This window comes from Saccostrea echinata, unplaced genomic scaffold (assembly GCF_033153115.1).
Source record: "Saccostrea echinata isolate AGI-Se365-2 ecotype Australia unplaced genomic scaffold, CSIRO_AGI_Sech_v1 ptg000054l, whole genome shotgun sequence".
Taxonomy (NCBI): Eukaryota; Metazoa; Mollusca; class Bivalvia; order Ostreida; family Ostreidae; genus Saccostrea; species Saccostrea echinata.
The window spans coordinates 16,214,447-16,348,875 of NW_026889803.1; the positions used below are offsets into that span (position 1 = coordinate 16,214,447).

At 33.1% G+C, this 134,429-nt stretch overlaps 8 protein-coding genes across 8 annotated transcripts in view; 4 read left to right on the forward strand and 4 right to left on the reverse strand.

Annotated features, from left to right (window-relative positions):
• Window positions 1-10,798: 10,798 nt before the first annotated feature.
• LOC133204665 (uncharacterized) lies at window positions 10,799-59,058 on the forward strand. The gene is made up of 33 exons (XM_061340412.1): window positions 10,799-10,887; window positions 13,524-13,733; window positions 19,540-19,650; window positions 19,870-19,984; window positions 20,409-20,524; window positions 25,350-25,425; window positions 29,140-29,244; window positions 35,752-35,808; window positions 40,771-40,869; window positions 44,215-44,306; window positions 44,636-44,639; window positions 47,130-47,193; window positions 49,559-49,648; window positions 49,752-49,871; window positions 50,067-50,168; window positions 50,395-50,510; window positions 50,604-50,699; window positions 50,881-50,930; window positions 51,789-51,867; window positions 52,116-52,215; window positions 52,534-52,590; window positions 52,982-53,057; window positions 53,358-53,456; window positions 53,577-53,619; window positions 54,928-55,031; window positions 55,219-55,297; window positions 55,736-55,871; window positions 56,042-56,133; window positions 56,464-56,524; window positions 56,627-56,777; window positions 57,008-57,287; window positions 58,462-58,644; window positions 58,868-59,058. The coding sequence occupies exons 1-33, from the start codon at window positions 10,835-10,837 to the stop codon at window positions 59,039-59,041; spliced, it is 3,390 nt and encodes a 1,129-aa protein (XP_061196396.1). The 5' UTR covers window positions 10,799-10,834; the 3' UTR covers window positions 59,042-59,058.
• On the forward strand, window positions 49,391-54,167 carry LOC133172545 (probable tRNA N6-adenosine threonylcarbamoyltransferase). Its single transcript, XM_061307457.1, has 12 exons — window positions 49,391-49,648; window positions 49,752-49,871; window positions 50,067-50,168; window positions 50,437-50,510; window positions 50,604-50,699; window positions 50,881-50,930; window positions 51,789-51,867; window positions 52,116-52,215; window positions 52,534-52,590; window positions 52,982-53,057; window positions 53,358-53,456; window positions 53,824-54,167. The coding sequence occupies exons 1-12, from the start codon at window positions 49,534-49,536 to the stop codon at window positions 53,861-53,863; spliced, it is 1,008 nt and encodes a 335-aa protein (XP_061163441.1). The 5' UTR covers window positions 49,391-49,533; the 3' UTR covers window positions 53,864-54,167.
• An 871-nt stretch (window positions 59,059-59,929) lies between the features above and the next one.
• Window positions 59,930-61,745, reverse strand: LOC133171679 (uncharacterized). Its single transcript, XM_061306463.1, has 5 exons — window positions 61,650-61,745; window positions 61,354-61,450; window positions 61,057-61,188; window positions 60,349-60,413; window positions 59,930-60,247 (listed from the first exon to the last, which is right to left on the reverse strand). Exons 1-5 carry the CDS (start codon window positions 61,743-61,745, stop codon window positions 60,047-60,049), a joined length of 591 nt encoding a protein of 196 aa, XP_061162447.1. The 3' UTR covers window positions 59,930-60,046.
• A 4,098-nt stretch (window positions 61,746-65,843) lies between these two features.
• Window positions 65,844-68,383, reverse strand: LOC133172454 (heat shock 70 kDa protein 12B-like). The gene is made up of 4 exons (XM_061307337.1): window positions 68,080-68,383; window positions 67,533-67,751; window positions 67,274-67,424; window positions 65,844-67,008 (listed from the first exon to the last, which is right to left on the reverse strand). The coding sequence occupies exons 1-4, from the start codon at window positions 68,380-68,382 to the stop codon at window positions 65,951-65,953; spliced, it is 1,731 nt and encodes a 576-aa protein (XP_061163321.1). The 5' UTR covers window position 68,383; the 3' UTR covers window positions 65,844-65,950.
• Window positions 68,384-69,684: 1,301 nt separating this feature from the next.
• LOC133205858 (phosphatidylinositol transfer protein 3-like) lies at window positions 69,685-74,992 on the reverse strand. The gene is made up of 6 exons (XM_061341745.1): window positions 74,858-74,992; window positions 73,776-73,887; window positions 72,209-72,312; window positions 71,280-71,424; window positions 70,640-70,817; window positions 69,685-70,444 (listed from the first exon to the last, which is right to left on the reverse strand). The coding sequence occupies exons 3-6, from the start codon at window positions 72,295-72,297 to the stop codon at window positions 69,819-69,821; spliced, it is 1,038 nt and encodes a 345-aa protein (XP_061197729.1). The 5' UTR covers window positions 72,298-72,312; window positions 73,776-73,887; window positions 74,858-74,992; the 3' UTR covers window positions 69,685-69,818.
• Window positions 74,993-101,151: 26,159 nt separating this feature from the next.
• Window positions 101,152-104,880, forward strand: LOC133171858 (uncharacterized). Its single transcript, XM_061306650.1, has 4 exons — window positions 101,152-101,225; window positions 102,700-102,781; window positions 102,965-103,119; window positions 104,419-104,880. The coding sequence occupies exons 1-4, from the start codon at window positions 101,159-101,161 to the stop codon at window positions 104,682-104,684; spliced, it is 570 nt and encodes a 189-aa protein (XP_061162634.1). The 5' UTR covers window positions 101,152-101,158; the 3' UTR covers window positions 104,685-104,880.
• Window positions 104,881-106,512: 1,632 nt separating this feature from the next.
• On the forward strand, window positions 106,513-110,488 carry LOC133171834 (uncharacterized). Its single transcript, XM_061306632.1, has 4 exons — window positions 106,513-106,543; window positions 108,125-108,182; window positions 109,528-109,688; window positions 110,045-110,488. Exons 1-4 carry the CDS (start codon window positions 106,531-106,533, stop codon window positions 110,317-110,319), a joined length of 507 nt encoding a protein of 168 aa, XP_061162616.1. The 5' UTR covers window positions 106,513-106,530; the 3' UTR covers window positions 110,320-110,488.
• Window positions 110,489-134,368: 23,880 nt separating this feature from the next.
• LOC133204666 (uncharacterized) overlaps window positions 134,369-134,429 on the reverse strand; it is an 8,958-nt gene continuing 8,897 nt past the window's right edge. Inside the window, exon 3 of the mRNA XM_061340413.1 lies at window positions 134,369-134,392. Within this exon, the coding sequence (XP_061196397.1) occupies window positions 134,369-134,392 (24 nt within the window). The remainder of the gene's footprint in view (window positions 134,393-134,429) is intronic.

Below are 134,429 nucleotides of genomic sequence, written 5' to 3' on the forward strand. Positions count from 1 at the left end.
TACATTGTGTAGTATAAAATTAGTTTAACACAAAATATACAATAGATCCATTTCTAATAAAATTACAACCGGGTGCTACTTTAGAGACCATGCACTAGCATCACTGTAATAAAATCCACAGACCTGTGAATAATAGGTAATAGGTTAAAGACTACCTTATTGCATAAATACATAGTGACAAACTACTATAATATAACAAGCTGAAATTCACTCCCATACATTACATTCTGAAAAAGTACTGAGTCGTATCCAAGAACCAACAGTTTGATTCGATGGGTCAACAAAAACGCATTTTGGTCGAGAACACAGTATATAGATGTTTTATTATACCTTTTATAAATTTTTTTTTTGGACGTATATGTCTCTTGTGCTGGTTTCCATGATGTAAATTTTCTTTACCCGCGGTAAAACTCTGTCATTTCTATCAGTGTCGAACACCAACGAATGCAGAAAAGATTTAGCTCATCCCGCCCCCAGTGTCTCACTTTGCGGTCAAACATCAATATTTTTATGACCGCTCAGAAAAAACATTGGAAATGCTATACTTTTTTAGTATAGATTTATATAGGAAGCGCGAACTGAGAATTTACTTGTCCCGGGCAATCGGACAACCGTTAATGTCGATCCCTGTTCATTAGCACATGTTCATAGCACCATCAATCATATTCCAAAAGATGAGTTGGCTACTGTTTGAAATTTTAGGTCAACTGAGTCTATTGCTATCTGTTTTTGTCCGTCGACGTTCGTCATTGAACATTTTCCGCTTCTTCTCTGGAACCGCTGAGCCAATTTCAACCAATTTTTGCAGATAGCATCTATGGGTAAAGGGGACCAAAAATTTTGAATTTCATTTTCCTTGTCCCCCTGGGGCCTGAGGAATAGGGCTAAAACCATCAAAATAAGTGTTATACTCCTGAACATCAATCAATCAAACTGTTGGCATGATTGTAATATGCTCTGAGCCCTCTACCAATAATGTAAAATTCTTGGCCCCAGGGTCAGGAGTTTTGGAGTTAGTTTTCAGTATAGATCAGATGGTGAAAGTACATTATTTCTTTGAAAATCTTCTTCTCTGCTCCTTGTGTATTAAGCAAACAAATTAAATGCATTTGTTATAATCAGCATGGGTATCTCCTCTAAAGGACAAGATAGGCCAAGACTCTTTTTTGGCCACTGGTTTAGGGTGTCTTTTAAAATGATGCAATAGTTTATCAATTAAAAACCTGTTGTCACTCCTGCCACAAAATGAGTATTGGTTCTTCATTATCGGATACACAGCGGTCACAGGAATGTCAATTTCCGAAATTTCTCATTTTTATGCAAATTTTCATCGATTTTACAGCACATTTTTGGTTCAGAAAACATAGAGCTCAAGCTTGCCTATCTACCAAATTTATATATTTCATACACTAGTATTAGATGCATTTTATGTATAAAATCTCAGATAGGCAAGCTTGTGCTCTATGTTTCTCGAAGTGAAAAGTGTCACAAATTTGACGAAATTCGACCAGAATTGAGGAAATTCGGGAGAATTTCCTACTTCTGCATCCTCTTGTGGCCTCTTTGTAAGCTTTGAATCAAAATTAGTGCTGGATTTAAAAAAAGGCATCATTTTAAGTTCTTAGTTACAAACTATCACAATTTTAACTGTGTTCTGATTTTTACATCAAATAAGGGGTCGGACTCGCCCGCTACCATACCTTGTCCTTGTGAATTTCAATGCCCCTGGGTCAGGGGGTTCTGGTGTTAGGGCGGGGTTCTATGGATAATGTATTGAAAATGAATTCTTTGAAATCTTCTCTGCTCCTAGGTATTTAGCGGTGATATTAAGTGCATAGGTATGATGAGCACGGGTGCCTCTTGAAATTGTGAAATTTGTGACCCCAGGGTCAGAGGTTCGGTTGGGGGGCTCTATTGATTATACAGTGAACATGCTTTATTTCTTTGAAAATCTTCTTTCATGCCCATGTGTATTTAGCAGATAATCTAGTTCATGATAATGATGAGTAAGGGGTAAGGGTGCCTTTTCCAAAATTGTGAAATTTGTAATACCAGGGTCAGGGGTTCTGTTGGGGACGAGAAAAAATGCATTGCTTCTTCTCTGCTCCTTGATATTAAGTAAGCCATAAATGCATTATTATGATGAGGATGGGTGCCTCCCCGAAAAATTGTGACTTTCAAGGCCCCTGAGTCAGGGCTTCTGGTATGTCGGGGGAGGGCGGGTCTATGGATTATGTAATGAAAATGCATTAATTCTTTGAAAATCTTCCCTGATTCTGGGTATTTAGCACATAAAGAAAGTGCTTGTATATGAATAAAAAAGCTTTATTTCCAGAAATTAATAGCCCCTGGGCTAGGGGTTTTGGTGTAAGGACAGGGCTCTATTGAATATATAGTGAAAATTCATTGTTTCTTTGATAATCTGCTTTCCCTCAAGTATTAAGCAAACATACTTAGTGCATGGTTATGATGAGAAAGGGTGTCTCTTCCAAAATTGTGAATTTCTTAGCCCTTGGGTTATGGGCTTATGTGTTAGGGTGGGGCTCTTTTGATTATATACTTAAAATACATTACTTCTTTGAAAATCTTTTCCCTTGCTCCTTGGTATTAAGCATACTATATGCATTGGTGACTCTTCCAAAATTTATGGATCCAGGGTCAGGGGTGCTGGTGTTAGGATGGAGCTTATTGATTATGTAGTGAAAATGCATTAATTCTTTTAAAATCTTCTAATAAGTGCATAATTATGATGAGCAAGTTTGCCTCTTGTAAAATTTTGATTTTCGTGGCTCTTTGGTTACGGGTTCTAGAGTTAAAGTAAACCTGTGTTGAATCTATAGTGAAAACACATTATTTCTTTGCAAATCTTCTCTCTGCTTCAGGGCTTCCAGGAGCAAGCAGGATACAAGGATGTAATAATCATGGGTATTTTTACCAGGCTTTTGAAATTCTGGACCACTCGGTCAAGTGTTTTGGTCCTGGGCAAGACTCTATTAATTTGTAATCTACTGAGAGAAGTTATTCCAATTTTCTATTGGCTTATGATAATCACTGTAAAAATGTCATTGAAAAGTCAATTGAGTTACATGTATACATGAATTTTTATGATATATAATATTGCTAGATTTGCTTATGCAATACACTTTATTAAAATGTCTGTTTTGGGGGTTTTTGCTTTATTTTTTTTTTTGTGTGTGTGTTTAATTGCTAATGAGTTTTTGCGTTGGGACTTTAGCAAATAATGGCTGCCCTCAGCACAAAAAAAGTTATATAGTATTTCAATCATATTGAGACGCCACCAATTTACGATGGAAGGCTGGAGAGTTAGACCTGTAGTCGGCACTAACGGACGAGGTAATTAATCTTCCATGTTACCTTGGTTAATACGAAATCAACCGAAAACTCTTGTCTTCACATCGGCGTCCCTTAAATAGATTCAAACACGCGACTTAAGCACATAATTTTTAGCGCTACTGGTCAGAGACAAGAAGAGCTTATGCGATAGTAATGTGTCCGTCGTCCGTCCATCTATCTGTCCGTCTGTAAACAATTTTTAAAAAGCTAATCTTTCTACAGTCTTGGTCTGATTCCAATATAACTTGGCACACAAGTGGGCAACACTAAGATATATAATTCTGTGTATCGGTTTTTGATTTCGATTAACGGCGTTTCCATGGTTACTAAAATAAGAAATTTCTGTGAAATACTTTCAAAACGCTACTCCTCCTACAGTTTTGGTCTGATTTCAATAAAACTTGGCACACACGTAGAGTACACTAAGATACATAATTCTGCGTATCGGTTTTTGATTTCGGTGAACGGTGTTACTGAAAATAGAAATTTCTGTGAAATACTTTCGAAATGCTACTTCTATAGTTTTACATTTCAACGTAACTTGGCACACAAGTAGACTGCACAAAGATACATAATTCTGTTCATCGGTTTTTGATTTCGATGAACGGTGTTTGCCATGGTTACTATAAATAGAAATTTCTGTGAAGTATTTTGAAAATGCTACTCCTTCTACAGTTTTGGTCTGATTTCAATATCATTTTGCACACTAGTTGACTACAATTAGGTACATAATTCTATTAATTGGTATTTGATCTTGATGTATGGTGTTGCCATGGTTACTAAAAATAGAATTTTCTTTGAAAGTACTTTCAAAACGCCTCCTCCTACAGTTTAGGTCTGATTTTAAGATAACTTGGTACCCAAATAGATTGCCTTAAAATACATAATTCTTTTAATATCGGCTTTTTGATTTCAATGAATGGTGTTGTCTTGGTTACTATAAATAGAATTTTCTGTGAAATTCTTTGAAAACACTACTCCTCCTACAGTTTTGGTCTGATTTTAATATAACTTGGCATACAAGTAGACTACACGAAGATACATAATTCTATTTATTGTTTTTTTTTTTTATTTCGATGAACGATTTGACCATGGTTACTAAAAATAGAAATTTCTTTAAAATTCTCTCAATAGGTTTTCTCCTACAGTTTTAGTCTGATTGCAATAAATTTTGCCACAAAAGAGACTAAACCAAGGATCATTATTCTGTTTATTGCTGTTGCAACGTTTCGAGCAAATGCTACTTTTCCTTTGTTAGAAGTACAAACCAGTAGAGCTACAGTCTCTTCAGAGACTTCTGGTTTTATCGTTGATAGTTGTGCAGTAACACTAGAAAAAATCATACTACAATTCAAAAAGTAATGGAAAGACAAATAGCTCTTATTCTCCCTGATAATTGTTTCTTGTCATTGCGAAGTTTCACAATTTAAACATTTTAGCTCACCTGAGCCGAAGGCTTAAGGACGTACAACACACCCACCACCAAAAATTTCCTGTCGTTTAATTTTCGCTATTTTTGTATATATTATACATGACTATATATACAATGCGTATGCCAATTTTGGACAAAATCGTTCGAGTCGTATTTGGACAGGAAGTTCCAAAATTTACCTCCCTTTGATTGTTCACGCGGAGATGACATTTTCAATCGGCTAGCTATAAAATCCTTGATTATCAAAAAAGTTCAACTAGTCTGGCTGTCAAATTTCATTGATTTGTTCATATAACCATTAACCACACAAATAAAGTATTTTTGTAGAGGTACACATTGGCAAAATATTTTTTGAAGAACTTAAACTGAAAAACTATGGTTCATTTCAGCCTTAAAAATGCGTATTTTTTAATTTAAATATTTTTTTTTATGAAAAGACCTATCGTTTAATTATGGATAAAATACTTTTTTCATGTAACTGGTTACAAAAGTAATCTTGATAATTTTTTGTAATTTTTTTAAACGAGCCGATTTGAATTTATTGCGAAAAATCGCCCCCCCCCCTTCTCCTTAAGTCACGTTTCTCAAGCTTCTTTCAGACGTGGGACGAAAACATTGTTAGATCTACAAATACACATGAAAAATTCCAAGCTAGAAAATATTTTTTGCTTTAAAAAAATTATTTACATTATATATCAGAGTTCTTAAAACTTTTCAGTTCACTGAAATGCAGATGTATAGGCAATTTTTTACGAAGCTCCCCTCCTTTTTTTGGACGCAGTCATTAGAACTTGATGAAACATAGGTTACCCTCGAGATATATATATTTGATCTTTTAAATCGATCCCTAAGTACCAATTCATTCATTCATGCACATTAAAATTCTGACAACTAGAATAAGACTTAAACTATCAACTACTAGAATAAAAGTAAAACTTATTCTCTAAGGATTTTATCCACGTGTCCAATATGTAGTCCATACACATGGCTGAAATGCATGTACATGTAATTTTATACCTGCGTATGAATTCAACTTACATTGAATTTTAATCTCATTTTTCATTAAAAGTGAACGCACAATGTTGAAAATTCAATTCTTCTATAATGTAAACAGACTGGTAAATGGAATATATTTTTTCTTATTTATTTCAAACAAGAGAGGGGTCTAAAAGTACCCCCCCCCCCACACACACACACACACACTTGTATGCATCCTTCTTTTGCTTCTATAAAAAAAGGGGAAATATCGTATTTGTCTACATTAACTTCAATTTATCAAACTGTAAATTCTCCATCTATGTTTAAATTATTCATGTGTCAAAATATTCATGCACAGTGACCATACATGTATAAAACGTTTTGTTTTGATTCGAGGAAATGCGCACTGAAATTGTTGACAGCGGTAGATCGTAGATCTAGATGGTCGGATATGGCCAGTTTGCCGCATGTAAGATATTCATGAATTCGGACCATTTCAGTAAACAATTCTATTACATTTTCGGTATTTACTTAGTATATATTATAGTTTTCAGTTCCTGAGTTCATCGTAAATGTGTTCGGCAAACAGGAGGAAGTAACTCAAGAAGGGGAGGGGAAAATCTCCCACATTTTTAGAGTTGTTCCTCTTTGATCAGTGAACTTTTGGAAACGGGTTGTAAAACTTTTTTTTCTTAAAAGGAGAACAAAACAGATTTATATGGCTAATTCTTAATTTTAAGATAGGCCCGTGATCTGGTAATGCGAATGTTACTTAGCCAACTGTAACAAAAGAAAGCAATGTATCATAAAAAAGATAAAGTATATTGTTCTGCTAATATTGATCACGGATACGTTTCATATAAAATTAAAGAAATTTTAAGACATTATCTTTCTTGTCTTCCCTTTTTATGGAGGGAGGGGTGGGTTTTAAATCAAAAGCGCAAATAATCAAAGATGCGATTTGGTATTTCTAAAGAAACCACATCAAGTCCCTAATCCCGTTTTCTTTTAATTACGTCGGGAACGATTCGGTCGTCATTTTGACGCTTTATTATAAACGTCAAATTTGACGTCAAGTTAAACGTTTAATTGAAATTGCAAGAGTTATCTCCCCCAGTGTGTTGTACGTCTTTAAGTGAGCTTTTCTGATCGAAGGGATCCGTCGTCTGAAATTTTTTTCACATTTTTAACTTCTTCACAAGAACCACTAGGCAAATTTCAACCAAACATGTCATAAAGCATCCTTGGGTAAAGGGGATTCAACTTCGTTCAAACGAAAGGACCACGCCCTCTTTCATGGAGAGATTATACATAATTAGTGAAAAATTAATGGCATCTTTTTTTTTATACATCTTCTCAAGAACCACTCTGACAGAAAAGATGAAACTTAAGTGAAAGCTTCATCACTTAGTAAAGATTCAAGTTTGTTCAAATCAATACCCCAATGGGTATGGTGGGGCTACATCAGGGGATCAAAGTTATACGTGGGAATATATTGGGAACATCTTTATAATTCTTCTCAAGAACAGCAAAGCCATAATTAGTCATATTAATACAGAAGAATCCTCAGGTAGTATAGATTCCAGTTCAAATCTCGACCCCCGGGGATAGGGTTCTCGGGTGGTGTAGATTCAATTTTGTTAAAGTCATGACCCTCGGGGTAGGATGGACCACAACAGGGTTTCAAAGGAATATACAGGAAGTGTCTTTTAAAATCTTATTCTCAAGAACAGCAAAGACATGATTAGTCAAATTAGTATAGAAGCATCCTCAGGTAATGTAAATTCAAGTTTGTTCAAATCATGACCCCTTTAAGATTATACATATAGGAATATATAGATACATCTTTAAAAATCTTCTCAAGAACAACATAGCCATGATTATTCATATTAATACAGGAGCATCCTCAGGAAGTGTATATTCAATTTATTCAAATCCCGACCCCTGGGGGTAGGGTGGGGCCACAATAGGGGATCAATTTTACATCGGAATATAATGAAATATCTTTTCAAAATCTTCTGAAGAACAGCAAAGCCATAGAAATATAAGGATATTTCTAAAAATCTTCTCAAGAACAGCGAAGGCATGACTAGTATTGGTACAGAAGCATCCTAAGGTAGTGTAGATTCAAGTTTGTTCAAATCATGGTCCACTAGGGTAGAGTGGGATCAACCACAACAGGGGATCAAAGTTATGTGTTGGAATTAATAGGAAATATCTTTAAAAATCATTCTCAAAAGCAGTAAAGCCATGATTAGTCATTAGTACATAAGAATCCTCAGTTAGTGATTGATTGATTGTATGCTGTTTAACGTCCCATTCGAGAATTTTTCACACATATAGAGATGTCACCGTATGCCAGTGAAGAGCTTCAAATTTAGACCTATACTCGGCACTCGGGGCCATGGAGCAGTGAGGGTTCTTTATCGTGCCAACGCCTACCGTGATACAGGACCTCGAAATTTAAGTTCTCATCCGAAAGACCCGTGACTTTCACTTCTAGTGCCGGGCGCTTGGTGAAGGAATAGTCACTACCTATGTTTACGTCTTAAGTTTAACAGGGGATCAAAGTTATACATGGGTATATAAGAAAATATCTTAAAATCTTCTCAAGAACAACAAAGCCATAACTAGTCATATCAATACAGAAGCGTGCTCAGGTAGTGTAGATTCAAGTTTGTTGAAGTCTGACCCCCAAGGGTAGGGTGAGGCCATAACTGAGGATCAAAGTTACACATAGAAATATATCGGAAAATATCTCTGAAAATATTCTTCTCAAGATCGCTCCGTGATCGGAAGGTCGTGTGTTCGAATCACGGCCGCGACTGACCTAATTCGATAAAAAAAAAAAAAAAAAAGGTAGCAACTGTTCCTTCGCAAAGCGCTCGGCACTGTGAAGTGACCGTTGCGGGTCCTTCGAATGAGACCTTAAAAACCGAGGACCCGTGTCACGGTAGGCGTTGGCACGATAAAGAACTCTCACTGCTCCATGGCCCCTGTTTGGCAGCTCATGGCGAAGGTTTAAGTTTCTGAATTGCAAGTCAAACTACTAGGTGAAGGTCAAGGGATCAAAAACCGTATCTAGAAATTAAGGTCTAATCATAAGGAATACATTGTAAAATATGAATGCTCTAGTACCAGCCGTTCAGAAGTTATGTTTACAAAAGGTAGGTCAAGCTCCAAGGTCAAGATCAAAGGGTCAAAATAAATGCCCAAGATCAAAGGGTCAAAATAAATGACACAAGGAATATACACCTTAGCCCAGTGGTAGGGCGTTCGCTTCGTGATCGGGAGGCCCCGGGTTCGATTCTCGTTCGCCGCGCTGCGTCAAACCTAAGACGTAAACATAGGTAGTGACTGTTCCTTCACCAGACGCCCGGCACTAGAAGTGAAAGTCACGGATCTTTCGGATTGACCTTAAAAACCGAGGTACCATGTCACGGTAAGGTTGGCACGTTAAAGAACCCTCACAGCTCCATGGCCCTAGTGGTCTAAATTTGAAGCCCTTCACCGGCATACGGTGATGTCTCTACATGAGTGAGAAAATTTCAATAGGGGCATTAAACAGTATACAATCAATCAATCCATTGACACAAGTCCTTTCTTTGGGTAACAACATTTTTGATCTCTTGACCTTGGAGTTTGACTTGCATTTGAGAAACTTAATTTAACCTAACCTTCACCATACATGGTCGTCGGAACCGGGGGGCAAAGGGGGGGGGGGACTTAGCCCCCCACTTTTTTGCAAAATAGGCATTGAAAGAGCAAGAGCCACTTAGGACTTTTTTGGCCCTGGGAATTTCTGAAAAATCGAAACTGTTCAGTTTTGGTTGAAAATGCAGTATTTATAACTTGGACCCTTGGCTACCGTGTATCTATTGAACATGACGTAATTTTCTCTCTAGTCAATGCATTATGACGTCATAAAATGCGTCATTTTCCCCAAAGCCTGCAAATTCCCTTAAAAATGGCCAAAAGTTGAGATATTTTTCTTAGATATTTCATATATAGAGCACAACCTCTGATCCAAAATATGCAATTACATAATGAAAGATCTGTTTCTGAAGATCACAAAACATGTTTTAATTTTTGGATCGTGGGCTGTGCTCATATTATGATTCTTTGCTGAAGGTAGTCAAATACGCATATTTTCTGCAAAATTCGAGAACATTGCATTTTCTCAAAACCTGTTGTCTAACACCTGGATTCTCAAAAAAGAACTTTTGTTACAGAAAATGAAAGCACTAAGTCTCTACTTTTTTTGATATATGAAATGGGACAAAGGGTGATAGTCAATTAATTGATATAAGGACAGGGTCATTTTATGCAAAAAGTTTTTTTTTTGGTTGGTTTAGCCCCCCCCCCCTTTCAATTTGCTTCCGACGCCTATGCCATAAGCTGCCATACGGGGGCATTGGTGTTTCACAAACACATCTTGCCTAAAAAGCCTAACAACTATAAATCATGACTATTATAATAAACAATGATGTTACAGATACATGTATCTTAATTTTTAATATGGTTAACAATCTCTGTGTATTTGTAAAGTCATACTGTTGAATGTCAAGTTGTAAACTTCGAAGGTTTGTATTAAAATGTGCTTCCTGCGTACAATGTTTGATGAAATATATGCCATGCAGAATGAAAATAATTCTTTATTTATACTGATAAATATTCTTTACTAATGCCATCCCTAATGTATTTATGTAATATATAAACTGATTAGAAGTCCCATTCAAGCTGTCTTTTTTGTATGAGAACGGTTACATTTTCTATTTAAGAAATATTTTCAAACTTGCTCTGTTAAATTCACAGGATCGGTTTTCTTGCTCCTGTATGCGGCTTGTTTATCAGGCAATTGAATTACACTACCTGTGACCATGTCGTACCACCTTATCTAATCAATGTAACCAATGAATTGACTTTCCTTTATCAACAAGAAAATCGCGCCATATAACAGAAATAGAAACGAGCAAATCCTTGAAAAAGGAAGAAACCTAAAAAAATTTCCGGATTTCAATATTCCGAGAGTTTCCAATATTGGTTTTACTCCTACTTTCATTTTTTCTGATGTCTGCGATTCATGAAAACAAACTTGTAGCAATAATCACTGGTGGAAATTCGTAAGTATTGAAATGATTGAAATTTTTCATGCTGACATTTCTTTACTGAACTACGATCGATATTTTAACCGTCTTTTAAAACAGTTTAATTCATCGGATTTGCCGATCTCGCATCATTTACCATGTTGACATTTTAAAGATAAATCAGAAAATATAAAATTTTGAAGAAAAAAAGGGGGAAATAGTTTCATATAAGATTGTTTTGAATGGAAAGAACAGTTCATATAACAGGGGAAGATCTTTGTTTTTACGAAGCAGCCGGGGGCATAATGAGTACCAAAGACACACTCCCTTTTTTTCTCTTTATCTTGGTTGACGGAAAGGGGGGGGGGGGGTCTGCAGAGACACAACTCATCTCATTGTACATGCAGTCATACAAATAATTGTAAATATATGCATGTGGTGACATTTTTATCTCACTGCATTTTCTCTCAGTAAAACTGGTACCTAAATGTTTATGCATTGTACATGTTGTATATTAATATTTTTAATCAATATTTTACAAAAAAAGTTCGTTTTTATAAGAAAGAAATCTACCGTATATACTCGCCTATAAGTCGGATTTTTGGGAGTTAAACTTTGGTCCAAAACTGTATGTCTGACTTATAGGCGAGTTATAAAAAGATAGATATTTTAGAAGGTCAATCCCTCTAATATAAGCTTCAAAAATACAACCGACTTATAGGCGGACCGACTTATAGGCGAGTATATACGGTAATAAAAAAAAAAACAACTAAACTTTTGAGTAGGAATCTGTATCATTAGTGTTTTATCAATTAATACTCTTAACAGGGGTTGAAATTTTTCTGAAGAACCCATTAGCCCAGGGGCTACTGATCAGTAAAAATTTACTAGCCCAAATATCAAAATAACTAGCCCAACAATTTTCCTGCAAAATGAAAACATAACAAATTAAAGTGTTAAACGCTTTAGTGACAGGAACAAATTAACTTATTAGTTCTCAGTCAAAAGAAACCAGTCTTAGAAAAGTTACAGTAAACTGACGATCGAGAATTTTTTATCTGTTCTGCTAGTCCGACGGACTATCGTTACATTTAAATTATCTAGCCTAAGTCTTAAAAAGAATTAGCCCCGGGCATTGGTCTACCGTATATTTCATCCCCTGTTTGATAATTGTCAATCAAAAACCAGTGTTTAATATGATAATAGGACTTCTTTCCTATTAAATTTAATCTTATTTGTACAAAAAACTTAAAAGTTTTAGTCAGGTTATGTAATTCACACAAGTTTCTTTCAACAACAGAAATTTTAAAGTTGATGAATGGCAAGAAAAAATTTGGTTAATGATGTAATGTGTACTGATTAATTTTTTAGTACATTTAATGTTGCTCATATTTGATGTGAAGCTCCTTGATGTGTTGATATTCGTATTGTAACTATGAGGTTATTTCACTAATTGTCATCTTACAGAGCCTGATGAATGCCATAGCAATAATGATCAAAGCAATGCAAATGTATTATTGAAAGAACATTCAGGGTCCTCTATGCACTGCACACTAAAGAGTTCAAATATTTCATTATACTGACATATTCAGTCAGAGGGGTCTACCCTTAGATCCAAAATAAAATAAATTGAAAATCTACATGTATCAACTTTATTAATTTATAATTAGTATAATAATAATAAATATTCTTATCATTTTATCAGGTCAAAATAAACTATAATTGAACTCAATACTTTTGAAATTGGCATGTGTTTTTCCCCTTTTACATTGTAAATAAGCAACTTACAGTCATTCTTTAACATCGAGAACATTTTTTCTGGGGGTAAATGGCAGGTACCCTAGCTATCTTTAAAATGAGATAGATTAATTCAAGACTTAGATCATTATACATATAATATCTTTATATATCTATATAATGTATATAAATAAATTAATATAACATACTTTCTCAATGTCTAAAAACAAAATAATTAGTGTACAGAGGGTCCATAATCAGGAAAAAAACTTTAAAGAGGTGCTAGCTATAAATAATGTCTGCCAAGATTGAAGATCTTGGGGCATATTGTTTTTATTCTGTCTGAAATCTGTCATTCTGTCAATATAAAATAAAAAGTAAAATAATTTTATTTTGGGAGTGCATGGTGCTTTTTGTGATTTTCTTGATAATAAATTACTTGCCTATATTTAGGAATCTACAGTACATTAAAAAATATTTATAATTCTTGTCTGGTCCATACTTTTCTAATGGAAATATATTGGAAGTTGATACTGCACATGTAGAATAGTGATGACCAGAGGATGTGTTTTGACTTTGACTCAGAGGTCATTTGGGCAAGTTAAAGGAAAATTTTAGGAAAATGTCCTGTCCTGGACATATCTTTTAATGGAGAAATATTGGAAGATGATTCTTGGCACAAAGATTTCTGAGGAGCTAAGGCTGTATAAGACCCTTACTTAAGGTCATTTAGGCAATTTCAAGGTCACTGGCAGAAAAAGTGTGTACCTGGTAGTCCAAGTCAATTTTTTTCATTAGAAAAGACCATTCTTGGAGCATTTGTGATTATCTGATCAAACAAATCTAGTTTAAAAATGAATTTTATTTATATTTAATAATGTGCCACTTCCTACATGTCCTCTTTCAATAATATTCTTAATTTTTTTCCATTACAGAGGAGTTGGTCTTACAACAGCAGAGAGGCTTCTAGATTTGCATGATGGTCAAGGAATTGAAATTTGTTTGGTCTGCCGAAATAAGTCCAGAGCAGAGTCTGCTCAAAATTCTCTTCTTAAATATAAACCAAATGCTACAGTGGACATTGTCCTAATAGACACTAGCAGCATTGCCTCTGTTATAAAAGGAGCCAAAGAACTTCGTTTAAAGTAAGAACTATGAAAAGCATGTAAGTAGCTTATATATTTTTCCAATGTTTGAAATGACAGCAAAAGCTCAATCTGCCATAAGTTTTTTTTTTTTTTTTTTGGCAATGAAATATGTTGAAACTGAATATGATTGTGAACATTATACATGTATACGAGGAATATCTAAAAGAAAATATTATTTAATTACTATAATGCAAGCAAGTTGTGCTTAATTAACTTTCTTTTAAATTAATGATAGGAAATCATTATTGGGACTCTGCTGATTACATAAAAGTAATTCATTAAATTTTACTTTATCTCCTAAATTCATATAAATACACTATTGACTCCTTAAACATGCAAAAGCTGGTATTTCATGGTATAACACCCACCTTTGATGTTAGGTATAATCTAAGATGATATGGGCAGAGCTTACATAAGATTAGAGTGCAGCACCTGCCAATGATAATTGTAAACATTGGATATCAATAATCAAACAGAGAGATTGTGGGTGGAGCTTAAAACCAAGTTTAACTTTTGTATGGTTATAAAAGTAAAAAATATCTTTCTGTGAGTTAGAGAGATTTCTTGTTCCCTAAGATCAGATGCATTTTCCTTTGGCTTCACCTGGAACTGTTTTTAGGCCTTAGTATGTGCAGTGTAGTGTTTATAGAATCTGTTATTTTTGGCCATTATTTTAAAATGTATAAATGATTAATTTTTTTTAATAAATTATTAATTAAGAATGAAATTAGAATTGTTTATTAACTTCTCGTTCTTTTAATAAATACAGTAACTCTGCATTGTAGATGATGCCATTATTCCTCACAAATGTTTACCATGGAATATCAAACAAAATTTTAGAGTAAATGCTTTAATCACTGATAACAGAAAAAATAAATGAATCTAAAGCCCACAAAACAAATGTATTTATTTTTTTTTAATTCAAAATTGATCTTGAATTTACTATTTGTTGATTAACTTTCCAGGGCAATTAATGCAAAGTCAATGAAATCAATTTATTCAAACAGCATTAAGAATATATCTCATCATTCCCTTATCACAGCCTCCAATCCCAGATAAAAAAAATTGTCTATCAGTATTGAGGCAAATAAAAACTCAATGTTAGTTCTGGTCTTTAATGTACCGGTATAGAAAACATATCCAGAAGACTTTGATGGATTTATGCCTCTATAAGTAAACTGGTGTAATCCATAAAGAAAGCGCTAATATCAAGAGGATTTTATGTTGGTTTATTTGAATTCCTACCTGCACAGTATCTGTGGAATTTGTTGGCACTGGAAATGTTAGAATAATTTATTGTTGAGGGTTTGGAATATGTCCCCTTTAAGTCTGGTTTGCATGCTTTCTTTTGTCTGAAAGACTGGAAAAGAAAAAAATTCACTGCAAAACTTAGTTGAATTAAGCCTTTGACATAATTTATTTTCAAACCATTAATGTTTTTCAGATCAAAGCTTTAAAGTGATTTTTCTACACCAAATTTAGGTCCAAATATCGGCCCTTTCCCCTGTCAAAAATTACTAAGTTTTTCCCAATTTAAGTTGCTTTTTCCCAAAATAAAACCATGATGAAAAATATAAAGACAATCATTGACAACTTTCAAAGATTAAAAAAAAAAGAAAGTTATAAAATTTAATGTAGAACTGTGTCTAATTTGTTATTTTATAAGCAATAATTCCCACGTTGGCACAAATGTCGATGATTTTTCACAATTGTATAGGCCCAGGCCCCTTTTAAAAAATGTAGAAAAATCACTGAAGATACACATACATGTATAAAGATCTAAACTCAGTTTTTCTTAACACTCAAGGCTTCATAATGTGTAAATATATACCATCAATTTTTATGCTATAAAGTTTATATTGTGGAGATAGACTTACAAAAAAATTTGGGTATTCTGAATCAATTTTGATACAAGCACCCTTATTCTTGATGGTTAACATAGATTTAAAAAAAAATAAGTATTGATTTGTTTATTGTCATTTAATTTCCTCTATATTTGAATGTTTTCAGCTTATGAGTGTAATTATAATTCATTGATTGTATGTTTGAGTTAAAGAAAATTCTAGCATATTTGATAAGTCTCTCTATGGATATTGAAAAAAAAAATCAATAAATCTATCCTAGGACAGCATGGTGCATGTCTTCCTTAAAGAAACTGAAGCAGCGTGCAGTAAATTAAAGCTGTAATGCACAGAAAGTCATAAACAAGCAGTTCAAAGAACTGTACCCTGCTTTTGGTGTCCATCTTATTTGTGTGTCCTTCAAACTTATAGATCAAGGTCATGAATTCAAAAATTGATATACCTTTTTGAGAGATGTTGTCTTTGGAAATGTACTTGTAAAATATGAAAGCCCTATCTTTTCTCATTCAAAAGTTCTTACTAATGTGAAAAAAAAATTGGAAAAGACTGTAGGTTAAATTTAAAGGTCAAGGTCACGAGGTCAAAAAGCAGACTACATTCGGAAAGGTTTTGAAACAGGTAAATAAATGCACATAACATATAAATGCCCTATCATTCAAAAGTTATCAGCAATGTTAAAATTTTAGAAAATTAGGTCAAACTTCAAGGTCATGGGTTTAAATTTCATAGTACATTTGGAAAGGTCTTGTCACAGGTAATGCACATGTCAAATATGAATGCCCTATCCTCTTTCCTTCAAAAATTTGCAACATTGATAAAATATTTTGAAAATAAGGTCAAACTTGATGGTCAAGGTCATGGGATCAAATATCACAGCACATTCAGAAACTAATTGACACAGGTAGTGCACTTGCTAATTGAATGCCCTTTCTTCTGTCATTCAAAAGTTTTAACCAATGTGAAAATTTTTGAAAATTAGGTCAAAATTGAAGGTAAAGGTCAGGGAGTCAAATATCATAGGAAGTTCAGAAATGCTTTGTCACAGGCAGTGCACATTTTAAATATAAATGCCCTGTCTTCTCTCATTCAAAAGTTATAACCAATGTTAAAAATTTTGAAAAGAAAACCAAACTTCAAGGTCACAGGGTCAAAAAGCATAGTGCCATTGGAAAGGTCTTGTCACAGGTAATGTACTTGTGAAATTTGATAGCTCTATCTTATCTCAAAAAAAGATATGATCAAGGTAAAGTAATATGAAAAATTTTGAAAAGTAGGTTAAACCTCAAGGTCAATGTCACAGTGTCATTTGGAAAGATCTTGTCACAGGTAATGTACATGTAAAATATGAAAGCATTATCTTTTCTCATTTGAAAGTTATGAACAAGGTTAAAGTTTTTGTGACAGACTGATCAACAGCTAGACAGACTAACAGATGGACAGACGAATGAGTTTTAATGTCCCCTCACTTTGTTTTGCTACTGTTTTGGGGGTACATTTCTCTTACCCAGATCATGTCAAATGTTCCAATAAGCCATTTATAGGCTCAGTGCTGAGTTGTATTTCATGAGATGATGCTTAAGCATAAGGAATGAGAGAGGGAGAAATGAGTAAAATCTAGTTGTAATGAATGATCAAGATAATTTACATTATCATGTAGGGTAAATGAAATGATGTATATCTTTATGTTTCAGTGGGTTTTTTTTAATAAATAGAAAATGAACACATGCATCCACATGTGTACTATTCAACAATACATGTACGTTTACCATTCGGAACACCTCAGGCCTTTTGCAGTGTTTTTTCTGTGAAAGGCCCCAAGGTGTTTGGAATGTACATGTACTTGATTTCCATTCTAGAGAGAAAAAGGATATAATTTTAGGGATAATAGGTAAACTCAGACTACCAAGAACTCTGAAGGATAGTTTTCTGTCTACCTCCAGGTCAATTTTCAAAAGTTATCATAATTTCCAATGATTTTCTAAAAAATTATATACATAATTTGATACATTAAAATTTTTATAAAATTTGAATCATATATGTCAAAAGAAAGAGATAACTCTATATTTTTGGTAAAATTAACTCACAAATTTCAGAATAGCTAGAATACTGGATGGAAAACAGAAGATATTTTTAAAACATCCCTCGACTCTTAAAGCAATTTCTGTCTGCATACTTTTGATTAAAATGCACATATTAAAGAGTTCAGCAGGGTTAATCATGCATATGATTTATTAGAAGATAATTCAAGATATTGAACATAGTAATAAGTCTTCTGCACTGAAATGCACTGATTGCATGCTTGTTGAACATGAAATAGAACTGTACTGTATAATGATTACATTTCAGCTATTTTCTGAGTAAACTTGGAGAAAATATCGAGCATACTGAGTACAGTTCTATTTCATGTGCGACATGCATGCTATCTGATTAAGTGCATTTCAGTGAATAAGACTATTAAGGTTCAACATACTGTAATCATTATGTAATTATTGTATTAAATGAAGTTAAAAAGTATAAAAATCAATGTGATGATATGTGTAGGTGTTGAATCATGATAGAAAAAAGACTGAGACATGTATGTGAAGGTTGTTAAAGAAAAATTTTGTAGTTTAATACATTGTTCTTTGTAATAGCAAGGTCATGTGGTGTCTTTGAATGCAGTTAGATAAATTTTGTCTTGAAAAAAAAAATAAATACATGTACTATAACACTCATTGATGAGATTTTAAGAGTTTATTGGTTGTTCTTGTATAGTAGCTTGTGCATTAATTTAATTAATACATATGTGTAGATTATACTGGATCTGATATATACAGTCAAACCTCATTATCTTGAACTCAATGGGACCTACAGAAAACTTCAAGATATCCATGGGTTCAAGATATTAAGGGTAAAATACACAAAAAGAAAAAGTACTTGGGACTTCCACATCACTTCTACATATCCATGTGTTCGAGATATGTGTTCGAGATACCAAAGTTCAACTGTATTGATGAAAAATGTGACTTATTATTTCTGTGATTTACTTGGACCAGGGAGAAACAAGTCACATTCTAAGGTTATTAGTTATATTGCAATCTTATGGTTTATTGAAATCAAACCATCGATCTGCAAGCATAAAATATCAACTCTTTCTCTGCAATAAATTTTAGTCTTGCATTCCTTTCCTAGAAGTTTTTTTTTAAAACTTTTCTCCTCTAGGTCAGCAATGCTGATTCAAAAGGAACTACAGTTGAACTTCACTACCTCAAACTTCGATATCTGGAATATCATGGATACATGTACTGTAGATGTACTTTTTTCCACGTGAGATTAATTTAAATTTTACAAGGAAATTTGTCACAGCGTACTTGAAATGCTTACAAGACATGCAATGGCAATCAAAAAAATCCATGTAATTTTTTACCCGTGGATTGAAAAGAAATTAATATTCAGCAGAACTATGACCCGTGGAAAAAAGTATATTTACATTTCATGTCAAAGTCATTTGGAAATCCCTGTAATGATGTTTTTTCTTTACATAATTTACTCACAATACATCAAACCATTGGATATCTTGAAGTTTTTTTCTTTCCATCAAGTTTGAGATAACAAAGTTTAACTGTATTACATGAGTATCAATTTATAGATACTTATAAATAAAAACTAGATTATTTTCAAACGAAAAAAGAAATATGTCCCTACCTTAATTTGCTTTGGCCATCAAACTGTAACCTTTATGACTGATTATCTTGAATTGTGTAATATGATTATATTCAAGCTATAATATTTTTTTTTCTGTCCTTGCCTTTGAGAATATTAAATGTTCACCAATACCATATATTATACTATAGGTTTATTTATAAGGTGATTATTGAGGTCCACGTGCCCTTATATTAATGTTTAAACAAGCCTATACTGTTGTTTTGCATAATTGATATGGAATGGATTAAAATTTTCAGGTATAAACATATCGACCTTCTATACCTCAATGCAGGAGCCATCTTTGTTAGGCGAGGCATCAACTGGTCTCACATGATGAATGAAATCTTTGACAGTGATACCCCAGGACAGTAAGTACAATATAGGGATACATGGTAGATAAGTTAGGGAAGATTGTCTAATTTTCTTACAAACTTCAAATTAATTCACAGGTCTTGAAAGTTCCATGTAAATTGTAGACAACTGTATTAAACAAAAATGATTCATTACAACAATTACCAGGTAATTGAAAATGACTCAGAAATTAAAAAAAAAATATTTTTATATATCAAATACAACTATTTTTGTAGGAAGATTCTCCACATGTTCACTACAGGGGAGGGGTTATTATTACAGACAGACAGAATCACACAGGAAGGACTGCAACAAGTCTTTGCCACAAATCTGTTCGGCCATTTTGTTTTAGTAAGATTTATGCTAAAGTTGATATGATTTGATACAAAAGCTTGAAATTAGATCAAGCAAACATGTAGTTCATGAAATATTTCAGTTTTGGCAGCAAGGTTCTCCCCAGAGATACCTTGGATTTGTAGTAACATGTACCTATAAAGTTATTAATGTATACAGAGTTATTTTTGCCCCATGTTATTTTAGCCCTTTCACACTTGCAAACAATTTTGCCCCGTTTTAAATTCGCCCAGTCACAATTCTGTTTAACAAATTATACCATGATTTTTGAATTTGCTCCATTTTAAATTTGCCCACTTGTGTGTAGGGTGAAAGGGGCGAAAATTTTCCTGTATACAATATAATAGATTACTAAATGATGATAAATTGGCTGGTAAATAATAATTTATGCATATTGTATGCTATTATTAATACCTTCAAGGTGCAAGAACTGAAACCTCTTCTTGGCCACAAATCACCATCACAAGTAATATGGACCTCATCCAGGGCTAGTATAAAGTCTTCCTTTAACATCAGTGACATTCAACACAAAAAAGGGTAAGTTGTTTAATGTATTTATAAAGATTTTCTGTTGCTGAAATGAAACTACAGAATATTTATTAATTAAATAGCATTTTGAAAAAAAAACCATTAGATATAACTCTTATTTTTCATCTAAAAATTCTCATAAGCATGAAAATTATGAGATTTTTTTTTTAAACAGAATTATAGTCTAATGTAATAATGAAAACAAGATGTGTTTATGAAACACTGATGCCCCCATATAACAGCTCAAGGCCAAAGTTAAAGTTTTTCAAATGTAGATCAAACTCCAAGGTCAAGGTCAAAACTTTAAAAATGCTGGAACCTCAAAAAAGGTTTTGTCACAAGGAAAACACATGTGAAATATGAAAGCCTTAATTAGCATCAACCATTCAGAAACTATGGCAAAGGTTAAAGTTTTCAAAAGAAGGTCATACTCGAATGTCAGGGTCATGGGGTCAAAAATATTGGTACCAAAACAAAAATATAAGTCAAGTATGAAAGCCCTAGTCCCAATCATTCAAAAGTTATAGGCAAAGTTAAAGTTTTTAAAAGGTAGGTCAAACTAAAAAGTCAAAAGGTCAAAAAATGTTGGCAATCAAAGAAAGGTCTGGTCACATGGAATGCACATGTGAAATATAAAAGTCTAAGCACCAACCATTCAAAACTTGAGGTTAATATTTGTTAAAATTTTGCAAAAGTAGGTCAAACTCCAAGTTTAAGATCAAGATGTCAAATATGTTGGTACCCAAAGAAAAGTCTTGTCACAAGGAATACACATGCAAAGTATGAAAGCCCTAGCTCCAACTATTAAAAAATTATTGGCAAGGTTAAAGTTTTTGCAAAGAAACAGATTAACAGACAAATAGACAGATAGATGGAAGGACAGACCAAAAGCTAAATGCCCCTGAATCTTCAGTTATGTTCATAAAACATGCCATTCATTTGTAGGTACCCAAGTAAAAGTTTTGTAACAAGGAATACACATGTAAAATATAAAAACCCAAGCACTAACTGTTGAAAAGATATGACCCAGGCTAAGAGTTTTCAAATGTCAAATTCTAAGTTCAAGGTAATGAAGTAAAAAAAAATGTTGGTACCTAAATAAAGGTCTTGTCAGAAGAAATACACAGGAAAAATGTGAATGCCCTCACACCAACCTTTCAAAAGATATGTCCAAGGTTAAAGTTTTCAATAGTAGGTCAGACTCCAAGGTCAAGGTCATACAGTAAAAAAAGTTGGTATCCGAAGAAATGTTTTGTGATAAGAAATAAACATATGAAGTATGAAAGCCCCAGCACAGATATAGCCAATGGTAAAAGTTGTTTAAATGTAGGTCAAATGCCAAGGTTGAGGTCATGAAGTAAAAATTATTGGTACAGATAAGGTCTTGTCACTAGGAAAATACTTTTATAATATGAAAGCCCTAGAATCAACCATTCAAAAGTTGTGGCCAAGGATAAAATTTGTTGAAGACAAACAGGAGACGAACAAGAAAAAAACTATATGCCCCCAAATCTCCAATTATGGGGCATTTAAAACGGTGATGGAAATACCGTTAATTGCTCAGTACTCTCAGGTCTGATATCTTGACCTTCAAAATTAGTATAATTTTTCCATTCTTACCCTGCATATGACTTTCCAGTGGTTTTCCATGGTTACTTGTCTCAGAGTCTATGAGAAAATAGCAATCAGAATCAAATTTGTCATTTTTTTCTAGTGATCCAGGTCTTAATTTACCTACAACAAAATGAATCTCAGGCTTTTCTTTGTGCATTATATCCTATTACAACATTAAATTTCTAAAGTAACTAATGTAGAGAATAGTAATATATCATCTGCTGGTAGATAAGGATTCAACAAACTTTACTTTTTTGACTTTGATATATGACCTTGAAAATCAGTAGCACTCTATCTTTAGATCCTTGTATAAAAGTGAAATAGTGATGCATCATGCATTTTCATTCTTCAATTCCAAGGACTCGCCATCTAAATTTAAGTTGGATTCAGGTGTTGAATTAGATATTTCAGTTTCAGTAAATCTTCGATAATGCCATATTTATTTCCAGTTTTAGACTTACCTTGTCATGTGAGGTTAGAATTTGATGTCCACTATTCCTTGATAGGAGAGTTGAAGACTTGTTATTCACATTATTGCCTGGTTTAATGCTCAGAGTGTGTGTCTGTCATCTGAACATTTAAACCCAAGCAAAACTGTGAAAACCATAAAATTCTCGCTGATTCTTTGCAGACACTAGAAATAAATATGAATTAACATAAAAGATATGTTTTACAGTGCACATACTTTATACTATATATTTAAAACAAATCAATGAAACAAATTTTGATGAGAATATTTTTACTTTTGTTTGATACAACATTTACTCTATTTAGGCCACCTGAGTCACTTTATTGACCTATTGCTATCTGTTTTCATCTGTTGTTGTGCATCTGGCATCAGTTGTGAACTTTGAGCTTTTTTAGCTTATTCTCTGGAAGCAGCTGAACAAATTTCATCCAAATTTGGTATGTAGCATCTATGGATTAAGAGGAATAAAAATTTAGAATTTCATTTCTTCCTCGCAGGGGTCAGAGAGGTGTGGCCAAAATCATCAAAATGAATATAATCTTAAAAAATCTTTTTCTTGACTCCTGGGCTTCAAGCTGTCAAACTTTTGGCATGGTGATAATGAGCAATTAACCCTTTACCAAAATCATTAAATTCATGACCCCTGGGTTCAGAGTCCAGGTCTCAGGGTGGGGCCAAGTTGATTATATTTGAAAAATGCATTATATCTGAGAAAATCTACTCCTTTACTCCTGGACATCAAGGAAGCAAAATAATTGCATGATTTTTATGAGCAAAAAGCCCTCTACCAAAATTGTGAAATTAATAACCTTATGGCTCAGGCCCCAGGTTTGGGCTTACATGTTACATATTGCAAATGCAATATATTTTAGACTGTCTTCTTTACTGCTGCCAAACTGTTTGCATGATTATTATGATCAATGAGCTTGAGCCCTTTATAAAATTCTCGAGCCCTTTATCAAAACTGCAAAATTCATGACCCACTTGATCCAGAGCCCAAATCCCAGGGTGGAACTATAAGTGAGCGCCATTTGTAGACCATGTGTCAGTAGATAGGTTCTGATATACAACACAAAGCAAGTTGTATAGGTGTTGATGAATAATTTTAATAATCATATAATATACAAGAAAACCTGAAATAAAGTCATAATAATTAATAAACATTTACAAATCTTTAATGACTTTACTTTTAATTATAAATATAATTAGAAATATGTCTTTAAAATAATTATATTTACCATAAACCATTATTTACTGTAAATCAGCTACAATATTTAAGATACATCTATCCCCGTAAAGGGTGTAGCGCCGAGTGTGCATGGAAATCATTTAGTTGCGGGAAAGTTAGCAGAAAGATATTAATAGTAACAGAACTGGTCAAACCGGAAATGGTCAAATACGTCACACCTAGTAATCATAAACACTCACACGTGGACAATCACACATGACAACACAAACGTAAACACACACAATAGAATAATTATAAAATAAAACATTGAAACTGAAACATTTAATTACTTACACTGGTTACATTATTGCTGGACATCTAGCAAGAAAACTTTTTGTTCCCAGATCTTAATCAAATGTCTCAAAGCATTTTACCTGTAAAAATGTTTTCTATTCATCATCTAGGAACAAACTTCACAAATATGATGATGAACATAGAGTCCTCATCAAACTGAAAATTCATATCACATGACTTCAGAGTTCTAGTTTCTGTCCAGGACTGATTTGGTTGTATCAAATGAACTCAGATGACTGTCAAGGTCCATATGCTGCTTATGTACTAATAAAATTAAAGCAGGGGATATAGTATCATTTTTTTAGCCCCCCTTCCTGTGAACTTGAGGTTTCTGCTCCATCTGTCTGTCTGTTAGTTAGCCTGTTCCAATTGATTTTTCTAAACAGCATTAGTCTATCAAGATCAAGTTTGATTTTGTTCAGCTACGATGATTTTTGAGAGTTACAGCCAATACCAGTAGGGGACTCAGTATTGCAAAAACTCTGTTCCTCCATACATATAGTTAACTTTTGCATTATTTGCTGTATGGGAACTTGAGATGCACAACTGGCTGGCTACTTTGAATCATGTGCAGAACCACCATTATCATTGATGAAAAAATTGTATGGACACTAAAATTCAGCTTTCCATGCCCTGGATCATGAAGGCTTGTGATCTAGCCTTAGGGAGGCGAGCCAAATATTCATGTTAATTACTGTGGAATCATTTAAATTCAAGGGGGGTCAATGTTCTTGGGCAAGCAAAATTTTATTGGATCATGGGGATGTACTTTCATTGGCAGCTCATTTATTTGGTAGATTTAATTAATCAGTACGTTGACAAAATAATTGTTCGTGGGGATGTAAATTCGTGGGTAAGGGTTACCCATGAAATCCACGAACATTGATCCCAAGAACAATAATGATTCCACAGTACCAGTAATTTTTTTGGGGAAGATGATTATTTTATGCCAAATAGGGCATTAATAAGAATTTAATATAACAAAATACAGTATTCATACTAGGGTTTATTTATTGCAAGATATATGCATGACTATGACAGTTTCCTCCCTTATGTTTCCATTCCATTTTATTGTACATACTAATTTCTTTTTTATAATAAGTAAAAAAAATTTTTTTCTTTTTTTTAACATAATTTAGCTTCTGTTGTCTGCCTTGAATGCTGATGTTATTATTACACAGTTGATTATCTTTAAATTAAGTTTCAAATGTGTTATAATTGTTTTGCAGACAAGACCCTTATGGCTCTTCCAAGTTTGGAATAGATGTAATGAGTGTGGCTCTGAACTCAAGACTTAATAATCAGGTTCAGTATTTTCAAATAGCAAAGCATGCTGATGCTCAGAATTTTTATCTGTATTCAATAAAACACACTTTATTAGTGTCAAAACATAAAATTTTTGTCAAAGTTTGAATATTTGATGAATGTAGAACAGCGGTAACTTCATTAGATAGTATGTTTGGTAAAAACCACTAACAGTAAAGCTGGGTTATAAAGAACTTGGTTACAAGGAAATCTCAGTTAAAATCAATTTTTTTATAAATCCCATAGGCTACTTTTCACTAGGTTCCTTATATGGATATATAGAGTCTTTGCTACAAGGAAGTAAAATTCCAGGTCCCAGTGACTTCTTTATAACCAAGTTTTACTGCATTTCCTGAAGTATTCTCCTGTTATATTTTGAGAAAAAATTTGTTTAAAGTCTATGCTCAATGATTCCTATACTTGTAAACTATAAATCAACTATTATCAGTGACAATATAAACATTTATTTGTGCTTCTAAGGTTTTGAAATTAATCAGTGACTATTACTGTAGATCACTTAATATTCGTGACACTTCATTTTTGCGAGATAGTCAATGTCTCTTTATTAGCAGGACAAAATTTTTACAAATTGTGGTTATTGCTCTATAGCATATAATCATAAGGATTACTATTATGCGTGAGAATGACATTTTCGCAAGCACACTATATTGCGTAATTATGCGAAAAAAAAGTTCTCGCGAATAAAAGGTGATTTACAGTAATTTAGCATCTGAGAAAATATTCTACTTAAATACACAACTTAAAAAAATTATTTATGGCAATATATATTCAGAAGTAAAAGAAGTAGAGATTAGTAAATATTTCTTGCAAGCAAACAGAAGTTGGTTTACAGCAATTCTTAGCGACAATTTTACGTTTTGCAGCTGTTACTATAAATAGAATAATTTGTCATTTCAATATTTTATTTAAAGGTAATCCATCTTCTTATAATTTTTTTAGTAAATATTTCTTGCAAGCAAACAAAAGTTGGTTTACAGCAATTCTTAGCGACAATTTTACGTTTTGCAGCTGTTACTATAAATAGAATAATTTGTCATTTCAATATTTTATTTAAAGGTAATCCATCTTCTTATAATTTTTATCCCATTTTAGTAAAACTGGTACACATGTAGATACATTTGTACATACAGAAATATTATTTTAGTTGCCAATGTGTTACCTTGACTTATATCAAATAAATCTTTTTTTTCCCATGAATGCGGACCCTGAAATTTATATGAAATTTGATATGCTACTCCTCTCTGTCTGTTTAAATATAAAAAAAAATGTTAAATCTTTCAAAGAAAATTTATAAAAGAATATAGCTAATGTCACAAATTTACCCCCCCCCCCCCCCCCTCATTTATCATACATATACCAGAAGAGCTACAATTTTGTCAGAGACTTATAGTTGCATGGTTATCAAAATCACATTAAAATGGCATAGCAGTTTACTTCTGTAAATTATTTTGTTCTCTTTTACTTCTTTTAACTTTTTTACTAAACTGTAAATTTTAATTAAGTTAAAATAAATGGTGCACAATAGATATTGTTCTATTTAGCACGTTCTTGTTAATATAATAAGTAAACTACAAAAGTTTGTTGAACATTACTAATTGGGACATAGAGTAAAGACAAAATTCTTACCACCTTATGCATTCCATACAAGTGCCCAATCTACATGTTTCAATGAATAACAAAATTCTTTGATATGCCTTATTATAAAATGGGAAGAAAAAAAAATCATCAAAAAAATCCATTTTTAAAGTCTGATTTGAATTAGCAAAACAGAATCTGCCAGGGATAGTTAACGAAGGTATAATGACAATCTTACCTGCTCATTACACCTGCTTGGCAGATATTAATCACGCATCTGTGTATCCAATTTGTAATTTTTGATTTCAAGATTGCGGAGAAATTTGATTTATTTTGTCTTGTTAGGAATAAAATCATGCTATTTTGTTGAGAGTGGAAAAAAATTCTTAGTATAGATTGATTTTAATTTCAAAATAATTCCAGAAGTGTGAATTATAAGGTGAAAAAACCTGTCAGAGTCCTTGATTCTCCATGTGTTGTGCACTGTCTGTACATCTCTCATTTGTTCAACTTCTTAGCTGGAAACACTGGACCAATTTTAAACAAATTTGCCACAAAGTGTCCTTGGGTGTTGGAGATTCAAATTTGCTCCAGTGGAGTGATATGTGGGTCCATCTCCAAAGGGAGATTATTAAAAAAATTGTCAAATTTTAAATTTACTAGCATTAGCATCTTGCTTAAGTTTACTAGGTTATTTTGACTTGACATACACCTTTGGAAAGTCATTTTTACCATACATTTTGAATTTCCAATGGAAGATGTACTCTACATGTTTTTTTGTTGTTTTTCTTTTTTGTCAGTTTTTATTTGTTTCACACAGTGTGTCATATATAATATTTTATTGAAAATTTCAGTGTATTCATTATTATTTTTTTAGTTTTTAGCTCACCTGAGCCGAAGGCTCAAGTGAGCTTTTCTGATCACATTTTGTCTGTAGTCCATCTGTCTGTCCGTCTGTAAACTTTTCACGTTTTCGACTTCTTCTCCAGAACCACTGGGCCAATTTCAACCAAACTTGCCACAAAGTATCCTTGGGTAAAGGGGATTCAAGATTGTTCAAATGAAGGGCCACACCTTCTTCCAAGGGGAGATAATTAAGAATTCGTGAAAAATTAATGGCATCATTAAAAAATCTTCTTTTCAAGAACCACTGTGCTTCAAAATATGAAACTTATGTGGAAGCATTGTCAGGTAGTGTAGATTCAAGTGTGTTCAAATCATGACCCCTGGGGGTCGGGTGGGGCCACAATGGGTGATCAAAGTTTTACATAGGAATATATAGGAAAAATCTTTAAAAATCTTCTTCTCAAGAACAGCAAAGCCATGATTGGTCATATTTACATGGAAACATCCTCAGATAGTGTACATTCAAATTTTTTCAAATCATGACCCCCGGGGTAGGGTGGGGCCACAATGGGCGATGAAATTTTTACATAGGAATACATAGTAAAAATCTTTTTTAAAAAAAACTATTTCTTAAGAATAGCAAAGCCATGATTGGTCATATTTATATGGAAGCATTCTTAGATAGTATACATTCAAGTTTGTTCAAACATGACCCCTGGGGGTCGGGTGGGGCCACAATGGGTGATCAAAGTTTTACATAGGAAAACATAGATTAAATCTTTAAAAATCTTCTACTCAAGAACAGCAAAGCCATGATTGGTCATATTTAAATGGAAGCACCCCCCCCCCCCCTGAACCATGTTTATATTTAAACTTTTTTAAACTTTTCAACCTTTCAAGACTGAACTGATTTCTGCTTTTTCCTAGCCATAGTGCTCAGGCGAGCGATGTGGCCCCTGGGCCTCTTGTTGTCAGAATAAAATACACCTGTTTTAAAAACAGGTCACATTTAGAAGGGAAAAATGCATGAGACACAGAATATATAAATAAACTTTCAAAATCAAAGGAAAAAAATGAGATAGAAATAAATTAGGAACCAGGAAATATCTTTAACATTATATCCATGGTATTCAAATTATCTTTATTTGAGATATTGAGTTTGACTGTATAAATTATGCTTTTTTCCCTATCTCATATACTCAAATTCCCACCAGTTGAGCTACAGTTTCTTCCGAACAAGAAGTTTAAATAATGCATGTTTTTACACTGCAGAAAGTCTACTCCCATACCTGCTGTCCTGGCCTCGTACTGACTAACTTAACCAATGAGATTTTCCCCATGTGGATCTGGTATATTCTGCTTCCTTTCTTTTTACTCGTAAGTGCTTTTTAAATATCTACATGTATTATACAATATCTACATATATTATTCAATATCTTCATGTTTTTTATAATATCTATTTGTATTATAGTACAATACAATTTACTGAAGTCAAGCTTGATTCTGCTTTATAATGTAGTTGGGGGATCTGTTATGTGTAATTATACCCCCTGCTCCGAAGGAGAGGGGGCTATACTGTTTTACCCTTGTGTGTCTGTCTGTCTGTGTGTCAGTTTGTCTGTGTGTCCGTGTGTCTGTCCGTAACAATTTTTTTGTCGCAGTTTTCTCAGCAACTACTCATCACAGAAGCTTGAAAATTTAGCACAATCTTTGTGTAGGCATGCCATATGGTGGGATGTATTTTTGTTTAAATCAGATGTCAACTTCCTGTTTATCCCTGCGTCTGTCCGTACCAAAGTTCCGTCACAGTTTTCTCAGCAACTACTCATCACAGATGCTTGAAATTTTAGCACAATCTTTGTTTAGGCATGTCATATGGTGGGATTCATTTTTTTTTAATCTTATGTCAACTTCCTGTTTATCTGTGTGTCTGTCCATACCAAATTTCCGTCACAGTTTTCTCAGCAATTACTCAGCGAAGATGCTTGAAATTTTAGCACAATCTTTGTTTAGGCATGCCAAATGGTAGGATTCATTTTTGTATGAATTTGATGTCAACATGAGAGGGTATATTCACATCAAAGCAGGGGTATTACTAGTGAGCATTCGCTCACAGACTTCTTGTTTTACTAAAACAAACTTTATTTATAATGAATCAACATTGTTTGTCCCTGTCACTTTGCTATATGCGTCTTTTACTGTACATGTTCAAGTCTTGGTATGCCATTGTGCCAAAAGAGGGAACATTATTTATGTAGAAAATAACAAAATAAAAGATACAACTGCAGCTGGCTAACACTAAAACCAAGGGAAAAAAGCCAAAAAAATTTTAAGATATGAAAAGATGACATTGTTGCAGGTGAATTTATAGTTGATGTATTAGTTCTCCTGTCATAAACTTCCTTTACGGTGGTGCAGGTGGCAAGGATGCATGTTGAACATATATTCTTTGCATGTACATAGAAGGAAAAATGAAAAAAAATCACATTAAGTCGTAGATAGACCAGAAAAGCTTGTATATTGACAGTTTCTTGCCAATTTGTGTCTTTGATGTCAGTAAACAAGGATTCCCAATTGCTACTCCATTACAATTTTTCCTGATATGACTGAAACTCGGTAAACACAATTCTGTTTATTAGTTTTTAAATTTGATGACTAATATTACATGTACTTCTTTGACCTTTGTACTGCTTATGTCAAAGGACAAGGTGCGTTTGGCGCAAAATTCGGCCCCGTGTCAAAATTAAATAATATTCCTCAAAACTCTTTGAGAGAGTATATTTTTTCTTGAAATTATCAATATATGCATGTACAAAGCTTTATTTTTGTTTTATATAAACGTAAAGGTAGCATAGTTTACGATAACGTTGCGATATTTTGACGTTGCTTTATGCGACGTCATGAACAAGAATTCAATGTCATGTTTTAAAATAAATCCAGCTTACATGTATATTCTATTATGCACTTTAATTAAATCTCATTTTCATGTTTTTTTTTGTTTTGTTTTTTTTGTTTTGTTTTGTTTTTGTTTTGTTTTTTTTTTGTTTTGTTTTTTTTTGTTTTTGTTTTTTTTTTGTTTTGTTTTTTTTGTTTTTTTTTTTTTTTACATATTTTATTGACAATATGTCAAAAGGATTGGACACAAGTTCTAAAAACTTAGATAGTCCTCTCCCACAAAAATATAATGCATTTTCATTTTCATAAACGTACATTTCGATGTATTAGTATACATGTGATAGGATATCGTGCTTTCTAAATTATTTTTCATAATTAAAGACAAATCTTTAAATCAGTTGGTATGGCTGGCTTCGAAAATTTTTGAATCATTTGGAAAAAAGGGGGTGTACATGTACAGTACATTTTTAGCGGATTTCTCACTTTCCGCACCTCGCATTGGCACAAGCAAAGTTATTGGCTTTGTTTGTTAACTTGACGAACCGTAATTGCCAAGCTTCGTGAAAAGACTTAAAGACCGTTAGACTTTTTCTTGGATTTTGATTGCAGGTGTTCAAGAAAATGAATTTGTGTGTAATGATATGTCAGTATGACTCGCAAGATTTTGGTCTTCCTGCTTATCTGCATTATATTTAAAAAAAAACACACAGTTTACTTCTCCGCAAGTACTTGACATTGCTTTTCTGTGGATTGATTTACAGAAGTTTACCTGTGTATATATTATAATATTTTATTCATTCCAACATCGAAGTTATCAGCTATATTAATATCATTTTTTTTTTTTTAAAAATGCAGCTTGTTCCGACATGAATATATAAGGATCTACGGGTTATTGAACAGACAGCATGTTTTAACGATGTTTTATACGTGTTGACATATACATCTTCACAATGTCAAAGTTTTGTGATATCGTTTCTCTTCAAACCTTTATAAATAGGAAGGATTTCACAAAACCTTGACATTGTGGAGATGTATAGGTTAATGCGAAGATGACCTACAATATACTTGGTCTTTTAACGATGTTTAAGAGACTTTCACATTAATTCATCCCCGTTGTAGACATGGAGCTAAAGGTACTACCTGGTTCTTAGAGGATTTCGCGGAAAAGAAAAAAAAATACTAGTACTTCACGGTGAAAAAGGATTTTTCGCGGAATAGCAATGTCAACTTGCGGAAAATGTAACAGCACAATTGAGGAATTTTCTGTAATTTTTCCCAGAAAAGGGAGTGAGGTATTCCATACCAACTCAAAAAAAAAAAAAAAAAAAAAAAAAAAAAAAGATCGACCCAAAGGAGAAAACCTTATTTTAAAAAAAAAAAAAAAAAAAAAAAAACTAATCCAAACCTGAAAAAAACCTATTTTGAAAGGGGGGATGTCACTTTACCTTCCTACATATCTTACAAACTTTACAAAGTTTTTTTAACCCTTCCCCCTTCATATTTTTGGTATTTTACTATATAAATTTTATAAAAGTGGTGGATGTTGGGGTGCTGATCCCTTACTACTTCCTCTAAGTAATCGATACCTTTGTGATGACAACTTACGCAAACGTATGTTTTAAGGAAGCTCTAAACACCAATTAGGAAAAAACATTTTTCAACTATGAGAAGATTTTATCATATAAATGTGTACATTATGAACTAATCTAGTTCATTTCAAGGATAAAGTGCCTGCCTTAAATTATTTCCCCAGGAAAATTGTTCAAAGACAATCAGATTTCACTGTTGTTTACTTATATCGGTAATCAATATGTAAATACTGTATTCAATTACTTTGGTGTAATATAATGTTAAGAATACCTCAATTTAATATAATTGTGAGCCTAAGTTAACCCTTGAAAGTAGATGGCCTTTTGTTTATAACAAATAGAGAGCAATATTAATTCTATTTTGTAATTCGGGGGAAAGGAAGCAGACAGTACAGTTGATACATTTTTACATGTTTATGGGGGGGGGGGGGGGGGGGTCTATTCAATGAGAACTTTGATTACATGAAATATATATAGTTCCTGTATCACATTTTGTAGGCGTAGAAATTAAAGCAAAATAGTTCTACATTCAGTCTATTGATAATTAATTAAATGATTATTTGCAAGATGACAAAAATTAGAAAAGTAAAAAAAAAGTTGACGTGGGAAAAGTATCATTATGTTCATCGTGGTGATGAAATTTCAAGTAAAACTTTACCATTTACACATGAAGGGGGTAGGTTAAGATTTTTTCGACATGAAACATTTTTTCCAGTTTGAATCAGCATTGAAACTACGTGCCTGAACGTTACGTGTGGATAAATTGAGAGTATAAACAGGTTAAAGAAACAAAATGTACACAAGCAAAAAAATCTCAAACGGGGGGGGGGGGGGACGCCCGGCACTCCGTTGCTGGATCCGCCTTTGAATACATGTACGTACTGAATTGTAGATATTGATATCCAGGAAGTCATTATTTCAATAACCAATGGTTAGAACGACATTTTCTACAAATTCCGGCACCGTGGAAACCATTTCACAATAAATCCGATGCTTATACACCGAAAATACATTTATTAGATAAATCATTTTCTATGTTCTATGACACTCTGTTTATATTTTATTTTAATTTGTCCCTCCAGTTGAAACAATTAACAAAAATAAAATCAACTATATTTTCTATGATCACTACATTACATGTACGAGCCCCGTTCGAGAATATTTCACTTATGCACAGATATCAGTGGATATATAATTATCATTTATTAGCAAAGATTAAAATGTTTTAGTATACAAGTCAGAATTTAAGTTTTGCATGTGCGCGCAGATAGGCAATACATTTTCGGACATTAATACAGGGGCCCGTTTTACAAAAGAACTTACGACTAAGACCAAAAACTTTAGTTGATTATAAAATTTTGCAAAATTATTGATTCTGATTACAATTGCTAGCGTAAAAGTATCATTCTACATACTTGTTAAAAAGATTAAAACCATTTTCTGTTTAATGTAAATTAGAAAGTTATTAGCAGAATTAAATTTTGGTCTTAGTCTTAAGTTCTTTTGTAAAACGGGCCCCTGAAGGATAACAAGCAAACGATGTGATTCTTGACAATCAAAGGGAAACACTTTTTTATCCTCTGCCATTCGTTCCTTCTATCCTTCTATATTATGTTTCTATATACAATTCATATAGATCTGTCGATCTACAGTAATTACAGTAATATTAAGAATATAAATTAAGAGAAGCAATTGGACACGACTCCTCCCCCTCCGATATCATCACTCAAGTAGTAATTATACCCCCCCCCCCCCAAGTTTATTGTTTTCTTCTCTTTCTTTTTTTACATTATGTAAATATTACATCAAACCTTTATTTAATCGCTATTAAGTACATAAAATGCTATATATTACCCTTTTTTGACCATCTCGAGAAATGATGTGACCAAAATACATTTATGTGATATATATATGGCTTTACGGGTATTTTTTTATGGAGCTCTTCAAAAATGCTAACTGAAGTCATTGATAAAACATTTATGACAATCTAGATTATGTTCGGAACTGATCTACATTGCACATATTTTATACTGAGAGGCGCATTGTTAAATCTATTGTGATATTTTGCCAATTTAATTGTCTTCTATCTTGGAAACTTAGGCTCTAATTTTCACTAGAATCGCTCAAAAAAAAAATAAATAAATAAATAAAAAAAAACAATAATGATAATAATGTCCTTGTACATGTATATGGTCCATTTTCCCAACAGGCCAAATAGATCGGCGAAACCATTGTGACGTCAATTTTCAAAAATGACGTATATTGTTTTATCATGTTCAGCTTGACATGAATATGGACACAGGCACTGGGTAATGAATAAACTAGATGTAAGATAATATTTATACGACAAGTGTAAATACTGCATTTTTTTCTGAACTGCTACTTTTTTCAACCACCTAACGTCCAGATATATAGTCTAACTCGGACCACTGTCGCTTAGTTTGGGAGCGCGGAAGTGAGATGCTATACTAATATAGGCCCAATGTATCTGAATTCGAACAACGTGTAAAGAATTAATACAGACCAGATCTTCATAACATTGATATAATGATTTCATCCTTTATATTAAAGGATTTTTAGCGATACGTGGCGAGGTATATTCTCAATATTATTTATATCTAGCAAAACACCGTCGAATGCATGTGTATTGCATGCTGTAAAAATGAACACATTTTTGAAAAATAAACATGGTCCGCACAATATCACCATCGTAATTTTTTGCATGTAAAATGCTTTCAAATCGATGCTTCATTTGTGAAAATTTCAAAGTGGTGATATAATGCGGACCTATCGAAAAATGCTTTTAAGTCTCTGATTTTTAACGATTTTTCCGGAAATACGCATTCCGTGCATGATTTGACCACGAATAAACAGTATACAGGGAACACATTCTCAAAGTTTGGGTTTATTTTTTTAACAAGCATATATCCATCCTTTATTTTCAATGTAAAGTTTTGATTCAGTGTAAACTTTAATTTTTAGAAATTCACAGGGCCAAATATTATATCAAATGAACCTTGTCCTTTGTACTGGTGTATAATATGCTGAACATTCTTTCCTAATGGATTACTATTTGCCAGTCCTTTGGTTTAAAACAAAATTGTAACATGAAAAGTATATATGCTGTATATTAAATCAATTAAGCCATTGATGAGTGGTGTTGCCATTGTAACTTAACATAGGATAAATTGATCATTAAGCTCCTTTGTGTCAGATTTCAATGATAAATGTTTTCAAATTTACAAATACATGTAAATGTAATAACAGTTATAGTGGAACTTTTGTCTTTTAAGATTCCTTTGTTATACTTTGAAATTTTATCTTCCCTAATTGAACTAATGGTACATGTACTAAAGATGAACAAAAAGTTAACATGGATATTGTGCCTGTCTATTTGCAGATGAGAATCTTTGTAGCTAACTTTAACATGACACCATACAATGGTTCAGAGTCTTTGGTAAGTACAGTGTATTCAAAAGTTAGTTGATAACGAATTATTTTGTCAATGATAGAGTATCACGGCCAGGAACACATTAAGTTCCTAGATAGTACCGTTGTCAGAAACCTTTAAAGTTAAGCACTGAAACTGGTTCGTTGTCATGAACATGCAGGTGAGGTTATGATAAAATCTGTCCGGTGTCATGACTTGAGAAGATAGACTGTGAGAAGTTTTCCATTTTCTAGGTTAAATTATTTATAACAATGTATGAAATTGCAATGGGAAACAGGTCTGACACCCTGTTTGGTGTTGTATGAATTTCAGCTGTTAAAAAGAAGTAATAAAAGAAGAGTTTGCGTTGGTGACATTAACCCTGTTGAAATCACTTGTGGATTTGATTCATTTTCCTACTGAGATGTTATATTTTTCGTAAATAGAATATATAATATACACACCAATTGGTGCAGACAGTATCAAGACATGTTGTAAGCCTTTACAGAAAAATGAGAACAAATTAAAACTGAAAATTTTGATTTATTTCATTTTTTGTCCGTTGTCATGACAAGATACGAAAATTCAGTCCGTTGTCATCGGTCCGTTTCGCTACTGTACTTTATACATTACGAAGGACGATCTTATGTTGTTTTAGGTATTGTTAAGCATGCCATCAATAAGAGGAGTGTGACGGTACATATTGTCGTTTTGTACATATTGTCGTCGGCGACAAAATGTACCTACTGTGACTGCACATATCGTCATCCATCGGTACATATTGTCGCCGGCAACAATTTGTACCGAGACGAGCCTTTTCTTCCTCCTACGTAATGAAAGACAATATGTACAGTCAAGCATGGGCAAGTTTTGTCGTCGGCGACAATATGTACTGTGAACATTTGCACATTTTGTCGCCGATATATTGTGTTGAATATTTATTAAGGCTGGCTGAAATTAATCCTACGTTTAATGTCACCTATAAACTTCAAAACCTATGAGGGCGGGAGGAAAAAATTAAACAAACAGAATTTTCAAACAAATGAATCGTTACTCATCTACATGAATTAAAATACTGTAAATATTTGTAACCATATACAGACTCTTGGTTAAATAATCATTTTCAGTAAACCTGTATCTTTAAATGATAGACTGATTAGACTCAGCTCAAATATACCTCATAGAGGGCCCAAGTATTGTCTATCTCTATGGAATGTAGTTTTAGGTGCTAAAAGTAAGAGCAAACCGGAAAAGAAACATTAAAAAATGTGAATTTGTTTGTTTTTTCAAAGTGCCAATTTCTCTGAAACCTACGCGCGCAGATGACGTTAAACATAGAATTAACTTTGGACAGCCTAAGGTCATGAAGAGAGAGAGATTGACACACATACACAGAGAAAGAGAGAGAGAGACAGACAGACAGATGGATAGACAAAGTGTTTGGCTGATAAATAAGTAAACAAGTTGTATTTCTTTAGCATTACTCGCAATACTGTAGGGAGAAATGGTGTTGCTCAGAAAATTGTGTTCAGCATTGGTTTACTTGACTATGATATGTCAAAATACTGTAGTTCTTTAGATATCTGAAAAATCAGTCTATTCTTTTTTCTCATTATATATACATGGATATTAGATTGAAAGTTATTTTTCAGTAGTAATGTTAGGCCAGGTAAAATTAATCTTTAGATTCTCATCCCCGCCCGCCCCTCTCAAAGTGCCCCGCCCCGTTGTTTTTTATTTTGCTTTTTGGGTGCCAAACATATTATTTTCATGTATTTTTATTCAGCAAGAATCTGGGTCAAAATTTAAGAGTTATCTCCCGTCTGTATTAAAACTCGCATGGCGCTATTTATAGCAAAAAACTACGTGAAGAATGGAGAAAAATCGGCAATAAATGCAGTTTAAATATGTAAGGAAAGAATAATTTGTCGGTAAAGAGAAGGCAGAAAAACAAAAATAACATATAAACACATCTAGATACCATCACTGGCATGTGCAAGTTTTTAAAGAGATTTTAACCAAGTAAAAACAGACGAAGAAAATGCACATGGTCAAGTTTTAAATAACGATCTCCAGTTGTATGTGATTTTGCATTAAAAAAAAAAATAATAAAACACCGTCCAAAGACTTCAGAGAATAATAGTGCTAAGGAAATGTTAAATCTTAAAACTATTCAGGCCTAGGCTTTTCAGTAGAATATTTCACAGATTTACACAATCCTGTTTTGCAAATGTGATATATTTTAATGTCGAACATGTCAAGTCTCAAGAACGATTGAATGTATGAGGACAGTGGAAATCTGTGATAAATCACACAGAAAAGAAGGGGTTGTTGGTAAAAATATAAGGTATTTGGGGAAAGGTCGATGAGAAAACATGCATATGCAATTTATTAGGATGCAGCACCTCATTTTGTTTGGCGTGTGCCGTATTTGTGTACTTGATAATTTGTTAATAAAACTATAAATATTTTATAACAAGAATCTTCTGTAGATATTTAAAAGAATATGAAAACAATAAAATCTATTCATATTTGCATTCACATAATGTAAAAATTACGTGTAAGAATGTTTTGTTGATACTTTCAATTATAAAAAATAAAAAATAAAATCCGCCCACCCGCCCCAATATTTTAGCAAATTAGGATGAGAATCTAAATTTTAAATTTATGTGGCCTTATCTGGAATTCATTTTTTTTTTTGCTTAATTCTGGTACGAGTGCCGATATAATTCATTTGGTGTAGGGGTTGACATTTTTAGCTCACCTGAGCTGATAGCTCTAGTGAGCTTTTCTGATCACATTTCTTGTGTCGTCCGTCTGTCTATCGGTAAACTTTTCACATTTTCAGCTTCTTCTCAGGAACTACTGGCCAATTTCAATTTCAACCAAACTTGCCAGAAAGCAAGATAAAGGGAGTCAAGTTTGTTCAAATTAATGGTCATGACATCTTTCAAGGAAGTATAGTTAAGAATTAGTGTAAATTTAGTGACATCTTTAAATAATCTTCTCAAGTATCATTGTGTCAGAAAAGTTGAAACTTACGTGAAAGCTTTATTATAAAGTGTAGATTCATTTTTATTCAGATCATATCTGGGGAAGGGTGGGGCTACAATAGGTGATCAAAGTTTAAATAGAATATTTAAGAATAACTCTTTCAAAATTTTCTTCTCAAGAACTTCTGGATCAGAAGAAATGATACTTATGTGAAAGTACATAGTGTACTTTTAATTTTGTAGATTCTGGCATGAAAAAGATTCCACACTTCTTAATGGCCCTGAGTTCTGAGAATAGGTCTAAATTTTTGGCCCTCCACCAGCAAGTGGTGATGTTTCCTTATGAGTGAAAAATTTTCTAGAGGGATATTAAAACAACAAACAAACAAACATAAAGAAATTCAATTTTGTTCAAATCATGACCCCCATGGATAGGGTGGGACCATAATTGGTGATATAAGTTTTACGTTGGAATATACGGTATACAGAAATTCTTTAAAAATCTGCTCAGTAACCAAAGGCTGATCTAGCTGCGGCGCATACTAGCTAGGATGCAGGTTCCTAAGAGAAAATGAATTGAAAATAAAACATCGCAGAATAGTAAGCACGTTCGTGTGAGCTGCTTTAAGAGGACCCCTAGATTCAATATTATCTGTAATATGATTTGTATTCTTTTAAATTAAGCATATATTTGATCATTTCTGTTGCATTTTATTGATTTACTTGCATGTTGAGAAAAATGACACCGGACCAGATAAACTTCACATGTACTGACAACGGACTTTTTGCTTATAAATTGCGATTTCTTAAAACATGTTAGCTACAAAAGGCTGTCAGTTGCCTAATACATTTTAAATGAAGTTTCTCTTCATATTTTAAAATAAAAGTACCATTTCGATGAATTAAATATAAGAAATATATAATTTTCAAGCTCACGATCATGCTCTCACACATGGGCATGTGATCGCAAACCACAACTCCTCAAAATGTATTAAGGATATCAAATAGATAAATCTTTGTATGGAATACTGAATGTTGTATCTGTTTCCCAAAATTCAAATTTATTCTTAGAATTTGTCAAAAACGTTAAATTTTAGGCATTATGTATAAATTCTTGTATCTTTTGCATGACACCAGACGGATTTTATCATAACCTCACCTGTATGTTCATGACAACGAACCACTTTCAGTGCTTAACTTTAAAGGTTTCTGACAACGGTACTGTCTAGGAACTTAACGTGTTCCTGGCCGTGGTATGACATTTACTATATTTCATGTGTTTATTTACCCCTAATACAAACCACAAATGCTTTTGGTTGCACATACATTCAAACCTTGTTATCTTGAACTCGATGGGACCAAGATTAAATAATTGAGATATCCAAGGTTTTAAATTACAAGGTTCAGAAACATAAAGAAAAAGTTGTTGGGACTACCAACTCACTTCAAAATATCCCTGGTATTCAAGATATTAATGTTTGAGATAACGAAGATCAGCTGTATATTTGTCTGTACAGAAGAGTGGAAGACTAACTTTGACCTCTAAATCATGCACTGTACTCTAGATCAGACAGAAATTTTATATTTAATGAGGTCAACACTTCATGATGGACCCAAGCCATAACTGATATTTTCAGAAAAGAAATGATTTATTTAAAATGTTACAAAAATTGACAAATTATCTTTTCTGTGAATTGCTCTTATTTATTATCAGTTAATTATTTCTTTTGTTGGATGAATGTAAATGGAATCTATGTGAAGTACAGTCAAGTCAAACCTCGTTATCTCGAACTGAATGGGACTGAGAAAAAACTTCGAGATATCTGAGGGTTCGAGATATCGAGGGTAAAATACTCAAGAAATATGTGGTTAGGACTTCCCAATCACTTCGACATATCCATGGTATTCGAGATATCCGTGTTCGAGATACCGAAGTTCAACTGTTTATATAATTAATTATTATCAAATAAAAATACTTAAATGATTTTCTTAACAGGTTTGGATATCTCAACAGGAACCAGAGAAGCTCGATCCAATGACGAGATATGAGAGCAATACCTCCTTCTTAGGAAAAAGATATGTGACATCAAGAAAGGTGTGTGGAATCAGCATTAGTTTTAAACATTCATGGTGATTGCATGTTTAAATTTTCTAAAATGGGACAAAGGTGTTAATGAAGTATTTTTACAGGTCTATAAGTATTCTTGCATAATACTGAATCCGTCATTGTATGACAGACATGTAAAAAAAAAATGATCATAATTAATCAGCTTTAGAACATGTAAACATCAATTATTTTACAGAGAAAACATTATTTTTCAAAGGATCCTAACTATTCAATGTTGAAACTAGCAGATAATCAATAGACACAACTCATGTTATTGTCTGAAAACCAAAGATTCTTTTAAATTAGCTTGTGTAGTATCTGAGACAAACTTCATTTCACCAGATCTGCAGCTGCTGCATGCAAAATTTAAAAAAGGATAGAGATGCTATATTTTTTATAGCAGTTTAAATTTAAAGATGGGACTTTGATGTCTTCTTGGTTTCTCCTTTTTAGCTCACCTGAGCTGAAGGCTCAGGTGAGCTTTTCCAAAATTTGTCCATTGTCTGTCTTTGACATAGACATGTAAACTTTTCACATTTTCGTCTTCTCCAGAACCACTGGGGGCAATTTCAACCAAACTTGCCACAAAGCATTTTTGGGTTAAGGGGATTCAAGTCACTTCAAATGAAGGGCCATGTCTCCTTTCAAGGGTAGATAATTATGAATTAGTGAAAATTAGTGAAAATGAAATGGCATCTTTCAAAAATCTCAAGAACCACTGGGCCAGAAAAGTTGAAACTTATCTTAAAGCTTCAATACAGTACATAGTGTTCATTGAAATTCGTCAAATCATGACCCCCCACCCACCCCCCACCCACCCCTCTGAGGTCAGGGTGGGGCCAGAATAGGATGAAAGTTGTGAATGGGAATATATAGGAAAAAATCTTTATAAACCTCTTTCTCAAGAACCCCTGGGCCAGAAAAGTTTAAACATTTGTAGAAATCTTCATTACATAGTGTACATGTAGATTCAAGTTTGTACCAATCATGACACCCAAAGGTAGGGAGGAGTCACAATAGGTTATTAAAGTTTTACATAGGAACATATAGGAAAAAGTCTTTTAAATTGTCTTCTTAAGAACAGCAAATGCATAATTAGTCATATTGATATGGAAGCATCTTCAGGTAGTGTAAATTCAAGTTTGTTCACATCATGACCCCAGAGGGTAGGGTGGGGCCACAATGGACAATCAAAATTTTACATAGCAGGCCTTTCAAAATCTGACAGTAGCTGGTACTTTTACCCAACTGAAATCATGATTGTGCTGGCCAAAATATTTATTGAATAAAAATTTGATAACATATTTAATTAAATATGCTTCCACAAGGTACCTTCTATTTTTGTGAAAGTAACAGCTGTTCCTAATCTTTTTGACAGCCCTGACATAGGAATATATAGGAACAAGATGTGTTAAACTTTATGAAACACTGATGTCCCCATATGGCAACTTATAGCAAAGGTTGAACTTTCTCAAAGCAAATCAAATATGTTGCTACCCAAAGTAAGGTCTTGTCTCGAGAAATATACCTGTGAAATATGAAAGCCCTAGCAGCAACCATTGAAAAGATATGGAAAAAGTTAAAGTTTTTCAAAAGTAAGTCAAACATCAAGGTCAAGGTCAAATGGTCAAAATTAATGGTGCCCAGGGAAAGGCCTTCTCACAAGAAATACGCTTGTGAAATATGAAAGCTGTAGGTAGCACAAATTGTTCAAGAGTTATGGCCAAGGTTAAATTTTTTCAAAAGAATGGAAACGCCAAGGTCAAGGTCAAAGTTGTTGGCATCCAAAGGAAGGTCTTGTTACAAGGATTACATATGTTAAGTGTGAAAGCCCTAGCACGAACCGTTCAAAAGTTATGGCCAATGTTAAAGTTTTCCAAAAGTAGGTCAAACTCCAAGGTCAAAGGGTCAAAATTGTTGGTATCCAAAAGAAGGTCTTGTCACAAGGATTACATATGTAAAGTAGAAAAGCCCTAGCACAAACCATTCAAAAGTTATGGCCAGGTTAAAGTTTTCCAAAAGTAAGTCAAACTCTATAGCTCCAACCAATCAAAAGTTATGGGCAATGTTAAAGTTTCTGCGGACAAACAGACAGACAGACGGTTGGACAGGGCAAAAACTATAACCCCCCGAATCTTCGATAGGGGCATAAAAATCCTTAAAAATGTTCTTAAGTACAGCAAAGGCATGATTACCGGTAGTTATATTGGAAGCATCCTTGGGTAGTGTAGTTCATTCAAATCTTGATCCTCAGGTATAGGGTGTGACTACAACTTGGGATCAAAGTTTTACATATCCTGGAATATATTGGAAAAAATCTCCTGATGTAGAATAGCAAGCCCATAGTAACCCAGGTGACCATTGTGGCCCATGGGTCTCTTGTTCATACAATATAAGAGGACACTTGCACATTCCTTCACTTTTTATAAACTTTATTCAAATTTCAAAAATAGATACATTGTTCTGTAGATGTAAAAATCATTTCTTCTTTGGTACAATTTCAAGTGCAATTTGAAGACACTCATGAATTCAAAAAGTAGTAGGGCTACAGTCTCATCACAGACTTCTGATTGGACAGTTTTATGTTACTTTTTTCATGTAATTTTATGTTTGAGAAGGGTGTGGACATTCACACCTTTGTGGTAGAGATCTATTTAAAGAGGCAGTAGTATTTAGAAAGGATCTTACATCTCACTAAAAGGTGTTTGGCAAGTAACTGAAAGATTGATGGTATAAATTCTGCTGTGGGCACTTGATGTTGTGTCCCGTGTCCTTAGACAAAGGCACCTAATATGTGCCACCTATCTGCATGTCTCAGTCCATGCACCCACATGATCTGAGTAACAGCTTAAATACTGTCCCATCCAGGGGGAGTTAATAACTCTCATCCACTTAACACCATAGAAACCGGGTACATGTATAAGCGCTGGCCTTGTGAACCTCATGACTTGAAGAAAAACTCTATTTTAACATGCATGCTAATTTAAGCTATACCAATATGAGCAGGGCTGGTAGAGTATAGTGGGCAGTTTCTACTAGGGAACCTGTACATTTTGGCAAGTGTGTTAGTTTTTAAATTTGCTCAATTAGTTGAAGTGCCTGGCCTCTATGTACAGCCACTACAATCTTGAATGATATGCTACCCTAGCCATAACAAGCATTAATTCATACAGTGCATTCAGTATGACTTAGATATCTAACCTAGCAGCTAGGCTAGTGGCTATGGTCTTGAATGCAGCCCTGGTATAAGCATGATAAACTAGTACATATGTATATCTCATATGTGAGCTCTGTACATGTTGTAAATATGAATATTTTATTTTCTTTCTGCAGCTTCCCATTGAAACAACTACTTGTGACCAGTTGTTTGAGAAGTGTGAATCCATGTACAAAATGTTCAAAGATGGGCAACCATTGGATGACTAGTTCCAGTTGGAAAATATATACAGTTATAAGAAATTAAACATTCAATCTGAGCTGTGTTACCACTGAGTGCCATTACAATACTAATTTGTGAAATCTGAAGTTCAAAATTGCTCAATTAATTTACATGTACATATATTTTGAAATATATTTATTCTGATAAAATGCTTTTGTTTTTCATGTATAAATTAAGGGTAGAAGACTAGCATGAAATGTGAGTTTGATGATATAGAAGAAAGCTAGGACAATATTTTTTTAAAATTTAATTTTTAAAAACTGCTTTTAAGATACATATTTATAATTTTTATGTATGATTATTTTTACTTTACAGTAAGGCAAGCATTCCTTGTACAGCTATGCATTATTAGGTCACCTGTGTCACCCAGGTGACCTACATGTATTGCTATCAGTCCTGTTTATCATTCTATAATCACGACCGAATCTTCTGTCAACATTCTAACATTTTCTTCTCCTGTAAATTCTTTGAAATTAATTAAATTCTGAATCAATTTCCTCAAGACTTGGTATATAGCTTCTATTACTTGGGAGAAACAAGTGAATCCCCCCCCCCCACCCCCCACCCTCCTCTAAAATAAAAGGCTGAGGGCTGGGACCAAAAGTATCTTCAAAATTTTTCTTTTTTCCCTGGACATCTAGCAGGAAAATTGTTTGCATACCTAATATTAATGATTTATGAGCCCTCTAAAAACACGACCCCTTACTGTAGGGTTGGGCTGAGCTAAATTATAAAATGCAATTTGTTTAAAAAATTTTTCTTTATCTGTTGCCATCCACAAAACAAACTCTTTTATGTAAATTATATTGAATAACATGCCCTTTAACAAATTGCAAAGTTCATGACTGTAGGCTCAAGGGTTATAACCACATGGAGGGTGGGGATTAATTGATATATCTTGGAAAATTTTGCTTTTCTTGAAATGTATGCATGATTATACTGAGAAATGATTCCTTGTAAATTATTTTTAGATTCGTAGCCTTATAATTCCCAGATAAAGTTGATGTTGGTCTTGTATGAAAAATGCAAATATATCTTTGAAAGTATCTAGTAGACAAAATGTATATATACATGATTACATGTTTTACCGGTAATGAAAAATGTGGCCTTTTATCATCATCGTGTCATTTGGACAAGAACAGAGTTTTGCGAAAGTTTGAAATTTTTTTTAAGGTTATAACCTACTGATAAAGACATATTAGAAGCTTGAATAATATGTAAGCTGATTCTAAAAATTATATAGTCTGAAACTTTGTATATTTTTACAGAGAGGAGTACATTGTACATGGCAAACAGATTTTTCTTCTTGGCAAAAGGTGGTCGTCTTGTTAATATGGCACATGTAACACTTATGATTCTCAGGTGACTGTCAAGGCCCATTGGCCTTCTCGTTTAAAATTTATTGTTTCCAACTGCACACTGCAAAATGTATGTGTGATATAAAGAACTGTGATATCACATGTATTTTTTTTACATACTACATGTACATGTACATTTTTAGGTCAATTGTTATTTCACCTAGAAATAAAGTCATGAAAATTATAACTGGTTTGGTTCTTCTTCAGCAATGAGAAATTTATTCTTTATCTTGGTTTCTCATCCATAATGATATATATATGTATGTAATATTATTTGGTAGTAATTGACATTTTTGAAGAGTTTTCATTTAAACACTGAAGAGGGAAATTCCACTAACATATAAATCAATCACCCTTATACATGTATTTAGTTAAATAATGGGTTAACCCCAGATTATTCTGGTATTCCCTCTCAACCCTCTGTTAAGGGAGGCACCCCAAGCCCCCTTCTACTTTTTAAATGTCTCCAGCTATTTTAATTCTTAGGGACAATCCTGATAGATATTTTTGGTCTATTTGGAAGAGATACAAAAGCAGATATTTCAGGAATACATATCATCAGTCCTTAAGAATAAATAAAACAAATTTACTTTTTTTTCAGAAATAAGCAACAAGTCGAAAAGATTTTTGTTCATATAGATAATAAGAATAACGCTTGCCAGCAAGAGTAAATGAAGAGATTTACAAGATTTTGTAATAATGTCATGTGTGCAAACATTTGAACATACAGAAAATGGCACACTGCAGCCTCAGATTTGAACTCGAAAGAAAACTTACGATTTCTCTATATTTTAGAAATTTATTATTCTGTCATTTTTATTCAAAATCAGTCAAAAATATATACCAACATACGCATCAATTTTGTGTTTGTGTTATTTATGAAGATCAATATTTCCATGAAAACTTAATAAGTTTTATTCAATTTAAACAGTAGAATGTTGCATTAATATTTAGGTATAGGCAATGAAAATTTTACACCACAGTCAAATAATCAATTTTAACGTATCAAAACCAATCAGAAACATAATGAGTATTTTACAGGCATTCATAGTTTATCAGCATGTGAAGATTGTTTATGTTTGTGCTTTTTATGCTTATGTTTCCTAGAATTAACTTTCAATTCATTTGTGTCTGTCTTGTTCAAAATGCTATCACTTGTGTTTTTTTCCACCCAGACTCCACTAGAATCATCTACTTTTACAGTAATGGGTTTTTGCTTTTCATACACTTTGCCGTGTTTTCTCATTTTACTTTTACGTTCAAATTCACTGTCACTTTCTCCATACTTTTTCCTTTTTCTCTTCTTTTTGTCTTTTTTGTCTTTCTTCAGTTGACTGGGCTTGGAGGCAGAAGACTGTGATCTTTCATCTGACTTTTTCTTTCGAGATTTCCAGTCTGATGACCATTTTTTAGACTTTTTTGATTTTCTTCTGTTGTGCTTTCTGTGGTAGTCAGAATCACTGGAAGATGAAGAGTCCGAAGAAGAATCAAAGACGAGAGCTTTCAACTGCTCAAGTCTGAAATTTAAAAAAAAAATATCTGATCACGCTTACACCAAATTATGCAAAAAATTCTTCAATAAGTCTTGCTTCAGAGTCATAAAAAGATATTTAAACAGAAAAGAAAAGCCCTTGCATGTATAAATGTTTTTTTTTTTCTGGAAAATCAATTTTATATATAAATTAAGAGGAGTAATTCATGTGCATGTCTTATCAATTTAAATCTAACGATTGCTAAATGGTGCATATATATATAAAGAAACTTATTGACACAGACAACAATTTTTGATGAAAGATGAATTGATTTAAAATTCATGCTTTGCAATAAAGGAGGAATTCATGATTTACAGATGTCCATGTGTTCTGGAAGTGTACAATGTACATGTATCCCTTGACCCTATACTTGCATCAATAATTTACAATTTGTCAGAGTTGAGACTTTATTACTTAGCAATGAACTTAAAATCAATATTTTTTTAAAATACGGGAATATACACAATTTTGAACTGGTGGAATCTCTTTTATTCTCAGTCTGACAGACTCATTTCAACGTGTTAAAATGACTGATTGCTTTGTGAATGCAATTGTTTAAAGCTATATATGATGTATCTGAGCTAAAAAATAAAAATACGAGATTGAGTGTAGATAAACATGATATATATTACTTACGTTCAAATTAAAATTTTCATCGATCATGAGCTTGAATAACCTCATGTTTCCATAGTTAAATTGACTCTAAACTGTGGTCTGTTATTTAAATGCAGAGTTGGTAAATAAATCGTTTATTGTTTTAAATTTCTAATATCTTTGAAAAGTGATTGATTTAAATTGTGTAATTTACAGGAAAGTCCTATCTTTATATAAAGTAATGAAACAAATAGAAAGATCTTTTAATTTTAGTTAGTCTGAACTTATAAAAAATACGCCATATATGACTTTAATTACATTACCTTTCTGACTGTTCTCTTTTTCTTTTATCTTCTATATATTGTTTCATTGGATCCTCATGATCCTTAAAAATAGAAACATGCACATTGTTAACATGGTAAATACTACCACAACTAAATTAACACACACATCGATATTCACATTGATTCATGCATCCTCACAAGCCAGGGGTCCTGAGTCAACACGTTGCCGTTGGACCCCTGGCATATTTCATTCAATATTCATGGGCTTGCTTCTCTCATTGAGAAGCACCATTCAAATTAAAGCTTTCATAAATAGTTAGATAAGGATTCAGTTGACACCTCAAATGCAAGTGTTACAAGCTGTTTTTCATAGAATGGCTTAATGTGATTGGTTGAGAGATAAGAAAAACAATAAAGATTTGTAATTTTTCCGAAAGACATCGCTACAGTTGGCCCACAAATATTGAATGAAATATGCCAGGGGTCCAACGGCAACGTGTTGACTCAGGACCCCTGGCTTGCGAGGATGTGATTCATGGGGTATCTGAATTTACATTTCCCTTTAAAAGTAGTCCAATGGGTCTGCCCCCCCCCCCCCCCCCCCTTCTCTTATGAATTATGATTTTAAAAGGTTTTTTCTCATACTGTGGACCTTTTTAGAAAATATCTTAGACAAAAGTTCCCAATTCTCCAAAATGTATTAAAGCTACAGTAGATCAAAAAAATATTTCTATTACATTACAAAATTTTGTGAATACCAGTAACCAGTAAGGAAGAATGAATATCTTAATTAAACAAGAAATTGCAGATTTGCAGAGTTGTCAAATTCAATCTTAGTCGTAAGATTTGTGTGTGTGAAGGGCTACTGATCTATTAGCATGATTAGACAGGGTTAGACACTGACAAGTGGCACGTCAGCAGAACAGATCCTGAAAATAAGCCTGGAACTGAAGTTCAACTTACCCATCTTATCTTTGCATCTGACATCATAAATCTTTTCCCGGAATATCACAAATTTGCTAAGGCGTTCAATAAACTATTCTGGTATAAAAGTAATATTTATTTTGTTTGCAAAGTTTTTTTTTCCAAAGAAAAAGAAATTATTTGATAAAATATGTCAATGTTAAATACCTGAGTTAAAACTACGTAAGAGCCTAAAGTATGTGTTCATGCAAAAGCGAGAGAAACCAGAAATGAATGCTACCGAATACTTTAAGGAACAAATTGCTAACTTTTTCGGTTCTAATTTTATGTTTCTTCATCAAGTTCCAGTTTGATTTGTTTATCCACATGGTTAGAATTTCCCCTGCATTGTGTTATTTTTACACTACTGAACAACAGGCAGCACTAAATTGCACTTTTTGTAAACAAGCATTAATTTCTTTTCCAATCATGACACTCCTACAGTGAATCAAAGTAAACTTGATTTTAGAATTCCGTGAACAATGGTTGTTGTAATTGGATTTGAAGGAAGTGCCAATAAACTTGGAGTTGGTATTGTTAAAGATGGAGTTGTCTTATCTAATCCACGACATACCTACATAACTCCACCAGGTCAAGGTAAAAAAAAAATTTCATTTCCCTACAGCCACAAATTAAAAGATAAACTTTTCGAAACTTTGAAACTTAATTACTTGATTTTGTTTATTTATTTATTTTTCAGGGTTTTTACCAAAAGATACAGCTAAACATCACAGAGAGCATGCACTCGATGTGTTACAGAAAGCTTTAGATGAAGCAAACATTTCTCCAGAACAAATTGATGTTATTGCATATACAAAAGGTATGCATATTAGCTGTAATTGCTTAATAGGCCTTTCAATCGGATTATCCTATACTTTATAATTGTACTTACAACATTAACCTCCCCCCTTTCCAAAAAAGTTGTCATTTGTGACAAAAATGTAAGTCATATAATTATTTATATTTTTAAATTTTACGGGAGATTTGAGGGTTGTTGTTTTTTTTTACCTTCTAGGTCCAGGAATGGGAGCACCATTGGTTTCCACTGCTATTGTTGCTAGGACTGTGGCACAGCTTTGGAGAAAACCGATTATTGCAGTAAATCATTGCATTGGACGTATCCTTTTACTTTATACTGATATTCTTCAAGAATCATCATTGACACCAACAAAAGGATTGGAATTATTCTGCTGGTCAGTAATTTAATCTTTTTTTTTTTTAATAATTAATTTCTAAATTGAAATATTTTGTTGCTTACCAATATTTGATTTCAAGGAATGTATACATTTTGTTTTGAAAAATACCACTTGTACTTTTATTTCATAAATTAATATTAATTTAAGTGTATAAGAATTACAATTGTATTGTCCTTGACCCTGATGCAGACATAGAAATGGGCCGTTTAGTCACTGGAGCCGTTAATCCAACCGTCCTTTATGTGAGTGGAGGAAATACACAGGTAAATATCAAATAATATCTGTAGTAATGTATACATTTAGCTTCTGTTATGGTGCCTGATGAAGTTTCCTGCAATAGAAAATTTTTTTGGCAGGTGATTGCTTATTCCCAGAGAAGATATCGCATATTTGGGGAAACTATAGATATTGCAGTTGGAAATTGTCTTGATAGATTTGCAAGGGTTTTAAAGGTAAAGCTTTTACCTGTGTTAAAAATATATATTGTTAATGAATTTCTAACTTGCAATGCTCTTTTTAGTGAAAATTTGTAATTCAGAAAATAAATTTCAAGATTGATAATGGAATTTTAAACCACTGGAGAGTAAAATGGAAGGAAACATGTTTAAAAATTTTATTTGTTTCAATATTCAGCTGTCAAATGACCCAAGTCCTGGTTATAATATAGAACAACTGGCAAAAAAGTAAGTGCATGAATATGTCATAAATAAATTTTGAGCTTTTATTATACATGTACATTCCAGCATGTTTTTTTTTATGAAAAACTATTTATAATTCCCCAAACTTTGATTTGTAACGTTGTTTAAATAGGCACACACAAGCGCATAGAAACTTGAGGCATTTTTACAACAAATATTTGTAATGGTTTGGGCCATGGATATCAGCCAGGGTAGCTCAGTCAGTAGAGCACCTGACTAGTGGTGTAGGGGTCCTGGGTTCGATTCCCGGTTCAGCCATACATTTTCTTTTTTACTGTTACAAATTTGGTGCCATTGACCACCCCTGGACTTGCAGGTGAAAGTCCTGCCAAGGGCAAATAAGAACTTGGGTTGTGTCTTCGAGGGCGAAGACAAATTAAGGAGGGAGGAATGTAATGGTTTGGGCCGTGGATATTGGCCTGGGTAGCTCAGTCAGTAGAGCACCTGACTAGTGATGCAGGGGTCTCGGGTTTGATTCCCGGTCCAGCCATACATTTTCTCCTTTACTGTTACATATTATTCATGGGTATTGATCCCCAAACAAATTCCCATCTACTGCTACAAGGCAAATTCACTTGAGACACTTGTATCTATATATATCCATTTATATGCCTTTTTAGGGTGTGACAATGTAAAGAAATGCACACTTCACATATATTTGTATCTGTATATATGTATTACATAATAATGTATTTTTATTTTTTGGAAGATAAACTAACAAGCTTCATTACTGTAATGATAATTGCAGACTAAAATTTTGAAACATGGTAGAAAAAATTTACAAGCACAAAAAAACTTTTGTGATTGGTTAAAACAATAAGAATATTTTCTTTTGTAATTCAGAGGAAAGAAATTCTTAGAACTACCTTATGTTGTTAAAGGAATGGATGTTTCTTTCTCAGGGTTACTCTCCTTTATAGAGGTAATTCATTACTGAATTGTAATACAATGTATAAACTTTATGATAAATATATGTATATATTAATGCATATATGGAGCAATTTTCCTGACATGAAACTTTTAAAAAATAATTAATACACACCTTCCTCTCTTTTCCACCAAGAAATTAAGTCAATTTAAGTAAAATCATTTTGTTATTTATTTAGTATTTAATAATTGATTTATAACAAAATTCCAATTTTAAAAACTTTTTATTGATTGCTGTTGTAGGAGAGAGCACCACAGCTGTTGGACAAGGGAGACTACTCTCCAGAAGACCTCTGCTTTTCTCTACAAGAGACTGTGTTTGCCATGTTGATAGAAATTACAGGTACATGTACACACTTTAAAAATTTAATTTCTACAATATGGCTATTCAATAAGGCTATTATGATGTCATTTTCAAATTATGTCACCTTATGCACAGCAGATCCATTTGAATATAAATGTTAAAAAGTGTAAAACAATTTTAATCTCAAAAGTATTTCAATAAAAATCGACAGTAAAACCTAATGAAATCAGAACCATGGAATCTCATCTTTAAAGAGTGATTGATATAGATTTTCCTGTGTGATTATGACAGATCTAGTTTGTTTAGATGTATTCTTTTACATGAATGCATATTTAATTATATTAAAAATCTCTTCAGAGCGTGCCATGGCTCATTGTGGATCTGAAGAAGTTCTCATTGTTGGAGGTGTTGGCTGTGAGTTGAATTAATATCTAACTTATCAGTAAATAGAAATCACAAAGAGCATTTTATAGATACATTTAAATGCTTTGTACAGCAAAATAAAAATGTCATACACTAAATGTGTAAACAGTTTTCCATAAAATTTTCTTCCCTAATTTTTTTCTTCTTTAGATTCCTATCTTTTGAAGCTATGAAAGTCAAATTAACCTAAACTAAAGCAGCTATACAATAAAATTCCCATTTTTTGACTATTGTAAAGATTTTTCAACGTCTGTAAATATGTTCTGTTTAGTGTTTATAAAGTTCCAGTGCTCTTCCAGACTTTTACAGTATGCATCCTTGATCCCGAATGTATGTAGTGAATGTATTACAGTAACAATAATTTGATGTGTTTATTTCACAGGTAACAAGCGACTACAGGCCATGATGGAAGTCATGGCTAAAGAGAGAGGTGCCAAGCTTTATGCTACAGATGAAAGGTAATCCATACTTATCATTTATAAAAATCACATCAGTTTAATATAATAATGATTCCATGATTCCTTGTGCAGTTAGAATTCAAGGGTATGCTTTAAATTTATTTGATACTTAGGCAATTTGAATTGTTACCAATTTTAAATTCTGAATTTTTAATGAAAATATTTAAGATTTTGTAAAGTAAAATTAGTTTCTAAAATGTAGTGGCTTTTTATTTTTATGTAGTTTTAAACTCATCTCCTATAAACATCAAATACTCTAATTTTATATTTATTGATGGAAAAAAATGTTTATATACTTAGGTTCTGCATTGATAATGGCGCCATGATTGCCCAAGCAGGATGGGAAATGTTTTGTTCAGGACAGACAACTCCACTCAAGGAGACATCTTGCACACAAAGGTAACTATTCTGTATATTATTTTCATTCTTTTAAAAGCAGTTTATATTATAATTTTGTCTTTATTGCATTTGCCATCTATTTGTATCATATTCTTGTATACACTTAAACATTTTTACAAGTTCACTGTGTATCATTAATGAAGAGCACAAATGGTGTGAAATGGTGAGAGATGTGAAAGGGGGGGGGGGGGCATATTGTATAGTTTTATGGGTGTGAGGTTGCTGGGTTGTGGGGTGGGAGTGGGGGTAATGTACTATTATTGGGCATTGAAATATGAATAATTGTTTTCATTTATAAAATATATATATATATAGGGATAAAGCTATTTTGCTAGAGTATCTAATTATTGACCTACATGCATTTCAGATTTCGAACAGATGAAGTTGAAGTTACATGGCGAAGTTAGCTTGACCTTTGAGAAAGTCCAAAAAAATTCATTGAGAAGTACAGGTGTCATTATCAGGATCATAAGACAACCTACATTATGTCATATTGTCATATCTGACATTTTAAAAAGATCTCCTGTCCATATCAAAATTATACTGTATGGATACTTGTACCTTCTCCGTCAGAGTGTTAGGCTGTATAACAAAATGATAATTATACAGCTGGGTTTGAAATAATACAGTGTACATGTTGTATATATATCTCTTTATACTATACCTGACACAGTGATAATCTCTTTTGTACATTCTAATTTTCAGTTTTTGATGTCTTTACATTTTGAGGTGAAATAGGATTTCAAAATAAATTGAAGAAATCATAAGAATTCATTTTTTTTTTTATCTTTTCCACGTGCAGAATTAATGATTAACTTTGTACAAGTCATTTGTACTATTGGTTGGATATTGTTTGAATACCTACTAGGTTGTCATTTATTTTGGACAAATTTTCTTTTAGGTCATTTGCCTCACTACCTTGAAAAAAGCTTCACTACTGCCACCAACTCAATTTTAGTTTCATTCATAGCAAAAGTATTTTTATTTCTATCTAGAATAATAACAGTTTTCAAAATCAATGAACTCATACATGTAGTGATTTAAAAGTTCCTGCAATCAATTTGTCAACTCCTATCTTCTTTTTTCCTCTTTTTCTTCCCTTGGATTGAACATTGAAATTTTGTAACAACTGTGCCTCTGTGCGGTTAATAATGCTTGCACTTGGGGGGGGGGGGAGGGGGGGGGCAGATATCTTTATAATCTTGTGTGTAACAACATTTTTTTTGGGGGGGGAGGGTCTTCTTGTTGTTGTTGCTGTTGAAAACTGCAGGTTTCTTAATTTTTTCTTTGTGGCCCATTAATTTTAAATTATTTTACTTATCCGTCTTTTTGTGTTCTCTTCTGTAGATTTCGCATTTAGTGAGCGCCCTTTGTTTCCTGTGCTTACTTTCTGTTTGACGGTCGCATGGAAAATTATTGAGAGACTAATATAAGTTTGAGACTAAGGATTTAACAATAAATATATCGGTAGAAGAACCTTTTAGTTAAAAAAAATATGGACCTTAAGCACATTAAGAGACTTGAGGAGGAACAACAATTTGCGCTCTTTGAAACTGACAGAAAAATTAAACAATGGTACTGTACTTGGGTTTACAATTATTAATATGTACTTTTTTCAATTATTTCCTTTCTTACTCCTTATTTCAATAGCAAAAATTTATCAGATCAATTAAATCAATGGAAGAAGTTCCGTTTTATGGATCTTGAACATGCATGGTTTTTATAAGTAAGTTATAATGACGGACAATTATCCTTTCAACAGGGAAACATTCAGATCAGACTATGAAGCACTAAAGAAACGACTGACAACATTGCCAGATAAGACTAAACATGATGTCATGGTAAGTTGTCTTTGTTGATAAGATGTTAGAAGCTCCTCATCAATATTTTGATTACATACATCAATAAATTTTGATAATGGAAATTAACTATATCCCAATAAATAAAGCATTCATCCATTTGGAAACTGAGAATGATCGATGTTTTTTTTTTGTGTCTGTGTGTGAAATGGTTTGTATTACAGTGTGTATGACTTATTTCCAAATTAATGAAATGGAGTATTGTTTTGTTATGGTCATAATGTACAGTGTATAAGAGTGATTAAAGCATCATCATAAATGTTTTATCAGTATTGAAGACTCCTCTTAATTGTGTTGGAATATTCCCCATGATTTAGCAATATTTAATTGAAGTTACACACATAATATTATAAACATAATAAACAAGCAGTGTACTAAAAGTAGTGTGATGGATATGAGTTTAAAAGGTGTTGTTTTTAGGTACCATTTGGGCCTTTGGCTTTTATGCCTGGGCAACTGATTCATACAAATGAGATACTTGTGTTGCTAGGAGACAACTGGTTTGCCGAGAGATCTGCCAAACAGGCAACAGAGATCATAGGCAGAAGAATAAAGAGTAAGCATTTATACAGTTCTTGTTTTTAATCACATGTTAATTGCATGGGAATTTTTTCATATACTTGTAAAGACATACAAATGTAGATGTTATCAATATTTAATCACACACATACAAGAAAAAAGTTATTCTGAGGGCAATTGGAGTATAACTCAGTGTCTTTTTCACAGCTGTGCAAAAACAAATAGATGATCTTCAGGCCCAGAAACGTCTTCTTGAACCAAGACTTGAGTTTACAAAGAACATTCCAGGAGGAACAATGGTAATTGGCACCAATAAAGTTTGTGAATTTGATGGCTAGTAGTAGATTTAGAATTGATCAATCTGAGTAATGTATAATCTGCCTAAGAGAAATGACATGACTTTTATCATTTAGGGGCAGTATCATGTTTTTAATGTCAGCACTGTAAAAATTTTCTAGGCCCATTAAAGCAATACTCTTTAATGAGTGTTCTTTAATGAACACATGAAAGTAACAAAGGCAGATAATTTGCATGTACACTGTATGTTTGGTTCACTGTCTAAAAATCAAATTACTGTAATACAGGACATGGATGTTACAAATATGATTTAATATTTTATATACAACCAGAATGAAGATTACTTTGAAATAACAGAAGAATATGATGCTGATAAGGAAAAGCTGTGGAGAGGTTTGTGTCTACATTTCAGGCCACTGAAATTTACAATCAAGAGGATTTGAATTAATTTGCTATGCTGATTGCATAAAAAGATAATTTGTCACTTTGATGCAGAGGAACACAGGAAAAGTATACAGAGACAAAGAAAGAAAGAGAAAATAGAGAGAAAATCTATGGAGAGAGAGAAAACTCTTACAGATGAAGAAATATGGAAGAGGTTGGATGAATTAGAGAAACAGGAAGCCGAACGCCAGGAACTTCCAAGGTGAAATGGAATTAATAACATGAAATTAATTGTATATTAAATAGAACACACATATTCCCAAGAACTATACAATGAAATATACAATTCCTACGTGTATTTAAATTTAGTGAAACATTTCAAGAAATTTTAAAAAAAAAATTGGAAAAATTTCATCAAATGCTTGGAGACAGATTCTACATCATACCACCAAGGCTTTAACATTATTTATAATATACTCTGTTGTGTTGCAGAATTTCAGGAACAGAAACAGCCGATGTCGATTTTTTGAAAAATTTGAAAGAGGACACATCAGTAACATCACTACCACAACAACAAAGAACCAGAAAAGTTCACTTCCGAGAAGAAGAGGAGGAGTCATCTTCTATAGTAGAGTCTGATGAAGAAAGTGAAGTTGGAGACAGTGATGATTTTTCAAGTGATATTGAAGAAGAGGAAGAGAGTCAACGAATGAGAAAGACACAGGTCATCAACTTCTCACATGCAAAAGTAGAAGATAGACTAAAACAAGAAGTGAGTATCTGCTGATAATCTTAAATATTTAGATTATTTTGGGAAATTCTGAAGAAAAGTTATAGATATGAGTATGTCATTGAAAAGAAAAAAAAGGCATAAAAAATCTCCTATGCCGAAATTCCTTAATCAATTTAAGGAATCACTGTCTAATTAGTAGAGTATGCCAGGGCATCAACAATAGTTGGAAACGTGGGATAAGAAGAAGGTACGGTTTCAGCTTTATTGTGCCCTAAAAATTTAATGTTTTCAAAAGGTTTTGAAACTGGCTTAAATTTTAGTTGAGTATATGGCTGTGATAAATCAGGAAAGAATATGGCATGAAGGAGTACCATTCTGGAAATATGATGTCATTAATTTGATGCATTTCTCTATTTTAAACAGAAAAAGCCTCAATGACCCATTTCAAGAGTTATTTTCCTTAAGAAAATAGTGTCCACAGCCGTCGCCCACTTTAATTTTCGGATATGTTGTGTAAAATTCTTTGAAAAATCACATATCTCAAAATCTTTGTGGGCGATGCCTGTGGACAACATTATCTGAAAGAAAATTCCATTGAAAATTGTTGTCTTCTGCAACTTTTTAAGAAAATACGGGAAAATGCACAAGTTTATGACATCACAATTAGCATTTAGAAGGTCATGTGAGAAAAATGATTTGTATGATCTTTCTGCATGGAAGTTAAATGATTCAGAAAGCAGGAGTTTTAATTTTTTTACATTACTTTAATTTTTAAGAAAAACACAGGGCTACATTTGTATTGAAACTGTACCTTGTTCTTTGCATAACGGGCGAATCCTTATATTTCCATTTCATTGTGAAATAAAATTGTAAATTTAGATTTAATAGATTTAAATTACGCCTCACATGTCAATTTCAATAGTCCCCGCCCACTGACGTCAAACACAAAGACAGCTGCACGAGATTTACATGCATATTAGGCCTCCTTAGCATCAGACACAAAGACAGCCGCACGAGAATTACATGCATATTAGTCCTTCTTAGCTCCTGACCTTTCACTTGGCGAAATTTACATTCCGGTAGAATGATCAAGAAATCAACTCAACTAACTTTCAAAGAGTTATCACAGAGAAAACAAAAAGAAATGGAAATATATATAAACAAATCACTGACAAACCCATTGAGGAAATCTTTGTTTTCATTTTAAACAAAGGAAACAAGCTCAGAGGAAGATACTGGTGAAGTAAAAAGCCCTCGGGATATTTACAGACTCTACAAGCCAGACCCAAAATCCATTCTTAAAAACAGTAGCAGTGATGTAAAGAGAGTGAATGTGAAGAAAAAATCTGACAAACAGCGAGCCCCATTAACTGGTCCACCCTCTTCATTGCCAACAGTGAGTATCATCAGTCTGTTTCTTTGCTGGATGGAATCATTTGTGATATTGCACCCCACTGTCTAGAAAGTTATTGATGTGTTTGAGTCAAAGAACTGCTGAAATTGCAGTAATATTACCTGTTTGGTTATATGCAAGAAGTGGACAGTTTCCCTTTTATTAAAGAATACTTAAATTAATTTTAACATTGATTAAATGTTTTTATCAACCATTGTCTCTTCAGGCATTTTCTGGTGTTGTTGTGGAGAAGAAAGTTCCAGAACCTATGCCAACAGTTGCAAAGGAGCAGAAATTTTCTGAAAGTAGTCCACAAATTGCTGCCCAGTCAGAGGAAATTCAGAAGCCAGTACGGGTATCAAAATTTAAAGCCCAACGTCAAAATTTATCAAAAAACTAATATGTAAAGACAAATTATTTTTTATTAATGGATTAAATAAATCCTGCAATTGTCTTTCTTTTCTTGTTTTTTGAATGTAGTATTTAAAGGAGCCAGGAAAAGATGTAATAAAATTGAATTTTGGATCTTTGAATATAAATCATTTATTTATATACCGGTATTTCTTTTTTTTTTGTTTTTGGACATGTCCACAATGTTTCTCACTATTTCTGAACTATATACGAAATAAATATTAAAAAGGTTTATGCAAGGTAAAAACATTGGGTATTTAATACAAGTCAAAACACATTGTCACTTTTGCAATTTGCCAGCACATGATTTTCTTAAGTTCACACATTCAGAGTGAAAAAAAAGGACAAGATCTTGTCATCCCAAACCAAAGGTCTGTCAGTTTAGAATCTTCATTTATTTATTGTTTTATGTTTCAAGGAATTCATTATTCCAGTTTTTTGTAATCAGACTTGCTGACAAGACAAATTTTCAACAACTCTTTCATTCTTTAGAACTAGAGAATCAAACATATTATAAGTTGAGTCAGTCAAATTTATAAAATTTAGTCAAGAGCTTAAGAGTTATAGTTAATGATTACAGTATAATATTATTATTTAGTCCAACATATCAGATTTTTTTTTTTTAGACAATTCAGTAAAAATTTGGAAAAGTTAGAATTTTTACCATGGAAGCAAAACAAACTTGAGGATGAGGAATGAGTTTATTTATCGATGTTGAAAATGTTGACTTATAGTAAATGATGATGAATGTTATTAGGTGAATGAAGAAAAAGTCATGAAAATGCCTAATCAAAATGAGATATCACAAAAAATGATGATGATAATATATAGATGTTAAATATTTACAATGGTCAGTTATTTGTAGATGTGGTGGTAATGATATGATGATTTGATGTGAAGATGAAATATGAATGATGATGATAAAGTTGATGATGGTTGATCCACAAAAGAGTCTCAAACTTATAGTCAATTACAGTTTCTCTTTTCCCACTCTTTAGTTCACATCCTGGAATTTAATCATGAAGAAGTCCTCTGGGTCACGCTGACCTAGCAGCTTCTTCAGTTTTGTTGTCATCCGCTCAGTCAAGTTTGATTTTCTAAAGCAGAAAATGGAGCCCAACTTCTGCGACTGGGGGTCCTTGTTCTTAGCCAAGAAAGCTCTGGTTTTACAGAGTTGACACTGAAATCTTTTTATCTGTAATGATACGAGTTAAACTGTCTCTGAATCTTGATTATGAAATATAAAGTACATTAATTCTTGCAAGTAAAGGCATGCAACTTCATTAGTGTACTTACATTAAAAATTATCTCTTCGCTGTCCTCCAGAATTCTTTGATAACTTTCTGCAGCTTTTACTTCCCCTAAATAAATAAATTGCCATTGATTAATAGAAACAATGTTAATAATCTACTAGCAGAAGAATAATTTCAGTGTATTATTTTTGTCAAAATTTTAGAGTAATGCACTATACATCCTTGGGTGATATTTATAAATACTTATATTTTATTTTGAACATTTTAAGAAATGTATGTTTAAGTTATCCTTGTGTGTGACATTGTATGTAGATACTTGGTCTTATCGCTTTTGAGATTAATAACATGTAAAAAGGTTTTTTAAAAAAGGAAACTTTTGTTCGTGACCTCTTGTTTCCTAAGGTTGTGAAGAGGTGTTTGTGTGCTTCTGCTGCATGATGCAGTATAATTAGCATATTAAAAGACAGTCGTGACAAAAAAAAAAGAAGAAAAAGAAACCTAACAAGATAATAATCAGAATAAAAATGAGACAAAGAGAAGGAAAATCAATTGTTTAAATCTTTTGTGAAATTTGCGTATGTCTAATTTAAAATTGCAAGATGCCAACATAGACCAATTTAATGTAGATTATGACACCGGCGATATAAACAAAATTAAAATGTTTTTAGGACACAACAATTTAAACGTCTAAATGTTTGTATCGTACAATTTCCAAAGTAGAATTATATACCGGTATGTGTTTATAACACACCATTGTTGGCCAGATGGAGTAGGTGTTGGTCCCACATTCTTTGTAGAGTACACAGGTCTGTTGCTGTCACAGAATTCTTTTTAAGGTCCTCCATAAACAAGAAGGCAAACAAAATGTATTTCTTTTGTTGATCTATAAATATTAATAAATAAATAAATACATAAATATGAACGAATAAAATAATATAATAATGAAATGTTAAGTGATCTTATGAGTATTTCACTGTACATGTACATTGTAGTACACTCGACTGGTACTTGTAAAATCTAGGGAAGGTGGGTTGTATCATTATCTTACCAGCGACCTCATTGTTGGTGGAATATGAAAATCTATCATCTGTCTTTGTTGTCTTTTTACCATATAGGAATATTAGGATTTGAAGAATATTCCTTCTCTGGAAGCATGAAAAAAAAAAAATAAACAAGTTTTTTTCCCTGATCATTGAAATAAATTCTTCATCTTTTGATAGATTTCATTTCTAACAAGTTTATTTTGCATTTTGTAATTTTTATTCATATCCTCAGTGGCTGCAAATAAAAAAAAAGCAATATAACATGTTAATCAGAAAGCATTTTACGATAATTGAAGCTTACCACTGGTGTCATTGTCCGTGCGTTTGTTTTGGACACGTAATCTAACAAGCTCGCTCTTAAACGCTGCTCAAATGCCTTGTTTCCAAGTTTGTCCATTTTTTGCATTTACAATCTCTCCCAAGTCTTTGAACACAAAACACAAGAATGGTTCGCAACCTTTGTGACGTCAGTGTACTATGACGCAATGTTATTATGACGCAATCAATATTTCCAAAATAAATCGAGGGAACTGAGACTCATACATTCCCGTTAATTTAAACGATGATTTGGAAATGTGCTTACGTTATTTTCAAATTATAAATACCTGAAAAATTAATATAGACTGAAACTATGTCAGAAAATGTCTTTGTCACTTGATTTTCAAACTATTACCATTTGCTCAATTATTAAATAAATTAAAAATTAACGACAGACTTCCCTAGCTGTTATGAAAAATAGTGCAGCTTGCGCAAGTTGGAACAATATTAAGGTAGTACAAACACCCATGAAATCTGTTTTTAACTAATTTCTTATATAAGTACACTAGAATAAAAGAATAATATTACTATAATGTCAAGGCATAATCATGTTATTCAATTCGCGAATGGAATAAGTTTGACGTTGTACACGTAACCTCATTACATTTATAAAACTGATTTTAATGATAAAAAGCATTAATAAAATGATAAAAAGAATTATACAGTTAGACAAGACTCTTAAATTTACTTTTCACGGTAAGCGAATTGAATAACATGAGTATATATATACAGAGGCAACATTCTAAACGTCTCTGAAAGGGGAGATTTTCCCCGGAAAAGGGTTTCTTTGGGGGCCATGCAGATAAAAAATGGGGCTTGGATTTTTTGGGGGGATTTTCATTTTTAAAATAATGAAAGAATTGAATGAAGCGAATTGAATAACATGAGTATATACCGACGCAAGTTCAATTTTCCTTCCTATAAAAAGCAAGTGAACCGAATCGATAATACATATCAGATATTAAGAGCGAATGGAATAACATGAGTATATATATAGTGAGGCAAGACTCTTAAATTGACTTTTCAGGGAAAGCGAATTGAATAACATGAGTATATATATACAGAGGCAACATTCTAAACGTCTCTGAAAGGGGAGATTTTCCCCGGAAAAGGGTTTCTTGGGGGGTCATACAGATATAAAATGGGGCTTGGATTTTTTTGGGGGAATTTTCATTCTCAACAAATGTAGGAATTGAATGAAGCGAATTGAATAACATGAGTATATACCGACGCAAGTTCTATTTTCCTTTCTACAAAAAGCAAGTGAACCGAATCGATAATACATATCAGATATTAAGAGCGAATGGAATAACATGAGTATATATATATATTGAGGCAAGACTTAAATTGACTTTTCAGGGAAAGCGAATTGAATAACATGAGTATATATATACAGAGGCAACATTCTAAACGTCTCTGAAAGGGAAGATTTTCCCCGGAAAAGGGTTTCTTTGGGGGTCATACAGATAAAAAAAATGGGGCTTAGATTTTTGGGGGGATCTTCATTTTTAAAAATAATGAAGGAATTGAATGAAGCGAATTGAATAACATGAGTATATACCGACGCAAGTTCTGTTTTTCCTTTCAATAAAACGCAAGTGAACCGAATCGTTAATTATATATCAGATATTAAGAGCGAATGGAATAACATGAGTATATATATAGTGAGGCAAGACTCTTAAATTGACTTTTCAGGGAAAGCGAATTGAATAACATGAGTATATATATACAGAGGCAACATTCTAAACGTCTCTGAAAGGGGAGGTTTTCCCCGGAAAAGGGTTTATTTGGGGGTCATACAGATAAAAAATGGGGCTTGGATTTTTTGGGGGGTTTTCATTCTTAAAATAATGAAGGAATTGAATGAAGTGAATTGAATAACATGAGTATATACCGACATAAGTTCTGTTTTTCAACGCAAATCAGGGACAGCGAATTCATTAACACGAGTAAATATATAAAAATACAAACTATTCCATTTATTCCGTAAATAATACACATTCTTAGTGAACTTTGAAGTCAGTTAAAAATTTGTAAGGATTCACTTATCAAAACCAGTAGATACATAACTTTGAAAAAATCAGGACTGAGGTTGCAAATTTATAATACAGATGCAAGTAAATTGCATTTTTGTCTAAAAGGGAAGTATATATAAACTTGTCTTATATCTACATTACATATATTTTTCTTCTCATTTTCGAGCCCACTGCGTCAACGAACGTCAAGTTTGATCTATACATTTGAGTACACATCACTCACGTTAAACTTGCACTGTACGAGGCCCATGAAAACAATTGGATGGTGAACACCGTGAACACTCTTAACACTACACTGAATAATATGAAAGAAGGAACACAAATAATTTACATTTTAATAATAGTTGTAATTAGCGTTTTTACCACATGCACTTCGATACGAAGAGTGAAATCCCAACAAGCTATTTAATACTGCGTTTATTCCGTAAATGGCATACAAATTAATATGTTACGTCTTTATATTTCATCTAATACGAAATAAATAACAAATGGATGATGTATCTGTTATTTTCTTTGAACACTAGAAGTACAACAAAATTAAAAACATATTAAATAAAATTCCGTTTATTCCGTAAATGACATCAATGGCATAACCCGTTATTTTAAAATACGTACTTTACATATAAAATATTAGAAATAAGTAAATTTACTAATTAAAAAGCACATTTTGGTATTTTTCCTTTTAATTCCTTCTCCATTAGTTCTCATTTATTCTGTTTGCAGTATTATATATTTAAATATACGTGAAAACAGCAAAAATTAGTACATTTACGGAATAAATAGCATATTTTTAATTTAAATTCATTTCATATTTCTTTTGTTTCTTGTATATATTCTTAGATATATGTGAAAACAGCAAAAATTAGTACATTTACGGAATAAATAGCATATTTTTAATTTAAATTTCTTTCATATTTATTTTGTTTCTGGTATTATATACTTAGATATATGTGAAAACAACATCCTTCAAAAGGAAAAGAAACGTAAACGTTAACGTGTACAACGTCAAACTTAATCCATTCGCGAATTGAATAACATGATTATGCCAAAAAAAAATTAGAGAATCCTATATATTGGCCATTCGAGAGCCTACATTTTAGAATGTGTTTATGCCATCTACATGCAATATGACAGCCTGTTACTAAATGCAAAGTAACTTTTGATCCATTTATACCAGAGACCTGATATTTGGACATATTTAAAAGGAGCCTCAATAAAGGTCAAGGTCATATATAGAGGTCAAATCATCTACTGATTCTTTTAAATTTTTGCATTGAATATTTTTATAAATCTCCAAAACATCTGAAACTAGTACTGTCAGTTCAATGTTCCTCATTTTGACACATATTTATCTAGGTTCCATTTCAATCATTCTGTTGACTTTTTTGTAAAAAATGAATTATACAATTTCTTTTAAGAAAACTTAAAGTGTAGTGTACTTACATGTGAATTTTCAATTCCTTGGCTATGTATGTTCTATTTTTTTAAATCACATTTTACTTAAATATACTGGTATCAATATAAATCAATATCAATGTAAATTACTGAAATTTAGTAACAAAAACAGGAGTCTCATGAAGTTTTTTTCTTCACATTTGCATTAGTTATACGTACGTGTCTATTATTTTCACCAAACATGCGCTGAACTTGATATTAGTGGCTTTAAATTCTCTGTCATTTTAATTGACCCACTTTATAGATTTTACAAAGACGTAGAATCTCTGTAATCAAATTCACATCAATATTATAGTAGATCTAGCATATATTGTTCCATCTCCTTTTTGAGCTTTACAATAAAAGTTTTTTCCCCGAAATTCATCGGCTTTAACCTTGCTTTGTCAATAAAGAAATGTTCTTTTGAACAGAACTTTAACGACTATTTGGTGTTGCTGCTAACTCGATTATTTATAATTTCCTCATCATTGCATGGACCGTATCTTGCATTGACCTCGAATTCCATGTTTGCGGTGAAGATGACAAAATCTGATGTTAATTTCATTTTAAGCAATGCGGTTTTATCTCATTGTAGACCTTTGTTATTTTTCTTACAGATAAAGTTAATTTCTCACCAAAAATACCCCACATTTGGTCACATGACAACGCCATTAAAACACTCATTTTGTTTTTATTTTACACCAGACCAGAACCAATTCATTGAAAGAAGCAAAACAAAATCGAACACCACATAAAATACCCTAAAACAACACAAATTGATGTGTTATCTTGAAATTTCCTAGCTATATTCAGTTTAACATATTCCACCAATTGTGGCTTCACATGGTGTCCCTGTATCCATTTCTACAGCAGTCACTCTTAATTCGGTATCACCAAAAATGTACAGAACTTTAACCTTTCGTGGATTTTCACATGGATGTGGGATGTTTATATCCATTTTCCACAGTTTTTGCACACAAGGTTCGTCAATATATTTTGGATCCTCTTTTATTGAGAAGAACAATTCAAGTGGAACAGTTTGCTGAAATACTTCATTGGTTTGGTACTTCTTCTCTATTTCGTGTTCCACTTCAACAGCGGTGCCTGATTTCATAAAACAGCTAAAAACATTCTGACATCGATCAACTCCGTCAATAATACATCTTCGTTTGGGGTCATGAACCATTGGATCAAATACTGGTGTGGTTTTTACGCCGTAGGAATATTTGATCACCCTGCTTTTGATCGTTTTTGGTCGATGACCAAACAAAACAGCACCTTTCAATACGGCTAAGCCAGCCTCTTGAGGAATTATAAGACGTTTATCAGGAAAGTTCGCCTTGATGGCATGTTGCACCATGGGACTCTCTGAGAAACCACCGACCAGTAAGAACCTATTTATGTTTTGCACTTCCGGTTGCATTAAAATGAGCCTTATATACTCCACAATCTGATCAGTAATAGATGTGAAAAGTTGTTTTGCAAAATCTGCACTGAAACGAAGCTTGTTCCCCGTAAGAGATATATCGTTGGACACGGAAGAAACTGCAAGCAATTCTTTAAAACTTTTATTTAACTTGATGGAGCAAAGTTCTTGGAGGGAAACGTATGGTATGGTCATATTGATTTTTCCATCACTCTCAGGTTTAATATTTCGTTTGAAGACTTCAATTTCCCGCAGTAGATCCATATATCCTTCCACATGGACTCTTCTGAATTCATTAAAGACCGACTCTCCCACGATTTCCCTGATTACGCCAAGAACTTTAGCGTCCATTGCCGTACCTCCACATGCCCCTCCACTGGCTTTATACAGCTCCTTCAGAAAATCATCATCCAACTTCTCATGACATGTTATGTCGGCAGTTCCTCCTGGGAAAAATTACACAGGTTTTGAAATTTATCTGACATGGTTGATTTTTGCAGAATTATTAGGAAAAAATGTCAAAAGGGAAAACCTGGTATGATATTTGCTTTTATTATGGATATTTGACCACCAGTACATAGTCGTGACCATTAGAGTAAGGATTCAATCCTTCTTTAAAAAAATCCCTCTTAGATTCATTAAAGACAAGTTAACATTCCTATGGAGGCTTACATCTCTCTCATCATTTGTTTTAACTCACGCACAGCTTACCCCCAAGATCTATGACCATATATCTAGTACCCACAGCGGATACACCAAAACCTCGCTGTCCTTTTGTACGATCCACATGAATGTGTTGACAATGAATAGATGCTGCCTCGGGTTCCAAAGCGAGCTTCAAACAATTATCTTTTATCCCCGCCTTAGAAAAATAAATAAAATCATCTTAGTTTATCAATTACATTATATTCACAATAAATCCTCTATATTTATTTCTATATCAGTATTTATTATTGAATTCAATGAATACCTTCTTGGCTGCTTTCCTCATGAACATTTTGGCGGAATCTGACCAGATTGCAGGTACTGTAAGTACCCACAGTACTTCGTCTGCCTTCAGAGTTGTACCTCTGGTATCTAGAAGATCAAGTAAATGGTCTTTCAGGGCTTTGATGGAAAGAGAAAAGACTGTCATTGCGGGTAGCTTCTTTCCACTGGCGTCTTTTATTTTCAGGTTTTCTAATGACTCCTGAAATTGAATTGAATCAGATAGAACGTTACTATGAACGCATGTTTTTATAAGGCATGATGTGCATGTCAGAAAAAACAAGTGTTTTTCTATGAAGTATATATATGGCATCGGATATACATTCATAAATCTGTCCATCTGCTTACACACACACACACACACACACACACACAAAGAGAGATAGAGTGTGTTGAAGTAAATGCTACCAACTACGACCTTGTTTAAATGCTTTCAAAGCTCAAATAAATAAGAATTGTTTCAAAAAAGAAATGATATGGAGATATAACGTTAATTTATTGCTTCTTATTATTGAAGACATGTAACACACCTCACTTTCATGTAGGTTCATTTTAAATCTGTAAAAGTAATAATAATCCTCCGTCTCTTCGTCCATGGTGATGTTGCTGTACTGGTTCTCTGCCTCATATCCAAACGACTTGAATTTCTTATTGTTATCCAGTAGTAAACATGTTGGGGTCTTCAGGGACAACAGACTTTGTTGTCCGGAGACCCAAGCCTGATTAGCGTGAATTTTCATTGGATCCTCCTCCAAATCACGGACCATTCCGAAGGCATAGCCAGAGTATGTGGTCCCAAAGTCAATGGCAGCAACAAGAAAATATTTTTCCATTTTAAAATTAATTCTGTAAGCCAATCAAGGTTTATTAATATTGTTGTAATAAGTAAAGGCATAAATGCCAATAAATCAATATTCTTTTGCTTAATCTTAATATTAAATATTCTAAATTTATCACATATATATACTATATACATGACTATCATAAATACACAGTGATGGAATATTAGAACTGCAAGATAATGACTGTGACTTTAAACCTTATAAACATACTTTACCTTTCAGATTGGTGGTGTTTACTTGTTACGCTTCCTACTTTCGTTTTAAACTTTATCTTTAAATAATGTTGACAACTATATGTACCTATAAAATGGGTCATGTGTGTAAATCGGGGCTACAGATGGGATTTAAAAACAATTAGACTAATGATTTTGATTATAACTGTCTCTATTTATGAAATCCAATTTAGATAATGACAGAGACAAAGTATACTCTTTTTATTTGCTTGATTAGAAACATGAGAAATATAGAAAAAGACAAAATTTTAATAAGGAAATGCCAAATCTAAAAAAAGTCATTCATACATTTCCGTTGATAATCATGAGGGTTCTACGACTGTAAACTTGTGAGTTCTTCGTTATAATTAATTTTGTATCAGAGACTCTTATGAAAAACTGTTTAATAAGTTCCAGGAAATGGCTGAACTTCGACTGTACGTGCAAAAGGTGTATGTGAGATTTTCACAAATATAAACTTGGAACTTTAATTTTTTGACCGAAATAAATAATACTAGTAACCTATTGCTTTTAAGTTTCATATCATAAAATTGAAACATAATATTGGGATCCTCTCATCTAAAATTCTACATCTTGTGTCTTGATATGAAAAGCCAACGGGTTCAAATTCCAACTCGGTACGTAATTCTTATATTGTACAAATATAAACCTTTAATTTGTAAATTGTTAATCATAACTTTCCATACCTTGATGCACTGCGATTAAGGATCCAAGATTCTTGTGGAAAACTGTGTTATAGTTGCAGGAAATGGTCGAACCTGCCGACTTTACAAGTGGTATATATGTATCCGAGCTTTTGCACAAATGTATACTTTTAATGTACCATACTGTATAGTAGGTTTTTGATCTCTGCATTTACGTAACAGATGCAATCTATATGTATAGTGGCAATTAAGAAAGAAGGATATTCAAGAAACTCTACTGGTGTCTTCTATATCGGTGGACATACATGCACCTATACTACTGTACATGTGTATTTTAAAACTAAATTGGAACTACACATGTGTATCTATTTCTCATAAATGGTGGTAGATTTATTTTTCATGAAAAACGAAACACATTTAGTAACATATATTTTTAATCTTACAATATTATCAACATTCAACAAATTATTCTCAGTAAACAACCAACAAAATTGCATTGAAGGATACAAGTTTCATTTAATTCCTTGTCGATCCAAGAAAACGACACGATTTAAGATACGGAACTTTGCTTAAACGCACTACTTTCAATTTTAAACTTGTCTGGAATCTCAATTTCATCCACCTTGTCCATATCAAACTCTCCTTCATCACTACTCGTCCTGCTGACGTCACTGGAAGACACGTCTTCGATTGGAGAACATGGTGTGACATCACAAAGTTTTCCCAACAAACTATCAATAATGGGCGGGAAAGGCTTATGTATCCGCTGTTTAGATAGTTCTTTCTTTTCGAGGTATTTTTCTACGTACTCGGACACATAAGATGGGCATCCACGTGGATCATGTGATCCTTCCTTCTCTGGACGCACCCAGAACTGTCTCTGGCTATCACAAAGTGGGGGCTTTTTATTCAGTTTTATTTCCTCCAGCAACCAATTAGTTAATTCGTCCGAAAAATATTCTTGGAATGTCTCTTTCACCTTGGACATTGGCCGAACAAGTTTCACTTTGGAAGCAGTGTTTGCATGTAGAAATACTTTGATAGCTTTCCAAACGGCGTGAAAGACTGCATTGTGGTTTAAACAAATGACCATTCCTAACCGTTCTGGGTAATGATCCGCTAGTATCTGTGTCACTCCATAGCCAAGTTTGGGATTGCACAATGGAAGTGTCATACCTGCAAAAGATGATAATCATAGTACAGTAATTCTTGTTGATCTTGTGAGTGACCTGAAATAGTTAATCATGTAGAGTTGATCAAGAACTTAAAAAAGAAAAAGCTTAAGGTATATTCAGAAAAAAAATATAGATAACAGATTTTAGACTATTTAAAATATATTCGACGCCTGAACCTTAAGGTGTGCACATATACCTGAGCAGTCAACCACAAACACCCAAGTACTGATTCCAGGTTTCATGGTAAGTTTGGCATTTTCTATGATATAAGACACGTGGGTTACTGAGTCCTCGGCGCTGTACCTATGTGTAGCCGCCTGTCTGAAGTTAGAATAGATCACTGGTCGTCCACTCTCATCAAATCCAACTTGACGCTGCAATATGGAGGTTGCAACTTTTAGATGAATTTATAAATTAGCATTGTAAAACTCAATAATAACATTTAGAGGCTTTTCCTTTACAGCCTTTAAGGAAAAGCAACAAGTGTCTCAATAGTTCAAACTCCGATGGAAAAATTTTAGAAATTTTAGATAGAACACCGAACGAGGAGGATCTAATGACAGGGTTGTCCCTAAGAATTGAAATAACAGGGGACATTAATAAAGTAGAAGGGTTTTTTGGGTTCCTTCCTAACGGGGGGGGGGGGGGGTTGAGGGGGAATACCAGAATAACCGGGGGATTACATCATTATAGGCGGGGAAATTCCCCGGCGCCCGGGTCTTAGGGACAACCCTGAATGAGTTAACATATTATATACGTTACTAAAGAAAGAAACCCTTCTATGTTCATGTTTAACAGTTTGTGTCATAATGACATCTGAACAGAATGTTACTTACCATTGTATGAAACCCTGGTCTCTCGTGGCACCACCTACAGTCAATGTCTATAAGGTTGAGCCGCCTCCTGTATTCTATTGTATTCCGAAGCAATTTCTCAGCCTCATCAATATTCCAGTCACGTGACTTAAGATATCTTACAATGCTTAAAAGAAAGAATGATACAAATTATAACCATTAACAAAAAGGCAAAGAACAGAACGGAACAAAATGCTCACTTTGACATATTTTGGACTGGTATTAATGCATTGTTCTCAAGTACAAAGTGGTTTGAATAAAAAATTTAAGTCATTAACTTTTTATAATTTAAACGTGTATAATGCAAAATCTCTCTCTTGAAGAAGTAATATGATATTGAAATTGGATTAACATCATCACAAGCAATAGGAACAAACTGTTATTTCTGCAATCCTACAGTGTCCTAGACTTACATGTAATTACTTATAATATCAAAGGTTAAGAGAGTTTGAGTTATTTTAGGAACTTGTGAATTGTCTCCCCTCCTTCATTCTCGACATTATAAGGACAATTAATGGAATAAATAGTCCATCTAGTTTGTTAGATCGATAAAACGTTTTAGTGGTGGTGATCTTTCAAAATGACGAATTATAAAAGTTGTTCTTCAATGTGAGAAAAACCAATGATGCATCGCAACCAATTGATAAAATTGTCATTGCTGGTAGGGTGTTACTTAGCAATGCTTTCTAATGCAGACTGTTGCCTTGAACGTTTGCCCATCAAATGCAACTTATTATGGTTGATTACCCTTATTTTTCAATAAACCTTTAATGTATTAGACATGTACATTTGTTTGAATGCCACTGTAATTTTCAGGACATATTGTGAAGCCTTGTACATGATTTACACTTAGTTTACAAAGGGCAATGGGTCTGAAATTTTAAGCAATAAATGCACTGTATTTTGCTTACGTTGTATCATTTGGATAGAAATCCCCATCCCCTTCTATTGGAGCCACATCCTTCATTCTTTCCTTTAAGGTCTCTATACATTTCTCCATTACTGTCTTCTTAAACTGAAAAGGTGGTAATGAAGATCTTTAAAATTAACTGTTTAATCATGCTTTAAAGTATTTTTTTAAGAGTTCAAGCCTATTATTTTGACATCGAATTTCACAATATTGACCTCTTTCACATAGTCATCACGGGCACAAGTTTGAAAATATGACAAGTATCTCCGGTGCGGGTTCCTTTCCATATACATGTAGCATTCAACATTTAATAATTAATTATATATACAGGAATTTTCGAGTATTTAATGAAACCTTAGTGTCACACTAGTATTTAGTATATTTTTGCTGCACAGTTGTGTATGAATTCCGATAACATATGCATATTAAGATACCGCACTTTTAATTTGATGATTTCGATGAAAGATTATAGATTTCTTCTTGTTATACACAGTATACAACATCTGTGGAAAAAATGCGGACGTCAAACCTAACTAAATCCACAGGGATCAATAACATGAATGATTTGGCAGAAAAAAAGTTATGATTCATTTGAATGAATTTTTTTAATAGTATTTTAACAACACACAGATATACTCACCTTTACAATACCCGATTATACAAATAAAGAATTCAGTAATGGATGCATGAAAACGATGACAATCATACCTCAATGTGGCTTTCAGTATAATTTATCCTCTGATATTTACAATAAGATATATATGTATTTGATATCTGAAAGTCCTTTATATATAAAGTCCCCTACGTTCATCACTGTTAGATTATCAAAATAAAGTAATACTTACTTTTTAAACTATCTTAGGGATTACATTAAAAAAAAATAGACCAAGGATATATGTTTGTCCGCCTCGCCCTCATACGCCCTGGTAGTTGACGTCACAAGTACAAGTTCTTAAGTATGACGCAAAATCACAGAATCGCTAGCATTGCTTTTCCAGCAGATAATAAATACCTCAAAGGTGTTTTACTTTAAAGAGGGTTTCTTCGTTTGTTTTATCACATATATGTTTTCAAAAGCTTAAAGACAACGACACTGTTTGTCTACAACATTTCAAAAACTTAATAAACATTTTCAATCCTAAGACAAATATTGAGTACCCATCCTTCACATGCACATAAAGTACATTATACATGTTATGTTGTTTTAAGCTTTTCTGTGTGTAAATGTACATATAAATGTAGAAAATTCATTTACAGTTAAGGTTTGATCAAAAAGCACGCGAATTATCCCTGTATTTGCATAATCACAGATCTCAGAAATGCACTAAGCACTACATGCATGAATTAAGAAAATCTTTGAATGAACTTTACTTTGAGAATGTATATTTCAGTCATGGTGAATTTGTAAAGATTTTTGAAAGCATATTAAATTCATGATGAATTAGTGAGGATTTATATACATATATATTACAAGCATGAGAATTTGCAAGGATTTATATATTATATATATTATATATATTATAACCATGGTGAATAACTGAATTTGTGAAGATTGTAAGAAAGCTTACATGAATTCCTAGTGAATGAGCTGTCCCAAGTCAGTAAATCCATAAAAATCTTGTAGTTACTGTTCAATTCTTCCTTGTAAAGTCTCCTCTTTTCCTCCTAAAGCGACTAACCCTGTTGATTGAATTTATATATAATTTCCAAATAAAGAAATATAAGCATACTGACAAAAAAATATTTTGAAATTAAATCACATGCTTCTTAATTTGTGGTTTCAAAAAGTTTTGTAATCTCAGCGATGTATTTATTTATATATTTTGCAATGCTCTATACGTTCACTGACAAAAATTTAACAGCTCATATCAATATCATGTTTTAATAATCATATATACGCTCTATTTCAAAAGTGGTATTGCAAAATATTTAATCATTATGAAATACACTGCCATTTAAAATTTTAAAAGCATTCGAATTTCTTATGTATAAAACAAATAATTCAAATATCATCCAACTTACGTTTTTTTTTTTTTTAAATGTGTGTCTCACTGAATGTAATAATAAATTAAAAACAAACAAACCAAAAACAGGAAATTATAAACAACACTTACCTGCTGCTCATCGGCATTGATTGTGTGCATCTTTTAACCGAGGTTGACGCACTTTGCTACACTATCTTTACGTACCTTTATTTGTCTTTTAAAACAGATTACTACTGCACCAGGTATATGCATGATTGTGTTTTTTTGCCCTTTGAATATGTACTTACAAACATCATTAATCGTCTAAAAACCCCATGACTTTTTAGTATGCTAAACAGTGACCATTTACAGACACGGTGTAATACATTCGCGATAATTTTCTTATTCACATCCCATTAAAAGCTTTACTTCGAAGGTTAAATTTTACAATTAGGAATGGGTCACTATGGGGTTGTATTCATCAGAGCTGAACCAACAAATCATTACCCTGGGGTATGTATGTGTTCTGGACACAGAAATTCGTACATGTATAAATATATTTTCAGTTTCAAGATCTTTTCTAAAAGCATAATACGATTTCAATAAGATTAAGTGATAGTAGCTTAAATGATTGAAACAGACATATGTCTTACTATACGATAGACAAAAAATTAATAAATGCTCACCTGTACAAAAATAAAATTCTCCCTAGGCGTTATTATCTTATCAACCTTCGCAGTAATTTCACATATGGTAGCAACTGCTAAACTTCACAAAGTTCACATATGACCACTTTATAACAGTATATAGTTGCGCTGGTAAAGACCGATTACTCAGCTTCTAATCGATATTTCACGTGGCAAGTACGAGATGCAGCTCTTGTCTACTGGATGTTTTCCAGGTTTTTTTTCCGCTCGTATGATTCCTATTTATCGTGATTGAGTAGTAACATTCTTTACCTCAGAAGTGAATTAATAATCATATTTATATTTGTGTATTGCGAAGTAGAATATCATGTATAGCTATATAATTAGAAATATTTCAAGGCCGTATTTTTATATTAATACATGTATGTAGGATTGTTAAAAATCGGAACTTGCGAAACTTCAACTTAATTTTTACACTGTCTTCTTACGGACATTCTTCCATTTAAGAAATAGAAGTATTTGGAAGTTTTTGCGATATATAAAAGCTTTATCAAAGAACGAGGGCGCTTTTGATTGACATTCGGCAGGTATCGGGGCGCACTTGAAAAGTGAAAATTTTATTGCACTGTAAAATTAAATTTTAACATTCTTTTGATTTATCATGTTCCTATGTAATAGGAAAGGTAACATTTTCCCAATAGTGTGTTTTGATTTCCTTAAAAATAATTTGAAACATGGCTAGATGCGTCATTTGCTACAAAATATTACATTTTTAAACACGTTTTTCTAAAAATTTATCTCTGGGTCATCTCTCCACGATTTTAAAAAGACATTTGTGTGCATTTGTATTCAAAGGAACGAACAAACATTTGTAAAAAATGGAGAGAAGACCCAGAGACTATAAAAAATGAACTTTTTCCAAAAAATACCAATGTGTAAATGCGTTGCTTCTTTGTCATTTTAAATGCCGGAGTGTTTGTGTAGCAATGATAGCTCAGTACTTAGTATGCGTTACTAGTCCAGCGAACTAAGGATTCGAAAAAATTTTGGTTCGATCCTCGAATGGAGCAATTTATTTTTTTTTTTCTTATTTATACAAACAATCAAGTGGATTTTATTTACTGATTTATAAGTTTTAAAAGAGAAAAATTTTGGTTCAGGTCCACAGGGAGCGAAAGCAATTTTTCAAACTTACTGAAACTTCATTTCATATATAACACCCTATTATCTTGTTAGGTGTTTATTATTTACATGTATGTGAAGTATTACTGTGTTATCGTAACTATCAAATGGACTAAAATATTTCATATTTGAAAGTTATTTCAATGTAAATCTAAACATTTTTCTATGTGCGTAACTTGGTAAAGTCTGTCCACTTCTGGTCAGCCGACCAAATCGTGGACATTTAAACCATAAATGTTTCGTACACATGATTCCTCCAGATCACACGCCAAGTACGCCCGTCTTCTTTACTAGATTTGTACATAAATTAATACAACATTGCTGTATTCCATTGATATCAAGTTGGTTTAGCAAATTCAGCAAATAATTTGAAGTTTGAAGTTGTGGTGTGTGGAGAAATAACGTCTTAAATTCCCTACCCTTGTCATACCCCTAGGAATTACTATACGGATTGACATGTTATTGAATTATTGAATAAAACATACGGAATTGAGATCGCTTTATATGAAGGTTGAAAGTTATTGTCTTTAAAAGATCAATTTTTCATTACTTTTTGATCTTGACCTACAAGATATGACAGTACGTCAAACGTTTAGATGGCTAGAAACGACATTATGAAGGAAAATTCATTCACAAACGGAAGTTCCAGAATTGTATTCTGGACACAATTATTTCTTTGCTTAGTGACATTGACCTAAAAGAGATGACATTGATTCTAGTCACACACTTCCAGGTCCTTGAAAACAGCATATTTATGCTTGAAGTTAAAGTTGCGGGTCCTTCGGTGAGACCTTAAAAACAGAGGCCCCGTGTCCCGGTAGCCGCTGGCACGATAAAGAACCCTCACTTCTCAATGGCCCTGAGTGCCGAGAAAAGGTCTAAATTTGAAGCCGGTATATGGTGACGTCTGTATATGAGTAAAAAATTCTCGAACTGGACGTAAAACAACATACAATCAATCAATCAATCACATTCACTGGAATCCGATACATCAAAAGAAGGCTAGATTTTAATTTGACAGATCAATGAATTTTTCACTTTTCAAGTGCGCCCAGATTCCTGCAAAATGTCAATCAAATGCGCCCTCGTTCTTTGCTGGAGTGTCTCATTGACAATATTTATGTAATCTTTTACCTTCCCTTATGTATTTGGCTATGTACCTTATCATCTGCATGAAATAGCAATCGGAAGGTCGTGGGTTTAAGCCTCAGCCGCGACTGACACATAAGTCGATAAAGAATAGGTAGCAATTGTTCCTTCGCCAAGCACTCGGCACTTTGAAGTGAAAGTTGCGGGTCTTTCCGCAGACCTTAAAAACCGAGGCCCCGTCACGCCAGGCGTTGGAACGATAAAGATCCCTCACTGCTCAATGGCCCTAAGTGCCGAGTAATACCTGAGACACTAAAAGCCGATGGTCGGGCGACCGTATTTTTATCGTCGGCTGAAAAAAAACGATCAGGCGACACTAGTATCAGGCGATGCAGATCAGTCACATGAATTCCTAACACTAATGACTTTAAAAGTTTGAATACTTATAAGTCGGCCAATCGTCGCCCGATCATCGAGCGCTGAGCCACAGTTTGATTTTCACCGTCGGCCGACATTTTGGAAAACTCAATACATGCCTATATGTGGACCGACCGATGACCGACTTAAAAAAAAATGTCTGCCGATGATCTACTGAAGTTCGAGAGTTGGTCGATGGACTATCCAATGACTGCTTCAATTAAAGAATCAGTCATCGCCACAGAAAAAATTATAATTGGACCGACAGACACAAAATTGGTCGGCCGACGAAAAAAGAGATCAAAATCGGACAAGACGATAAACTGCCGACTGTCGCTCGAAGAATCACATTTTTGCTTCAAAAACCGTTGGCCATTTTTGGAAATGTGACTGGAGTTTAAAGGTCTACATTTGAAGCACTTCACCGATGTATGGTGACGTCTCAATATGAGTGAAAAATTCTCGAACGGGACGTAAACAATTTACAATCAAACATTACTCCGTTTATCTGATTAAGACGAGGCGCTCACGGCGGGTGTGACGGATTGGCAGGGAATACTTACTCCTCTAAGGCACCTGGTCCCGTCTCTGTTTCCATGGGTCTCTGTTTGCTCTGCTCTCAATTTGCAAGGTTTAATTGAATTTTTGAGCTAAATTACTGTTTGTTATCTTTTTTTTTTTTTACCTTTTATACCAGTTTGGGGCCCATAATTGTAATGTAACAGGTGAATATTAGTGGAAATTTTTTTTTACATCCACTGAATATTTTCTCCTTTATTTCATATGAAAACCATTTTGCTCTCCTTAGAGCAATAACAACAATTTACTTCTAAAAAATGTTCTTTTTTGAAGCCACTGTAACTCCAAATATGGAAGAAGAGTTAAAGATAATCTGTTTCGTGCCTGTTCCATTTATGTAAGAAATGGATCGATAATACGATATTTTAGGTGCTTTCATCCACATTTTCTTTGACTAATTAAAAAAAATAAAAAATATAAGCAATAAAATGCCTTTCTTAGTTGTGTTTAACCGAATATATAGAGGATATTCAATGTTTTGTAGATGAATATGGAATTTATTTCACGAGTGGGACAGGATTTTTTGAAATTTTCACGAGTGCGAAGCACGAGTGAAAATATCAAAAAATCCTGTCCCACTCGTGAAATAAATTCCATATTCATCTACAAATCATTGAATTTTCTGTTTATTATATTTTCTTTGATTTTCCCTTTGCCTCTGTCTTTTCTTAACACAGTGTCATAGGCTTGACGTCATACTTGAGCGGTTGAGACGTAATAGCTTAGCAGTTGTGAGATTGAAAACATTACATAGCATGGATTTTAGCAACATATTTGGGAAGAAATTTGCAGTTTTAGCTCTATCAAGATGGTTAGTTACTATCTCTATCTTATGACAGGCCAGAAATTATTTTTTACTTACTTTGATATCATTTCACACTGTGAGAGAATATCATTTTGGTATCCTTCACACTGTGAGAGAATATCACTTTTATTCAATGAATAAATCACAGTATTTCACTATTGAAAATATCATAAAATTTAAGGCTGCAATCAATGCAGAAAAAATGTACATAACAAGCTAACGCCGGTTATGTTATCATACCCCAAATTACGTAAAACAAAAAGCATTTTATTACTTAGTTGGATGTTCATTTTAGTTTTTATTCACGACTACGATATAACGAAACATGCAAATAATTGGATAAATTTGCATCCATTAATGAAACATGCAAATTGGATAAATTTGTATCCATTAACGATAGAATTGCACAACTTTGTTCATTATAAGTAGTTTGTGCATATTTGTATGTAATGCCGGCGCCTTTACTGTCTTAGGTGGATAATATTCATGCTGTGAATATCTTAAATATCGTTGTACATATGTAGAACGATAGCTCAACTGGTAGAGCGTTTGCTCTGAGATTGGAAGATCGTGGGTTCAAATTTAAACCCCAGCGACAAACCAAATTTGTTGATAAAAATAGATAGCAACTGTTCCTTTGCCAAGCGTTCAGAATTTTGAAGAAAAAGTAGCGGATCTTTCGGATGGGACCTTAACAATCGAGACCCAATGTCTCGTTGGCACGATAAAGATCCCTGACTGCTAAATAGTCCTGAATGCCGTGTAAAGGTCCAAAATTGAAGTTTCACCGGCATACCCTGACGTCTCATATGACACATTAAACAGCGAAAAAACTAATCAATATAGATACACTGTCTTTATATTCTGATGATTCTTCATTATGTGATAGACCGTTCACGGTAGCCTAATGCTAGGGCTTCGCTTCGTGATCGGGATTTGATTCTCGCTAGCCACATCGCGTCAAACCTAAAATGTAAACAAAGGTAGTGACTGTTCCTTCGCCAGCGCTCGGCACTAGAAGTGAAAGGCACGGGTCTTTCGGGTGGGACCTTAAAAACTGAGGTTCCGTGTCACGGTAGCTTTAGCACGATAAAGAACCCTGACTTCTCAATGGTCCCTGGTGCCGAGGATAACTTTAAATTTGAAGCCCTTCACCGGTTTTTGTATATGGTGACATTTCTATTTGAGTGAAAAATTCCCGAATGGGACGTAAAACAACATACAATCAATCATTATGAGATAATAGTTCTTCATTAAATGATAATATTTCTTCATCATATACATGTATGGGGATATATTTTCATCATATGATGATACTTTGTCATAAAGTACTAGTACTTCTTCCTTACAAGTTCGTGATCGGGAGTTCCGGGTTCAATTCTCGTACCCGGAGCCGCATCAAACCTAAGACGTAAACATAGGTAGTGACTGTTCCTTCGCCAAGCGCCCGCACTAGAAATGAATGTCACGGGTCTTTAGGATTGCACCTTGAAAACTGAGGTCTTGTGTCTCGGTAGGCTTTGGCATAATAAAGAACCCTCACTGCTAAATGGCCCTGAGTGTCGTAGAGGTCTAAATTTGATGCCCTTCAACAGTATATGGTGACGTGTCTCTATAAATGAAAAATTTTCGAATGAGACGTAAAAAAAAACAATCAATCAATCTTCATTACATGCTGATACTTTAACATCACGTGCTAATACTTCACTATATGCTGATACTTTGTCATTATAGTCTGATATTTCTGAATTACACTGTAACTACTGAAACTTCTTAATTATATGCTGAAACTTTTTTTTATTTTATTGACGATATCTTTTGATACTTTAACATTATATGCTGATAGGTCTCCATCATATGATGATGGATCTGATTTCATTAATCTATTTTTCTCGTTAAAAAAACTCCATTCTTAAGCAAAATCAAAGCATTCAATGCTTACTATATTCCTAATATGATATACTGTAGACAAATATATTGAGAAATTGACAGAATTCAGTGATTTTGACCAGAATATTCAATTTGAGGACTTATGATTTTGTTTGGTTTTTTTTTTGTGATATGGAGTGTCAATAATCAAGGCGCACGTGGACGCTAAACATAGAAAAAACTTGGAATGGCCTTATTTATTTTCAAGATGATCAAGGACAGATTATATATTTTCTTCCTCACTGAAAAAAATGACAAGCAAACAAACAAACAAAAAAAAGAAAGAAAGAAAAAGGAAATTGACCAAACTCCAAAAACTCTAGCATGGAATTTGGGGGGGGGGGGGCACTAGTCAAGGACAGATTATTTATTAACTTGCAAGTCGAGGACAAATTATTTACCGGTATTTTCAACATGTTCGAGAACAGATTATTAATTCCAAAATCTGCCAGCCCCCCCCCCCTTTTGGATTATTTATTTGCTTGCAAGTCGAGGACAAATTATTTATTTTCAACATTTTATCAGATTATTAATTCCAAAATCTGCCAGCCCCCCCCCTTCCCGGGGATCAGAGGATCAGGAACTTTATCCACATAAGTCACTTGAAACAATCCATATATTTTTGTCATGTAACCATGGTTATCTTGAAAAGATGAGAGAGAGAAAAAAAGAGAAAGTAATCGTTCATTTTTTTTTCATACGAAATTGAATGTATTTTGCATATTCAAGCACATAAGTGTTAAACAAAAGGGCAGTTGACTGTTTGTTTTTATTCCATCCGGTATTCAAACTATGTAAATGCTGACTCCGATGTCATTAGTTAAATTGTGAAAAACCAAATTTAACATCTTACGCATCTAAACTATATACAACATTCCAAAATATAACACCTAAGGTTTAGTAAAAGACCATTTGAATGTCAAAGGTTAGGTTTAGGTAAGGGCGAATAGTTGAAGACAACTGGTGTTCAGAATGTCAAATGGTCTTAAAACATCAATGATTACAAAATTCTCTCATATATGGAGTACCAGATGCATAACAGGAAGCATTTATGTATTTCTTATAAACTTCATGCACGCTAAATCCGACTAAATATTACTCTAATGTAAATAGGGACAGAAATGACTTAAAAGTCAATATGTTCACATATTACAACATTGACTTTATTTTGTCAATAAAATCATTCAAAGCTTCTGTCGAAGAACAATATTTATGTCACCTTTAGGTTTCCTGAATGCTGTTCTTCTCTGATGCTGATATGACCATAATGACCCATCACAGTCTACAAAAATATATCAACATTAAATTCTAAATAATTGCTGATTAGTTTCAGTGTATATATATACAAATATCAATTTAATTTATCATTGAGTAATATCCAAATTTATGACTAAGGACATCAGCTCACGTTGCTGTTGTTAAAAATACTAACATCCTATTATCACACGTAAATGTTTACTGGTCTACGAACCCTAATTTAATCTGTTTGATAATTTTGATTTGATTGTTAATTGAAAAGATGGCGTGTCTACAGTTGTCAGTGAAGGGGTTTATATTAACGGTCTTCTGCTGGGTTTTTCTATCCTTTTTACAAGGTATGTTACTCTGGCTTAAAAAGGATTATCTTTAATTTTACGAGGAATAGAAACAAAAATATTTAAATCGATTTATTAATGTCACTACATGAAAACATTACCTATTTTCTTAGATTAATAGGACTGACAGGCATCTTTCAGAAATAAACATTTGTACATAGAAGATATTACATGTACATGTAAATACCGATTATCCCTCTGATAAAGGAAGACAGAAAACAAATAAGTGATAAATATAGAACATATCACAGAGAAGAAAAAAACTAGTCCAAAAACATTGATTATAAGTGATCATATTTATTTTATATTTAATAATTATATTCTTATGCTGGAATTTTTTGGACATGGTATTATATTCATACAATAAAAATGAATGAAATTGGGCTGTAAATGTAGATTGACTGATTCATTCTATGTTGTTTTACGTCCCATTCGAGAATTTTTCACTCATATAGAGACGTCACAATATACTGGTGAAGGGCTTCAAATTTAGACCTTTACTCGGCACTCGGAGCAATAGAGCAGTGAGGGATCTTTATCGTGCCAACGCCTGTCGTGACACGGGCCTCGGTTTTTAAGGTCTAATCCGAAGGACCCGCAACTTTCACTTCAAAGTGCTGATCGCCTGGCGAAGGAACAGTTGCTACCTATTTTTTATCGACTTAGATCAGTCGCGGCCGAAATTCGAACTCACGGCCTTCCGGCCGTAAATATAGAAATGTGTGAAAAGTTTTCTATACTAAAGAAGGCATAAATATAGAAATGTGTGAAAAGTTTTCTATACTAAAGAAGGCATATCTTTTAAGTTAAGTTTAGTAAGAGTATGTTCCAGATGTTTTATCCAATTCATTTTAATATTTATTTTCTGAGATGTTTTTAATATAAGATAAAAAGACCACTTGTATATAGAACGAAGCGCCATCAAATTTTCATTATATCTTTTAGAAAGACATTCAACACGACAACATTAGCAGTTCTGTGTAATACAATACTCAAACACTTGATTTATATTTAGGTTTTTGAAATGTTTTAGCCGACAGGAGATGTCCATGGAGGATGATCAATTAAGGAAATCGCCTTCACTTGTACATGAATCACGATCTCTAGGATCTTATGTATACTGATGCGTAGTTTACGTACTCACAATCATAGTTAATCCGTCTTATCAATTCTCAATGAATAATGGCTAATTGTAGATACTATGACGGAAACTGAATTATTTGTTGCCTGTTTCTAGATTTTTTCTGATTTCAAATTATTCAATGTTCTGAATCTTTGAACAGGAGGTTGTGAAAAAATAAAAAATATGTAATGCTTTGATTATGCATTCTCAAAAAATATGTTAAATATTTCATATGAAGGTGTAGTACACCAGAGGGTAAATCAAGCTTTAGTCTCGAAGGTGTGTTTATCGGATATTTACATTTGCTGTGTTTTTCTACTAAGCCAACTGTGAAATTGATTGGAATGCCATTTTCGTGTATACTCACGCGTAGAAATATGCACGGAGAAACTCGCGCTAGGGTGACATCACAATGAGCTACAGAGACGTTAATAAAAATGTAACGATATAGGGTAGCGAATAATTCAAACATTGAATAAATTTTTGGTGCTTTTGGATATGTAAAATGTAAATATAAGGAATGTTTTTAAGTTTAATGTGAATTATTGGTGTGTAAATCACACAGACTTGCACGTAGGCATATTTTTCATGAAGCGCTAACGCGCTTCATGAAATATGCCTAAGTGACAAGTCTGTGTGATTTACACACCAATAACTCACACAAAACTTAAAAACATTCCTTAATTGAATAATGAAATAATCCTGAATTGATATAAGGAAACAAGGTTTATATTTGACATAGAAATTATAGACAAACAACATAGAACTATCATTACAAGTTTCTCCCTCACTGTTTAAAATGCTGACTATAGCTCCTAAAGTTACTATCTCTTCTTCAGTCATTACTAAATTGTCTAAGTTACAGTAGGTTTGAATTACTTGGTTATTATACTGCCTATAGTACCTACATCATTTCTCCTTCAGTTAATGCTAAATTGTCTTCTACCTTTTTTTCCTGAAGGTAGTGCTGAATTGTCTAAGTTACAGTAGGTTTGATTCAGTAAGTTTTGGACTGCTATTCACAGTTCCTACATTTCCTACTACTTCTTCTGCTGTTACTTACATGACAAAAATTAAAATGGGGTTAAATCAACAACTAGATTATTGTGATACCAATAGTTCCTACAACAATTACTATTTCTCTGCCAAGTTGTAGTTTACAGTGATTTTTAGGTCACCTGAGTCACTCAGGTGACCTATTGCTATCCGCTTTTGTCCGTCGGCGTGCGTCGTGCGATGTGCGTTAACATTTGAACATTTTCAGCTTCTTCTCTGAAACCGCTCAACCAATTTCAACCAAATTTGGCATATAGCATCTATGGGTGAAGGGGAACAAAAATTGTGAATTTCATGGTCCCTGCCCTCCTGGGGCCTGAGGGGTGGGGCTAAAACCACCAAAAATAATGCAATCTTTAAAAATCTTCTTCTTTACTCCTGTACATCAAGCAGTCAAACTTTTGGCATCATTGTAATAAGCATTGAGCTCTCTACCAAAATTGTGAAATTCATGGCTCCAGGGTCAGGGGTTCTGGCCCCAGGGTGGGGCTATATAGATCATATAGTGAAAGTGCATTATTTCTTCGAAAATCTTCTTCTCTGCTCCTGGGTATTGAATAAAGTAACTAAGTACATAGTTATGAAGAGCAAGAGTGCCTCTTCCAAAATTGTGAAATTCATGGCCCCAGGGTCAGGGGTTCTGGTGTTAGGGCGGGGCTCTATTGATTATATAGTGAAAATGCATTAATTCTTTGAAAATCTTCTTCTCTGCTCCTGGGTATTAAATAAAGTAACTAAGTACATAGTTATGATGAGCAAGAGTGCCTCTTCCAAAATTGTGAAATTCATTGCCCCAGGGTCAGGGGTTCTGGTGTAAGGGCGGGGCTCTATTGATTATATAGTGAAAATGCATTAATTCTTTGAAAATCTTCTTCTCTGCTCCTGGGTATTAAATAAAGTAACTAAGTACATAGTTATGATGAGCAAGAGTGCCTCTTCCAAATTGTGAATTTCATGGCCCCAGGGTCAGGGGTTCTGGTGTTAGGGCGGGGCTCTATTGATTATATAGTGAAAATGCATTATTTTTTTGAAAATCTTCTTCTCTGCTCCTGGATATTAAATAAAGTAACTAAGTACATAGTTATGATAAGCAAGAGTGCCTCTTCCAAAATCGTGAAATTCATGGCCCCTGGGTCAGGGGTTCTGGTGTTAGGGTGGGGCTCTATTGATTATATAGTGAAAAAGCATTAATTCTTTGAAAATCTTCTTCTCTGCTTCTGAATATTAAATAAAGTACCTAAGTACATAGTTATGATGAGCAAGAGTGCTTCTACCAAAATTGTGAATTATAGTGATTATATACTGAAAAATCATTAATTCTATTAATTAATCATTGATTAATCCTGTCTGCTCCTTAGTGTTGAGCTGATAAATAAATTGCTTAGCTATGATGAAAATGGGAGCTTCGAACAGAATTTTTAAATCTTGTGGTCCTAGGGTCAGGGGTTCTGGCATAACGAGGGGGGGGGGGGCTTTTGATAATATAGTAGAAAAGTTTTAATTCTTTAAAATCCATAGTTATGATGATGAGGGTAACTCTTCCAAATTTGTAAATTTCTTGACCCTTGGTCTTGGGTTCTGGTGTTAGGGTAAGGCTTTGTTGAATCTGTAGTGAAAATGCATTGTACCTGTGAAATTCTTCTCTGCTTCTGGGCATATCGGAAGCAAACTGAGTAAAAGTTTAAATGATATAAGTAAGCGTATTCCTACCAGATTTTTGAACATCTGGACCATTTGTCTAAGCATTCTGGTCCTGGGCAGGGCTCTATTAATTTGTATTCTACTGAGAGAAGTTATTCCCCTTTTCCATTCACCTTTGATAATTAATCACTGTAAATAATGTATTTGAAAGGTTAATAGAATAAGATAATTATGCAAGAATGTTTATTGTATAATTCAAAAAGTACTTTCTTAGTTTTAATAATCAGGTAGACCTGTAAGTAATAGATAAATAAAAATGAGACAAAAATAACTTATCTTATTAAAAGTTCTTCAAAGACCATAAGAGAGGTCAATGCTAGAGGTTTTAATATGGGTTTAAAAATAGTACAGAAGCACTAATAGTTTGTTAATAGTCTGCATGGTGATAGTGTTAAGTGGGGGACAGATTGAACTTGATTTATGAGTTGATACTGAATACTAGACTAATTATTTTGTTGATCCTGATCTTCCTACTTCTCTTGCTTTAGGGAAACAAAGCTTCATCTATCAGTGTATTTAACTTCTAAATTGTTGTATTATACTCAGGTGACCGTTAAGGCCCTTGGGCCTCTTGTTTATTTGTATATTTTTTAGTGCTATCTATCTTTCTTACATATTCTACACATACGATTCCTCCTTCAATCATTACTAAAACAACTAATTTGCAGTGATTTTTATTTTACTGGGTTATAGTGCAGCCAATCGCTCTAACAGGTCCTGTCGATTCTACTGTTCCACGAGGGTTGATCCACACGTAATGTCGCAGTGCCCTTATCTTTTATATTATATTATCAAATATTTTACCAACATATCCACATTAATAAATCTAATTAAAATTGAAATTTTGGTTTAATGATATTAAATTGACTAAATTTTATAGATGGTTAAAAAATAAGACGGGGGGGGGGTGGGGGGAGGGTGTCGCCGCGTCACAACTAGATGTCACGTTTTGAACTGTATTTATTTTAGAATGAAAAAAAGAAAGACACATTAAAAATATCTAAAAACGCTCCAAATCGCCAAATATTTAAAAATAAAAACAAAATTTGCGTCATTTTCTAGTCTTCAGTTGAAAATTGAAAGACGTCATTGCCATTTTCGAATTATTTACACTGTGTTTTACTTTGATGCATTGAACAAAAGGAATGTCATAAATTGGAAAAAAAAAAAAAGAAAGAAAGAAAGAAAAAGCCGTAACGAGTTGTAATACATTTTTGCTTCAAAATGGGGAAATTGCCAGTAAAGAGACAGTTACGTTGGTTAATCAGACTTGCGGTGAAAAGAACGTAAATAGAAGACTTGTTTATAGATGGTTGCAGCGATTTGGGACAGGTGATGGGTCATTGAATGATGAGCAGAGGACAGGAAGATCGAAAGATTGGAGGTCGGACGGAAACCGGTGTCTGACGTTGTCAAAGAAAACAGGTGTGCAACGATCAGAGCGATATGTGAAACTTTAAGTTTTTCTTATGGTACTGTTCAAAGAATTTAGACAGAGGACTTAACTATGAAATGAGTAAGTACACGATGGGTGCAAAGACTTTCTTAAGAAAATGAAAGGTGTTCACATATTCGTGAATCTCTCAGTTTTTTACGACAATGGAGGAAAGAAGGGGAAGCGTTCAGATGTGTGACAGCCCGTATCTGTTATTTGACGTTATTTAGGTACAGCGACTACCATAATCGCACATTGTATATTATCTGATATTTTTAAAAGTATAAATCATATTGAATTGAAATTTTCAGGTCAAATTTGAAATAAATATATCTTCCATCATTTATTATTTTGTTGTTTTACTTCGACTATTATCAATTTTAACGCAGTTGTGACATTACATTGGATCAACCCAATTTCTATTGGGTTTTTTTTTTTCTATAATTACCGACTTGTGATTTTTTACTTTACTAGGTTGTAGTGCAGCCTATCGCTCCAACAGATCCTAAAGTTACAACTAATACTGTAATCACCGACTTGCAGTGATTTTTTTTTCTTAAAATTTAAAAGGTTGTAGTGGAGTCCTTTCGCTCCTACAGCACCTAAAACAATTACTATAAATTATACTGAAATGTAGTGATAATACATTACTAGGTTGTAGTGCTGCCTATCGCTCCTCCTACAGATCCTATCGCTCCTACAGTTACTACAGTTCCTACAACTATTATTATTATTATTCATCTGGAACCTCTGCAATGTAAGTATAATGTGCATATTTATATTTTTTAAAATGATACTTTAATATCCATGTAAGCCACATAAACGTACTCAGTGTACATGTAACTCATGTAATACATGTAGGTTACAATATATCACCAATATAATCTCACTATACAGGGGAAAAAGACGCCCTGAAGTTTTATTCATTAATGTATGGTACTCACAGTATTCTGAGTAAAATTCTCCCAAAGTATCTCGTAAAATAATTTCGTAGAAAGATTACACTGTTTTATGTTGTAAATGAAAAAGATGAAGATAACGAAGCATGTCAGAAGCATGTCTGGGTTTAAAACTTGATCGCACTCAGAGCATTCTCTTGAGTATCGAATAAGTTTAGAGACATAAACATTATATGGAGGCGATAGCGGAATATTACTACATATATAATTAATAAGGAAAGTTGACGATGGAAAAACTGAAGTCATCTCGTTTGTAAAACAATTTCGTTGTAAGTTGGTCCTTCTTGTCTATAGTGAGTAAATCATCCAAATATATAACAGATGTGGCAAAATCTGTGGTGTTTGTCTTTTATTTCGAGTTCACTGGGATACTTGTATATCGAGCCGTTGTATGAATGGAAGTAACTATTGTTAATTGAAAAAAAAGTCGACGTGTATGTCGAGTTGAATTTTACAACAAGTATTTTCTTCTCCTCATGTATAAGTTTTTGAATAAATTATGCTTTATAGGAATATAAAACCAGGTCGGCTGATAGTCATGCACAATTAGTGCCCATCACAATACCGACAGTTTGTTGGAAGACCTGGTCTTCAAAGACTACATGGATGTTATCAACGTGGAACTCCAGCATCATTTTTATAACAACTTTCGAGTACTTTTGTGTCAAAGTGATTCTTAACAAAGAAATTTTGTTGATTACAAATCACAAGATATGAAATTTCCAAGGACCCTTTTATTGAAGAAGCTGTTGTGTACGATATCAAAAGGCCTAGGTTTTAATTTATCGTGAGGAATAGTTGTATGCCGGGTAGAAAAAGTCATAGTTTTGATGTTACTAACTTAATAATTGTAAGTTAAAATAATTGTAAACGTATTTGTAGAAGAATGATAAAATATTTGTAAAATTATTAAATGTTTAAGCTCTTTCTTTTTGTTTGTGTTCGCTTTAAGAGGAGGACTTATTGGTGGAATAATTTCTGCTGTCATCTTTGTCATGGTTGGAGTGGTGCTCTGTGTATGTTGTTTCTGTAAGCACCAACAAAGACGTAGAAATACAGTTGGTGGGGTCAGATTTCTCAACTCTGCAACATCCCAGCAGACCATCATAACAAGTACGTATACTTTTATTATATAAATATTCTCTTTCTAACTTACGCAGTATAAACAAGTAGTTTTAAAGTGAAGAGCATACCAAAAACGAAGTACATGTATTTGTTCGCTCAGTAGTTTACAAAAAGTGTGAAATGCTAAAATATTTTCTTAAGGGAAGCAAGCCTTGAAATAACAGATTGATATTTTTGGCAGCAGTGGAATAATTTCAGTGGAATAAGCTAGTAAGGCAATTTTATGTGTCTTCAAAAATCCTTAATTTTGTAAAGGCACTTCAGTGAAATTAAAGTGTGAATTTAGTATTTGCTGGGCCAGTGCAAATTTCGTTAGATTTTCACACGTTTGAAGTGGATCATATAGAAGATGTGGATGCTTGATGTTTTCTTCCTTCATTGTTTTGCATCAGAATAGACCACACTTAAGGTGGCAGAAAGGGATAAAATGGAATTTTTTTTATCAAAACACATTAAATAGAAAAACAGTTGATAACACATTAAATAGAAAAACAGTTGATGCAGTATACAAGTAGAATAAAAAAATTTGTACAAGACTATCACAAGCTAAATGAAAGACTATATCCCATTGAAAGTAAAATTTGATGGGTTGCTAGTGTATCAGGTAATCTTGATCATGCGCGTATTTCTTACACGTTCGGTTGTCCATTCCACACTAAGAAAGACAATTCGTTTACTCTTGAATCACTAGAATTTAGATGATGTTCATATAAGAATTTTCTGAATGATCTTCAATTGATATATGTTTTTCCATTACAGCAAATACGACACCAGGTGTGGCTTATCCTCCTCAGTATCAGAGCAGACCAGCATCAAATGTTGCAGTCTTCCAACCCACAACAGGACAGACATTAGTCCCACAATACACCGAGCCTGCCCCAGCGTACGATTCAGTATTTGGTCCAAATGGAGGAACAGCTTCGCTTTATCCGCCATCTCCAAACAATGGGTTGGACCTGAATGTCAATGGGAACAAAGACCCGCCTTATCCATCATCACCAAACAACGGCTTTGGCTCAAATGCGACTCCACCTTATCCGACATGAGGAAACTATGGATCTTTTTATGTTTTATAAAAATTACTTTGGACCCAATTTAGGCATGGATTCCTAACATTTTATTCTTTGTGTAGGAAAATAATTGTGACATTACCCTCATAAGGTTGAAGGATTTCGGTTTCTGATAGTATACTTTCTGGTCTGCAATATATTCATGTTATGCGCAAGAACATTTGATACACTCACTGTTTGGCTTTCATGCAATTTTGGTGTATCTTGGCCTTATCTTGTTATGAAGTTTATCTCGATGGTCAAGATTTTTGTACCAGTTGTGGTATATAACATGCTGTAGGCATGTTCACGAAGCTATCTTAGGACTAAGATGTGTCCTAAGAACGTCTTAGGAAATATCTTAGTCTTAAGGACGTATGCAACGTACCTTACCTACTGATAATTTTTCAAGATATTCTTAATTTAAGCTTATAGTGCCATCAGATGTTCATAGACAAAAAATCAGCATGCATTACCATGGTTTTTGAAAAGATAACAATTGATGAAAATTTTTGTATAATTTAAAGAAAAATATACAAAAATTACTTAACATATATTCTAGATGTTTTGTTTATCCAAACTTGTTTTAGAAGAAGTGTACAATAGCATATATAGATATTAAAATGTAGCACACAGTTCCTTTAAGTATTGGAACTCTTCAACTCTAGGAAAAAAGACAATAAAGTTCAAACTACGTTGTGTATGTCCTTAAGTCAGTTTCTCGAAGCTTTCCTAAATCTAGGACCTCGTCATAAGTTCGTCCTAACTTTAGGACAACATAAATCATATCCTAAGATCATCCTAAGTTTGTGGTGATGGTTATTTTTCTGAGCATCGCAAGTATAAGCGACAATTTCGTGTTCCTCGACAATCTGCGTATTAGCTGACATGGCCGTAGAAACCGGGGGGGGGGGGGGCACGGAGAGCTGTGCCCCCAATAATTTTGCCAATATATAGAATATTATAGAAAGCATAGCTACTATATGCTTATGCCCCCTCCATAATAACGTCTGATGACCTATTTTGCATGTCAATGATAGTGTCCCCCTAAATGAAAATAAATAGTTGTTCCCCCCAAATGAAAATATATATAGTTGTGCCCCACCCCTCTCAAAAAAACTGAAATTGCTTCCTACGGGCCTGGCTGAGGAATTACACAAATCATTTCTTTTCCCACAAATGTTATCCCAAGACCTCTTCTTTGCAACAGTAGTTACAATGTCCGATAATATATCAAAAAGTACCTGAATTTTGCACATGAAAATTTTCACTTCTCTCCTTATTCATGATGCAGGCACGTACGTCAGATCCCTTTTTAAACTGGGGAAAGGGGCAAAAAAAAAAATAATTGACTTTTAGGGAGAGGGGGTAGAAAAACATATATAAAAAAATTCCCTGAAAAAACTTTTGACATAAGAAAATTTAAAAAAAAAACGTCCGCACTCAAAAACCTTCTTACAAGTAATGTGTGTGAATGGGGGGGGGGGGGGGGGGCTTCGTCCACACTGCAACAGAAAGTGGGGGACCGGTATTTTAAAAAAAAAAATCCATATCAAATTAACAGCAGGAGACTATTTTCGGAAAAATAATGAGGGGTAAGTCCCATCCCCTCTCCAAATTAAAAAAAAAATTAAAAAAAAAAAACATTCATACACGTTTTATGTGTAAGGGACCAAAAGTGAAAATTACTCTCTTATTTTTATCTCTTAATATAAGTAAATCGGGGTATATTGTTTTGATTTACATCAATAAAATTGTTGAGAGTTCCAAGACTCGGGGATTAAGCATTGCCTTTATAATGAAACATTTGGTTTCGAGCCCTAAAATTCATTTAATATTTTTTATCAGTTTATTTTTTCAAAAAATAATTCAGACTTTTATAATAGTGTACGTCACATCATAATCTTCATTGTGGTAAATTACTGAATTCAAGATTATTTTTTATCTTTTGAGTTATCCAACATATGTAGATATTATTGCTGAAACGCCTTTTTTAAAATAAAAAGGGAATTAAATCTTTCACTTTGATAGAAAAAAAATTCGCTTGTTTCGTTGCGACTTACGTGGGGTATTAAATATTTCTTTTATAATTTTAAAGATGTAAACATTAAAATTATACTGAAGTCATCATGTAAATGGATAAATGTTTGTAATATAGAAGTTTATTTGGCTGCAAATGTCTCCCAAATTTTATATGTATTAAGAAACAATAGTATTCACCGTATGTTAGGATATCCTAACTTAAGATGTTCCTAAGATACCGTCGAACTACATCTTATGACATGTCCTAAGTTGATCTTAGGATGTTCTTAACTTTCTTCCTAAGTCATATCTTAGGAACAATCTTAGGACGTATCTTAGGAAAGTTTCGTGAACATGCCTGCTGGTCCACATCTCTCAAGCCACAAGAATAGGCTTTACTAGATACAATAATTGTGCTTTCTTTGGGTAGTATGACATAACTGTGACTAATGTGTCACAAATAAATGTTTTATCATTCATAATATCAATTGGTTAAGTGATAAGTAAAGGACGTATTTTAAAGGTCAGGGGCCTGTTTCACAAAGGTTTCCTAAGATATGTCGTAAGACATAACTTAAGATATGCCTAAGTTATAACTTAGGAATTTCCTAATATTTGTCACATCTGTTTCACGAAACAATCTTATCTTAAATTCATCCTAAGACATTTCTTAAGTTGTGTTACGGACTAATGAAATAACTTCTTCACTCTATCTACAATTTTTACTGTTAGGAGGATGTTAGTATGAGTAAAAATCTTTAGTTTGAGTCGGGTTTTTTTTCAAGTAAAAAAAAAAGCTTGAAAAGGGGAGGGTCTGGAGGTTAGGGGTTACCCTCCACTTTCAAAGGACTTGGACAGAAGTATGGTATAACCTTGACAAGTTTCCTACTTAGACTAAGCACTCACACATCCTTACATCCATATATCCCCCCCCCAACCACATGACGCATATTTTTTTTAAACTAATATTTGTGCTATTATATGTTTGACTTTTATTTTGCTCTGTATAAGGTATCGGAGGTTTGCAATTGTCTATTTTGTCCGCCTACTATATATTTTTCTACTAGTATCGTTTCAATTAGGAAATGGAATAAATTTTAAAACAATAATTGCTTTGAGGGGCAAGCAATCTAACAAAGGCCTTATTTTCTTTTTATTTCTTCGAGAATGAGTGCTCCACGTTAGTTGTCCGTGTTACTGTGTAATTTTAAATAAGAATTTTTCGACAGATAAGAAATTCCAAATTGGCGACTGTGGAAATGACAACACTAACAGAAAAAAGTTGAAAAAAGGAAATATATATATAAAAAAATCTTTATGCATAATTATACCGTGACAAATCAGCCCCAAAATGGACAGTGGGACCTAATATTCCTTAACACAACATACATTTGTTCAGGGGAAGAGTTGAAAAGAAGTGGAGTCATTAAGCGGAAACAGAGAAAAAAAATGGTCCAAGTCTTGCACTTCAACACCTCCTTCCTCCCATGGGAGTTAATATACAAGTAATTTTTGGAGAAACAGCTATATTAGGAGCCGAAGATAACAAATTCGTTCCCTTATCAAATATAATCTTTCAAATACTAAATATCGATTCAAATAATAGTAATATTATTGGATTTAAAAATATATAATAATGGTTCAAATTATATGCAAAGTTTTTTAACACAGACAATAGTGTATATAGCGTGGATTTTTTTTTTTTTTTTTTTGGTTTACAAAATCGTTCTCTTTAAATGATGGGTAATTAATCCAACATATGTACCGTCTATTTTGTAGTAACATTGGGAAATCCACGAATTCGTGAGAAATCAAACATTCTTTAAGTACAATGTACTTGTAGTTCCAACTTCACCAATGGACATTTTTATTTACCTTGGATTAATTTTGAACAGTGATAAAGACACATCTCTGACAATTCTTAAAATCCCTTTCTTAGCTATTACATACAAAGTAAAGCAGTTATAACCTGAAGGGATCACAATCATTCATATACTTGTAGTCCTTTGGATTTTTTCTCTCCCTGAACACACACAGTATCTCTCTGTAAGAATCCTTGTACATGTATCTACAGCCGCCATATTTAGTTTCTTCCTAAGTCATTGATTTGCTTGTCTTAAAGTTACGACATAACTTAGGAATATCCTAAGATAAGACGAAGTTAGTGAAACGGATAAGTAATGAACTTAGGAAAAAGTTCTTTCCTAAGATACTACTTAGTCCTAAGTTAGCTTTGTGAAACGGGCCCCTGATCAATGACGTATGTGACTTTCATGTTCTGTCTAGTAATTTCATAAGTGAGAATACATGATTAAGTTTAGATATCCAGCTGATGTTTTAAATTCATGACGAAAATGCATAATAAAATTTTGACTATTTTTACTTCTGAAATAAATACTTTTCTTCCTCCCCAAAGCCTCAGATGAGAGTTCCGTATATTTTAACATTTGTAGGATTTCCTTTGTTTATATCAATTCAAAATTCATATCTGAAATGTCACGGTCGGGAGGCGGTTAATTTATAACATCTGTCCGGTCCAAATCATTAAACCATAATTTAAAATAACAAAATGCTAATGTGGCATACCTACATGTAGTACGTGATGATCTTTAAAGGCATATCTCAAAGTTAAGATCATTATAACTATTTAGTCTAAAATAATAGTAATTCGATGATTGACGAAAAACATTACATTCTCATGCAATGTGTATATACTTAAGTACTGTTAACTGGGGAATTACCTAAAGGTAACATATAAATCTCTTGTAAATAGTTCAATTATCTCAGTAGCTTCATGTTTTGTTATTTTAGAAATGTAATTCAACACTGAAAAATCTATCTTGCTAATTTTTATGCTGCGCAATTTTCCATTCGAATTCCGATATGCTCGACCCATATCCACTCCTACTTATTGTGTTTTAAAGGTATACCTGTTTACGAAGTTTATCCATCAAGGCTTTTATTTTGGAATTTTTTTTTCAATGGTGTTTCCCCTCGAAATCTGAATTTTAAATTTAATGAAGTATCAAAAGAAGATTGCAATGAATAATTAATCATATAATTTTTTGATAATTATGCTTATTACCTACGTATTGAAGGTTTGCAATATAAAAATGAAGTGATTTTTTTTATGTCTGAATTATTTGACACTTCTAAGTAGTAAATTCAGAAAATCTAATATTCCCTACAATGTTACGGGTATGTTGGTCCAATGAACACATCAATGATTTCTCTCCTTCTACCTCTTTGTTCTTGAACAGGAAAAATATTACTCGAATAATATTTTTTAAATTATTTTTTATATACTGTATCAAGATTTTGTTTTGAGAATAATTTTAATCATGTAATTTTTTCTTCTTCTTTTTTTTACGGAAAACAAAAAATTTCCCTTGCCAGTATGGGTATCTACAACTAACATAATGTTTGTATAAAGTAGAAGATAACGACCAGTAATCAAGCTCAATATATATGAGCTTTGGTCATATGAAGTTTTTTTATTGGTTTAAAAATATTTGCAGATACCTGCACTGATTTATGTTCATTTTCTTATCAAAAGAATTCCATATATGATAAACAATAGTTGTGTGGTTTGACTTTCTCACTTTAGAAAGGTATAGGGAATTACAAAAACTTGAAAATTAAACTAGTAAGAACATTTTTACATACTACTTAATTATCATATATATATTTGTTCATAACGTCTTTAAATCTGAACTGATATAGGTTATTTTCATATCAAAAGAATTCCTGAAATAATGAGCAGTAGTTGTGTGGCTTGATTTAATAAATATTATTATAATAATATTATTATAATATATTATATTATAATATTATAATATAAATATTATTTATTAAATGAATTAATAAAACTTGAAAATTAAACTAGTAAGAATATTATTCCGTAAATAATTATATATTTGACTACAACGACTTTATGTCTGTGAATTTAAGATGAAGAGATATGACAAAGAACAGACAGAAATAGTTCAGATATTTTTTCAATCTATTTTCATATAGTTCAGATATTTTGTCAGTTACTCATAAAATGTAATCAACATGATTGCGAAATACCCTGCCGTCTCTCGAATTTGGAAACTTTCCTTCCGGGTTTGTCTTAGTATAGAGGTTACTTAGAAATTCAAAGTATTAAGTTTGTCACGTGAATACTAAAATTGAATCTGAGTTTTAAATCCAGCCCAATTTAAAAGAAAATGACTTTAAACAATTCATAATAAACATCTGAATTATTTTAATTTGTTGGATTTACCTATTTCTTGCTGAAGGTATGTCGTATGAAGATTTTCATATAATATATATATGTCTGCAATTTAAGAATTATTAGTTTTCTAGTCAAAGCTGTAATCGTTAAATTCTATTGATTCTCCTTCCCTCTGCATTTTCTCAAGCGGACAAAAGCATTAATGCATCTTTAATTTGATATACAAGGAATTTACAGAAATAGAAATAAAAATATTACAAATAAGTCTGTAGAATAATTTTTCATGGTTAACAAAAAATAATTCGTTCCAAAATGAGTATCTGCACGGAGAACAGCTAAAGAATTTGTCATTCAAGTACGTTTATAGATGTGTTCATTTTTTTTCTAAGTAAATATCTGCATGTGGATTGTTTTGATATTTTAACGGCATATCTTAGTATCCAAATATTTACATCCACTGAATATTTAAAGAAAACCATTATTAGTTCGTTTGTTTGTTGTTGTTTAACATTCCTCTCGAGAATTTTTCACTCATATGGAGACGCCACCACTTGCCGGTAGAGAGCTACAAATTTTGAACTATACTCGGCACTTAGGGCCATTGAGCAGTGAGGGATCTTTTTCGTGCCAGCACCTACTGCACCTACTGGGACCTCGGTTTATACGGTCTCATCCGAAGAAACGGTCACCACGTCCCCCAGTGGGATTCTAACCCGAGACGTAAGACTCTACGACTCTAGAGCAAACGCTCTAACCACTGCGCAACGCGGGCGACTTATCAGTTTGTAAACAACACTAGGCATATCACCTGTACAGATTTCTTGATCAGTAACTCTTCCTTCAATGAAACATACAATGGCGTACATGGACATATCAATGATACAATAACTAATCTTTTTAATCCTACTTTAAATAATTATTTATACAGATATAAATATAAACAATAAAAAATGTCTTTCTTTGGTTGTTAGTACGGGAATTAATGTCGCAGCTATTTTACAGAAAAAAATTACATAACCCGCTTGAACATTGATTTTAAGGTAATTCTACAAGTTCGGAGTGATAATTAGATAAAAAAAAACCAGAATACGTCTATGCAAAAAAATCTAATATTATAGTATTACAATTTTTTAGTTTTAGTGCAGGAGCGATTGCTGGCATTGTTTTCAGTTCTGTCGTTTTTTGACTCATCTTAATTCATATGATCATATACTTCTGCAGTCGAAGTAAATTGAAGCAAACAAATGTGTTGTTCTGCATTATACCACCGCAAACAAGCAAAAGATCGTCACATGTAAGTGTGTATAAGTAACCTCAAATAATTATTTGTTGTGATTTAATTAGGTTCCATTTCTTTTGCATAATTGTACATGATATTTATAACAGAATTTATAATTTCATGCTAAATTTAGATTAGGTTTTTTCTTTTACCTGACATCTGCGTAAGGTAGGGGTTAAAGATACGAAAAATTGAAAGTTTCTTGATAGACGTTAGTCTTTAATAAGACATGTATTCTACAACTTGCAAATTAATATGAAGATATGAAAGTTTAAAAAAAGATAATCTGCATCTAATCTTGAGTGTCAAATTAGAAGGTTCAAACAGACCTGATTAAAAACTTAAATTAGTTAACATGTTAACTTTATTAGAAAATAAGCACTGTAAAAAAGGTTGAGCTTTTTTCCATTCCTGTTGTATCTGATTAATATTATTTATAAAAATTCGAATTCTCGTTTCATCAATGATGGCTGTGAACATATACTAAAGATACTAGTAACTTTCAGAAAACGAGGAATCTAAAATGAGTTCTAATAACGGTTGGAAAAATGTCAACTAAAACAGTGTCCTCGAAACGAATATTGCCTGAATAAGTTTAAAACAGAATAAACAAAAAAGACCCTGAATTTATCCAGTGACTATTCATATATAATAACCATGATGCAAGTTTTTAGCATTGTAGATTAAACTGTTTTGATACATGCTTTTCAATTTTACAGCTAATTATATGGCTGGAGTTGCCTACTCTTCAAAGCCCTCGCAAAAATGGCTTTTCCTGAAGTAAACTTCCCTTCAAAGCTTTATCCACACGGCACACTTTATAATATTGCATTTCAGTATGGAATAGAAGACCCAAACCAGAAGTAAAAATTATGATACATTCTCTGGACAACAGTATGACAAAGTTCCATCTTCATACAGACCTACAAACGGCAAGAAAAAAAAAACACAACAAACAAACAAAAACAAAAACTTTATCTCCCTACCAAACACAAGGAAACATTACAATATCGAACTTAAAAAAAAATGACATGTACTAAACTACTTCGAAAGCCTTATCAATTTTCACTTGAAACTCATTTCAAATGCATATTGTGTGTTAAACATAAATTGTGCCATGCATACATGTGCGATTGTGAAATACATGCTCCGTCTGTCCTAAATTGATATGTATGGAAATCAGTTGTAAAAGGTTGTATTTTCATTTGAATTTATTATTTTTAAATTCAAATAATTTGTATACTTTATCAAATTTATATTTTTCTATACTTTTTAGTAAAAAGCAACAATGAGTAAGTGATCATCTGTTTCTTTGTTCATTTTTTCTAAGCGACAAATTGTGTGACCTGGTGTTAATTTATTGACCAGATTCAATTATATATTTTTTGTATATTTTTAAAATTAATTATTTGTTTATTTGAAATAAAATAAAAGTAATTACCATTTCCCCTAACACACACACCCTCACACACACACACACACACACCCTCACACACACACACACATATATACATATATATATATATATATATATATATATATATATATATATATATATATATATATATATATATATATATATATATATATATATATACTCAATGTTAAATTTTTGCCACCCTATGTATTTATAATTTTTAAAAATACATTTCCGTCACTCATTGTGACAGTACAATAAAACGCGTTTCTCTGTGTATATTTTTAAGCGTGACTATACACCAAAAAGGCATTTTGCTTATAATTAGAAGGAACGCATAGCAAACGTAAATTTTTAAAAAGTAATTTTTTATTCACCTCCTCTTCCTTGCGTTTCTTCTGCTCTGTCTTCCCGGTCCTCCACCGCACATTCTACGTACATCTTCCCCACTCCTGTCTACTTTGATTTATCCATTGTAAACTGTCCGCACCCAAACGCACTGACAAAAGATATTGACACTGATTTATTAAAGTTTAAAAGTTTCAAGCGCTATTCCGCAAATGCAAAAAAATTATCGTTATCAGTAAAATAGTTTTACACACCTATAAAAATTGAAAAGGAACAATGAGTATTAAAATCCCATGGACTTGGAGATTCTAAAGTTAAATATCTTCCGACTCATAAAAAACGATCATTTTACTTAACAAATAAACAATAGGCCATCAGCATTCAACAAGAATAAATTATTAAGAAAATTAAATTTTATAGGCTGTAAATACATGTACCGTCTTCCGTTCTTTTTTTTTTTCTTTTTTTTTTATTTTGTTTTTTTTTTTTTTAATGTTTTAGTCCAGTAAATTTTTCCATGTTTCAAAATTTTATATTATTTGAAGATATCTTCGATGATATTGGTTATTTCATATTATAAATATTCCAGAATTCATGAGCAGAAGTTATGGGTTTTGAACTTTTCACTTAAGATAGAATAGTGAATTAATAAAATGTTGATTCTGATATATATAGAATATTTTGCGATAATTGAATATATATTTTACAATAACGTTGTTAATTTGGAAATGATACTCTAAAACAAAAATATGGTATTGCTAAAGCATTCAAGAATATTTCAATTATTTTTTCTCAACAGCCTCGATGTTATTTAATCTTAAATTACGATAAAAACAACATGATTGCGAAATGCCCAACCTGTACTCTTAGGAATTTTCCATCCGGGTTTGCCTCAGTATAAAGGTACAGGTATATATATATAAAGACCATTCCGATTTTAGAAGTAATGAGTGTGACACTTGGAAACTCTCTGAATCTGAATTTTAAATCCAGGCCCGAATTAAAAAGAAGATGGCTTTAAATAATTCATCATACATGTATATGTTAATTTGTTGGATTTGTGTATTTCTTGTTGAAGGTATGTCGTATGACGATTTTCATAATTAACACACGCGCACACACGAAAAATAAATAAAAATAAAAAATAAATAAAAGAAAAATAAATAAAAATTTTAAAAAAAATGTACATAAATAATGTCCGTAAAATAGGAATTATGAGAATTCCAATGAAAGCGACACATCATTGATTCTCCCTCCCTTTGCATTATCTCCAGCGAACAAAATAATTAATACAACTTGTTATAGTGTAATTTACAGAAGTAGAATTTTAAAAAAAAGAATAAATCTGTCTGAATGATAATTTTTCATGGATAATTAGAAAATATTTCCTGCCAACAAGAGTATCTGCAACTTAGAGAAACTATAAAAATTGTCCTTCAAGTTCATGTTTATAATACTATTGATATGTTCGATTTTTTTTAAGTAAATACTGGTGCATTAATTGATTCTGTTTGTGGAATGTTTTGATATTTATGCGGCTTACCTTAGCATCCCAATTAAACTAAAGTGACCCTTGAACACATAGAATCATGTCATTTATCAAATTTAAATGCCGTTTAAAATTAAGTACAAAACCTAATTTCTTAATTTTCTTTTTTTTAGTACCGAATACGACGAAAGTTTGTAACCCAATCTCGAGATTCGTGGATAAAAATATTTGTAATGAATATAAATAAAAATACTGTATTTCACATAATATTCTCTCCTAAATCATTAGTATGACGATTTTTGAACGATTTTGATACACTGAAGCTCCGACAGTGGGTAACATTTCTTAAAATCATTGATGTAAGTTTTTTTTAATTAACATTGAACAAACAAAACAGACTTGAAACTGTTTCTAGTTTGTTTTCGTTTTGTTTGTTAGTTGTTTGTTTCAGCAACAGTGGAACCCGTTTGTTTTACTCATTTTATTTTTATACAATGCAAAGAAAACAAAAGATTTTTTTAAAAAAATCAAGGATCAAATATATTCAATATTTCTAGTGTATCAATCTAATCTTGATTTATCTCCAGTATACAGTAATGAAGTGGAACCAAATGAAGTGGAACTTTTAATAGATTTATGATCAGCTAGAGCATTATATATTGTTTCTTACGAATGGCATAGATATGCTTTGAGGAGGTGACTCCTGCACACTAAAGCGTATATTAAATGCGTAAAAAATCCCGATTTTAAACAGGAAGTTTTTTTTTCGGTTTAATGATTTTACAGAAGTTGTAAACAGTCAGGAGTAGTACACGTATCGCACAGAAAGTATTAGCTGGTTTTGTGTTGTACATCAAATACTGACGTGTCACTTATCTTTCCCTTTTATGGTATATACTTGAGAACAAATTATTATCCCCTTGAAAAAGCAACATTCAAAACAAAAGTCAACATATTTTACTAAGAGTATCCAAATATGATACGATTTTACAGCAGTATGCTTAAGAGTTTAAGTTACATGATTTTAATTTGACAAGAACAAATTTTTTTTTATCTTTCCAAGTTTGTGATGCAAGATTCAGGGCCAGATTTCGGTTCAGGTACACCAGCTACAGCTCGTATGGGTACTATGGATCCTCCTCTGGGTAAGTTATACTGGACCATCTCACTTGTATTGTTCTTGAGAAGCATATTACTTTCTCATACCCAGAAATCAAGGCATGAACATTAACTTTAAGGTGATGTTACAAGTTTGAGGTCATAATTAGATATTATGTTCAGAATATGTCAATTTCAAAAACTTAATATTATAATACATTTTATTTTAGTTTGAGTGACGGAGCTATTGCTGGTATTGTTTCCGGTTCTGTCGTTTTCTGTATCATATTAATTTGTATCATCGTATGCTGCTGCAGTAAGAAAAAAGAAGCGAACAAAGGTGTTGTTTTGCATTATAACCCAAACCAGCAAAAGATCAACACATGTAAGTGTGTATAAGTAATTTAAATAATATGATGGTTGAAAAATGGTAATCCAAGTACCAGCATCTTAGCTGGAGTATCAAATTAGAATATGCGAACAGACCTGATGTTAATCTAAAATTAAAAACGTTAACTTCAAGATTAGTAAATAATCACTGAGGTCATAAAAATACTGGGATGTCAATCAAACCAACATATTGTGTAATACACATTATATGTGAAATTATCCAATTGAGTACATGTACATATCACATAATTACAACAAACATCAAACACCTAAGGGGCCTACCCAGTACTAGATGATAAAACAAAAGCAAAAAAGGTGGCCAAAAATCTGTCTATACATATATGATATGTATTGGTCAATTACAAAGGTGATAACTACCGGTAAACAGCTGGGTGAGGGAGGGTAGCTTATGGATAATAGCTGCTACACTCGACAAAAACAAAAATGATAATAAAGGTGCTGATCAGCTATTGGATGAAAAAAAGATAAAGAGGTACCCGACAGGGTGCATTTAGAAACCACTCACAAAAACAAAAAAATTTGTATTGCGATTGGATGAAAATCTACACAAAGAAACCCCTGATGGGATGCATTACGAAACATCTTGCATAAACAAAAGGAGGTCAAAATGTGATAATAAAATTGAATTTAAAAAAATCAATGTATATTAAATACTGGATTTAACACATCGCACTTAACTTAAAACAATTTGATACCATAAATCTATATTTAAGTAAAACTTCTTCAATCCCAGCAATTTCTTCCAGTAAACCTGAATTTTTGCCAAAATAAATAAATAAATATATAAATAAATGAAAATAAATGAATGAAAAAAAAAAATAGAAACAACAGAACAATTTTGATGTGGTTCCTAAATGTCATTTATTAAAAATGAAAATTAAATCAAAATGTAATAAAAATAATTGAAGGCCAATCAAAGCAACATACATATATATAATGTATAATACACATTAAAGGTAAAATTGACCAAATTCAGCACATACTTTGCAATTACAACAAACATAAAACATCAAAGGGGTCTCCCAGTATACTACATTAAGCAACAAAAGCAAAGAGGTGCCAACAATTATACTACGGGCAAAGTTCGAGTTCCAATACTGATTTGGGGAAAACAACAACAACAAAAAAAAAAACAGCGTCTTCAAAATGAAGAGATGCATAGAATATATAAAAAGACGCTAAATTTATTCACTGACCACTCATATTAAACCATGCAAGTTTTCAGCATTATAGATTAAACTGTTTTATTGATAAACCCTATTCAATTTTACAGCAAATTGTAAGGCTGGAGTTACCTACCCATCAAATCCCTCCACAAGAACGGCTACTCCTGGAGTTAACTCCCCTTCACAACCTTATCCATACGGCACACAGTATAATACTGCATTTCAGTATGGAACAGAGGACCCAGACCGGAAGTATGACAAAGCTCCACCACCATACAACGCTTCAAATGGACAAAATAATGTAACTACTTTGTCTCCCTACCACACACAAGGAACCGTTTCAGTATCGAACATAAAAGTACCTCCCCCATAAAAGGAAGGACGTGTGATATAGTACTTTGAAATCCTGAAACATGAAACTATAATTTTATATGAATATAATGTGTAAAACATAAATTGTACCATGTATACATTTGTGATTGTGAAATACATGTATATGCTCTGTCTTTCCTATGTATATGTCTATGCAAATCATATGTAACAGGTATTTTCATTTGAATTTATTTTTTAATACCCAAATAATTGTTATACTTTATCAAAGTTTATCAAAGTACTTTTTAATGAATAAACAACAATGAATTAGTTACCATTTTTTTCTTTATACATTCAATCTAAGCGACAAATTGTGTGTTTTAATGTTCATTTATTTACCAGAGTCAAGTAAATCAATTCAGTATTATTTGAATACGAATAAAATTTATTATTTCTTTCTTTGGTTTATTTTGAATTAGTGTACAAATACAGTAAAATTTGTTTATTACGAACTCGGATATAGCGAATTAACGGAAATAGCGAACTGATTTTGTGTCCCCCAGGGGTTAAGATAACGAAATTTACATTTTTATAACAAATTTTCACAGATCTCAATGTTTAATTTAAAATATTGAACTGACTTTACTTATGTAAATATTTTAAATTTGAAATTCAATTCCCCCGAAAATATTATTTGTTAAATGTATACGTCACTTTGTCGCCCGCGTGGCACAGTGGTTAGGATCTAAAGCGGTTGCTCTAGAGTCGCGGAGTAAGGAGTTGATCCTTACATCGCGGGTTCGAATCCCATTGTGGGACGTGGAGACCGGTCCTTCGGATGAGACCGTATAAACCGAGGTCCCGTGTCGCAGTAGGTGCTGGCACGAAAAAGATCCCTCACTGCTCAATGGCCCTAAGTGCCGAGTATAGGTCAAAATTTGTAGCTCTCCATCGGCAAGTGGTGGCATCTCCATATGAGTGAAAAATTCTCGAGAGGGACGTTAAACAATAAACAAACAAACAAAAAAATATACGTCACTTTTGTAAAAAAAATTTAAAAAGATTTAAAGAAAGAAAGAAAGAAAGATTTTTAATGAAAACATACCCTATTCATCAATGGATCTTTAATTCAAACACTAAGAGCTCGTTCAGGAGGGTTTCCTTATAAGGCAAAAAGTATATTGACTTTTTATTGCATGATTGTTGTACTGTTCATTAATTGAAAAAAGTAATGGTATCTAGATTCCTCAAACATCAAATGTACTAATTATTCTACAATGTACTAATTATTCTACAATAAACATTTTATATGATTTTTAGTAAACAGTGTTTTATGGTATTAATGGTATCTAGATTCCTCAAACATCAAATGTACTAATTATTCTACAATGTACTAATTATTCTACAATAAACATTTTATATGATTTTTAGTAAACAGTGTTTTAATTAAAAAAAAATAATCGCCCAATACCAAAAGCTTATCGATTCATTTTATGAACGAAAAAACATTTACAGTGTACCGTTCAGCACTCTTTACAATTAAATAATATGCATAGTTATACTGGAATTTCTGGTGAGATTTTTTGTAGAGAGAAAGCAAATTTAATTAACTTGAGTTTACTTTTTTGAAAAGTTGTAAAAGGTTTAGCCGATTTTTATAATATTGAGGAAAAAATCCCTTCCTTTTCCCATCTTTTGAATGTTTCTGGGCCGTCAAGAACAGACGCACCTATTTGTTATGGGTTAATATTTCGTAACACATTTTCACACACAATGTAACTTGTTGACAAACTTTATGGTTCAAGTATTTAATCGAGAAACTACGTTTGTGAAATTGCTTCCTTGATTGAACACAAGAAATGGCTGTGGACAAATCAATATATTTAGTTATTTTTTGGATATTACTAATGTTCCTAGAAGGTATCTTGTCATATCCGATAACCATATATTATTCTGAAATGAATTACGAACCAAGTATCATTTATTTAGGTCTTCTTCTGACAGTAAGGGTACCAGCTGCTGTTTATTCCTCAGCGGAAGCTCCTACTTTCATTTAACCTTTTCTGAAATTATATTTTTTAAATTTTAATTTCATAATTCATAATGAAAAAGACACATTTCTATAAATATAAGGAAGCACACACACCCTCAGATGTTTACTATTTATAGAAAGAGACTTGAAGATTCCAAAAGAAGTTAATTCCTGTAATTGAAACTTTGGAAAAATAGAAACAGTAATAAAAAGGGGGGATCCATTTGACAAATATTAGTAAAAAATACACATGATCTAAAGAAATCAGGAAGGAAAATTACACAGCACACACACTTTTACAATCACTGTCTGCTAGAATCATGTGTAGATATTTTAAATAATTTGTCCTCATTATTAAACCATGTGACCTATATAATAACACAAATTATATTGTAGGATAGGAGAATTACAGGCTTTCTATATATGTGCGTCCGCTGCAACCTAACAGCCTAAGGTTATTGAACCTAATTGATTTGTTTGATTTTTTTGTCTTTTCTGTATTTCGATTAATTTTTATGAAAATTGAATTAACAAAAGGGGTGTATATTTTAACTGTATTTATTTAGCGTGATAAAAACTGTAAAAATCATACTTACTACCTACGAGTTGCGCTGATTATAACTTCTATCCCATAAGGAGTAGAATATCAAAACAATAAGGGATCGTGAACCCTGCATTTGTTTATGCCTCTATTGTTCACGTCTAATTGTCTAAAATGTATGCCAAACGAACTCTTAACTGATTCATAATATTTCTTTCCTCGCTCTCTCTCTTCCTTATTTATCATTATTACTATTAATATTATTATCATATTTAAAAAAATCATATTATTTTATGTCATATTATATTATACATAGTGTTTCAACAAATATGTCCCGATTTTGAGGTTTCCAAAAAAAGGTTATGATGTAATTATAAATATTATATAGAAGGAAATTTAGCAAAAATGTCAAGAATATAAGCGTACAATTTCATCAATAAAGCTTGATCATTAAGACAGGCATTTTTAAAACATTGACATCACTGACAGTTTTCGATTTGTCATTTTATAATGTCTTCCAAATGGCCGTCAGTTTCATTTCGTTTCTGAAGTTTTATATTGCTAAAATTTGGACACATTTAAAAATTGTTTCCCAGAAAGATACTTCTCTTCTAAGTTCATCTTCATCGAAATCATATTCACCAGAATTGGGTTATCCCCTTTGCATAAAAAAATTAATAATATCAATATAGTTATCTCTTGTATCATCCTTTTATAAAACTGACATGATTTTTTATGATATAGTCAATACGTAAAATGAACTAGCAGTATGTTTGAGCATAAAAAATTGTGTTTAGATCTATAATATATATTGAGGAAAAACATACGATAAAATACAGTTGTTGTTTTAGATATAGACGCCCCCAAAAATTATATCTTATAATATTATTATGAATCGTAAATGAACACTTTAGATTTGTTTTAACAGATTGTGATGGGAATTACAGATATTATAGTCCATATATGTATTCTTACAATAACTATAGGTAAGTGATATCTTTTATATATTAAACTTATCTAAATAATGATTATAATGCTTTGAGCTAACCGGAATAAAATATAAATTAAAAAACATGACCTGTACCGCAAATCATACTTTTTTCTCTTTTAAATACACAAGAACTTTTTAATGGATATTGGAGAGTACTGTCCTTTCTGACATATTTCATTTTGTCAAATAAAATCTGCAACATGACTATTTTAGTCATGTTGCAGATTTTATTTGACAAAATGAAATATGTCAGAAAGGACAGTACGTGACATTTTCAATATCAGTATATAAATACTGATATTGAAAATGCCACGTACTTTTTTTTACCGTAATGTAATACAAATCAGTAAGGATGTTTAGATTTATGGCAATAATGGCTTAAGGAGGGATTCTTGTCTGGTTTCTGACTAGATGAAATATTCAAAGTATATTTGCTTATATGTTTTATATATTTAGATGTAAGAGATTTAAAAGATCATATTTTTTCATCATCACAATTGTACAATTTTAAATAGAAATGGTAAACTGAGTTTGAAATCTAGCAGGAACTATATTTTTGGCGGAATGGCGGCGTATGAAAATATCTTTTTCTGCCTCTCAAAATTATTATAGAACAATGAATTTAGTTACACAATCAAAGACTGAAGAAATTAATTTTTAATTGTAAATTAAATTAATAATAAGGGACTAAAGTCTTAAATATATCAAATAAATATGATTTTCCAAAAAAAACTACAATTATGTTAGCTTTTAAAAGCTTCCAATCTAAGTACAGATTTTAGCCAAAAATCCGTAAAAAGTGGGGTTTTTTTTCTCTCTTAGTAATTATAAACGATCAAAACTTCCTATTTTATATCATTTTGTATCTTTATGTGACATCTTCACCATATGTGAAAATAAGAAAAATTTAAATATAGGAAGCATATAAAAATAACTAAATATCCTAAAAATGTAAGAAAAATCTAGAAAAATCGGATTAGCCAATATCCATTTTAGTTAAATTATTTATGTCAATTTGGTACTATCATCTTATAGACCCTATATGGTAATATCTCTTTATGCAAAAAGAAAAACATTTAATCTTTTGAACTAGAAGTAGTCATCGCATGATTGGCAACAGTAATTTTTTATTCTTAATGTCCAGAGAAAAGTTAATGACCTTGACCTGACCTTGCCTCTAATATAAAAAGGTCAGATTTAATCTAACTGATACCATCACTTAATGATATTGTGCTCTTGATTCTGTGAAATTTCATTGATTTTTGAATACTAGAAATATGAGAAGAATCCCTCCTTAACAAAAACTAATGTTTCGTCATACAGTTAATTGTTATTTTTAGTTCCAGTGGCGGATTAATTGGTGGAATCATGACAAGCATTGGGTTTTCTATCATTATACTTTTTACCATCATATGCTGCTGCTGTAAAGGAAGTAAAGCAAATACTAACACTCGTAGTGTGATGTACTTGCATTCAGGAAACCAACAGAGGATAGTAACATGTAGGTTCTTATACTGAAACATCATTCCTTCCGAATTAATGCATACTATGTATGCCTATAATAGTCTATAAATACGTGCAATCTGATGACAACCGCAATTCTTTCCGGCTAAAGTTTGACAACTGTACATTTTTTTAATGGTAAACAGGTGTTAACAAGATATATTGAAACGTTAAAAATCTTTCTCCTATGTCGAGGTACACAGATGATTCTTTAACATATGGAACTTGAGATTAACATATTCAGGATTGAGAAAATTACAATCCTGTCAACCCCTTAGAAGAGATGTATTAAAACTGAAACAGCGCATCCAAGTAATGAAATCCTAATAATTATTATGTCGTTTAATTTTACAGCAAATAGAAATGTCGGAATTCACTACCCAGCACATCCCGATACAGCAAATTCTGCTGCCGGAGTTTATTCCCCTGCACAACTTTCTTCATACTATGGACAATATAACACTGCTTTTCAATATGGAATTGAACTGCCAGATCAGAAATTTGATACTGCTCCTCTTCCACCATCATATGAATCAGTGGTTGATCAAAATAGAGTGATGCCCCCTCCTTATCCAACGCAGGAAGAAAATGCGTCAAACATGACAGATCCCCCACCATATAAAGCATAACGTGAATTTTAAATTTTTCATTAGTTATCCCTGTCTGAGACATACTTATACTATTATTTATGCATTAATTACATTGTACATGTATTTGGTTTTGTACGTATTATGATATTTTTCTATTTGAATCCATTCAGTATGTATACATTTTTTATTTATCTTTGATTAGGAACATTAAAATTTTTCACTCATGTTGGAAAACTACCATTGCAGTGAAAGGCTGCGAATTTAGACCTGAAATAGCTGAAATTGCATGAACTCCCTGGCCAAGTTCAAATCCAAGAATTCAATTGTAGAAGTTGAAAGAATTGTGTTCTTTTTAGACAAACCTATCTTTAGCCATATTCAAAACTGTATGCATACTCAACACAAAAAAGAAAACAATTTAGTATACTCAACAAAAAATGTTCAGGGTTATGAAAATCTTCATTCATAATTTCTATATTGAAAAAGTATATTTAATCAAAATAAATCGTAAAGTTTCTTCTGTAAAGTAACAACACATCTGATAAAAAAAAATAATGGTAAATGTTCACTTGGACAAAAAAAAAAACAAGACCAACAATTATGGACATCCTCCTTATCAGAGTGAATTTCCATATCCAGTAATTGCATAATTTGTTTAATTCAAAAACAGCAATTGATCCAACAAATGTTAAAACTTTGTGTGGCCTCGAATAACAACCCTACATTGCCTGGGGAAACTTCGAATGAGTGAACTGATGGTCCTTTGGGGAATGCAATCCCATTCCTCTTAAAGAGCAACTTCAAGTTCATTGATATTGGATGGAGCAGAAGGATTCTTCGGTCTACACACTCGACGCCTTCCATTATTAAAATCCACACAGAATTTGGATGAAAAGAGTACAGATCTCAAGTGACGCATTTGACAATTTGCATGTTCTCGTGCAAACTCCAGTCTCTTTACTCTGTTGTCTGCAGTCAAAATTGAGCGTGTGGCAGGCCATCTTGCTTTCAAGTTAGCTTCACGAAGCCTATTCCTGCAAGTTTGATTAGAAATGTTTACTCCATGTGTGTTGCAAAAGTCCCTGTTTAAGGCAACAGCCGAGTTGAATCAGTTTCGCTTTGCTTGCAGTACAAGTTGGCGGTCCTGCCGGGTGGTCGTACATCGTAGTCTTCCAATCCGAGGCCTTTCCTGGACTGATTCTGTTTCCTGAAATCTCTGCCACAAACGACCAATGATGTTTTGTGACCTGCTCATCAATATAGCAACTGCATTCCAGTTTGTAGCATCCCTATGGCCCTACCAGCTTCCTGTACATTTAGACGTCGTCTTTGATACATCACCTGTAAATCATTTGTGTATAAAAGATGTTTAATTGTCCTTATTTATTGTCAGTATGAAGTATTGACAGCAGTACATAAAGACATGCTTACCAGTTTTAGTATGCAATGCTGACTAGGGTTAAGAATTTTCCATTTGGCTTCGAACACGAGGACTGATAAGTCAGTGAAGTGTAACAAACATTTGTTGTTATGGTTAATCATACACATCATTTTAAAATAAGTTTCAAAATTGCGAATTTTTGAATTTAACTGTATGATATATAAGCCTTAACTTTTTTTTGTTGAGAATACCGAGTTTTTTTTACTCTTATAACTGTTAGAAACTCCATAAAAATCCGATATCCAGTAGCATAAATAATGATGGCTGGTAACAAACTTCACAGATAACTTTGAGAAAACACGAGGAATTTATGATGAAAGATCCAATAGAAGATGGTACAAAAAAACAAACAGAAAGACCATTGATTAAAAAAAAATGTTTAAAAACACAATGAATTTTTCCAGTGACTACTTACATGTATCCTTAACCATGAAAAAAAAATAACATTATAGAGTAAACTGCTTTGATATATGTCACTCAACAGCAAATTCTATGGCTGGAGTTACAAATCCTTCAAAACCCTCTGCAAAATGGCTACTACTGGAGTTAACTTCTCATCACACCCTTATCCATAAAGCACATAGTATTATTCTGCCTGCATATCACAGATTGTATAACCACACACAAAAATCAGTGCATCGATTTATTGTGTTAACGGTTAAGAACTGAAACAAAACAAAAAAAAAATAGAATAACCCAACAGTTACATGATAAATAGTATCAATATATAACTATAGACATAGCATAAACTGTGTAATAAGTAGTAAATAAACATATTCAAAAGGTAAATAGAAATAAAGATTCACCATAAATCCAAAATATAAAGTTTTGACATAAGTGGGTTTCCATTGAAAAATGTTATTACGTACTCCAGTTTTATGCTTAATGATTATGACAATTACAGTGTTCCATACTTTTAAGAGATAACAATAGATATACCTAACATTCAAATTACAAACATTCTACACAAAAAGAGTTTAACTATGATAAATATCCGCGTAATAAATATTTACAGCACAAGTTTACTTAAAGTGTGTGGTAGCATACATCAGAAATATAGACATATGACAAAAGTGTCCTTGTGTGGGTCACACAAAGGAATAAAACAGGAGTCAATAGGAAGTGATGTTTATCTTAAGAAAATTAACTCTAAAAGTTCAAACAAGATATAACTCTAGATACTATAAAAGAAAACTATTTGATTAAAAAAAAAATAACTCTAACTATGAAATAAATAATTTAGGCAACGTAATATACATATAAATAGAATGTTCATAAACATTACACTCCCCATCTAATATCTGAGGATATCACTATGAAAACCTAGTTACATAAAATTCTTCAATTTAACAAATAACAGTTTCGAAGAATCTGGTACATTGTTACATGAAATTACACTGCAATCAGAAGCACAGCCTCTGTAACTGGACGCGTATTAAACACATTATTACCGTCTCTATTCACACGAAGTCCTCCTTTTCGGATTTTCTTGTCAGATTCACTTCGGTACATTTGTTCCACCACTGACATCTTCCAGTCGCAACGATGCACTGAGTTATCTTTCAGTAATACAACATCACAGACGGATAAATTTCTCTGGTTATGTGTCCACTTCTGTCAACTATGCAGCGTTACTAAGAATTCTTTACGCCATCGTTTCCCGAATAGGTCTGCAAGTAGTTGAACTCTCTTCCACTGTGCCTTGAATGCATCCTTCTCCTCAAAGGGTTCAAGTAGTTTTCCACTTTTGTCCGTCTTCTGGGTCAAAAGAGTGTATGGAGTTAGTATGAATGGATAGTCTGGGTCCGTTGAAATTGGCACGAGCAGTCTTGAGTTTATTATAGCGCTTGTCTCTGCCATGAATATAACAAGGCTTTCATGTGTCAACTTCTTTGCAGTACAAATCTATCAACAGAAGTATAGGATCCGTCTCGTAAGGCCTATCATCCTTTCCCATGCGGGATGAGTATGGTGGGATGAAGATCCATGCGGTTCTGTTGTCCAAAAGAAACTTTTTGACAGGTCTATCTTCCACGTTCATCACATCGATTCCTAGACTTTCTGTTACCCCAAGAAATTTGTGCTACGTTCCGATCTGAACTTTTTAACATGGCCTCTTACTGCAATGAATCTTCTCCCCAAGGTCCAAAGGTATCTACCCCTTAACTTGAGAATAGTGGTCCAGGTGGCATTCGATCATGAGGTAAGTCTGACATGATCTGATGTTCGGGTTTTCTTATCATCTTTCTGCATGTCACACAGTTGAATATAACTGAATATACTATTCGTTTTGCTTCTGTTATTCAATAGCCTGCGGATCTGATAGCGCCCTCTGTGAAATGGCGTCCTTGATGTTTAGTGACCTGGTGATAATGGCGCACCAAAAGCAGAGCTATGTGTTGCTTGCTAGGAATAATGGTAGGGTTTCTCTCGTTGATGTTCAACTCTGATTTACCGTTCACGGTAGCTCAGTCAGTAGAGCGCTCGCTTCGTGATCGGGAGGTCGTGAGTTCGAATCTCGGCCGCGGGTAGCAACTTTTCCTTCGCAATGCGCTCGTCACTTTGAAGTGAAAGTTGCGGGTCCTTCGGATGAGACCTTAAAAACCGAGGCCCCGTGTCACGGCAGACGTTGGCACGATAAGATCCCTCACTGCTCAATGGCCCTGAGTGCCGAGTAAAGGTCAAAATTTGAAGCCCTTCACCGGTATATGGAGAGGTCTCTATATGAGTGAAAAATTCTCGAATGGGACGTAAAACAACATACAATCAATCAATCAATCAACTCTGATTTTGTTAATCGGCCCCCTACACGCAAGATACTATTACAGTCTATGAAGGAGTTCAATTTTACAAGTGAATTGTTGTTATTAAGTTCTGGACCTTCTCTAATACATTTGATTTCTTCTCGAAACAATTCTCTTTGGACCTCTCTGATGATGTGTTTCTCTGTTTCAAGATAAAGGTCAACATTATTTGCCTTGTTGCAGATATGCCAACCTTTGCATGGTGCTGTTCCACTGCAACATCTTTCCATATTTTTTTTCCATCCCTGAAACCAAACTATTCCATGTTGAGTAGTTTACTAGTCTCTTGGTTCCCATGAGAGAATCTCCAATGTGTAGCTTTTTAACTGTCACGGCTGGTCTAATCTCATTATCAATCTCGAAATCTATGAGATCATATTCCAATGGAACTAGTTTATCTGTATTCCAGATGTGTCTTGGTCTTAACTGCTAAGAAACCATCGTTTTGGACCAAAGAACCAGGGACCATGTTTCATATTTTCATCCAAGATGAGTTTAGTTGCCTGATCTGCAGGCTTATATTCTGAAGGCACATATCTCCATTGCTCTGTTGATGAGACTTTGCTCAACTCTGTTGCGTTGCTAACGTAAGTGTAAAATCTTCTTGTTGTATTGTAGATATAGCCAAGGACAACTTTACTATCTGTATGGAAATGAATTTCTTTCGGTTCGATGTCCAACTGGTCTTTGATGATTTAAGAGATTTCAGTGCCAAGTATAGCAGCACATAACTCCAGACGAGGCGTGGTAAGTGCTTTTTTAGGTGCCACTTTTCCTTTCCCAAGTACAAAACCTTGATGCAAACTGCCATCTTAATCTTTCGCTCTAATAAAGGCAACTGCGGCGATCGCATCTCCTGACACATCTGTTAAAACGTTGGACATCTTTCCTAATGAGACTCTCACTTGATACAGAAAGATAAGGACGAGGAATTTCCACGTTCTAAAGATGTAGCAGTTGTTGTTTCCACTCTTTCCACTCCTCCTGGTATTGTTCAGGTAGATGTTGATCTCAATCTGTAGATTCTAAAGTTAACTTTCTCAGCAACAGTTTACCTTTAATGAGAACTGGTGCTACAAATTCTAGGGGATCATAGAAGCTACTAACACAAGACAGTGTATTGCTTCTCGTCTAAGGAGAGTCTGAATGTAAATAAATTCGTTCTTAGATTCCAGTTTATCCCTAAACTTCGTGAATGGGAAGTTTATCTTTCAAGAGATCAAGCGACATCAGGTCTTTTGCAAGGTCTTCAGAAGGAAAGTGTTTCATTACATCACTGCTGTTGGATACAAATTTGTGAAGCAAAAGACCTCCTTCTTCCGACAAAGATTGCTGTGTTCTCTTCATCAAGCTGACGATTTTCTCTGCAAATGACATAGAAATCAAACCGTCGTCAATATAAAAAATGCGCTCCATAAAATTGCGGACGTCACTTCAATGGGTAGCTTCAGCATGCTGTGCACTCCTTCTAAGCTCATATGTAGCAATAGCGGGTGAATGACTATTGCCAAAAAGATGAACGCACATCCGGTATTCTACCAACTGCTTGTGCGGATCGTTGTCTAAGTACCAGAAGAAACGTAAGTAATTTCTGTGATCTTCTCGCACCTTGAAACAATGAAACATCTGCTGTATATCGACCATAATACCAATATCATCAAGTCTGAACACCAAGTAGACTGTTCGTCAGATCAGGGCCGCATTGAAGCACATAATTTAACGATACGCCATGTGTGCAGATAAATCAAACACCATGCATTCTTACTTAGTCTGGTCTCTTAGGATGGAAAACGCTGAAAATGGGTAAGTACCAGAACCAGTCAGTGTACTTTAATGATGGTGCTAGCTCTACATATTGTGCATCAAAAATGCTCTTCGTGAAGGCAACTGCATGTTCACACTTCACTGTGTTCTTCACGGAATTGATAATAGATAAAAAAACCTTAATAGTGGTTATAGGTATTTTGTTTTGGGCACTAACATAATTAACTTGTATGCAATTAATGCAAGAGATGATGAGAGGAGAATTACGTAGCTTAAATTACATTATTCGTGAGGGTTAGTACCTCCTTTCAATCTCATTTTCTGAAGGAATAATAAGGAAAAAAAATATTCCGGAGGGAAAACTAAGCAAGAGTTGGTCAATGTGGGAAGGGAGGGGATGGAGGGTAGGGTGGTTGCCGTTCCCTTCCTCGACATCATAATATATGCTTTGAAATGGCCCATTATTATCGTTTTATTAACTGTTAAAGGTGCTTGGACACAGATTTGAAGTTAATATTTTCTCAAATTTTCTGTATAATTTCATGACTTATATGTTGCTATAGCATTTCATACTAAAATATAATAAACAGTCTGGTCGAACCCCGAACGGGGGTAAACGGAAATGGGAAATCCATACCCCCAAACGGGGGTACGAGCATGCGCAGATGCTTAAAAATGTGCGTATTTCACGCAAAAAGTAGGGGTTTACAAAAATCGCCGGTGCAAAGTAACGGATTATTTGGCAAATGTAAAACCACTCGGAAATGATAGATTAAAGGTGTTTTTAGAGTTTGTATTTTACAAAAATACAACTTTATTGTACAAATCGGGATTTATTCACTGGCAAAGTTGGCGATCTTTTGCTCCTTGACATGCAGGTATTTAAGATAAAACATTCGATAAACAGACATGAGCAACTAATACTAAATTGAAATTATATTAAAAAAAAATGTATTATTCTACATTATATCTTTTATTTTCATAATAAAATGCAAGAAAAAATGGTGCTAATATCGAATTGTTTATGATCGTGGGTTTCAGTCCGCGTTTCCTCTGACTAGCAATCAACGGTCTTTATTCACAGGTACTTGTGGAAAGGACCCCCCCCCCCCCCCCCCCCCCGAATATACCCCACAGGTCAAAAAATATTTTTATGTATTTTTTTCATAAATTATTCTTCTAGTACACATTTACAATGTATTCCATAAGAAAAATCCAAAAAATAACGCAGAATTAACGTTTTACTAAAAAATCATACTCGCGGTATTATAAAATAGAGAAGGTAAGTCACTTCCATTTGTTTACACTTGACCCCTCTTGGATATCAGGCCCGAAATATCATTTACCTAATACATGTCACCAAAATGTGTCATGATATCTTGTTTCGGTAGATATTTTTGTCTTTAATCGTGCTATTTAATTGCCCAGGCATTCCATAATAATCCGAGTATTCATCGTCAAACGTGAAAAATGCTACAAGATTTGGAAATGTCAGAGTAGAAATTACGGAAGTGATGCAAAAACGACACCTAGCGTGTAACTCTCGAGTTCCGAGTGTTATAGAACTACGGGAAAAGTCAGAGGTCTACGAAAAAGTTCGGGAAAATTTTGATAAAGAAGTCGAAATTGATTCATTAGAATTAAATTCTGCTGAAGATTTTCGAGATGGGCGAGGGTAGTCGTCAATATTCCCTTTAAAGGATGTTATCACTGATACCAAATAGCGGTTTAAAAATCGCTTAAACATTTATTTACAACTTACAAGATATGTACCCCCCCCTTCTCCTTCTACATGGACATGCTTGCAATTAATTCCGATAATGTTAAGCTTAATAATTATATGTATTTTTTTTTTAATATTCTTATGCGATGATTATCATTTGCCAAGGAATTTAAGTGTGAGTCTTTTCAATATTAATTCTTAAGAATAAAAATCAGAACCCCATTTTTTAAAAAGATAATTTTCACGCTCTTCTTTACTTTGGCGTCGCACTGCTGAGTTTATTTCTGGCCTTGATTACATATATATCAAGCTGCTATTATTTTAATTGAACAAACAAAAGCTTAACTTCTATAAAATAAAGACTTTTAAAAAAGTTCTTTAGATACGTCTTATCTAACAGTCATAGTTAGATAATTGCAACTTGTATTACGTAGCTTTTGACGTTTAAATATTGCTTGGGTTGTACAACCATTCATCAACCGGTCAATTGTTTTTCTCCAACACTGTAACTTGTAATGATGTGCACAGCCCCCGTCCCCAAATTAATCAATATTGATTATACATGTAGCAAATTCATAACAAATGGGGAAAAAAAAGATTTTTTGTACAGTTTTAAATAATCACATATCTGTCTTTACTTATTTTTAAAACTAGTTTATCATTCTAAATATTACATTTACTACCACATTAATTTAACGGATATCCACCTTTCCGCAGACACAATTTTATGAAAATTCCATGTCCACGCAGAAGGGGAAGGCGGCCGAGGTGGAGTGGGGGGGGGTACATGTCAAGATTATAATGTTTAAGCGATTTTTAAACCGCTATTTGGTATCAGTGATAACATCCTTTAAAGGGAATATTGACGACTACCCTCGCCCATCTCGAAATTTTTAAGCAGAATTTAATTCTAATGAATCAATTTCAACTTCTTTATCAAAATTTTCCCGAACTTTTTCGTAGACCTCTGACTTTTCCCGTAGTTCTATAACACTCGGAACTCGAGAGTTACACGCTAGGTGTCGTTTTTGCATCACTTCCGTAATTTCTACTCTGACATTTCCAAATCTTGTAGCATTTTTCACGTTTGACGATGAATACTCGGATTATTATGGAATGTTTGGGCAATTAAATAGCACGATTAAAGACAAAAATATCTACCGAAACAAGGTATCATGACACATTTTGGTGACATGTATTAGGTAAATGATATTTCGGGCCTGATATCCAAGAGGGGTCAAGTGTAAACAAATGGAAGTGACTTACCTTCTCTATTTTATAATACCGCGAGTATGATTTTTTAGTAAAACCTTAATTCTGCGTTATTTTTTGGATTTTTCTTATGGTATACATTGTAAATGTGTACTAGAAGAATAATTTATGAAAAAAATACATAAATATATTTTTTGACCTGTGGGGTATATTGGGGGGGGGGGGGTCCTGTCCACAAGTACCTGTGTCTTTATTATTGATAATCATGCCCAGGAAGTGTAACAAAAATACATATAAAAATAAAATTCAAATGAAATCTATCGTATTTATTGTCTTTTATATCTTATAAGAATTAAATAAAATGTTTGGCAACATGTTGTTGTAGTTTGTTTTTTTTTATATTAATAAATATGATTGTTTGAGAAAACACGATTGTATTTTATTTTATTTAAATCTACGTTCTAAATTAATATTTTCCTCATTCTTAGAATATTTTTCCTTGTGTTTTAAATTCCACGAGACGTCCTACAAAATAATAAATAATTTCATGAAATGACGGAAAATATTTCGTTATTCCTACAGTATAAATTCAAACTATGGAAAACTTAACCTGTCAATTTTTTTTCTGTTTAAATTTTACCAATTTCATAGCAGAAATAACATTATTATCGATCTTTTTCCTTAGATAAATGATATATAGGCAAGTTTGTTTATGTTGGATACGGCAAGAGTTACTTTTCTTGCGCATTGCATGACGGGACGGAAAACCCTCGTTTGGGGGTATACCCCCCTTCGGGGGTTCGACTAGACTGATAAAAATCTTATTTCATCTCGAAGTTATCAAAACTTCGAATTTCTTGAATCGTTGGATTGACACATCCTTGCGCTTTCACATATTTTAATTTTATTCTTAATACTTAAGAAAAGTGGCAATTTTGTTGTGCATTAATGAAAAATATTAAAACTATAACCCAGAAAATTCAGAGTAGAAATGTTCGAAAGCAAAACCCACTCACAGTATTGTAAGTCCGTGCTCAGTGGTGTGTGCAGAGTTTAACAATTGAACACATCCGGTGAATCGTAAACATTAACAATAACAGAGCTCGTGCCCTGTTTACAAAAACAGTTTACGTTTCACGGGTGTGTTCAATTTGTTGAGCTCTGTACACATCAAAGAGCACGGACTGACAATACTGGTGAGCTGGTTTTGCTTTCGAACATTTCTACTCTGATCTTTCTGGATTATAGATGTACTATTTTTCATTAATACATAACAGAATCGCCTCTTTTCTTAAATATTAAGGATAAAGTTAAAATTTGTGTACCAGGGTAAGTGCAAAGATGTGTTAACCAAACACGTCCCGGAATTTGTAGTTCCAATAATTTCCAGATAAAATAAGTTTTTAATTATATTTTCGTGTGAAATGCCATTGCAATATATAAGTCGTGATATTATACAAAAAATTTGAGAAAATATTAACTTCAAATCTGTGTCCAAGCACCTTTAAGCTTAATATTTATATTGCAAAATAGCTTCCATATACTGTACTAGTGTAAAAGTTTGCCGTCGATTGTAAAAGTCAGCGCTTCTAGCAAAAGTCCACTAGTCCGTTGACTCTTCATCCGCTTTAGGTAGATTGTCCGCTGCATAAAAACAGAGTATATGATTGTGCTTCACTCTGAATATTGAAGAAGTCAAATAATTTGGATCTGGCTAGTGTACGATTGATCTGTTCATCGATGATTGCATAGACCTTAATAGCCTTCTCTTTGGTATCGGAAGGATAGATACGTACAGGAAGGACGTTTGCGCGTGATCGACTAAAGTAGTTCCGCAAAGTTCGATACACTTATTGGAATATGTGTTTTCATCGGAGTTTTCTCCCCGCCGTAAACAAGACCTTTTTTACTTACACTGTTTCTTCTCTCCTTCGCCAGTAGGTCTGGGGTCCAACTTTCTTTGTTCTGTGTGCAATTAAAGCTATTGCATGACGAATGCTTCCACAAAGTTCACATTTTCCGTTGGCTTTACAGTGTCTTGTCAAATGTTTAGATTCACAGCATTTATAACAGAAATCCTTCTCCCGGAGAAAATTTCCTTCTTTTTACGTCATCTGAGTCACTCAGGTGACCTATTGCTATCCGTTTTCGTCCGTCGTCGTGCGACATGCGTTAACATTTGAACATTTTTAGCTTCATCTCTGAAACCGCTTAACCAATTTCAACCAAATTTGGCATATAGCATTTATGGATTAAGGGAAACAAAAATTGTGAATTTCATGGTCCCTTCCCCCCTAGGGCCTGAGGGGTGGGGCTAAAACCACCAAAATTAATGCAATCTTTAAAAATCTTCTTCTTTACTCCTGGACATCAAACAGTCAATGTGTTGGCATGATTGTAATGAGCATTGAGCCCTCTACCAATATTGTGAAATTCATGGCCCAAGGGTCAGGGGTTCTGGTGCTAGGTTGGGGCTATATAATCATATAGTGAAAGTGCATTATTTCTTTGAAAATCTTCTCTGCTCCTGGGTATTAAATAAACTAAGTAGATAGTTATGATGAGCAAGAGTGCCTCTTCCAAAATTTTGAATTTCATGGCCCCAGGGTCAGGGGTTCTGGTGTTAGGGCGGGGCTTTATTGATTATATAGTAAAATTGCATTAATTCTTTGAAAGTTTTCTCTGCTCCTGGGTATTAAATAAACTAAGTACATAGTTATGATGAGCATGGCTGCCTCCTCAGAAATTCTTCTTCTTCCCTGCTCCTGGGTACTTTTCAATCAAAGGAAGTGCATGGTTATGATAAGAAAGAATGCCTCTTCCAAAATCGTGAAATTCATGGCCCCTGGGTCAGGGGTTCTGGTGAAGGGGGGCTCTATTGATTATATAGTGAAAATGCATAATTTCTTTCAAACTATTTTTTCTACTACTGGTTATAAAGCAAAGAAACAAATGTATAGTTATAATGAGCAAGGGTGCTTCTTCCAGAATTGTGAGTTCATGACCAATGGGTCAGATGTTCTGGTGTAAGGATGGTGCTTTATTTATTTAATAATATAGTGAAAATGCATTTCTTTGAAAATCTTCTATGCTTCTGGACATATTCGAGGCAAACAGAGTAAAAGTTTTAATATGCAAGGATATTTTTACTAGAATTTTGAACACCTGGACCATTTAGTCAAGTGTTCTGGTCCTGGCCAGGGCTCTATTAACTTGTATTCTGCTGAGCAAAGTTATTCCCCTTTGCCATTTACCTTGGTAACTAATCACTGTAAATAATGTATTTGAAAGGTTAATAGAATAAGAGAATTATGCAAGAATATTTATTGTATAATACAAAAAGTACTTTCATAGTTTTAATGATCAGGTAGACTTGGAAATAATAGATGAATAAAAAATGAGACTAAAATAACTTATCTTTTTAAATGTTCTTCAAGGCCAAGAGAGGCCAATGTTAAAAGTAATAGTATGGGGTTAAAAAAATAGGTATTTTGTTAATAGTCTGCATGGTAATAGTGATAAATGGGGGACACATAGATACTAGACAAATTATTTTGTTGATGCTAATCATACTATATTTCTTGCTTTTGGGCAACAGTTTCATTTTTCAGTTCATGGATCCTCTTCATTCCAGTATTGTACTGAGGTGACCGTTAAGGCCCTTGAGCCTCTTGTCTTGTAATGGCATTGCTCAAAAGGCTCTACAGTGATTCAATGAAAGAGGCGCTTTGTGTATTGGGCATCTTGGAGATTGTTCTTGTCTTTCTTGCTTATTTTCCTCATCATGTACTGTGAGATCAGTTTTTCTATTTTGAACACTTAATGATCGCTTCGGTTCATTAGGTCTATTTTCCATTGTTGATGATGTAAATCCGTCATGGTGGAAAGCTGGATCATTCTTCACAATACTTAGTTCCCGTATGAAATTCACTAGGAAACTGAATGGTGGAAATGGAACGTTGTAGTATTTTTTGCACTTAGACGCTTGCGACACCCACTTATCTTGTAGACTTTGGGGCAACTTACTGGTGATAGGAATAACACCGGACGATGATCGTAGTATGATAGGAGAGTAGCACACTGGGCGTTCTCCTTTGCGGATTCTATCTCTGTTAGGATGTCCAGCAGATCGTGCAGCATTTAAGGTTCCTTCATGGTTATCTTAGGAAATTTGTTGAGCTTATTCTTTTTAAAGCAGCTTCTATCATTTTCAGTCTACCATAACGCTCTTCCAATCGTTCCAAAATTTGACAGAGCACCTTAGAACCCCTTATGCTACTTGCGAATTTCTTCGATTCTGGTCTTAACCACTTGATCAACAAATCCATTTTTTTCAAATGCGGAAACGTTCAATCTCTCACTTTTCTCGTGAAGCTAGCTTTCCATGTTTGGTAACAATCTGGTTTATTGTTGAATGGACTGAACCGTGACATCATCAGATCTTTCTTCAGAAGAAACTGTGTCAAGTGTGAACCACTTCAGTGTGTAAATATCCTTTGTGAAGTTAAAAGTTCAAAATGGAATTTTACGACATGTTTTATTACATTTCAGACCTAATCTCACCACTATCTTTGAAATTATTGCAGGAGTAGAAAAGTTGCATATGACTTAAACACAGTAACTTTTTGAAGATTATAAATGTTCACCCAACCGAAAATGTCCAATAATATTTAAGCATTAATTACATTTGATTATGTTTAATGTGTGTTTTACATTTTCATATTTTCCTTATTAGAAAGTCGTTCAATATGTACACAGTTTGATTTATTTTATCGTTGCGAAACATTCACGTATATTCAGACCAATTTATTGATGAAAGAAATTTTTTCACTCATGTTGGAAATCCACCAGTTGTCGGTGAAAAACTGCAAATTTAGACCTGTACTTTGCAATTATGGCAACTGAGCAGCAAAAGAAATTTTTTGTACCAGCATCTACTGTGATAGCGGATTCCGGTCAATACTATCTCATCCAATTGCAAAGAATCGGTCTTCATATCCTGCAATAAGATTCGAACCTGCCATTTAAGGGGGCCAACTGGGGTTTCCAATATTTTAAAATTAAGCAGTTTACGCTTTTGAAGCAATAATTTTAAAAGGGTTTATCAAATTAAAAAAAAAAAGAAAGCAAAGGTAAAAATTTCATTTACATTTTAAAAGAAAAGATTTTTGAACTATTTTGAAACCGATAGGTAGGTTCACGTTGTTTTTGTGACGTTATGATAAACTGAAGTTATTTAACCTCTTAAAAAGGGCTCACAAAAATGCTATAAAAGAAAAAATGTATAAAATATGTTCTTGAAATTTAAACACAGGAATTTGAAAATCTCATTTATTTTTTGGTCATCTTCTATGGAATTCTTAGCGTCTGTCATATTTAACTTATTACATATTGTAATTCGAGCAAAAAGTCTATTGTAGTATATTTTTGATTTGCTTTGAAGTGCGAAAAAAACATTTCCGTATACTATACATATAACTATATTTTGAGATGGTCCCTAAAAATACCCAGCCGGTGTATGTTCCTGAACTTCGCACGTACATTGAAGTCAGTTTAGGCTACACATAGCTTTTTTACACAATAAATCCCCAGTCGGCTCCCTTAAGGATCAACACCTTACTAGAACAAAACATTATAACCACTACACCACTCAGGTGACTCAAGTTTATGTTTCTTACTTTAAATCAGGTTTATCTCGAAGATCATTAAATATTGTAGCAGTTGTGATATAAATAATGCTGGCTCATTCCTCAGAAGCCACAAACACATAGTTTATATTAAATATTTTAAAGGTAACTAAATGTCTTTTTGAAAAGATTTTGTACTATATCTGCCAATCTGTTGAATTTGCTCCTTTGAAAAATCCTTGGCACAGGCAGTTGCTGCCCCCTATTCTAAAACTGGAATTTAAACCTTCCACATTTAAACCCACATAAATCATGGGCATCTGTGGCTGTCAGGGAAGAAATTATGTAACAATTGAGAATTATTCATGAAACAAACAAAGTATTACCTAAAAGGGTTCAAGCCCCCTGATTTTAAAGTAATTTCGAAGAGATTAAACTGGATACATTTCTTTGGATGTTGTGTTCGTAGTTATGAGAAGCACAGAAATGTGTTTACCTGCACTTACCGTTTTTGAACTTTGACCCTGAGTTTTTATTCCTTTTTGCATGATACCCTTTTCATACGAGTTAAAAAAAACACATTTACAGTTGAGCAGTTGCCATTTGGTAGTGGTTAACCAGCAATTTCACCAAATCTAAAATCGACATGAAAAGCTAACTAAGTTAACTAACGTAAATAAATTTAAAAAAAAACATAAATAAATAACTAAAGTAAATAAAAAAAAAATAATAAAAAAAATTAAAAAAAAAATATTATGTATGAAATATCTATTAAATGGATTTTATTCTGCACTAGTTTTTCAGTATACGTGAAACGATTATGCGTGTATGTAAATTTATGTAGTAATACGTGAAATTCATGTAATAAAACGGCGTTACAAAAATTTTGTTTAGCTTAAAAATCATGTGAAGTATAAGATTTTCTAGAGTTTAATGCTTTAAGAAATTCATCTGGATTTAAGGTAAGTTAATGACCTTGGTGAATTAGATTGTTTGCGAAAGAGGTGTAGTTCTTTTTCAGTGTTAATATCTACACAAAAATTGAGGAAGTTCAAATATTTTCTTTTTATTTACTTGAGAGAAACACTTCTAATTTCATCTGAGTGAATCATCTCATCTGATAAGATTAAGCTTAATTTCTTTGATCCATAATCACTGTGCTGCAGATCGCCAATTTTTTGCAACACACTATTCTGACGAAAAGGTTATTATGGATTTATGAACGAGAGTAAAATTTTACAAATGTTGGTTATTATTGTATATATTAATCTTTAGTAATATAAATAGCGACCGGTCTCGTGTAATTACTAAAAAAAGTTCTCGCGAATTAAACGTGATTTACAGTATACCAAAGTCGATAGAATTTTAATATTCAGTCCTTATTAATTTTACTCTTCCTTTCCTCCGCTTCATGAATAATTATTTATTAAAGATTCTGAATACCTGGTCATCAACAAGTATGGTTTGAATAATACGAATGCTTTCTGCTTAAATAATTTGAAAAAGAGACGGATCATGAAGACCGGGTGGTGTATAATTAATCAAAATATACCTGAATTTTGAAAGTGCTGGTATTAAAAAAACTGAATTTTCTTTAAAATATATACCACTCTGGTTTGAGTTCTCTTTTATCTCTCTCGTATCTTTCCCTTACGTTTTCTTCTTCTACAATGTACATGTACGTCTTCCTTGTTTCTTTAGTTCACTCTCCACCCATATCCCTTACATTTCGTGTTTTATGCCCTATTAACAGATTTGTATTGATTATAGATTTCTTTTAGATCTATCTCTGTTCGTTATCTTCACCTTTCTCATTACTTTTACCTGGAGATGGTTTTTATGCCTCCCATCTGATTCGGTACGCAAGAACATGTTCAAAGTGCGAACATATTTTAGATCTAGGCAGGCTACTGAAAAATAAATCGGTACTGCAGGGCTTTCTACAATCTCGTATAAAATAACCATTTTTTAACTTCTGTAGTTCTATCGTTGTAATGATCTTGTTTGAAAGGCATCGTATCTTTGGGTCGTATTTTGCCTGATACATTTCATAGCTATTGTTAGACCATTGTTTTAATACTAATTTTGACCGTTTTCTGATAAATACAGAGGGCTGACGACGGGTGTGATCGGTCGACAAAGGATATTTACTCCATCTATGCCCCTGATCCCAGCTCCAGTGTTAACAGGGATCTATGTTTTTGCTTTGTTTTACGCTTCGTTATCGTTTGAGGATTTATCCGATTGGTCACAATTCATTATCTTTACCTTTTTCATTACTACCGGTATAAAAATGTAAACAACACTGCAAAATACCCCCACAGATTCTTGCATTTTGAATTTTCCATCCGGGGTTGTCTCTGTATAAAGGTATAAAAGCATTTATATTAAGACCATTCTTATTGAGAAATTTAAAGTATCTAGCAGCTTTGAATCTTAAAATTTAGAAATTTTTAAATTTTAGATTTTCCTTTCCGAATCTTTTAATTTTTAATCCAATTTTGAATTTAAAAGAGGATGGCTTTAATTAATTCACCATATACATGTATGTTTCTTTGTTGGATTTACCTTTCTGCTACTGAAGGTATGTTGTGTGACGATTTTCTAAAATCATAGTTTTTTAAATTTGGAATATTTATATAATTTTCTTTAAAAAAAATTCGAGCAACAGCGAAGCAAAATTGAACTCCCTTTTTCCTTTGTACGTGCCTGCATACAAGTACGTTTCGAGGGGACTAAATGTAACTTTAATTTTGTTATGTAGCAATACTTACAAACTAAAGAAATACACTACAAAACATGTCTGTAGATCTTATGGATAACTAGAAATAAATTCCTGCAATTTTTGTTTTATTTTGATTTTTTTTTGCTCACCTTGTTATCTTCAACAAATTTATTATGCTACCTGAGAATTAAAGGTAAAAAAAAAAAAAAACAGGGATCAGATGTATTAAATATCTATTGCACATCACTCCAGACTTGATCTATCTTCAGTATAGCAAAGTTCATACTGATGCCTAAATGAAATTGATGTTTTTAGCATAATAGATTTGTGTGCAATTAAGCATTCAGAACTGTATTTTTCAAAGTGCATATATCCGCCGAAACATGGCTGAAATATTGCCGATACGGCGTTAAACAATAGACAATCAATCAATCAAAGTGCATATATAACATGTGCTATTTAAAAAGGTAGGCCCGTAGCAATGGTTTCAAAAGTGGGGGGGGGGGGGGCAACTTCCCAAAACAAATCTGACAAGCAAAAAAAAAAAAAAAAAAAAAAACCTAAACTGACCACAAAAAAAACACCAAAGCTGACCACAAGTGAGGGGGCCAACTTCCCAAAACAATTTGACAAGCAAAAAAAAAACCTAATTAATGACCCAAATAATTTGCCAGATCTTGGCCATGTTGACCTGAGTGCAACAAAAATTTGGGGGGGGGGGGGGCAGCTTATAAAGAAGAATTTACTATAACAAAATTTCTTCTCAGAAAAAGTGTCCCCCCCCCCCCCGGGTTCTTCGGACCTGAAAGGTGAATCATTCGTGCGAAGCGCAAAAACTTTAAATTAATCGATATTAAACGGGAAGTTGTACAACATGATTTTGCAGAGGTCATAAATAGTCAGTTCATTACCCCTCTATTCACCTAAATAAAAATTTGCTTTAATACTAATAATTTTCCAAGAGTATCTCATTTAAAATTTAAATGCACACTTTTTCAGCAAACTTTGCGAGGCAATATTGAACAGAAAGTATAATATTTTATGTTGACAATGTTATAAAGGTATAATAATCATTTATCTATCCAAGTGACAGTTATCTCCCTGTCCAGTGAGTCGATATACTCTGAAACCACGTAAGTTCTTGTTTGTCACGCTGCTTAGCGATTTTGATTGGCCTGGTATGTCAGGGATTCGTGATACTGGACACAGACTACCACTTATTTTGTTATACATTCCTTTATAATGTAAAAATTAGTTTAAAAAATCACACCGGCTCAACTTACCTGATACTTGGCACAGAGTAAGAACAATTCAAGTCCAAAAATTTTTTAGGCTCTCGGGAAAATTGAGTCTGCAAGTCGTGCTATGGCATCACAAATAACCCCTACCCTGCTTATTTCACTTTTCCTTCGAGGAAAGGGTAATCATGGGCCTCTTTACACCCTTCCTACTACGCGCTTAAAAGTAAAATTTCCCATTATTATCAATTTTATAATTTTTTTCAGACCCTCTCCTTTCCATCTATGCCCAAAAATAACCCCATTCCACCCAATATACATCCCAAAGAATTTTTAAGAAAAAACCTCTATTTTTCAACTGGCACTACTTGCGTGGTCAATGAAATAGGGGTAAAATTAGTAGCCTATAACCCAACTTACCGATTTGTAATTTAATCGATCGATTAGCAAAACTTTCAGCTTATTTTTATTGTGAATTAATAAGAATATGGTCTTATCTCTTTTTTGGTTAAAAATTGTGTAATTTCATCGTTAATCCTTGTCAAAATTCACCTTAAAATGTTTGGTAGTTACACCAGTGTAGAAAATCAAGCGTCTCATTGATTCGTGGTACGTCATCAAAATAGAGTTATTTGTATGGCGCGCTATTTAGGACACAATTGCATAATCAAAAAATAAAATATTGACGAAAATTGGTGTTAATAATAACTTTTATAATTTTTAAGAAACTTTGTTGTATATATACAATAAAAACAATTATACATAAAACAAATAATAATAATTGTTAACAGTGATAATAAAATTTTACAATACTTAATATTAAATTCAATGTTTGTAAAATATAATTAATCAGACATAAAAAAAGAGGTTAAAATAATAGTAACGTCATTTGATTTTTGATTACTGGCAGTGAGGGCACCTGAATGTGCTCGAGGTACGAAACACTCTAACCTTTGTACAAAATTTTAAATGAGTCCAGTGGGTACAGAAGTCACACTCCCCCCACTGGACAAACAAAACACCTAGTATGCTTCTCAGCCCCTCTGGTTCCCACCTCTGGCAAACACAGCAAACCTCCTCTTCTTTCTGACTTTCACAATAACTACCATCCTCAATAATAGGACCATGGGTCTTTTTAGATTTTTTAACTATTGATGTCCCAGATGTGGATGGCTGCATGTCCTCAAGATCAGACTTCTTCTTTCCTTCTGCTGATGATTTCAGAATATCCTTGTTTGTTTTCTTGGAAAGAGAACCAGCGAGGAATGTGGGATGAATTTTCTTTTTTTCTGTTTGGGCAGCTCTAATTTTTCGACTGCTGAAGAAATCAGGTTGTGGAGGATCATTACATATACGTGTCTGGGAAAATGGCTCCTTTGTGGCATGTTTATGTTAAATTGAAATAACATGACTTTGGGAACTTTGCTGATCAAAATGAGCTTGGGAGCATGGGTCTGCTGTCTTTACCTTCTGTTTAGGTGGATCAGCATCTTCAGAGATTACTGATTGAGCCATCTGTTGTTCTGTAATTGGTTTCGGGTCAACTGGAACTGTTTTCCTAAAGGCTGAAATTAAGTTTTCGGGATACATTGCTTTAAAGTATGGCGTTGCTGTGAGTCCTGCAATATCATATTTGGTAATATTTCTCCCTGGGTGCTTCTGTAAGAAAACAACACAGTCTCTATTATAGATTTTTTTTTCAGTGGCCCGAACACCCCAACATCTAATGGCTGGGTCAGGTGTCTGCTGTGCAGTGGGAGAACAAATATGATGATGTTATTTCTTTGTCCCCAGTCTGTCAAAGTTAAGCTAATTTGGGATCGATGCCCGCCTGAAAGGATAAGAACAGGGTCCTGATTTTGTCTCCTGGCATTTGCTACAAAATGGGTTGTCAAGCAGCGTTCAAATATTTTGCCATTTGACTAACTACTATCACTCATGGTTCCCGATGATCCAGATATTACATTAAGGAATTCCATCTTTTACCTGGGAAAACATAAAATGGGGGCAAAAAATGGCCTGCAGCATTTCCTCCGACAATGATGGTGATGGTAGATGATCGTGGAGATGTTATGGATTGAGGGCTTACATCTTTTCCACAAGCAATTTTTGGAGGAGAATGGTCTGTCGAAATCCCCGTCTCGTCTATATCAAATATTTGATCTGGTTTGTCCGATAAACCATGTCGTGTAAAGATTGTGGACAGCTCCTTAAAGTAGGCCTTCAATTTTTCAGGAGATGCATTTTTTGCTCTAGTCATTGAGAGGTTTTGTGGCTTCGCAAGTTTCAGGTTTTGCCGAGGACGTAAGAAGCCATAGAACCAATAGTTGCTGAGATGTTCAGAATTTTTATTCTTTGAAGTCTTTTGTTGATGGAATTTGCATATTCTTTTCCATTCTCTGAATACTCATTTTTGTATATTCATAGCCTATCTCAGCCATTTAGATAAGATGAAGTGCCAAAGCTTATTCTTGGAAGGTAAAAATGTTGCCATATCCCTATTTCGCATTTAGTTGAACTCTCTCTTTTACTCTGTCCCTAAGAGTCTGTTCTGGTACAGAAAATACCTTACAGGCTCTATATACAGACATTCTCTCTGAAACGACAGCATCATAGGCTATGAAGATTTGCTTTGTCATACTTTGTCATGCTTTGTCATATTGATATCTTTATGATATGATATAAACTTTATGATAAACTAAAGACTTCAACTTTTCTATCTTCAACTTTGTTCATTTATGTACCAATACACTAATATCATCCGCACATTGGGTTAATGTCTTATGGAGCATGTCCTTTGTACGAACAATTTGTAAAATGAGATAGGCTACTGACAAACAAGTTGATGATAAAAGAGTATCATTATCTGGAAATCAACATTTCACAAATTCTAGAGTAGATGCAATGACCTTGTTTCCAAATACATTCAGTTGTTAAGTCAATGCTGACAATTTATTGTGGTTAAATGGACTTTTGAGCATGAATACTGTTCGTTATCTTCATATTTATCCTCCGTGAGGTCGTGAGTTTGAATCTCGGCCGCGACTGACCTAAGTCGATAAAGTTCCTTCGCCATGCTCTTTGAAGTGAAAGTTGCGGGTCCTTCGGATGAGACCTTAAAAACCGAGACCCCGTGTCACGACAGGCGTTGACGATAAAGAACCCTCACTGCTCAATAGCCCTGTGTGCCAAGTAAAGGTCAAAATTTGAAGCCGGTTACCGGTATATGGTGACGTCTCTATATGAGTGAAAAATTCTCGAATGGGACGTAAAACAACATACAATCAATAAATCAATCTCTAAATGTGATATGAGGTATTTCATCCTAGGAAACTAAATACTCTTACTTTTTCCATATACAGTTTTGATCAAATTTCCATAACAACGCTTAATTTTTAAATTAGAACAAAAATATATTTTGTTTTAAAATGTAGTAATCAAACATCAGTATGTATGAAAATGTATTTTGTCAAAATAAATGTGTGATATTATCAAATTTCTTGTATGTAATATGCTACTACGATCTTTATTACTTAAAATATTTTAACTTATAATAATTGTTTTTACTTTAGGAATGTATGTGCACTGAAAATTAACAATAAAATTGCTGTTCAATACTTGTTACCATGGTTAAGTAGGTAATAGTCGTCTTCTCAGATATTTCATCATCCTAATAAAGCATCATGTCGTCGATTTTTGAAACAGGTCTGTCAATTTCCTTTCTACATTTCTTGCAATCATTAATAAAGGAACTAAAAACAAACAAATTTTAAAACAAAATAAAACCAAACCAAAGAAACTAAACAAAACAAGCAAACAAACAAAACCAAAAAAAAAAAAAAAAAACCCCAAACAAACAAAACCCAAACAAATAAATTTTAAAAGCTTATTTTGAATCTTTTGGGCATATTGCCATTGTTACGACTTATAGCAACCCATTTTTATCTATTTAACTTTATGGTATCAAATACTTTTAGTATAAAGTGTTGGAAGACATTCTGTGAATATTCGTAACACAGCATCTATAAAAGAGTTCAAGTCATTTTATCAGTGGCTTTTAAGGAGGTTGGATCCTGCCATCAAAAGTAATGAGAATTTTTTATTAAGTATATTTTTTGAATTTACACACATAGCTTAATTAAAAATGAGAACAAAAAATGGGGGTCAATGCGCTTCTTTTGGCGCTATAGAGCATTTAGTTTGACCTTTTTGCACTGTAAAAATATCTTACACATAAATAAAATTTTAAAGTTTTCCTCCAATATTTTTTATTCAAATAAATTATGGGATCAGAAGCAGTCTTATTTCAACTTGAATAGACACATTAAAATTTTGACAACGAAATAATTTTCAAATTACTCTGCATGTTCAATTATTTGACCTTTTTGCACTCGAAAAATTAATTTTTCTGGCATCAAAAATTTAACAAGCACAAAATTCATTCGAAAGTAATGACATTTTACTGAATTTAAGAAGAATGGTTAAAAGTATCTTATATATTCAGAGAAGAAAATTAAAAGTGGGGGTCTGTGATGTTAATTTTTAGATATTACTAAAATAGTGCCAATTTTAAGCTTAAATAAGGGCTATTTTTTTTCTTGATTTTCATAATATATTTGCTAATATGATGATAGAATTCATGACAGTTTATTAAATATATAATTTAGGACCAGTATAAAACAGTTCACTGCACAAAATAACTGTGTGCAGACTGCATGTAAAAATAGGAATCCAAACTTAATATACTTTAAATACTTATAAAGAGAAAAAATGATCATTTTCTTCTAAAAAAAAACTTCCGCCACAAAATATAGTTCCTCACTTAATACTTTTGGTATGGAATTTAATCATGGAGTTTTAACTGAATATAGTTGAATTGGCATTGTAGAATCTAAATTTATTGTAAGAATTAAAACATTATGCAGAATTTTTGAAATATGGGTTAAGACAAAAATCTGCTCAAAAGCTCAGGAGCGAACCTCGTTAAGTGGTTGTTTTTAACTGTGATTGTTGCTTAGTAGCAAACATACAACAAATAGTCCTCTCCTCGTAAGGTATGCTTCTTATTTGGAAGAAAATATTTTCAACTTTTTGAATAGAAACATTCGAAAATAAAACGGTTCTTAATATTTTTTGCTAAGAATATTCAAATTTTGTATAATGTCATTGTTTTAACAATTATTTGCTTAAAAATCAAGGTGTATAATTGAAGTTGACTTTTATCCTTCCTTTATGTGAAGCAAGACGGCGGTTAGGTGTAAGATCTAGAGTTTCGTTCAGGGTCTCCACCGATGCATCCTCCTACGTGTAAGTTTTACCGAAACATCTAAAATAAATTTTATTGTGAACCAAATCATTTTCTTCTTGTTGTTTTTATACATAAGCATGCACACGAACGAGAGGTGAAGTTACACATTCTGAGAAATTACTGAAAATATTCCATGTCTATTTAAGAACGTAAAACTTTAATTATGACTTTTTTAAAGTTTTAGTGATGGGGAGATTGCTGGCATTGTTGTTGGCTGTATCGTGTTTTGTATCATATTAATTTGTATCATCGCTTGCTGCTGTATTGGATCTGAAGAGGAAGAGAGCAAAGGTAATGTAATGCAGAG

Excerpts from the sequence above, each read along its gene's own strand:
- LOC133171679 (XM_061306463.1), bottom strand. The coding sequence starts at position 61,745 with ATGGACAAACTTGGAAACAAGGCATTTGAGCAGCGTTTAAGAGCGAGC. Across the intron at positions 61,451-61,649 it reads CACGGACAATGACACCAGTG|AGAAGGAATATTCTTCAAAT; the intron begins GTAAGCTTCAAT and ends TCATGCTTCCAG. Across the intron at positions 60,414-61,056 it reads ACTCCATCTGGCCAACAATG|GGGAAGTAAAAGCTGCAGAA; the intron begins GTGTGTTATAAA and ends TTATTTATTTAG.
- LOC133171858 (XM_061306650.1), top strand. The coding sequence starts at position 101,159 with ATGGCTTTAAATAATTCATCATACATGTATATGTTAATTTGTTGGATT. Across the intron at positions 101,226-102,699 it reads TTGTGTATTTCTTGTTGAAG|TTTGTGATGCAAGATTCAGG; the intron begins GTATGTCGTATG and ends TATCTTTCCAAG. Across the intron at positions 103,120-104,418 it reads CCAGCAAAAGATCAACACAT|CAAATTGTAAGGCTGGAGTT; the intron begins GTAAGTGTGTAT and ends TCAATTTTACAG.
- LOC133205858 (XM_061341745.1), bottom strand. The coding sequence starts at position 72,297 with ATGGAGAAATGTATAGAGACCTTAAAGGAAAGAATGAAGGATGTGGCT. Across the intron at positions 71,425-72,208 it reads TTCTATCCAAATGATACAAC|CATTGTAAGATATCTTAAGT; the intron begins GTAAGCAAAATA and ends CTTTCTTTTAAG. Across the intron at positions 70,818-71,279 it reads GACCAGGGTTTCATACAATG|CGTCAAGTTGGATTTGATGA; the intron begins GTAAGTAACATT and ends TCCATATTGCAG.
- LOC133204665 (XM_061340412.1), top strand. The coding sequence starts at position 10,835 with ATGTCTGCGATTCATGAAAACAAACTTGTAGCAATAATCACTGGTGGA. Across the intron at positions 50,511-50,603 it reads TGAGTGGAGGAAATACACAG|GTGATTGCTTATTCCCAGAG; the intron begins GTAAATATCAAA and ends TTTTTTTGGCAG. Across the intron at positions 52,591-52,981 it reads CATTGTTGGAGGTGTTGGCT|GTAACAAGCGACTACAGGCC; the intron begins GTGAGTTGAATT and ends TTTATTTCACAG.
- LOC133171834 (XM_061306632.1), top strand. Across the intron at positions 108,183-109,527 it reads TATTCTTACAATAACTATAG|TTCCAGTGGCGGATTAATTG; the intron begins GTAAGTGATATC and ends TGTTATTTTTAG. Across the intron at positions 109,689-110,044 it reads CCAACAGAGGATAGTAACAT|CAAATAGAAATGTCGGAATT; the intron begins GTAGGTTCTTAT and ends TTAATTTTACAG.
- LOC133172454 (XM_061307337.1), bottom strand. The coding sequence starts at position 68,382 with ATGGAAAAATATTTTCTTGTTGCTGCCATTGACTTTGGGACCACATAC. Across the intron at positions 67,752-68,079 it reads TGAACCTACATGAAAGTGAG|GAGTCATTAGAAAACCTGAA; the intron begins GTGTGTTACATG and ends ATTCAATTTCAG. Across the intron at positions 67,425-67,532 it reads TGAGGAAAGCAGCCAAGAAG|GCGGGGATAAAAGATAATTG; the intron begins GTATTCATTGAA and ends TATTTTTCTAAG.
- LOC133172545 (XM_061307457.1), top strand. The coding sequence starts at position 49,534 with ATGGTTGTTGTAATTGGATTTGAAGGAAGTGCCAATAAACTTGGAGTT. Across the intron at positions 49,872-50,066 it reads TGTTATTGCATATACAAAAG|GTCCAGGAATGGGAGCACCA; the intron begins GTATGCATATTA and ends TTTACCTTCTAG. Across the intron at positions 50,169-50,436 it reads AGTAAATCATTGCATTGGAC|ACATAGAAATGGGCCGTTTA; the intron begins GTATCCTTTTAC and ends ACCCTGATGCAG.